General features: G+C 46.4%; 3 protein-coding genes across 3 annotated transcripts; 2 read left to right on the top strand and 1 right to left on the bottom strand.

Annotated features, from left to right (window-relative positions):
* The first annotated feature begins 4,107 nt into the window (after positions 1 to 4,107).
* LOC101872967 (pseudouridine-metabolizing bifunctional protein C1861.05-like) lies at positions 4,108 to 25,783 on the top strand. Its single transcript, XM_005151743.3, has 18 exons — positions 4,108 to 4,192; positions 4,703 to 4,817; positions 6,089 to 6,263; positions 6,855 to 6,966; positions 7,931 to 8,037; positions 8,828 to 8,954; positions 9,508 to 9,628; positions 9,896 to 9,981; positions 10,581 to 10,705; positions 11,923 to 11,982; positions 16,333 to 16,399; positions 17,055 to 17,149; positions 18,704 to 18,832; positions 20,123 to 20,237; positions 21,038 to 21,175; positions 21,880 to 22,046; positions 22,471 to 22,559; positions 25,474 to 25,783. Exons 1-18 carry the CDS (start codon positions 4,108 to 4,110, stop codon positions 25,667 to 25,669), a joined length of 2,109 nt encoding a protein of 702 aa, XP_005151800.2. The 3' UTR covers positions 25,670 to 25,783.
* Positions 25,784 to 37,648: 11,865 nt separating this feature from the next.
* On the bottom strand, positions 37,649 to 98,473 carry DENND2A (DENN domain containing 2A). Its single transcript, XM_034062906.1, has 20 exons — positions 98,350 to 98,473; positions 74,524 to 74,622; positions 71,718 to 72,923; positions 70,541 to 70,668; positions 67,344 to 67,465; positions 64,783 to 64,980; positions 62,903 to 62,996; positions 61,492 to 61,542; positions 58,382 to 58,569; positions 57,564 to 57,673; positions 57,318 to 57,387; positions 56,664 to 56,741; positions 56,016 to 56,156; positions 53,748 to 53,896; positions 43,979 to 44,156; positions 43,181 to 43,222; positions 41,425 to 41,542; positions 40,352 to 40,591; positions 38,758 to 38,844; positions 37,649 to 38,356 (listed from the first exon to the last, which is right to left on the bottom strand). The coding sequence occupies exons 2-20, from the start codon at positions 74,592 to 74,594 to the stop codon at positions 38,325 to 38,327; spliced, it is 3,303 nt and encodes a 1,100-aa protein (XP_033918797.1). The 5' UTR covers positions 74,595 to 74,622; positions 98,350 to 98,473; the 3' UTR covers positions 37,649 to 38,324.
* A 1,418-nt stretch (positions 98,474 to 99,891) lies between these two features.
* Positions 99,892 to 110,340, top strand: ADCK2 (aarF domain containing kinase 2). The gene is made up of 8 exons (XM_005151827.3): positions 99,892 to 100,847; positions 101,539 to 101,685; positions 103,183 to 103,311; positions 103,947 to 104,042; positions 106,046 to 106,297; positions 107,666 to 107,794; positions 108,268 to 108,321; positions 109,526 to 110,340. Exons 1-8 carry the CDS (start codon positions 99,930 to 99,932, stop codon positions 109,667 to 109,669), a joined length of 1,869 nt encoding a protein of 622 aa, XP_005151884.2. The 5' UTR covers positions 99,892 to 99,929; the 3' UTR covers positions 109,670 to 110,340.
* The last annotated feature ends 325 nt before the right edge of the window (positions 110,341 to 110,665 follow it).

The following is a 110,665-nucleotide window of genomic DNA, read 5'->3' on the forward strand; positions in this document are numbered from 1 at the left end:
AAGGAAAACACTGTCTCAAGGGAGACATGACAAAAATTAATGTGGAGCTTCCCATTTCCCTAACGCCTTCGGTAGTGATGCCCCTGAGAGAGAAGAATGGGTTTCAGGGGAGATGGTAGCCTGGGCAGGAATCAGTCACAGATGAAAATGCAAGGGTAGCCCCAGGGCACAGCTCCCAGCAGGCTGTAGGAATTTGCCATGGTTACTTCATTGTTCCCAGTCGCTCCCATTTTAGCCGGCAACCTGTTTAATATTAACTTCTACATCTGAGGCCTGGAGGGGGAAGTACCAGCAGCAAGGTCTTAGGGTCACTGCAGGCAGACAAGACTGGAAAGTCAGCCAACACTGCAGCAAGCAGAGGAGGCAGTTATCTGCAGTTCCCCCCAGGTTTGCTACACAAACTGTCTCCAGCTGTTCTCTAGGGCTTTCTCTTCTGCCAGCCACTTACTCGCTGTAGTCCTGACGGCCACACCAGCCCTTATACCATCATCAGCCATATATCACATTTCAGAAACAGGCTGGGAACAGCACAACCAGCCTGTCTCTCAGGGGCTGACAGGTATCAAACTGGCCCACTCTCTTCCTGGCTCAGCAAGCCTCAGTGGCTTTTATAGTGCAGCAAAAGTTGGGGTTAGCCCTTAAAAAATGCTCATGTAAGATCTTACTTTCATTGTAACAATCCCAAAACAAAATCAAAACCTGGGATGTGTACAAGACTACAGGAGTGCCCTCAGAGAGCTGCTTGAGTGGCCCCATTTTGTCTTGAAGACCTATAGGTCATATTGGAAAGCTGAGCTGGAAATCCAACAGGCTGATTTTCCACTTGGTTTGAGGAGAAAAATGGCAGATTGAGCAACACACTCTTACCCCTGACTTATCTGGGAGACTGAACTGGGTCCCCCCTGCATAAGATCATCTTGAGATAGTCTTGATGTTGAGAGTTGGAAGCTGAGTGACCAGCTTGATTACTAAATCATCTTGCCTGGTATAATACCAAAAATGTGCTAGCCCAGATGATTCCTACACTACTGCAATCTTTCAAAATAGATTTAATTGAAAATAAAATTACATAATTTTAATTAATGTTTATTTTTAAGAAATGCTACTTTACCTACACATTTTCTTTTCCATACATCCGGCTACCCATCCCCCCAGGAAGAAGATACCATTCACAGGATCTTCAGGTTCCATTTATGGTATCTGAGGATGCAATTTATCATTTCTGCAATTAAATTCCCTCCAGATGCATAGCAAAAGCCAGAGGCAGATTGTCTTTGTAACTCAGCAAGCTGTGTTTGAAGTTCCTTGAATGTGTTTAGTTGAAGAGATGGGAAGAATGTAGAAAATAAGGTGACATTCATTACTGCTGAGTTAAACAAAAGTTGCAGGAAACTTCTTTTGAAAGGGATAAGTGTAAAGTGCAAATACTTCTTTAACAACCTATGTCTTACAATTTCCTGATTAATAGATTGCAGTCAAATCAGTTCCATGACACTGATTACTTTACCAATACATTAGCAATTACTTCATCTGGTTTTATGTTATGTGTGGAAGCTGCATACAATTATGTTCGTCTTTTATCCCGTAAATCAATGCCTTAATGGGTAGCAATTTAACTCTGAACTCTCATACTTTATGCAGAATATAATATGAAAACATTTGTAATAATCAGTGCACTAGATCTCAGAGTATTATTGCTTTTTATGAGGGGACAAAGATTTATTCATTTCAAAGTCCTCTTTCAAAGCCACCCTGGAACTGCTAGATGAGATTGTCTTTACAGTAGCAGACTACAATAGTTGCCCCTGTGAACCCAGCTTGTGTTGGTGTAGCCAGGTGTCTGCATCATAGAGTATCATCACAATTATCTTTAGACCTACAGCTTTCCTCACTTGGGAGACCAGAGCTGGGTAGAGCTCTTACCCAGAGAAGAAAGAGCTTAACAGCTGTATTTGGCAAAGTTGTGGGGGAGGCATAAATGCAATTCCTCTGTTTTTCAGGAACAAGTACAAAGGGGCTCAGTCTGCAGAGGCATTGTTTCAGTGAGCAATGAATTCACACATTAAAAAATATATCAAACAGCAAAGGAATCCGAAAAATGAGAGAAGCCTTTTAAAGAGTGAGGGGGAAATCTGGCACCATGGGAACAAAAATAATCGCAGCAGCTTTCCTCGCCCCGTTGTGAAATGGCCCCCTGCACCCCAGGCAGTGAGCAGTTGCAGAGGTCAGCTGCCTGAGGTTAATAATAAATGGGCTCTCTTCGCCAGGAGCGCCTGGCTGCACACCCTTATCCTCCCGCCTTCCCCAGGGCTGCCCAGGCACCACTCCAGCACCCACCCAGCCTCCCTGCATGAGACGAACACCCAGAGGTAAGAGACATGCCAGGCCATTGCTCCACGAGGTTGGATAAACTGGATCGATCAAGGGGAGAGGCGAGCAAGGGAGGTTTGGAGGAGGGAGGGAGGCCTGTCTGTGCTAGAGGAGTCTGCAAGGTTTTGTTACAAGGCAAGAGGTCGGGTGGGTCTTGCTGTAGGACTTGCCAAGCTTCAAAACTCCTTCAGGCAGCTCAGGCCAAGTGTTGGCTGAGTTTCCAGTGAGCATCAGCTAAGCTGTATTGAGTTTCAGGTGCTGACCAGCTGGGTTTTATCCACCAGCCAGCACAGCTTGGGCACTCCTGGCTGTATTGCTCCAGCACTTGGGGGTTGTTAAAATTCAGAGCACAACTTGAGCAGCTCAACTGATCTCTGGCATAACCTTGTTGGCTTAATGAATTTATTCCAAAGCTGACTTTGCCCTCGAGAGCGAGGGGTGTATACACACACACAGAGCAATACCAAACATTTGCATGAACTACTCAGGCTGCTGAGCTTAATAATAAATGGGCTCTGCAGAGGCAGAGATTGTAAGCATGAAGTAAGAGCTTTTGCCATTTTGCTGTCATAATATGATTCCATAAACTTGATTAAGATTTTCATTCTTAAAGAGGATTTGGAAAGTGGAAAATCTTACTGTTTCAGACAGGTGTGTATTGTGTGTAGCTGAACCAGGCCCTCTTTTCTTGAATTACACAACCCAGCTGTCCTGTACAGCTGAAGTTTTCTGATCTGGGCAAAAGTACTCTTCCTGGGTAAAAGGTGTTTCTATATAGCTCTAGTGCCACACGCTGGGCTCAGAGCTGTGTTCTGCTGAATGTAACATGAGCACAGAACTTACTTTAATTGATTTGCCGTCTAAATTAACAATAGGTGCAGAGAACTGAAGAGTGGAATCTTTTTCTTCTGGTGAAAGCGTGAAGAATAGAAATGCTGGAGGGATACAGCAAAACGCCCAGGGAAAATAAGTGAAGCAGCCAGGCACTGAGTGAAACTGCCCCGAGGACCAGACCAGACCAGTCTCTTAACCTTTACAGCTCGCTCTCCCTCTTTTTCTGTTTGGAAATGAATGTAATTAAAGTGAATAGGAGTTGCTAAGAGACCAGAGGAGTTCTGGAGTTTGTTGCCGGGGCTGAACTGCCGCTCAGCTTCCACGGCTTTGCGTTAAGAAGGATGATGTAACGTTAGCCTACAGAAAGCTCTCCGGGCTCTAGGGAAAGCTGCTCTTTCCTCCTTGTACTTACAGCCTGGTTTACCAGTTCCCAGCACCTTTCTTTGTTTTATTGAACTGCTGTTTCCTCCTAGACACCAGCAAAAACTGGGTTCATTATCTTTATAGCATTCCTCTGCCTGCGTCTGCCTTGTGCATTGCTCCTTGTGATCTTTCAGGCTGGAGGTGGCAGTGGCTGAGCCTGCAATCTGTCATGAGCAAGTAGCTTTGGAAATTAAAGTTGTCTACTTCCAACCTCTCTCTAGTTTGTTACTCCTCATTCGTTACTCTGCTTCCCCACGATTTCAGCCCAGTGTTAACAACCGGCCAGATAAACTCTCCAACTCCATTTCTGCAGCTTAACATTTTGCTTTGACAGCCTAGCTCATGCTTGGAGCACCAGGAGTCTCCAGGCAGTCTCCTGGCAATAGATGGTGTGTTTAGCTTCACATGGTCACATTACTGCTAAATTACCTCTTGTTTTTACCTGTCTTTCCTTATCTCAGCACCAACTGAGTGCAAAAGATGATTGGGAAGATAGCCTGGAGCCTGGGAAAACATGTGTCTACTGTGGCATGTGGGACCACCCATGTGAGAAGATTTCTGCATAGTAAGTAGTGTATTCTGAGTTCCTGGGTGAAAAGCATTTTCCTCATTTGAATGCAGCAGGGATCTTGCTGATAGTGTTCTGGGAGCAAAACAAAGAGCAACAATAGTCTTGATGCACAATAGTCTTACAATATATTGAGTTACTATGGTATCCTTGGTCTCCCAACTCTTCTACAACATATTCGTTGGGCATGGTTTCAGGGCTCAGTTTGTTCACAGTAATGTTCATTTAAAGTAATGTTACTGGAGCCAGTGACAACACAGCTGCAAAACTGATGGCAGAGGAACACTCAGTGATGATGATGAGGATTATTCTTCATACCAACAACAGAGATATTTTGCAAATATTTCGCTTACATAAGTGAAGCTTTAGTCTTTGAGAAGTTATTTCTGAATTCACCCCAAAGAACAGCTGAAGAGGGGGATAAATTTATTGTGATGATGTCAAAACAGCTCAGTAGTAACTTCAGATATCCACACAAATAATTCACTTTTCTGCGTTTACCTCCAGGTGCTTATGTCAGGATTCAGCCTTCCGTGCAGGAAGCCCTGATGGAGGGGAGACCAGTCGTAGCCTTGGAAAGCACCATCATCACACATGGCATGGCCTATCCTCAGAATTTGAGGTGGTTGATTTTGATGTTCCTTGTTCAACAAAGTTGTAAGAACAGGCATATAACTGGTGTATCAGGACTGGTTTTCTTTGTCAAGCCAAAACCCCTGTAAGAGCGAATGGAAATTGTCAGGCATGCAGAATATGAGCTCTGGTGTAGAGCAGTTGTATTTGGCCTTACAAGGGCACATACAGGGTACTTATTTATCTTCTTATCCAACACCATGCATTTCTGGCTTCCTTTAAAACATGGCAGCAGACAATGTCATCACTTGCTCTGAGAGAGCTACTAGCCTTTTTCAGCTGCATAGTTTGTACAGACATTGAAAACACTCTGTGGTTTCTTTTGGTATATCTTTCATAATACAAAAAGGACTGGAATACAACAGTGAAATCTGTTCCTTGCTGCCATTCAGAGCAGCTACTGTGAGAGCTACTGGTCCCTCTTGCTGCCTTCTGTACCCTGCACAGAACCACTCCAACCTCTACCCTTTATTTACTGATGCTCAGTAGCAGACATGTGTTTCATTGGGTTACAGTGCCAGAAATCATTGCACTCTCCATCCTTGCTTCCAGAAAGCACAGGATTTTTTTTGGTATTGATTTTCCATCTTGATTTTTACCTGGCTGTTATTCTTCCTGATGTTCTTAGAATGAAACTCTAAAAACCTAATTTTGGGAAGGAGGTAGTTTCAGTAGTTACAGATTGCCTAACGTATGTGCAGATGGCTCAGAAAGGAAGAAGCTGCTCTTGAAAAGGATAATGTATGATTGATGAAATATAAAACCTGTGAAGCTTAGGAAGACCTAGACTGCAGCCCTGGAGTATCCTCAGGCACTGTTGTTACTCTATATGTGACTGCCTGTATTGTGAAAAATATATCCTGGTCTTCTGAGCAGGGCTTCAATTACCTGAGATTTCTGTGAAGGTTTCTGATCTCAGAGAAATAATGGGGAATAGACATAGAAAGATCCTATTTTGAGGCAATCCCTGTTTTTCAGTAGTCTATTGTACAACCAGATTTTCCTGTATACCAAGTAATGTTTTCTCAAAAATGAAGCATAAAGCTTGGACGTTGTTGTCCTAAAAATGGGACCTCTGCACTTCTGCAAATTCAAGTGCAGACTTTTGCCACTAGGAAGATACAGAAGAGGAACTGGACTTTGCTGAAATCACAAGGACTGTATAAACCTGGAAGCTGGGAACTAATGGCCACCAAACATGGCAGTTTGATTGTTTGCCTCATGAATTTTGTGACTGTTATCTTGTTTACCTTATTCTAGCATGGCCAGAGATGTGGAAGAAATTGTAACAAAAAATGGAGCAGTGCCAGCCACTGTAGGTATCTTAAGAGGTCAAATCCATGTAGGACTCACAGATGAGGAACTTGAATTCTTGGCAAGCAGTAGAAATGTAATTAAAGTGTCTCGGAGAGATCTTCCTTTCGTCCTCAGCCAGGTATGGTTTGCAGACTTTTTGTTGTAGTGTTTTCTCTACAGCTATAGTGTAATGCTCCTCAGCTTCAAGCCAGGTGGCTCTTAAACTTGTTGAAAAGACCATGTAAAGTGGTATTTTATTGGCAAGCTCAAATGTGGTCCTATCTAGAATCAAAATACAACAAAGTATGGGAATAGCAGCCATAGGGTTAGTGAAAAGTCATTCTGGATTGGCTGGCAAGCCATGAGCACTGGGCTAAGAATATTATTGGCATGATAAGGCATCATCACGTTACATACAAACTATGTGACATGCAGGCCATCACAAGCTTAGTGACATCTTAAGGTGACATTAGCTGCCTATGAAGCCTTCTTTTGGAAAGTCCTGGAAATCCCTGGTGAAAAAAGGCCTTTGCAAGAGCAGCTTATGTAGCAGGGACCATGATTCTGCTGTGGTTTTGCCTAATAGAATATTTGTATCTGTATTTCACTTGTCAGCTGCTGACAGCAGGCTGTTGTGACATTACTGTATGTCAGACCACAACCATAGCTGCCCAAATGTGGCATTCTCCATGTCATCCTGGGTGCTGACTGTGACTTTGTCCCCTGACAGGGCTTGTCCGGAGGCACTACAGTGTCTGGAACAATGATTGCCGCACACAAAGCAGGAATCCCCGTGTTTGTGACGGGTGGCATAGGAGGTGTCCATCGAGGAGGAGAGAAGAGTAAGAAAATCAATACAGTCTACTTTTCTCTGCTTTATTTCATTCAATCTTTTTCCATTTTCCCAGTTTGTCCTGCAGAAGAGTAAAGTTATCATTCTTCTTGACCATACTATGGTTGTTTTTTCCCTGGTGTCTTCTTTCCAGAAGCTTCAAAATACTCCTCTTGAGCACTGGGCAGTTGTTAAGAGGCTGGGAGTTTATCTTTTGCTTACATGGGGTTATATGGATACTGTTTGCTGGTGCAACAGGAAATGACTGTACCTTTCCCACTTCATAATGGCTGGATAACCTGACAGGGGCTTGGAGAACAGTGTTGTTACTGACTCCCTCTCAGCTGAGGAGGAAGAGTGTAACCACAAAAGAGGCTTAGGCCTTGGTCTGTGTTAGAAGCGCATGTTCCCCTCTGGAAAATGGCCCAGCCTTGGCAGTGTAGTTTGTGACCTTTAAGTATGTTCAGTCTTCTTAGCTGTATTGTGTTATATCCTAGCACAGCATAACTCCATTGCTCTGCTGGATGCCATCCCTTTCAGATGTAAATTCCAGACCAGGGAATTTCCTGAGGTCAGCAAAGCTCCTGTGGCTTTTTTTTCCCCAGTGATGTCAATACTAAAATCAAAATCTACTTGAATTATATTCCATCTCCTGAACTTTGCCCTTGCTGTATAACACCTTCTTTCTTTTCTACCAAATTTTTACATGCTGTTTGTCGATGTGATCAAAGAGCTGAGAGATACAGTACATGGCTGCACCTCTGCCCTAAGCTATGTGATTCTTTTTGTCAATATATCTTTCTATCTCAACACTTAAAGGCATGATCTAACCCTGTAGTATTTGTTTCTGGATCTAAGTGGTTACAAAAGGAGGCAGTGGCATCCCAGGCAGAGACAGCTTTTTAAGAGGGCAGATCACATCTGCTTGGAATACAGCATAGTCACTGACACAATTTCTGCTTGTCCCTTGACAGGTCTTGATGTGAGTGCTGACTTGACAGAGCTAGGACGAACTCCGGTTGCTGTTGTATCTGCAGGAGTCAAATCTATACTTGATATTGGCAGGACACTGGAATATCTGGTAGGTAGCATGGGCTGCTGAGCCTGAAAGCAGGGAATGTGCTTTGTGTCCAGAATGCCCAGTGGTGTTGGGGTAAGTATTTATCCTAAGATTTTTAGAAATGGCTATTGAGAGGATGTGAAGCCATATTTACTGTTCTCTAGTTCTGGGGCTATACAAGCTCTGGGCTGCTCCCTAACATAAATTTATCCATGCCCAAGGGGCTGTTCCAGCACCTGTTCTAATTGATGCCAAAACCAGTGCCCTCTTTCTCTGACTTTGGACTTGATTTTCTGGGACAGTACTCCAGAATTGGTGGATCAGGCAAGCTATATCCATCAAATGCTAAAATATAATCAGAATTAAAATGGGAATCAAATGATTTTCAGTAGAGTCACATTTAAGGTTTGGGAACCACCAGGGCCAGCACTTCAGGTGACCGCCAGCGTCAATACTTCTTAATCACAAACAGAACTCATTTATGTTCCTGTCAGCTCACAACATACCTTCAGATCACAAGTTGTTACCTTAGACTCAGTGTTGCCCTAATGACAGCTGCATGGCTTTTGATCAGCTCCGAGCACAAGCACAGGGCATGCATGTGTCCTGTGAAGCCAAATTATGTCTAACCAGTTATCATGGCTGGCTCTTTACTTCAAAAAATGTTGGTGATACAACTGAATAGAGTGGGATGCATAAAATAACTGAATCCTGTGCTAAAGAAGGACAGTTTCTAGGAAAAAGCCCCCTTCTTTTGGTGGGCCCCCTTTCCCTCTCCTGATTACCTCTGGTCTCGCCTTCACTGCTGCAGGAGACACAGGGAGTCTGTGTGGCTGCCTTTGGAGAGTCAAGGGAGTTCCCAGCCTTCTTCTCACGCCAGAGCGGCTTCCAGGCACCTTATCATGTCCGGAATGAAGAGGAGGCAGCTCAACTCGTTGGTGTGTTTCAGAAAGAAAAGGCCCATGTAGGGCCCTGGAAGAGCAGGACACAAAAATCACATTTGGATGAGGCACTTTTTTAAGAGTAGAGCTTTTTTTGGAGAATGGTTTGTCCCAAAAAACAAGCTATCCCAACTCCCCCATTCCTGCTTTAGTGCTTTGTAAAGCAGCAGTGAAATTCAGTTTTTACAGCAAGTTTCTTACCTAGCTGCAGCCACCTTGGCATGCTGAGACAGGTTTTTATCACACTGGTGAGGTGAAGGGAACATGTATGTTAACATATATGTTAATTAAGTTTCTGAGCCTTCAGAAGTGGAGTCAGTTTTCTTTAGAAAAACAAATTATTTGCCCCTTGATTGTACAGACTCTAAAGAGCTAGGCAGATGTAAACTGTTAGTAGCTGGAAAAGACCAGACCCTGTCCTTGGGTCAGCTAAGAACAGGAGCTCCAGCTCTGCGGGTTCCTTCATTCTGCACCCACTCTTCTCTGTCATTTTCCCTCAGCATTTGATTTCCCAAGGAGAACCACTAACGTTGTGCCTGTCCTTTCCCAGCCAGTGCCTTGGGGCTGGGCATGAGCAGTGGGGTGCTGATAGCAGTGCCCTGTCCCAAGGAGCAAGCTGCCTCAGGCCAGGTCATTGAAGAAGCCATCCAGCAAGCTCTCAGCGAAGCCAGGTGAGAACCAACCTAAGCCCTAGCCTTTGCTCACCCAGGTCCTGGGGAAGTAGATGAATACAGGGGCTGTAGCACAGTTTAACCTTGGACAGGGGTGATCCCACAGCATGCTTTCAACTGTAATTTTATCTAACCTGAAGCACTTTTGCAGGACTTTTTGTGGTATGTGGTTATGGAGATAAATTATCTGCTAGAAGCAGTGCTTCTCCTTGGATGCTGTTTCAGCTCAGTCCTTTTCATCTGTAGGTGTTTCCTTTACCTCTGCAGATCCAAAGGGATCACAGGCAAAGAACTGACCCCTTTTATGTTACAGAGGCTCAGTGAACTAACTGATGGGAAATCACTGGACTCCAGTATCCTTTTAGTGAATGGGAAGGGGGAAGTACTCCAGTGTATTGTCTCTTCTGACAGTGCTTGGTGAAAATGCTGTCACTTTATTGGCAGTCTAGCAAGAGGAAAACACTTTAGTATCTGCAAATAGATGAGAGCTTAGTGATTGCATCTTCCTTTTTCAGGAGGACCATTACTGTCTTCATCCACTTTTGCATTAAAAATTGGAGGGCAGCACAGACAGCATGTGGTCCAGAGCCCAAAGAGATCCCTCGCATCTGATTCCCGAGCTTGCCTGTCCTGTGTTGGAGTCTCAGGACACTGCTGTCCATGGTGGGGTTGCACGCTGGAAGGTACCTAGGCTTCCCAGAGCACTGCATTGTACATCCCGCTGCCTTATCCAGCTTAACATGCAGGCACACAGTAAGAGAAACCTGTAAGGGAAACACCTATGGGTGTTAAAATTCAGGGTGTTCATGCAGTATGGTAACCCAGTATTTGCATCCCCAAAGGGTCTCATGGCAAATATTTTCTGCATTCTCCTCTAAGCAGTTCCTACACAGGCTTCTAACAGGTCAGTCTTGCTGGTGTTTTTGCTTTTCCTCAAAGAAATGCCAAACAGACCTTGCCCTGATCCAGAACAATGCCAGAGTGGGCAGTGGCATTGCAGTGGCCCTGAGCAAACTGCAGAAAGCCAGGAGGAAGTGGAACCTGCCTCGGCGAGAGGACACAACCCTACCCCAGCCAGTGAGTTGTCTGCCTTCCATATAAGGCCTCTGCTGACAGCACAGGACACATTTATATCTGTTTACAAAAGCCAGTCTTAAGAGACCTATCGTAATCTGGCAGGCATTCTCTCTTTAGTATTTCTTATTTGTCTTAGATAAATATGCTTTCCTCTCCCCCACCCCCCCCATCCATATTTACAGCGAATGAATACCAACAGTGGCCTAATCCCATTAAGTCTTAGACCATCAAATACATTAAAACTTTAATCACCTTTTACTGTGCCCTTATGTACAACTTCAACTATATTGCTCTCAGTGCCAGGGAACTCAAGACTACAGGAGTAGACCTGGAAGAGGACAGAGGGAGATAATTTGAGCTGTTGAGCCATAAGTGTTTTATAAATATCTCCTTTTTGTTGGCCTCCTGCTCATAATTGCAAAAATTACAAAAGGTACAGCATATCCTGAACAAGATCCATTATAATCCCAATACAATATTCACTCTCCTGGATTTTTTTGTGTGGCACATAATTTATGGGAAATCTATTTTAGGTAGTCTTCAGAGAGATGGAAAATTTTCTAAACCCCATTTGCAGTAAAATTTGTCGACATAAAAGAGGGCAGTGACTCCAGAGACAATAACCCAGCATCTGATGGAATGAGAAAAAAAAGCTGTATGTCCCAAAAGAACCTGGAAACTTCCTGTTTGTGGAGCTGTTTCTGGCTTTGTAGGACACTAAGAGAGTGCTCCATAAAGTGTCACTGCCTGTGGAAATTTCTCCTGGGAACTTGCAAGAAATGACTGCATTTTTCTGTCCACTTTTTCCCCAATTTCTTGTCTTTCTTACACAACAGTGCTTGAATGTTTCTGAGGTTTTGTATGTCAGAAATTGTCCCAAGAGAAATGGCTTCAAGGGCACTGATGTGACTAGACCTTACATTACATTATCACCACACAGAGAAACTGCCAGCACCCATACATGTACACAGTAACATCCCAACCTGCCATGCTGGGGCTTGCTACGAGCAGGAATAATTCAGAAAGCAGCATATAGAAGAGATTTCCATTCTTCCTAATTTATACAGACCTGTGTCTAGCCATCCAAAATAAGCACACTGAAAATTAGCCAGCTCTCAAGAGGGTGGGAAAAGTGACTAGGAAAAGCAAAGAAGACTTGGAAACTTTTTCTCCAAGTCCTTCTAACCACTTTTTACCTCTTTTTTTCTCTCCTGAAGGTGGTGATTGGAGGCATCAACGTCGACTTTATAGCTAAGGCACAGAACCCTGTCATCCGGGTACTGTATCTGTAGCAGTTTCCTTAGCACCACTGCCATTTCCACCTATTTTTATGGGAGTGCCAAGCCAAAGCTGAGGTGGGGAGGAAGGCAGCATCCACCCATGATGTCTTTATCATACCCACATGTCTTTATCCATACACATGCACAAAACTGGGAGGTATAGTGCTGCATATTTGATGTGTTGTCTAGGTGAGCAACAGAACGATACATACTGACCTATTCTGTTCCCGTGCTAAAAGTCACTATCTCTACCACTCAAGACAAGGACAGAGCAATGGGTCACCATGATAATCTCCATATATGACTCTGGGCTCTACAGACTATATTAAGGTGCCCTGGAAATATTCCCTGATTCCAAAAGCCCAAAGAGCTCCTTTAGCAGAAGAGCTGCAGAGGACATTCTGGAAGCACATATGCAAAGAGCTAGAAGCAGCAGGTGAAGGCCTTCACTGTGCACAATAGAGGGGAAATCTCCAAGTAAGAGCCATCTCTGGCTGGCTGGGACTGTCTTTGCTGTGGAAAGGCAGCATGAATAGGAAGCAAGAATCTCCGTGCAGAATGCCCACAGTGGTAAAAAACCTCTCAGAAAAGTAGTACTGACATGGTTACAGAAAACCAGAGAACCAACTTGCTCAGTCATAAATTTAGGGTTTAAGTCACACACAGAGAAAAAAAACTTTTTTTTAAAAAAAAGAACATTTTAAATGTTCCCAGACCCTCTCCCTCTCAATTTGGTTTGATGACAAAACAACCAGGAATCTAAAGTGGAACAGATCCGGGACTTCCCCATGCAAATGACAGCTATTTGCATGGCCTATACAAGTTTTGTTGAGCTATATGAAGTACTATAGATGGAGATGGTGAAGCTTGCTCAACAGTTGTTTCATGTCTCAAATTACTCCATGCTGTCCTTCCTGTCCAAGGACAGGAAACTCCTGCTGTCAGATGGGGCAGCCTGCGAAGATCTCTCAGTCAGATAGGGAAAGATGTGCTGGAGAAACTGTCCTTACAGAAGATGGCTATTCAGTGATGCAGAGGCAGAGACCAAACAATAATATAATGGTCAAGGGTGACAATTGCTGTGGTATCAGCTATGAAGGCTTGCAAAACCAAAAGTGACTGCTTCAGTGGTGATCTAACCGATAACATCCATATCCCACACTCAGCTCAGGACAAGGAGATGAGCTGTGTCCCAGGGAGGGCAGCCAACCCCCTGGTGTGTCCCAGGGAGTGCAGATGCCTGGACCACCCCTGGCACAGTGAGGAGCCAAGAGCAGCTATAGGCACTGCTCGGAACAGCTGATGGAGGGAAAGAAAAAAGGAGATATTAATGGTGCATGAAAAAATGAGGCATTAGCTGCCCTTCTGTATAACAGCAAGCCTTAAAGTTGGGCCATTGTGGCAACTACCCAAATGCCAAACTACAGGAGGATTTGGGAATTGATAGCTGTAAGTAACACTGCTGCTGACAGCTGCTGTGGTTTGGCACAGAGGAAAAGCCACTCTCAACAGCATTACTTTTGGCTTCAAAAGACAGATCTTTTCCAAAGGACTTAGCACCCAGCAGCTCCCACCCTTATGTGTTCTGGATTTGTTGCAGATCACTGGAGTACCACTCACACCTCGTGGTGTCTCTGCAGGAAAGCTGCTGTATTATGTCCTTGTTGTAATTCCCACATGGCTTTCAAGGATATCCAAATGCAAAGTGCTTTATAAGTAACTATCTGACCTGCAGAGAATGTTTGGTTTTGCTGAGAAGAGGTGCTAGAAGCAGCATAATGGTTATAACTCCCTTGGGATACGCAGAAGTTGAGCAGAGTCTCAATTTTGCGTTAGGAATTCAAACCTCTTAGAACATGGAAGAAGATCCCAGAGACAAAGGCTGAAACATTGCCAAAAAGTATCAGCCCAGTCTTACTTCAAATCACGACAGCAAGGCCATTTGCATCTTTCACCTCAGCCAGCCCCACCTGAAAACTACATAGAAGAGATACCTGAGCTCAGACTTGAAGTTACTGGCTGAGCTGGTGAGGTGCAATGAGAGACAGTCATTTTTTCTTCATAAGCAGGCTGCTAGTTTCTCTCTCATTGCACCCATCTGCTGCTTTAAAGAGAGATTTAACATCTTCATGTTTTTCAGGCCCTGTGGGGTTGTACAGCAGCAGAGGTCACCCACTGCTGTTAAGGCAAGGCTTGGTGTAAAAACCTGAAACTCTGCCTTTGGGCTTTGCAGGGGACTGAGAAGCTCAGCAGCCAGACAACAAAATGAGCTCATGAGTGTTTTCAACATTCCTGCAGGAATCAGTTTTGAAAAACAGATAGTGGAACCACATAAAATAGAGTTTGTGCTCATTAATGATAGTGGTTAGTACCCTCTTTTAATATTGAAATAGGGGCCAGTGATCAAAGCCATGTTGTTTGACTTGCCTAAACAAGCATCCTTGCTTTTTACTTTGGAGTGGGTTTCTTTTATTTTGCTCTTGGCTGTTTCAGAGTTAACATAGCCAAGCTCCATGCTTTCAAAATCTGCAACACTCAACAGAAGTCAGTTGCAGATGAAAATAGCCTCATTCCTGCCAGTACCAGTGGCAATTCCCAGGGAGCGTGAGCAAATGTAACAGAGGGGCATTTGGCTTAACAAGGAGAGACAAGTAGTGGAAAGATGGACAGAAGCCATAGGTTGCTTATATACAGCCAGTTATGCTCAGGTGGTCTGAGCAGGTCAGGGCTTGGAGAACTGCCAGACAGAGAAACAAAGGCATCAAGAATTAGCACCAAGTCTTGCAAGCTATAGAACTGGGGAGAGTCAAGGCAAGCAGAGGCAGCCTGGAGGTCAGAAGAGAATGATAAATGAGCATATTTAGATTGGAGAGCAGCCTCTTACAGTTGTAGGGCTGGATGCAGAAAAAAGCATTCTGTGCAAAGGACAAATGTACTGCTTCACACTGGGGAAGAAGGGTCTCTGGGGAGCTTCAGTCTGAGTTTTGAGAAGACCCAAAAATAGCGACAGGTTGGAGGCAGAGTACCTCTTACTGTGAGATGGCAATACATTTACTTGTTTTGTGTTTGCAAGCAAGTGGTGTTTACAAGCAAGAACGATGTGTATGTGCAGGGGTATTCTGGTGCACTTAGGCTAACAAGTGTCGGTGAGGGTCTGGGCCAGGAGCTGCTGTGTGTGGGCATGCACATACTTCAGTGCTTGCCACCCAGATGCTCAACATACACTTGAGAGCTCCGAGTTAAGCAGAACTGTGAACATCATTATGACCACCAGTGGCAAGCTGTCTTCAGAAATGGAAAGTATGTTTCAGGATTTTATGAAACAAAAGCTTTTAAGCCATTTGATAGTCCAAATAAAGCCCAAGTTGATCTGAGCACTTACTGATGTAATTCTAATGGCAGAACATTTAGAAGAAGGGGGAGATGGGAGAGGGATTCTAACAACTTGGATGTGACAGTCTGACAGATGGGCAGGGGAGTGGAAGGCAGAGGAAAGTGAAAAGTTGATAACCACACAGGTGGAGAAAAGCACTTTTCATAAGGGAGATATCTGGGAGGAGAAGGGTGATTTAAAAAGTATTCAGGTACCGAAAGAGGTCTTTCCATGAGTAAAGTACAGAAACAGTACACGTGAAGGTAAAAATCTAATTTTCATAGTACTGTTTGGAAGCAACCTTAAAGCTCATCCAGTTCCACCCCCCTGCCATGAGCAGGGACACCTCCTACTAGACCAGGTTGCGCCAAGCCCAGTCCAACCTGGCCTTGAACATTGCAGGGATGGGGCAGCCACAGCTTCTCTGGGCAACCAGTGCCAGTGCCTCAGCACACTCATGGTGAAGAATTTCTTCCTTATGTCCAACCTAAATCTACCCTCCATCATTTTCCAAAGAGGAAAATAAATAAGTAAGAAATCAACTCCCAAATTGCTTAAGGGGTTAGCTAAATAGCCTGAAGGCAGTGGTAGTGTCATTCAGGTCTGGATCAGCAGCTCTGGAGTCCCATCACTGTGGTGAGCTGGTAAATTCAGAGGGCTGCTCATATCAACTGAAACATTTATTGGCTGTATTCTCTTTAAGAGGTCTTAGCAAGTAAGGCTGAAATAGCAATGCATGGGGAGAGCTGCTTGATCTCCCCTCCTGGGAAGCAGGCCTTTGTCATCAAGGTTGAAGTCTGTAGATAGCTGTAGATGTTTATATTGCCCTCAGTCTGGTATCTAGCTGCCTTCTTCTCTCTTTAATTGCTGACCTGTGTTTCAGTAACATCAACTTGACTTCACATGTTGAAGGAGACACAGCATCCATGCCAAGCAGCCCTCCAGTTTTGATGATTAACAATTTGCTCTTCCAGGGCGGTGGGCAAACAAATGCTGGAAGAGTGAGACGAACCTTTGGCGGCGTTGGAAGAAACTTGGCAGGTGCCTCATGCTTGGGTTTGCTTGTGGGTGCATGCCAGCTGTGATTTGTCCTTTGGTATTCCTTCAGCAGCAGGAGCTCTTGAATGCTGTTAAGATCTGGGACATGTTAGGCAATATACCAGCAGGCAGACTGCCTGGAAATGGCAGGGGCCATTCCAAGAAGTAAGAGGAAAGGGAGTTAGGATCAGGAAAAGAAAGGTCCACAAATATGAAGTTAAGTAGCATGCAGCACAGTAACCCCAAATTAAAGTTAAGTAAGCTTCAATGATCTCCAGTGAACAGTCTGGCCCTCAGTGTTGAATTAATGCCAGATTATAGTTGCAACAAGAGCAGGTTTTGAGCAAGAATTTCAGAGGAATAAGCTTATTCAGGGATGATCATCCATGCACCCTTCTTCTTGTTTCCTCCTAGATGTTCCAAAATATCCAGAGGATTCAGAGTGCTGGTGCAACAGGCAGACACAGATCACCCCACTCAACCCCATCCAACCCTTTGCAGCAGCTGTGGCTGAGTTTCATCTTGAATGTCCTTCAGACAGGGATTGGTGGGCATAAAGTTTTCCAGGAGAGGGCTTTCTTAACCTGCACAGGCTGTCACTGTGTCCATAATACTCTGGTGGATTTACTACTGTCTCTTGTTTGCACTTGTCTTTTAGACTGCTTAAGCCGCCTTGGACAGACTCCTCTCTTTTTATCAGCCATGGGGAAGGATGAACATTCAGAATCCGTCCTGCACTACTGTCACCATATGGTATGTTGCACAGTAGCAGCACATCAGGAGCATGGAGGTGATGAAGTTACATAGAGGGAAAAGTTATCTCAGCCCTGGCAAACATAAAAGCCATTTCCCACCAGGCTAAGAGTAGAAATAATTCAATGCTCCTTTAGTTACAGAAAGCTAGAAGGTGTGGACCCAACCCCCAAAACACAGGCTAAATGTATATTCAATTTGGAGTCTGAACCATGAGGACTGATTTCAGTTCCAAGGAGTGATGCTTGAAGGAGAAAGTGAGGTAAATCAGGAGAAGCCATGAAAAAACTCTAGTAAGCCATAAGCACAACTAGAAACATGCAAGCCCTGACCCTGAAAATAGACAAAACAATGCCAATATTTGCCTTGGTTGAATAAAGCATACAACAGAATAACTGGAACTGGGAACTCAGCTGGATACCTTAAAGCTTTAGAAGAGTAGAGTCCCCTACACAGCTGCCTACACCCCTCACTTTGCACCAGAAGAATACCTGACTTAAGCAGCAGCTTGTCCACTGAGGTTAGGGATCCAGGAGCAGCAGGAGCTCATGGAGGGAGCATCAAGGCAGAGCATTCCACCCCAATGGGGAGCTGGGAAAGCCAGAACTACCCTCACTCAGATCATCCTACACCTCCACAATGTAGAGGCTGGGCTGGAGACAAGTCAGGGAGCCCTCAGGTGAAGCTGATCAGTGCCATTAAGGCCTGTTAATGCCCTCAGGGCTCTTATATCCAAACAGCACAGGGGGCCTTAGTTCTGGCTATCTGAACAGTTGGATTAATGAAGTAGTAAGAACATAAACTCTGTTTGTAAAGGCTTCATAGCAGCAGGTCTATAATCCTCCATCTACCCAGCATAGTTTGTGCTGTCAAAGTGAGTGGTCTGCCAAGGGAAGATGGACTTGCTGGGCAGCAGCCAAGCAGTCCTTGTCTGTAACAAAGCATATTACTACCAACACTTCTTAAAACCTCCAAATTCCCCGTGTGAGCTGCTGGGGCGGAAGCACTGTATATATTCCAAGAAATGTCCTGAGTTCTCTAAGCAGATTATTTACAAGACCCCCACACCTCATAGCTATGTCTGTAATATTGCTGTAGAAATAGCTCCAAGGCTGCTCTCAACACTGGCCTGTGCAGTCTGTGAGGTGGCTGACATAACTGCTAGCTGGAGTGTGCCACCAAGACATGCCAGCGTGTTGTCAGGCCATTTAAGTGTCACACAAGCTATGAGGATGGGTGGCTGGAGCAAACAGGGCTGCAGACCACAACAGAGACACAACCTATAGAACTGCACAACAGAGACCTGTCACTGTCATTTACTAAATGATTTCTTGAAGCAGGGGCATTTGTTGTATTGTAAATATTAAAAAATAGCCATCTGCCAGCATTATCTAGAGCAGGATTCCTTTGAAATGTTACTTATTTCAAGGGAGAAGGGAGGTTGAATGGAAAACAGCAAGCTGGGCTACTGATAGGCAGGCACAGAGAAAGGATGAGCCAAGAGTGGTAGCTGAGAGGAACATGCTCCTTGTGTAACTGTCCTCCCTGTTTTAGGACATGAGTGCCGTCCTTCAGCTGGAGGGGAAGAACACAGCCACTTATTGTGCTGTGATCACCAGTGCTGGGGAGCTCAGTGTCGGCTTGGGAGACATGGACATCCACCACCAGATAACAGAACAATACGTATGCATACCATCAGATTTGTAAGCTATTTATTGGGAAAAGGAGTGTGGACCTGTGACAAAAAGCAACTGGGGAAGCTGTGCCAGGAGGGAGGGGTGTGCAGGGGGGTCGTGGGAAATCCTGATGTTAACCCCAGGCTTTGGCCACTGAAGTAGCAGCATGGCAAGCTACCAGAGCCCTCTGTTGTTGCTGAGCCAGATGGAGCTTCTGGTTTTGCTCCATACAGTATCACCACTGCTATCATCCATGACATGTAGGTCAGAATTTTCTTCATTAGCTAGTCCCAGCTAACTTATAATTTTTGGGACCTTAAAGCCAGCAATAAATCCAGCCCACCTGCAGAAATGGTACTTCTCCCTTTAGGGAAAACCAAAACAAAATGGACAGAACACTGGTTAGAGGAAGTTTTTCTGTTCCACCCCCTCACTGCTATCCCTGTTGTTTCTACATGCTGAGTTGTATCAACAAGCACTGCTCTTGGCACATCCAAACCTTCAAAACGTCAGGACTAATGAAAGCAGTGATTAAGCACTGATTCAGCAAACCCCATCACTGCACCCTCCTTCCTTGCTCATTCTTTTACTAACAGAACAAAAGCCTGCACTTCATGACTGACAGTGACATGGAAGTTAAGTGCAATTTACTTACCACTGTCATCCCCATGAGACTTCCTAGAGAAGAATATGGTCATTGCTCCCACTTCCATCCGCACCCTGCCTCTCCCAAGCCTTGGCACAGAAAACCATTTCATGACAGATTATCTCTCCTGAGCTTTAAGAAACAGTTGTGGCCAGTGGAAACTCTGAGCCAATCGTCTGCTGCAAAGTGCATTCTGGCAGCCCTTCTCTCTGCCAGGATTAGCAGAGGCATGGGAGGGATGCTGCACAAGTGCCTGTAGCACCGGTTGTGTTCAGGCAGCAAGCAAAGGTGTAGTCAAGCCAGGTATAGCACAGGGTATTAAAGAGCAGCATTCCCTTTCCCTGTAGGTCTCTGACTAACCCACGGATACCCAAGTGGTCCAGTGAGGACCAGCAACTACCTTTCCCTGCTAGAAGGGCTGGGCCAGTTGAGTTCTGCTCTTGATGGCAGGGAGCAGGGGAAGGAGAAGAAAGGAGGGAGATGAGGCAAACTGAAAACTCCATTTTCCTTAAGGAGTCACTCTTTTAGGTTCATATCTGCACCTAAGGGCTGCAAAACGAGTGAAAATCCTACATCCTGAGTCTGACTAGCTATCTTTTGTCCCTCTGCAATGACTCAAGCTGTCTCTGGTCTGTCCTGGATTTTTGCTAGGTGTCCCAGTTCAAGGAGAACCTGTGCCAGGCCCCACTAGTGTGTATCGATGGAAATGTGCCTCTTTCCACTATTCAGTATGTCTGCCAACTAGCTAGAGAACATCAGATAGCAGGTAAGGAGAACTTGCCCAGCCCTGGCCCTGTAGCTCCTAACCTTGTGCCAAGACACTGCACACCCTGAGTGCTCTCCGCTGCTGCTTGCTGGAGATACCCGGTTACTGTCTGACATGCTGTGTCATTCAGCACTCCTTTGTGTACTCTGCTAGTCTTTTTCAAATGGATGGAACATTTCTGTGTTCATTGACCTTTCCCTCATTCTGCAGCTAAATCGCGTTCCCTGTGGTGTAGGTGCTACAGCCTGTGGGCACTGCCAGAAAGCCAGGGAAAGCTGCTTTCTTTGCCTTTAACCTCAAAGCAAGTGTGTGTGCTTCTGCCAGTTCGAGCAGCAATATAGTTTGCTTCTCATAAGTGCTAAAGCATCTTTTGACAAGATTTCTCTCCCACTTCCCATGAAATGCACACCATCACCACCCTCAGTATGCTGGGGACTTTTCACAAGGCTTCCTAAACCTTTTTAAAAGCATTTAAAAAAAAGCATTTTTAAAAGCAAATCCCAAAGGAGACAGTGTTCTTAAAACCTGTCAGAGGCTCCAAAACCAGCTAAAAGGAGAAACAAAACTGAAGTCTGACTGTATCACTCCAGATCCAGAAGCAACTGTCTCATTGCTGAGCACTGGAAAGGAAGCCTTGGGAGACCTTATCCCAAACATGGGAGATTTAAGTTTCTAATAGATTACACGCATACTTCACATTGTGTAGGTCATGCTAAGCCTTGTACACTGCATCCTGCTCTGACATAGAAAGGAATGACTAATTAATTCATGAACTAACACATTGCAATGTTGTTTTGAAGTGTGCTATGAGCCAACAGGTGAGAACAAGGCCTCTAAGCCATTCCTCTCAGACAGCTGGAAAGCGCTCACATACATTTCTCCCAACCTGCAAGAGCTAAGAGCAATAAATCGGACCCTTGGGAACCCTCTGCCAGCAGGTATTTAAGGCTCAGAAGAGCCAGTCACACACTTCTAGATAACCTACATCCTGGAGAAGAACATTTGCTGCTCCAATCCAAGCAAGTTGGGTTATAACACAGTGGGGATTCTTAAACACTCTTGCCATCTTCCACTTTAAAGTCATCTCTGCACGGGTTGTACGGCCCAGGTCAGACTGATGATCTGTCAGAGAGCACAGTAGGCCTGGGATGGCTTCAGACTGATGATCTGTCAGAGAGCACAGTAGGCCTGGGATGGCTTCAGACTGATGATCTGTCAGAGAGCACAGTAGGCCTGGGATGGCTTCTTGTCCAAAACCAGAGATCCTATTTGCCTCACTTCATTAGCCGGACTGGAGCAATCTCTCAGTATCACCCTTTGCAGAAATGAAATGCCCCACCACATGCAGGTGTAAATCCAACAGCATTAAGGCAATGAAGTCATACTTCAGGACACTTTTTGATCTCTACAGACACATATTTAGTCCCATGAGGGGTGGTTTCCTCAGCATGGGATAGAGGTATGAAAGTCTAATGTTGGAGAATTCCATGTTTCCCATGATTTAAAGAAAAAAAAATTAACCACATATCAGAAGTGATCATAAATAGTAGCAGTGGTCCTCAGAAATAGGCTGCCAGCCCATAAAAGGACAGTTGAGGACCTTTACAGTTATAGCACAGTCTTTTCTCCCCACGCTATCAAGAGCTGCCATCCAGGTTGGAGGATGTTGTCCAGACCGCAGTGGCCTTGGCCTGCCCTTTGCTGTCGCATCTGCATTGTGTGGTGGTAACCCTCGGCGCTCTCGGCATCCTCCTGTGTGGCAAGAGCCTGGGAGGGAGCATATCATTTCATCCAGGACCTCATGAACAGGTAAAGGCACAGGAAACTAACTCTGAGCTCTCAGCTGCTTCTTTCTCAGACCATAAAGCGTCACTGCTATTTCTGGTGGCATGGCAGCAGTCCTGGGAAACGTATGTGTTTGGTAGGTGGAATACACAGCTCTGAAAGCAAATCAAGTTGTCTGTCCATAAACTGCTGGCTCCTAGCAGCAGTGTTTCTAGTCAGCTAGCTTTAAATGTGCTTGCATGAATATTCATGAGTGAAGGCTTCACTTTCAGGAAGCTCTATTTAAATTGCTGATAGCTTTCAAAGTGTGAAAAAACATTATTGCCTTTTTCTTCTTTCTTTTTCTTTTTGGCATCTGAGCAGGTCTGGATGGCATAAGCCACATGAGGCCATACCAACTTGGGCAATTTCCACTAACTTCCCTTCTCTCCCTTCTCTCCTGGCACAGGCTGCTGCTGCCAGCCTCTGTGCTACCCACTACCCAGCCGTCCACATCAGCAGGGAGGAGATAGTCAACGTCTCAGGGGCTGGTGACAGGTATATTGCTCACTACTCTGTCTTCTCCAGCTACATGTAAAAGGGTCATAATTAGATTTAGTTGAAATTCTACTGCAAAGGTGAATGGTATTCTGCTGCTTGAGGAGCAGACACTAAGGACACAAGAACAGGGCTGATTACCATGATTACTTGCAAAGCTTACTAAAAATGTCTCCCTGAGCATCTTGGAAGCCATTCTTAGTTTTGTTTTTCTTTAAGATCCAAGCTTTTCATGGCAATCTAGTAGTCCTGCGTTAGCTGGGGCTGAGCTGCTGAAAGCAAAGTAAACCACCTTACATCAAAGCTGTCTTTCTAACTAACTACTTCCACACTTCGCCAATGGAAGTGGTACTGCCACTGAGCAGCTAAATCACCCTATAAGAGCATTTCATCAGATTCTGCACTTGCCTCTGGCAATAGCTCATGCTTCAAAAGAGTGTGCTGCGTAATACGCCTAGCTGTTCACACAATACTGTACATAAGAGTAGGAAATGACAGGCATTATTCTTAGCCCCACTGATCAGTTCTCAATCTGTCAGAATAATAATTAATTATGCTCCTTGTTAACTTGTCAAACTATATGTAGTAGTCAGGTTTTTCTTCTTGCCTGGTACACTACAATAATTTATTCTATCCTTCCATTGCCTTGGGCTAGACCAAAAGGCTGTATGTGACAGATATTTCCTTTTATTTTTCTACTTTTACCTACCGCTATCTCAGCATAGCAACAGTTCTTTTTATCATTTGTGAGTGGGCAGCATGAAAAGTCTTTTTTCTTTTAAACTTACAGCATCCTCAATATTTGAGTTAGGCTCAATCAGTAACTTCTTGCCAAGCTAGGTAACACCAGGACACACTCCTTGTGTCCCAGATCACCTCTGAGTTGACTGCAACTGCAAACTGATCTTCTCCAAAGAAGACCTAAGTGTTGTTTGGAGCAGCAAGTGTAATGGCAGAGGAATGGGGGCTGGGAGGAACCTCGCAGGTCCCTGAGCGTGTCCTAAGGATGGCTCAGCTTTCCTCACTGCTTCTAGGAGGTGTGCCCAGCCTCTGCCAGCCCCTCCAGGGACACAGCCTCCTCTTTGCATCATCTGCTTGGTCCACAACTACCCCTGACCACAGTCAATCTTTTCTGGAGGCTAATGTAAACTAAACATCTTTAGGGTTTCCTTTCCTTTTGAAAGCTTAACTTAAGGAAAGGCCAAAGATGAGATAAGGTGCATCACTGCCAGAAACCTCCACTGAGTTACACTGGAGTGTCATAGAATCATAGACTAGTTTGGGTTGGAAAGGGCCTTCAAAGATCATCTGGCCAACCTCCCTGCAATAAGCAGGGACATCTTCAACTAGATCAGATTGCTCAGAATCACATCTTGAATGTCCTTAACTTTGGTTTTCCTTCCAAATCTATCTGGAAGCTAGGGATCCATTATTGCTCCCATCCCTGAAGTAATATTGGTCTGGAAATCACATTCCCCAGAGTCCCCAGGTCTATTTAGAAATGTCTGTAGTCCTCTCTTTGTCCAGGGTTTCCCTTCCTGGTAATCCTGGCTGGAAATGACCGGACACCACGTTGACATATGTAAGTGGTGAAGTCGCCCTAGTGCAGCCTGTTAGCACTTCAAAGGGCATAACCCAGGGCTGTAACACATTCACAGCTCAGCCCCCACGGACCCTCGAACTTCTGAAGTCAGGGGACACTGCACATCCAGAAGCAGTGATCCAGAACACCCCATGCCTCGCTTCTAACTTGAGGCTCTCTAACAGCTCCAGAGATGCTGCCCAAGGATCCATGTGTGTGTACAGGCACCAGTGGCTGTTTGCTCCTTGCTCCTGGCTGCCATGACAACATAACACCGCATGCTTGCACATGGCATTGCTAGGGGATGCTCCCCCAAATATTTACTCTCAGCCTCTGGAGCTGTTGAGAGATTGAATGACTTATGGAAGTCATAATCTTCTGCACCTTTGTTATGGATAAGAAGATGTTGAGATAATTAGTCAGAGCACAAAAAAGAGGGATTTTTTTCCTTTCCCCATAGATTTTCTTGTCCATGCTGTCATATTTTCCTGTCCTTGTTTTTTCTTCTCAAATGTCATTATCTTCTCCCTTCTCTTTTATGTCTCCTTTGTCTTTTCCTAGTTTCCAAGCATCATTACTGTGTTTAGCTATGAATAAAGAGTAGTTGCTCCCAGTCGATCACAAACACCACCCTGCCTGTATCCATGCCTCAACAGAGCCTTTCCCTTCAGCCAGGCTGATGGCAAAGTCATCCCCTTCTCTCAATGGCCTCCACTGTATCTTGTGAGGACCTGTGGGTGACTGCTTTTGTTCCAAACACTCACATAATGTTTAATGGGAATAGAAAACCACAGTGAAAGCTTACAAACATGTGAATCTACAGCCCCATTTCAGCTTTGGATTTCTTTTTCCAGCTGTGTCCCTTGTTCATCTCACAATCATATGGAAACTTTACTGCCCTTCCAATCCACCCTGTTGGAGACAGGAGAGAATGTAATATGGCACCAACAAGGAGCAGAGAAGTGACAAAGTAATTAGAGAGCAAAGGAAGATTAGATTTTCCCTTTCTTTGACTCTTCTGCGTCATGTGGAAAACTGGGGAAAATAATAGCAAATGAGGTAGAATGGGAAAGTACATCAACTTCTCAGATGAGAAACAAATAAAACGGGAATAAATAGCACTATTTGTTACTCCAAATTGAAAAATAACTATAAAAAAGAAAAACCTTTACATTATAAACTCACCCCTCCTGTGTGACATATTCTGCTGTGTTACATATTCTGTAAGTGTTGGTTTGAGTCCACATGAATGCTCTTACAAACAAATGCCTATGTTCCCAAGATTAAAGCTGCTCCCCCTGTGTTCAAAACCACCCTTCTTTCTCTCCATAGCTTAATGGCAGGGATCCTTGCAGGGATCCTTGCTAAACATGACACAGACACCTGTGTCCGGATGGGTCTACTTGCTGCAAGCTTGTCCCTCCGTTCCTATGAGCCTGTTTCCCCAGAAATCAGCACTTCCAGTGTCAGCCAGGAGCAAGTCAAGAGCAGGAGCTGGCCAAAGGCAAAGGTATGGAAGATGGACTAGAGCTCCATTGCTCTATAACCTGTCAACTCCTTTCACTCCCAACACTGCCATTTCCAGGAACCGGGCCATGTTTTGAGCTTTGAGCTCAAAAGCTAGCTGCTGACCAGAGGACTTAGACTTTCAGTACATGCTACTATGGGAGGTGAAGCATCAGCAGAATGTATTTGGTGACAACCTGTATTGCACTGTTCACATTTATGTTTGTCTGCTCTTTGTTGTTTTTTCCTGGTTTTTTTTTTCTCTCTCTGTTTTGTTTTTATTTGGTGGGTTGCAGCAACCATAGCTTGGTTCTTCTACTGCCTGTCAATACTGAATCTCAACACCCATCTAATGGGAACACTCATCTGGTTTGGCCTTGAAGAAGAAGGCCCTAACCCAAGGAACTTTGTAAACAAAAGCCGGTGTCTGGTCTTTCAGACCTTCTGCTTCCTTGAACGTCCAGTGCTAGAGTTTCTACAGAGGAAATTTTCCCTTCCTCCACCCGTGTCACTGTTGTCCATCATCACAGCAGCTCCTCTCTCACCAGTTCCCAGATCTTCAGGATCATGTCTCTTCAGATGGGCTGAGCAGCAGCATCCTTTCTTCCTGCTTACTCTTGGTTTCTATCCCAGAAGTCCCATGGACCACAACCTGCAGCAAGCGGCAGCTTGCAGGCATGTAACACTGTGGGACAGCCTCATCAGTCGTCCCAAGACAGCCAGCGAATGCCACACTTTCTTGCTCTGAATTCCAATGCCCCTGGAGGAAGCAGGCAAGATAAATCAAAGAGGGGTAACCAGGGGCCAGCTGGTGGCTTTTGAAGTATGACTGCCCTTGTTCCACATATCTTCCTGTGAACTTGGGGCTTCCTGCCTTGTAAGCCCAGAGAGTGAAGTTTAAAGTAAGAGGGCAAGCCCCTCTCACCACACCTCCATTCCTGATCACTTGGCAAACCACTGGCGACTTCAGAGGAGACTCCCCATGTGTGGCTCTGCATGCTGGAACCAAAACATTGTTACACCTTCCCTTCTGTCCAGAACAAGAAGTCTCCTGGTATCATCACAGAAGCTCAGGCTCAGGATATTGTTTCCAGGGAGGAGGGAAGCACTGCCTAGAAACTGTAACTGTATCTTACCCAAATTCTGTCTAAAGCTGATGCTGTCAGCCCCTCCTCAGCTGGCACACAGAACAATTTTGATCAAAAAGCATCTCTCCCTCAGCAAATGTCCTTTGGTGGATAAGGAGATGGGACTCTGTGGAAAAAGACTCTGGGGTGATCCTTCCTGCTAGTGAGCAGGGCTGAGGAGGAAAGTCATAGTCCCAGTGCTCAGGACTGTGACTACAGCCTTTTGGCCAAGAGGATGTTGACAGGGAGGTTGTGGCATGGTGGAGGGGGCCATCCAAGAGAGATGCCAAATACTTATAAGTACTGGGGAACAAGGGCATCTCCTGTGGAAACTGTGAGGAAAAGTCTCTTCCTCCCTTCCAGCATGTAATGTACACAGGAGAAAACTGCAGGTGCCAACAGTTCAGTGAACACAGAAACTCATTACAACTAACTTCAGTGAAGCTGAGTCTCAGTGCTGTGGCTGTTTATTGAACCTGATCCATAGTAAGCCTGGAGTAGACTCACTGTGCATTCCATACAGAGGCAGCCTATTGGTGAGGACTCTTGCCTGAGGAGCAGATCACTGATATCTGACAGGGCACAAAAGTCAGGGCAGCTCTAACACAATTCTCCTGTGGGTGGGCTCTGCTGTTGAATATGCAGTGAGCTCCTACTGCAATGGATGGATGTGTTCTATGGGTGTCTCTAGCTAGACCATTTCTACCAGGCTCATAGCAACTCCTTACCTCTAAGCCTACAATCAGATTTGGCCAAAACTGGGTGAAGAGCTGAGAAGGCACGAGGGATGGGCTGGAGAACTGGTCAAGATGCATCACATCAGCACTACCTCCTTAGGCAACCACAGTGAAAATGTAACATCTGCCTTAGAGATTGAAGGGACTCATTTTGCTCTTGCACATCCCCCTTTCTCCCTGACAAGCACAAACACTTAACCAGCAGCAATCCCCCTTTACTAAGACCGGACTCGTGAGTGTGGTGTAGCTGAAAGATCCTGTGCTCACAAGTGGGAGATGCCACACGCCCATCACCAAGCAGGGACAGGGTGGGAGGGTACTGAGGTGTTTGGGAGTGCAAAGGAGGGGGACGGGGCCCAAACAGCCGGGTTTGATTGCAAGCGGGAGGTGGGACACAGCAGGGGCGGAGGAAAAGGGCTGTGCCCCCGGGCTATGTCCCTGTGTATAAAAATGGCTTTGGCTAGGTCCAGAAGCAGTGAAGAGAGGTTTCCTTTCACCTCTGTGTCCACCTCTGCTCCTGCCTCCAGCAGCCTTGCCTGGGCAGGAAGACCCCAAGCACATCCACACCCTGACAATGAATATCAAGGTGTTGATGGTCACTGCACTCCTCTGGCTGCTGCTCTGCTCAGCCCCAGCTGCATCTGAAGCACTGGAGAGCTGGGCTGGCACCCTGAGGAAGCATTCAGGAGTAGGGGTCCCTGGAGAAGACCCTTGGTCACCTGGAGATGGAAGGGTCGACCTGCCTGGGCAGGGCTTGGGCAGGAGCCACCCTGTGGCTAGTGCATGGGAGGTGATGGGAGGCGGGACCCCCAGCAAGGCCATGGCCAGGCCCCCACTGGGCAATGGTGAGCAGGATCCCCACAGCAAGCCTTGGAGGCACCCACCACAGCCCTCCCACAGCAGGAGGCTGGGCCATCATCTGAAGGGCCACGGGAAGTTCAACGAGGACACGGTAAGCACAACCCATCCTTGGCCAGCACGGATGAATGTTTGTTAAGGGGGGTTGTAGAGGGACCGGGAGTGAGGGGAGGCAAGAGTCCCCCACTCCTGATCCTGGGGTCGGGCAGCTCGCTGAGCACCTTTGGCTGACCTGTCTGCGAGGCAGAAATGGGGTTGTACATATGGCGTTAGGAGCATCACATGAAGAGAATGTGGCCATAGAAACAGCCTTTCCTTCTGTTTTACAGCTCGACAGGTTCCTGCAGGAACCTCTGGGTGGGATGTCTCTGGCCCTTGTTATAATAGGGAGCCAGCAGCTCTGGCAGGTCTGAGCAGAGAGGCTGAAACCAGGTGGGACAGCTCCAAAATACAGGGAGAAGAGAGCATCCCTCAGGCACACCCTGTGCCCTGGGCTCCTCAGTTGTACCACCCGAATGCTCGCAATTGCTTAGCCACACACAAGGCTGGGATTTTGGCAGAGCAGAGCTGGGGTGGCACCTCCCAGGTAGAGCGTTGCCGCACCCACACTATGACCCATGTATTGCCACCATGCACCCTCATGCTGGTGTCTGCCTAAGCAGCTCAGCCAGCCCTGCAGCTTCCAAACCAGGTCCTCTGTGCACCCCTGAGCCCCAGCACTCTTCCCAGAGCCTTACTGCCCCACAGGCCCTGCTGCACCATGGGGCAGGAAAGTCAGGCAGACCTGAGGGCAGCAAGAGCAGGTGCCCAGCAAGCCACAACCCTGAAAATACCAGATAAAAAAGCTGCTCTTGGGCTGCTCATCACAAGCCAAGTGTGAAAGCACTGGCCAGAACGTGGCCTCAGCACTTGTGGCTTGCGGTGCAGACAAGGGAGATGGGCAGTGACAACTCTAAAACACCACTGGCACCTGGGAAGGCTTAGGGCAGAGCTGGTGGCTGCAGCCAGTAGCAGGTCAGGAGGTGTCAGTGTGGCTGCACTTGTCTTAACCAAGATGTGCTGGGTGGTGCTGTGCTGGGTGATGCTCTGCCAGGGTGGATGGCACGGCAGCAAGAGGGCAGAGGCAGTGGGTGTGGCGAACAGCTGCTTAGCATTCTGTCTGCTCAAAGCGGTAATGAACTGCCTCAGAATTGCCTCCTTGGGCCCTAACTTCTGCTCCTTGCATGAAGCTGCTGCTCTTACAGCCTGGTGAGCATTTTGTCCCACTACTGTGTTTCCCTGAATAATTTTACTGTTTTAAATGGAAACCAAACATCCAGCAACAAAAGCTTATCCCATAACACCTATCTTCTGCAACTTTGCTTTGCTTTCCAATTGATAGTTTCTCCACCCTGCCAGTCTTTTGAGCTCATCTGAGTCTTTTGAGGTTCTTTTGTGCTCATGTTACCACCAAGCATTGCACTGGTGTCAGCTTGAGCATGTGTATCATGATGCTGTTCTGTGGCTGAGCAGTTCATGTTGCCCCCAGATGACTGACTAATCAACTGTGGGGCATGCACACCCCAAAAGGAAACCTTCTGCCTGCAAGATGCTGCTCCCTGTGCCTGGGGCTCTCAAAAGTGTGCTCAGAGTGCTGTGAGTGGTGGGGGTGGACTTGGGCCAGAAGCTGGGAAAAAGCTCTCCCTCCTTCTGCAGTACTCCTGCCACAGCATCCAGTCCCGGCCCTGCCAGAAGCCCTCTGAATGTGGTGGCTGCCTGGGGCTCTACACGTGCAAGCTGCCCTCTGGCACCTGTGACCTGAAAGGCGTCTCCAGGCAGAGAGGTAGGTTGTGAGACCCTCAGCCACTGGCACTGGGGACCCCCACACGCAGCCAACTGCAAATACCACCTACACCCCTCCAAACCTAAATCAGACCTACCCTGTACAGGGCAGGGGCTTGTCTGTTGACTGCACAAGGTTTGTTCTCTGTCCTGCCTGCATTGGTCAACACCAGTGATGAAGGAATAACTTTACAGCAAATCTTAGAATGGTTTGAGCTTGAAAGGACCTTAAAGACCATCTGGTTCCAGCTCCCTGCCATAGGCAGAGACACCTGAACAAGCTCAACTCTTTTAGCCTGTCTCCATAGGAGAGGTGTTGCACCATCTTCATGGCCTCACTCAAGCATGTCCACATCCTTCTTAATGTTGGAGTTCCCAAAGCTGGATGTAAGATTCTGTAAGAGCTAGGATTTGACCAGTGCCCTGGACTCTCGCAGGACACAGACTGTGGGAGCCAAGGGGGGGTATGGGGCTCAGGGTTTAGCCAGGCACTTGGGAGGCAGCTAGTGTAGCTCTCCTGGGCATCAAAGGCCCTACAGGGCTACTCACATCAGCCTGTGCAAGTTGCTTAACTGAGGGAGCAGAGATTGCAGCTTTTAATGTTCAACCTCTCAGACAAGTGTCCTGGTTCTCCAGTACTATTCAACAAATCCATGCTGCCCCTGGACTGGCCTCTTGCCTTAGCACATTTAGAATCATAGAATCAACTAGGTTAGAAAAGACCTGTAGGATCATTGATGCCAACCGCCAGCCCAGGACTGTCAAACTCACTGCTAAACCATGTCACTAAGGGCAAACTGATCTTCTGGTGAAGCCCTCTGACTACTATCCACTGCTGGTTGGCAGTGGTGAAATTATTACAAGGAGGGCAAGGGCAATGAAGAGAGACTTCAGGGCCCTGGGACAGCTAGTTAAAGGGTCTGGAGCGCAAGTGGTGTTTGCCTCTGTACCTGTTACAAGCAAGGGTGAAGAGATAAATAGGAAGATTCTGCAGATTAATGTATGGCTACGTGACTGGTGCCATAGGCAGGGTTTTGGATTTTTCAATCATGGACTGCTGTATGAGACACCTGGTTTGCTGGTGGCAGGTGGGATACACCAGTCCCAGAGGGGGGAAAGGGTTTTGGGGCAGGGGTTAGCAAGGCTTATTGACAGGGCTTTAAACTAGATATGAAGGGGGGAGGGGATTTAACTGGGCCTGTTAGGGACAAGCCCAAGAGAAACATGCTAGGGCTTGAAGGATGGTGGACTAGGGAGGCCTATCAATCTATTGTTTCATTTGTGGGAAAGGATAGTTTAGACCCTGTCCCACAGGTGAAAAAGGGTACTAGGACAAGAGTTAGCAGAGCTCACTCACAGAGCTTCAGGTTAGATTCAAAGTGCGAGGGGGTCGTAGCTGAACTAGTGGGGCATTGTTCTACTATTAATGAAGACCAAAAGGCCTCCCACCTCCCAAGGGTGCCATCAGCATGCTCTGCTCGCTCCCTGAAATGCCTGTACACCAATGCACGCAGCACGGGGAATAAACAGGAGGAGTTAGAAGTCTGTGTGCGGTCTAAAGGTTGTGATCTAGTGGCAATTACAGAGACATGGTGGGACAGCTCACATGACTGGAATGTTGTCATGGATGGCTATGTCCTTTTTAGGAAAGATAGGCCAGCAAAGCGAGGTGGTGGAGTTGCTCTGTATGTGAGAGAGCGACTAGAATGTATTGAGTTCTGTCCAGGGGCAGATGAGGAGAAAGTGGAATGTCTGTGGATAGGAATTAAGGGACAGACTGGTACGGGTGATAGAGTTGTGGGAGTCTATTATAGACCTCCTGATCAGGATGAAGGAGTTGATGAGGCTTTCTACAGGCAACTGGAAGTAGCCTCGCGACTACATGCCTTGGTCCTCATGGGGGATTTTAACTACCCTGATATTTGCTGGAAGACTCACACAGACAATCATTTACAGTCTAGGAGGTTCCTCCAGTGCATTGACGATAACTTCTTAATGCAAATGGTGGACAAACCAACTAGGAGAGGAGTGCTGCTAGATTTAGTACTCACCAACGAGGAGGGTTTGGTTGAAGTGGTGATGGTCAATGGCAGCCTTGGCTGCAGTGACCATGAGATGGTGGAGTTTAGGATCCTGTGTGGGAGGAATAGAATACCTAGCAAGGCCACAGTTCTGGATTTCTGAAGGGCCAACTTTGGCCTGTTCAATCAACTGCTAAGGGAAGCCCCATGGGAAAGGGTACTAGGCGGTAAAGGGGCTCATGATAGTTGGTCAGCATTCAAGGACCACTTCTTCCAAGCTAAGGATCAGAGCGTCCCAATGGGTAGGAAATCAAGTAAGGGATATAGGAGACCAGCGTGGTTAAACAAGGAGCTGCTGGGCAAACTCAAGTGGAAAAGGAGAATCTATGGATTATGGAAAGATGGGCTGGCCACTTGGGAGGAATATAGGACAGTTGTTAGAGGATGTAGGGAGGCAATTAGGACAGCTAAGGCCTCCTTGGAACTTAATCTTGCAAGTCGGATTAAGGACAATAGAAAGGGCTTCTTCAAATACATAGCAAATAAAACTAACACAAGAGGCAATATAGGCCCACTGTTGAACGAGGTGGGTGCCCTGGAGACAGAGGATACAAAGAAGGCAGAAGTTCTGAATGCTTTCTTTGCCTCTGTCTTTACTCCTGCAGACTCTCCCCAGGGGCCCCAGAATCCTATAGCCCCAGAAGGAGTCAGGACAAAGGAGGAGTTTGCTTTGGTAGATGAGGATTGGGTTAGGGATCAGCTATGCAATTTGGACATCTATAAGTCAATGGATCCAGATGGAATGCACCCATGGGTGCTGAGGGAGCTGGCGGAGGTCATTGTTAGGCCACTCTCCATCATCTTTGGTAAATTGTGGGAAACGGGAGGGGTGCCTGAGGATTGGAGGATGGCAAATGTCACACCAGTCTATAAGAAAGGCAAGAAGGAGGACCCGGGTAATTATAGACCTGTCAGCCTTACCTCCGTCCCTGGAAAGGTGATGGAACAACTTATTCTTGACTCCATCTCTAGGCATATCAAGGATGAGGGGGTTATTAAGAACAGCCAACATGGTTTTATGAAGGGGAAGTCATGTTTGACCAACCTTATAGCCTTCTATGAGGAAGTGACTAGGTGGAGGGATGATGGTAGAGCGGTAGATGTGGTTTTTCTTGATTTCAGTAAGGCATTTGATACTGTCTCCCACAGCATTCTCATAGATAAGCTAAGGAAGTGTGGGCTTGACAATCAGGTAGTGAGGTGGATCAAGAACTGGTTGAAAGGAAGAAGGCAGAGAGTTGTGGTCAATGGGGCAGAATCTAGCTGGAGGTCTGTGGCTAGTGGAGTCCCTCAGGGGTCGGTGCTGGGACCAGGGCTGTTTAATATTTTCATCAACTACCTGGATGAGGGAACTGAGTGTACCCTCAGCAAGTTCACTGATGACACTAAACTGGGAGGAGTGGCTGACACACCAGAAGGCTGTGTTGCCATTCAGTGAGACCTGGACATGCTGGAGAGTTGGGCAGGGAGAAACTTGATGAAATTCAACAAGGGCAAGTGTAGAGTCTTGCACCTGGGGAAGAACAACCCCATGTACCAGTACAGGCTGGGGTTTGACCTGCTGGAAAGGAGTGAAGGGGAAAGGGACCTGGGGGTCCTGGTGGATAGGAGGATGACCATGAGCCAGCAATGTGCCCTTGTGGCCAAGAAGGCAAATGGCATCCTAGGATGCATTAGAAAGGGTGTGGTTAGTAGGGCAAGAGAGGTTCTCCTCCCCTTCTACTCTGCCTTGGTGAGGCCACATCTGGAATATTGCATCCAGTTCTGGGCCCCTCAGTTCAAGGAGGACAGGGAATTGCTTGAAAGAGTCCAGCGCAGAGCCACAAAGATGATGAAGGGAGTGGAACACCTCCCTTATGAGGAGAGGCTGAGGGAGCTGGGTCTCTTTAGCTTGGAGAAGAGGAGACTGAGGGGTGACCTCATCAGTGTTTACAGATATGTAAAGGGTGTGTGTCAGGATGATGGAGCTAGGCTTTTTTCAGTGATATCCAGTGATAGGACAAGGGGCAATGGGTGTAAACTGGAGCATAAGAGGTTCCACGTGAACATCAGGAAGAACTTCTTTACTGTGAGAGTGACAGAGCACTGGAACAGGTTGCCCAGGGAGGTTGTGGAGTCTCCTATGTTGGAGATATTCAAGGCCTGACTGGACAAGTTCCTGTGTGATGTACTCTAGGTTACCCTGCTCTTGCAGGGAGGTTGGACTAGATGATCTTTTGAGGTCCCTTCCAACCCTTGGGATTCTGGGATTCCCTCAGGATCTTCAGCCACAGCCACCCCTTATCTGGCCACTTTTAGTAGCCCACACTATATAGCTGCTGCCCCTACCCCCCACAGCCACCTCTTATCTCCCTTCAAAATATCTCTTCACAGCCACCCTTCACAGCCCGTGGCCGCCCCTCATGCCCCCTGCCTTTCCCTGCTCTCACAACACGATCTCCCTTCAAAACTGCCCCACCTCCCCCCTCATGATTTCACTTCATGGCTGCCTCTCCATTTCCCTCAAGATCTCCCCTCATGGCTGCCCCTGTTCTCCCTTCATTGTCTCCCCTAATGGCTGCCCCTGCTCTCCCCTCACGATTATCTTGCTCAATGCAAGGAAAGTTAAGTGTAGCTCAGAAAGAGAATACATCAGTTAACACTGACACTGTGGGGGGACCACTGTGTGCTAAGCAAAACGCAGCCTGGCCGCTGAAGGACAGCCAGACCAGCACGTCTTCACATCACTGAAGTGTTCTATGTCCAAATAACACTGAGAGTTAAAGATCCTGGAGCATTGCAGACCCACCCCCAAAACCCAGCACTACCCTCGTGTACCGTGTGAAGGGTGCCAGAGCTTCTATGCAAGCAGAAGACAACAGGGCTCTGCATAAACTACACTTACCAGTTCCCCACCAGGTACATTTATAGATGACAGCAAAGGAACCAATCTAGCCTGGAGTATGTTTCTACTTTCCATTGCTTCTGCTGAAGCTCTGTAATCCCCCCGTGTGCACACTGTTATGGTAGAGATATTCACCCAAGGCCACTAAACACACACACCAGCCCAGGTGCAGGAAACCAACCCCTCATTGTGGGATGTAGAGTAGGCAAGCTTTGGGTATGTATTGTGTATATATGGTGTATCTGTCTATAGAGTATATAGGGCACACCCAGCACACGTGCTGTTTGGTGCTTTCTCTGGCCATCTGCTGGCAGATGGCATGGAGGCTGCGGCAGCCTCCACGGGAGGGCACACGGACCCCCGGTGAGACCCAGCACAGCCGGACTTACAGCTTGTCTTCACAGGTGGGTTCCTCCAAAGCATCCAGAGCCCTGAGGGACGCAGGGTCCTGCTCATCCCAGCACAACAGAGCTCAACATAAAGCTGGAGAGGCTGTCCTGCAGCTGGAGACCAATGCTTTCTGCTAGAGTTTCATTTTAAATCCTTAATAACACAGCCCTAAATGTTACTTTCATTGCACTTCTCGTGCTGCTGCTCTTTAAGATGCTTCTTTGGATTTTGTACACTATGTAAGCATAATTCCTACTTTCCTGAGAGCTGTCAATGAAAGCACCAAGCAGCCACAGGGCTTGGTGCTTGCAGAGCCCCACATGAGACAAATGGGGCTATTTCACAACCCTTTTTAATTTGAGCTGTTAAGGTATTGCAGCAAAAGCATCTCAGTATGTATCTCAGCATGCTTGCACAGAGGTCCAAGCTGAGCCTAAGAGCCTGTGAGCATCAGGCATCCCATCTCTCTACCATGGCTCCTGCCGAGGAAGGTGAAGTGCCACGCTGTTGAAAACGTCATTGAGAAGAGGAATGTGGATCCCCCAGGAAAAGGCTCAGCAGCAGGGTACCACATATGAGACCTGCTTCTGGAGGCCTCAGGTGAGCGCCAGGATCAGCTCCATTTAGCACCCACAAAGCTTTGCAGATATCCTAGCCACCTTTGCATGTGTGGGTGCATCCCAGCTTTACAAAACCTCATTTTGCTATAATTAAAACCACCTTTTTAAAAGACAACCAAACCACAGCATTTGATTCACCCTGGACTTCACTGCAGCCTCCTCTGGTGGGCCACCACAGCCTCCTGTGACAAACTAGACTTTAAGGAGTGCCAGTTTTCCCCAGCAGAACTGAGGGGAGGCCTCCTGCACCCTCCACCTGGTTACCACACTGGGAGGAAGGGGGGATAAATGCTGCTGCCTTCTCTGATTCCCTCAATTGTTGCTTCAGCTCCCTGCACATGGGCTGGGGAGCACAGAGCTACAGGCGATGCCCACCTATGGCACTGCTGCTGAGCAGCATTTATGGTGCTCCCCACAGAACTACAGAGAGGTTGGGGTGGGAAGAGACCTCTGGGTTTCATCTGGGCCAATCCCCTGCTTAAGCAGGGCCACCCAGAGCCACTTGCCTAACTTATGTGGTCCCGAGATAGTGGCACATATCACAGACATAACAAGCCCCATTACACTGCAAGCCAACCAAGTGCTGTCTCTCCAAGTGCTCACCCCTTCCACGCACCCAGCTGCCTGCTCTTGCCACCACCCATCACTACCTGTTTCCTCCATCCTTAAAACACAGCACAAAGAGGCTGGTGCTGTAGGAAACTGGAAATGCAGGCTTCAAAGGATGCACAGAGCAGACCTGGAGACACAGCTTCACTCCATTACTGAGTGGAGATAAGCTCTTCTGAACCCCACAGCTGGTCAACACACCCCTCTTGCCTGGAAAAGCCTGCTGCCCCCCATGGCACATGGACCATTTCCAAAACCTCTGGTGGCCCCCTGTAGCCCAGTGTAACACAGGTGCCCACAGCCAAGGTACCTGCACACGTAACTGGGGAAGAGATTTCCCTTCAGGCCATAGTAGACTTAGCCTCTGCCTTCCTCTCCAAAGGGCAGAGGAGACCAAAGGATGCTCCAGCTGCTCTTGACTGTCCTCACAAGCAATGCAAGAGAAATAGCTTTTGTACCAGTTAGAAAAGAGCCCTCACCCCACCTTGACCTCCACATGCTTCCCCTAACACTTGACTGAAAAAGATGGAGGAGAGATGAGCAGGAGGTCCGACCTCCTGCCCAACCAGAAGCACAGAACGCAGCAGCAGGCACTCTCCCATTGCATGTTTCCTACCATGCTCCCTGACAGCAACACCCCAGTTGGGAAAGGAGAGCCCATCTGACCTTCAGGAACTCACCTGTGGGTGAGTTCACTTTGGGCTCCCCCTGCAAGCGGCCAGGCAAGGGAATGAGGCCCGTGGTGAAGCAGAGGGCTTAGCCAAACTGAAGGCTCAGCTGCTAGATCTCCAGCTCATGCTCAGCACTGGGTGGGTGGGCTGGTGGACAGACACAGCTCAATCCCTCCCGAAAGCACCCAAGGGTCTGCACACCATTTACACCACTCGCTTTTAATTACACTGCATAAGGAAAGGCCTCTCCTCGTGCCAGATCCCCCTGGCACAGGTCTCCACTGAGCTGGCTGGCCCATCATGTCCTCAGTAGGTTTAGTGGTTCTCTCCCACCCTTCTCCCTTGCTTGGAGCTCCTGTTGGTCAGTTCGTATCATCCCTGCAGCCGTCGCTTTGCAGAGACCTATTTCCATACATCTGTTTCTCCCCTCCTCAGTGCTTGAGCTTTGCCTGCTCAGTCCCATGGGAGTGCCACTTTGGCCTCCTGCAGCACCAAGCAGAGAGGAGGCAGGAGAAGAGTCACTGGTTAATAGTTGTTCTAACCCCAATATAAATAGAAAAATACAATAAAACAAAGAATTGACTAGCTAAGAAATCCAATCCGTTGGGATGCCTGCAACGTGCTAGTGCAGAGTTCAGAGAAAGTACTTGGTCCAGTGCATGGTACTGTATATATCCAGAAACCTGTCCCAGAAGCCCAGCAGCCATCAAACCTTCCTGTGGCACCACATGTCTGTGTGAGCACAACCCAGCTGCGGCCAGCTTGCCCAAGGCTGTTGGTTCCTGGGAGCAGGCTGAATGGGAATGGTTGATAATAGTCTGATGTACTGCTGTTAAATGGTATAAAGCCATTCTCTTCTGTGGAACGAGGATGTGTGTCTTACTTTTTGTGGAGGAATTTCATTTTGCTACCTGGAGAGATCAAGAAAGGAAAATGGATTCCCATCAGAGACAGGCAAAACAAGTGTCATTCCCAAACATCACCATCTGACCTGCATCTGCCACCCCCAAGTCACTGGTTGATCTATTGCCTCCCCAGATCCACCTGTTTCCTTTGAAAGACTCAGATGTAGCTCCTGGTCCAGTCTTTGGTTCTCCACCAGCTTCCAGACAAGCAGCAGCTCAGGAGGCAGAGGCAATAGCCTCCCATGGCTGGGCTCTGATCACTCCAGGCTCAGAGCACTGCTCTGCAGGAAGCCACACGCTGTCACGAGCAGAGCCCTGACACCTTTTGGCAGCTTCTCTGCTGCTAAATCTGATACATCAAGAAGCCCAAGCCTCCTGAGAAGCCAAGGGTTTTTCTGGTTCCTTACCTAGGCCTTTCAGGAACTTATTGACTCCACTCTGCTCCCCACTGGGAAGTGTTTCCAGGTACTCCTGAGCCCGTACCTCAAACAGACCTGCAGAAAAAAGAAGTCAACATCTATTTTGCTTCCCTATAAATAAAAGTAAGAATGCTCAGCTGAAAGAACACTGTCCCAGCTTACCAATAAACTACTGAAAATAGAATCACAGAATGGTTTGGTTTGGAAGGGATCATGTAGTTCCAACCACCCTGCCATGGGCAAGGACACCTTCCACTAGACCAGGTTGCTCAAAGCCTCATCCAGCCTGGCCTTGAACACTGCCAGGGATGGAGCAGCCACAGCTTCTCTGGACAACTTGTGGCGGTGTTTCATCACCCTCATAGTGAAGAATTTCTTCCTTATATCTAATCTAAATCTACCCTCTTTTAGTTTAAAGCCATTTCCCCTTCTCCTACCACTACATGACCTTGTAAGAAGCCCCTATTCAGATTTTTTTGTGGCCGCTTTAGGCACTGGAAGCTGCTCTAAGATCTTCCTTGAGCCTCTTCTTCTCCAGGCTGAACAAGCCCAGCTCTCAGCCTGTCTCCATAGGAGAGTGCTCCAGCCCTCTGAGCATTTTTGTGTGTGGCCTTCTCTCTCCAACAAATATGAAAGGGAATGACTCACTCCACCTCCTTCACCAGCTGAGCCCAAATCTGGGACAGGAGCTTTGGTCCACCTACTCCTTTTGTACCTTGCACTAAAACTCTGTTCATTCTGGTACAAACACAGATAAGTCCAGAGAGTGAGGTAGGTCATTTGAGGAACTGTCACACAGGATTTACCATGCTGCAAAACCCCTTTTACTCAGCCACCTATTCAAGTGTCCGCTGCTTATTAGTGCTTGGATGGAAACTGCTAGGCCAGCACCAAGCAGCAGCAGGGATGAGACACTTGGATGAGCTGCCAATAGAGACCTTGGGAGTGTGGTATACCAGGAGTTAAGCAACAGAAGCAGCTCTTTAACACACAGAAGCATCCACATTTTCTACTAGCCAAGACATCATAACCAATCCAACCCATTCTTCCTCTAGACATAGGAAGGGGACATAAGGGACTGCAAGAATAAATGTCATTCCAGCAGTGTAACCCTTCTGTGATGGTCCTGGTGGAAATTCAGTGTTGAACAGAAGAGGCACACATATGGAGGATACTGCTTATGTCCCTGACTTCAGTGGTGAAGTGTGCCTGTAACCCCAAGGAGAAACTATCAGATCACACACAAAAAAGTCCCATTCTCCAACAGCTGGTTCACATGCACTGTGCAAACACTATATCTCACTGTGTTCCTACGGGGTGATGCTCCCTTTTGGGAAGATAAGGAAACAGAGACAAAACCAATCCCCAAGTGACTTCTCAAAGGCTACGCTGGGGTGTCAGAATGAACCATCAGCCTGCACAAGCATTTCCCCACCACCTCCCTCCCGGTGTCCCTGCACAGACACTGCAGCCTACAGCCACGCTGCTGGGGATGGAGCTGGCAGCTGGTGAGCATCTGCCAGCTCTCACAGGAGCAACAGCAGAGTTTCCATAATAGCAGAGCCTGAGCAGAGCCCCTCACCTCTGACCCCCTGTTTCCGCAGCTCCCGCTCCTGAATGAAGCCCCCAAACATCTGCGTCTCCATGAAGACCTCCAGGAAGCGTCGGAGGCTCTTGGAGGAGACGGACTTGCGGAAAGCCTCACGCTGCAGGGTCCGCTCCTCTCGTTCGGAGGGGGTCAGGAAGAGGGAGTAGTGGCCTACAATCTCCACAAAGAAACGGACAAAGGCCTCGGACACCACCTCATTCAACGGGCTGGTTTCTAAGGAGAAAACAAAGAGGCAATGGTGAGGAAACTGCTGCAAGGACATGCTAGAATAGCTCTGGGTACAAACTCCCTCGCTTTTTTCAGATCCAGCCTGGGCAGAAAAAGCTGCTCAAGAGAGACAGCATCCTACAAAGAGGACCGGCTGCTGCTGCTCTGAAAACCACCAAGTTTTCTCTTGGTTCTCACTCTCTCCAGTGGGATGGGGAGAGAATGAGAAAAGTGAGAAAATTTGTGGGTTGAGATAGAGACAGTTTAACAGGTAAACCAAAAGCTGCACAGACAAGCAGAGCAAGGCAAGGAATTCATTCACCACTTCCCATGGGCAGGAAGGTATTTAGCCACCCCCAAGAAAGCAGATCTCTGTCATGCATAACAGTTACTTGGGAAGACAAGCCCCACCACTCTGAACATCCGTCCTTCCTTCTTCTTCCCCCAGCTTTAAATGCTGAGCATAATGCTACATGGCATAGAATGTCCCTTTGGTCAGTAACCTGCAGCTCTGTGGGTGGACTGTCCACCCAGGGAGCCTGCATCACTCACAGGGTGAGCAGAAGAGAGAGAGAGGCCTGTGGGACCACCACCCTCCCTGCCTCACACACAGGAGTACAGGGACAGAACTGGGAAGGGGCAAGTACTGCTTCTCCTCACACAAAGAGAATTGTCCTAGGTGCAATGGAATATTTAATACAGCTTCAACCAAACTCCTGACCTACCTCCAATTTCTTTGGTGTGAAAATCAGTACAAGCCTAGTTCTCCCCTAAGAAGCGACAGGAGAAAAAGGAGCAGGAAAAGGCGTGGTTTAAAGCTGAAAGGCACTGTGCTTTACCCTGCTTGCCATTGACAGGGCCCTCCTCCTTGTCGCTTGCCAGCTCGTTCCTCTGCTCCAAAATGTGTTCTAGGGCAGCCTGCAGCTTGCGGGGCAGGATGGAGTCCTCATCTTCCATCTGTAAGACAGAGCCAACTGCTTAGGGCCTGAGGCAGGGACACAGCTGGCCCCTGACCTTCTCCTCCCCAGCTCCTATCCTGTCCCCAGCACGGCAGGGGGAGCACTAAAAACGAACTGTGAGGAAAGGAAGAAGGAGAGGGAGAAGGTGTAGTATAGTATGCTTGGCACAGTCCCAGCACATCCCAGTGCAGGACCATCAAGAAGCACAAAAGGAAGGAGAAAAGGGGTGTCTTTTCCCAAATACTCCTCTATCCTGAAGGAATTTCAGATGTCCAACCCAAGAGGCTATCAGGCAGGGCTCTCCCATGGCCTCACTGTCCACTTGTGAGCACTCACAACACCACAAAGAGGACCTATCTGAACAATGCTGGCATGCAGCCAGGTGAGCACAACCCCCTCCTCAGTTCTGCTCTGCATCGATCCTGGTACTGAGGCGAGCTCCCATAGAGCAACGGAGCCAAGGAACTGCCCATGACTGTGTGCGAGCTCCTGACAGCCCTGGCTGAGACAGCCTGGTTTACCTTAAACCTCCAAAAGCGAGGTGCGAGGTAAAGCATATCCCTGCAGCTAAGGCAGCTGGCAGGCAAGAACTGCACCAAAGGAGTGGCTTGCACTATATCTTACTCCCTGCAGCAGGAGGTGCACTCATCCCATCCTACTCACAGGATGTAAGGCACAGTAGAGACCAAGAGGACAAGAAGAAACAACCTCCAGCTGTGCCAGAGGAGATTTAGACTGGATATTAGGGAAAAAGTCTCCACCAAAAGGTTGGTCAGGCATTGGAACAGGCTGCCCAGGGCACTGGTGGAATCACCGTCCCTGGAAGTGTTCAAAAACCATGTAGATGAGCCCCCCAGTGATATGGTTTAGTGGTGGTCTCTGCAATCCTGGGGTAATGGTTGGACTTGATGATCTTAAAGGTCTTTTCCAACCCAGTTGATTCTATGATTCTGTGATTCATTGCAGACAGTACTGCTCAGCAATCTGCCAAAGAGCTCTGAGGCAAAAATAGCTTCCCAGGCCAGGATTATGCTCACTCATCTGTTCTCTTCCCTTCAATATCCTACTCCTCTCCGCAATAAAGGGAAGTAAAAATCAGCAGTCAGTCTCATCTGCAGAGCATAATACAGGCTCTCATGTACCAGCTTCCTTCTTATGACCCACCTAGTGCAAGGACTGGAGTGAGAAATCACAAACTCCTTGGGCAGGAAGGATTTGAAGAAATCATCATGGCTCTATTCCCCCCCTCAGGGCTGGGGATGTGATAGGAGATGGACTGACAGACACAGCCTGGAAGAGCCTGTGCTTCTCCCTAGCAGACAGTGCTGAGCTGAGGCTTTCCAGCTCTGCCCTCAGCCTTCCAATATGCCGCTTAAGGACCCACAGTGCTCAAGTGCCACTGTTTCCCCTCTTAAAACAAAGAGAGAATGCACAATGATTTGGCCCTCAACAGCTAAGGTTTGGGATGCTGACATCACACAGCAACCCCTATAATGCTGCCAACCACAAATGCTGCATCAGTTTGTGACGAGAGTAAGCAATCCATCCATCCAGGCAGGTCAGCCAACACAAATGGAGGTGAGGTGTGGTGGGAAAAGGGGAGAGAAAATGAAGTATATGATATAACTGTGCTCACCTGTCTCAGAAACCGGTTATTTACAAGGTCAACAACAAGGACCTAGGAATGAAAGAGCAAGAATTAAAAAAAGTCATTATTTCCATCATCAGAGTTTATCTTACTCTGTAAGTGCCCTGGAGGAAATGCTTCAGCCCAGTTCTGCTCCTCCTCCCCACCACCACAGCTGGAGCAGCAGTCAGCTTGAGACAAGAAAGCAGCCCTTGATGTAGCTTTCCAGCAATGTTGCACAGCTTGGACAGCAGGAGGCTATCCTCCAAGACAGGACATCACTCCTCACCCCACCCTGGGGTCTGAGCCCCATCTTTTGTCCCCATGTGCTTCACTGTTGTCCCCTGGTTGGGCTGGGAGGGAAATGCCTCCTTGACTACATTCAGCCTTGCTGAGTGCACCATGAATCTGGTTCTTAATTACTTCCTGGTTCATTAGGCACCTCTGTTAATGAGAGGGGCAGCTACCCTGGCCAATTTGTAGAAATCACACTTCAAGCCTGCCAGACTTTGTGCTCATCCCCTAGACAGCACTTTGCAGAAACAACAGAAACTGTAATCAAATCATCTCCTCCCCACAGCAGCCCCTTCGTGGGAGATTCCAGTCCCCTGCTTCCCAAACTGTGGACAAGGAGGGTGCAGACCCCCACCTCCCCGCGGGACATCCACCTCCTCCTTCACCCCATGCTCACAGGAGAAGGAGAATGAGAGCTCAGCTTCTTCATGCTGCGAGGCAGACTCTCAAAAGCAGCCTTTCTGGGAGAGAAAACAACTCAGCCCACTGGAAGCAACCAAAAGCAAGGCTCACCTCCTCCACTGGGAGCTCCTTCAGGCGGGGCAGAGAGCTGGAGAGCAGGCCGATGAGAAAGGGGGTGGGCGAGCACACAATGTCGATCATGGAAGGTGGCAGCACAGGGATGTACGTGTGCTGCCAGGTGAAGGGGTACAGTAGTGCCACTGTGGCATGACAACACTTGGAAAGAGTGCTGGAAGATGAAACACAATCAAATGCAATGGCTGATCAGTCAGGAGATAAGTGACATCCTAGAAATCAGGGCTCTTTCACTTGCTCCCTGATTGATCTCTGCAATTACTAAGGGCTTTCCCAGATTTCTGACACCAGCTTCAGATGCAATGACTTGAGATAGGAGCCCAGGTTAGGAAAGATCATAGAATGGTTTGGGTTAGAAGGGATCTTAAAGAGCATCCAGTTCCACCCCTCTGCTGTGGACAGGGATACCTTCCACTAGACCAGATTGATCAAAACCCTGTCCAACTTGTCCTTGAACACTGCCAGGAATGGGGCAGCCACAGCTTCTCTGAACAACCTGTGCTAATACCTCACTACCTTCACAGGGAAGAATTTCTTCTTAATATCTAATCTAAATCTCCCCTCTGTCAGTTTAAAGCCATTCCTCCTTGTTCTGTCCCTACAGGCCCTTGTAAAAAGCTCCTCTACAGATTTCTTGTAGGCCCCTTTAGGTACTAGAAGCTGCTCTAAGGTCTCCTCAAAGCCTCTTATTCCCCAGGCTGAACAAGCCCAACTCTCTCAGCCTGTCTCCACAGGAAAGGTGCTCCAGCCCTCAGATCATCTTCACATCCCTCTTGTGTTGGGACCCCAGAGCTGAGCACAGTACTCATGAGAGCAGAGCAGAGGGGCAGGATCACCTCCTTCGACCTGCTGGTCATGCTTCTTTTGATGCAGCCCAGGACACGATTGGCTTTCTGGGCTGCGAGCACACACTGAAGCTGGCTCATGTTCATTTTCTCATCGACCAACACCCCCCCAAGTCCTTCTCTGCAGGGCTGCTCTGAATCTCTTCGCTGCCCAACCTGTAGCTGTGCCTGGGATTGCTCCGACCCAGGTGTGGAACCTTGCACTTGGCTTGGTTGAACTTCCTAAGGCTGGCATTGGCCACCTCTCAAGTGTGTCCAGATCCCTCTGGATCCCATCCCTTCCCTCCAGCATGTCAACTGAACCACACAACTTTTGTCATCAGCAAACTTGCTGAGGGTGCATCAATCCCACTGTTCATGTGGCCAACAAAGATGTTGAACAGCGCTGGTCCCAGTACCTACCCCTGAGGAACACCACTCATCACCGGTTTCCATTTGGATAAAGAACCGTGCAACCATCTTGCCAATTTCTTATCTATTGAGTGGTGAATCTGTCAAATCCATGCCTCCCCAGTTTAGAGACAAGGATGCCATGCAGGACAGTGTCAAATGCCTTGCCATGGATGCATCTTGTCAGGTCCCACGGACTTATGCATTTTCAAGTTTCTTAGATGCTCTTGAACCTGATCTCCTACAGCAGGCGATTCTGCATTCTCCCAGTCCCTGCCTTTGCCTTCTGTGGCTTGAATAATGTGGCTGGAGCTGTTGCTGGTGAAGACCAAGGCAAAAAATTCATTGAGTACCTCATCCTTCTCCATGTCCCAGGTGACCAGGCCTCCCATTTCCTTCCAGAAGGGTCCCACATTTTCCCTTGCCTTCCTTTCATCCCCTATTTACCTATAGAAGTTTTTCCCATTGGCCTTAATATCCTTGTTTGGGTTCAATTCTGTCAGGGCTTTAGCTTTCCTAACCTAGCCCACATGCATGTGCCAAGAGATTGATACAATGTATTGTACATGTGTTGATGGTAGTCATAGGTATTGTAGGTATTAGTATCTTGCACATGGGTCAAGATGACCATTAGTAACACTAAGGAATTTGTGAGTAAAACCAAGACTTGATTCTGTTTAAAAGATCCAAGGAGAACATCCAGGATTGATTATATCATGGATAGGTTATGTGACAGCTTGGCAAAGTGACCATTCAATTAACCAGCTTGGCAATGAAAGAAACTTAAGGTGTCGTGAAGTCAGCTGCCTTCAATGTAACACTAAATATCACACCCACAGGTCAGAGAGGGTCCAGCCAAGGTGAGGACCCCTCCTCTGAGCATGCATAGTGATTAGAAGGAATGAGCAAATATCATATGTAGATTAGACGTAGGTTGCTCTAATTATATGTAACTGGGAGTGCATTACCTTGTATCTTTTGTGTATAAACACAAGAAAGGAACTGGCATTGTTGTGCTTGATTTGTGGAACAGTCCACCAAACAGCCAGGCCTGAACACACACACAGTATCTCTCTTGAGCATGTGGAGTGGTTTACTGCACACCAGGCATGAACCTGCTTTCTGGACAACAAAATAGGTCCCACTGAATCCAGCATCGGCTGTTCCAGTACCCTGTTGGGAAAGACTAGACGGATGTGGGGTCATCCACAGCACTGGCTTCTATTAAAGAAATTATTTTATTCTCCCACAGCATTTCATGTAGCATGGGAAAGCCACGGGTCTGAATGTCCAGGGGCTATACTGTCCAGCACAGACATCACACAGCCATGGGCATGCAGAAGACAGCCCCATCACTACAACAGCTAGCTACTGGGCTGCACTGTGGCCCACATACCTGCCTGCCATACTCTTGTCAGCACAGCTTGACAGCTTGCTTGGATGCTCTGGCAAAGCCCTTGGCACAATCTACACCTGCAAGGTCCCTTGGAGGTGCTCCTGCAGGTTGTTGCAGTCATGGTCCAGCCCTGCCCCTTGGCTTTCTACCTGTGCAGCATACAGGCTTTGCTTCTGGGCAGCCCTTAGCTGGAGTAATTGCATGCCAATGGCATGCATTTCTATTAGTCTGAATCATATGATAGCTTCCTAGCAGTCAAGCCAGAGCATGGTGGAAGGAGGAAGGAGCAGTCTCCAGCTGAGGCAAGCCAGGCAGCCCACACCTTTAGGAGACTGCCAAGACTCCTCAGAACCACAGGAGAGTGAAAGTGCAGGAGGGGAGCACATGGCTAGCTCCTGGAGGAAGCTGCCCCATACTTCATGGGAACTTCCTTCTTCCTCTTTCAAATGCCACCAGCAGCTCAGCCAAAAGTGCCTCTGCTGACAAATTCCAAGGGGGTCTGTCCAGAAACCCTATCAGCTCTCTAGCAGGAGGCAGGCAGGGTCTGCAGTCAGAGATGGCAGAGCCTGCTGCAGGGTACCAGTTACTAATCTGTTCTGGGTCTGGAAGCATTTGTATGTGTCAAGGGAGGGGGAAGGCTCGCCACTGTAAACCCTGTATATAACATCATTTTGTTTTACTAGCATCCAGGTCTCTGAAGGCTGGAGGAGGGGAAGGAGGCTGATGCAGCCAGATGCCCAGCTGGCTCCTGTTAAACTCCATGGGGGAATTTACACTCAGCAACCCGGATCTGGCAGTTTATTGCTGACTGGAGAGGGAAGGGGTTTGATGGGTGTGGGCTCGAGCTCACTCGAAAATGGAGCCTGCTTTCGCTCCCCCCTCACCCCAGCTAAGTCTGGTAGATTTGAATCCCTGGGCTGCAATGCTAACACACACTGAGCAGAGTGGTCTGGCTGGGCTACAGCTGGCTGGCTTTCATCAGGTAAGTTCAGTTAGCAGAATACAACTATGGTTGCTGGGACATCAGTGTGACCATATGAAGTAATCGGGAAGTAAACATCATTAAACACATGATGTTTTTTAGAGATGAGTAAATATTATCTAGGACTGCAACAGGCAGGGAATAGGCCCGTGGGAGGAACACCTGGGACTTGTGTGCTGAGAAAGTCTCTCAAGATGGGAACAGTTTCCCCTCCCTGCACTCCCAGAGGCTTGTCTCTTAAGGAGATATTATATAAAAAGAGAGGAGAACCCTGCAAAGGCTGTGTCAACAGACTGGTAGCTTTAAGCCTTTAAATATGGAAAACCCCCTCACTTCCACATACTTGTTTAGACAGGTCATAGAGCACCCCATTCCTTCTCCACATTCCTTCCTGCCCCTCCATCACTGCTCTCAAGCAGAGCCTGCCCTCCTCAGCAAGCCCATGTGTGTCTACCACACATGCATGGTAGATTCAGAGAGAAACAAAATTAAAATAATGAGAAGACATAGAGCTAGCAACAAACAGGAACATTAAAAAAACCCTCAAACACAAGAAAACCCACACAGAAAAGGCATGGGAACAATAGTAGAGTAGATTGCTTGTCCTGTACCTTTCATACAAGCTGATCTTGAAAGGAACTGCAACAAAGTGAATGTGCCATCTTTCAAGTGCACTCCAAGTTAATGAGATACTTTAAAAAATGCCTCCTTTGAGCCTCAGCTACTTGCACACCCGCACATTTCAGGCAACATTAGCAGATTCAAAAGCAGGGGTTTTTCTTTCCCCCCATTACTGCAGAGTGTGCTTTCCCCTCCACAATTTCTGACTGATAGCAGCATAATAACAGCAGCAGCATCATGCTGAAAGCTGAAAGAACTCCTTTCATCACTTCTTTGCAGCACTGTGGCATTACTCTTCTAGACCACCACCCCTGGACTTCCTCTTCTTTGAGAAGGTTGAATGTGGAAGTGTTGGAAGTATCACCTCTGTCACAAATCCTTGGCTTTCCTGCCTAAAGATGGAACTTTATAGACAGGACCTGAAAACCAGTGAGAAAGATCTCTGTGATCCCAGATAGCTCCACAGAGAAACAGTGAGCAGCTGAAGTGCAAGGTTATTTATGGCATGGTAAGATATGACGGCATGCTGTCTCCTGCTATATTTATGGTGCCTTGCTCTTCCCTCAACCCTACTCTCAAGTCCCAGTGAGTACACATGGTACGTGAGAGATTGAGTGGGAGGAAAGATGGCTGAGGTCCAGTTAGTGGAAGTCACAGACAAAGCTGTGTAAGCCTGAAATTGGATGCATCATGCAGAGGGAAGTAAAGATAGCTTCCCCTTCCACCCTTCCATCTGTGAATGCCTCATCGCCTCCAGGATGAATCCTAGTGATTGCTGCTCTGAAACATTTCTCACTGAGGAAGACATTTTCACAGAACAATACTGATAGGGTTGAGGTCTGCGAGACTCCTTTGAAGGCACAGCAGTTGAGAGATGGACACAGAGGAGGTAACACTGAGGTGTTTCTTCCACACCTGATTCAGTCAGACTTGTTCTGCAGATAGTCTCAGGGAGCTGCAGCTTGCCAGAAGCCCAGCAGAGCTCCAGTCCTTTGGAATGACTCAAGCCTAAGCTCCTTCCTCTTGCGTACAGCACTGCAACAAGCACTAAGGGACTGCTGATTCACACCATGGCTACAGAGCCTTGCAAAACATCCAACAGGATAAATTCCCTTTTATGCCATCTGTGTAACCATATGCTCTTCAGCCTGCAGTGATGGGGCAGACCCCCCAAACTATATCACAGTCATAACACAGCATATACCTGTCTGTGGAGAAGGTGAATATGGCCACTGAAGTTCTGTATGCCTCTTTCTATGAGATGTACACAGAATCAACCACAGTTGATATGCACAACACCACCAGAACAGTTTAATGCATTCTCAAAACAGTAAGTATATACCAAACAGGCAGCCAGGGCCTTTAGATAGCTACAGCCCATGTTCCCACCGAAACCCTGACATCCTAGGACACATGCACCATAACCACGATGATGACTGTTGCCATTGGAATAATACTGACACAGGATGCTGTGTTTTGCTTGGTGCACTCCAGATGCCACCACTACCTAGTGCAGACCATGTCTGATGTAACTTGCACAGGAGCTTGCAGGAGAGACTGAGATACTGCTAATATAGAAGCTAAAAAGTACCGAAGTACACAAAGAACTGTGTCAGATCCCTCCCTAAAGGGCTGATTTGGAGACAGACTGACACACAGATCCCTCTGGCTGCACACACCCTTGGTCAGAACAACAATACTGCAGCAATTTGTAACATTTGCTTGCTCAAATAACAGGTCTTCCTGCCACACAGCATCCTATGCAAAACCCTACCACATAGCACCCTATGAAGCTGCTGCTTCTGGTAGCCACCTCAAACAGGGGTGGCCAATACAGAATCTGAACACAAGAGCTGCAACTATATAAACTCTTCTTCTTTTCCTGGGAAAGCTATCTTGACATGCTCAAAAAGACACCTTGTCAATTTCCAGCAGCTTCTAAAGAAGGATACTGGCTGCTCAGTTTGGTTGTTTTCCTTCTAAACTCTAAACTGATTACAGACTTAACAGCTTTCTGCTCCCAAGGCCAGCAACTATGCTAAAAAGCTCACCAAGCTGAATCCCTCTTTGAGGATACTTCATGATTTCTGAAAAACATTACTGAATCCATCCCTCCTTTTGGGGTTCAATGCCCTTCACTCTCTGCACTAACTAAACTGTTGAAAATATGCCAGCATTGGCAACTTAAGACGGTTTGATTAGGTGGGGTTTTTCTTGTCTTTTTTTATAAGCTCTGCTACAGGAGGATTCATTTTACAAACACCTTTGGATTTCTGACACTGTGTCACATCTGGATTTACTTATGATGGATCACAGATCTGCTTTACAACATTTACCAGGCGCAAGAGCTTCCAAACATTGTCCCCTGACTTTGCACAGCCCTGCTGCAAATCCTGACAGCAGGATGCCAAACTCCACCGGCAGTGGGGACCATCACTGCCTCCCACCGACATGGCAGGTTACTGCAGGTGAGGAAGCGATTAAAGATGGTCTGAAGAAACAACACTATTATCTGAGACCCGAAATGCATGCTTGGACTTCTTCTCCCTAACCACAGTACAAAAAGGAAGAACCTAGGAGGCTGGGATTCACAGTCCCAGATTTGTTTTCGTAGCACATGGAAAAGGCTTCTTTTTGATGATTAATTACCTTTTACTGGGGATGACCACATTTAAAGTGTCTAATTCTTTCAGATCTGCCTTTGATAACAATGACCACTTTGTGTTGTTGACACAGCTGCGGTTTCTGGCAGGGACAGAGGCAATTGCTTGAGTTGGTCAGATCCACAAAAGGCTTTTGAGGAGATCTGGAAAAACTATGCCTTGATTTTAAGCCTGTGTAAGTTCTCCTGATACAAAAAGCCTTCTGAATCTGACCCGTCTCTCCCTTGGACCAGTAAAAACTGCCCAGCCCTAGGTGCCTTGTGAAATGAGGCCACTTTTATTGGAAGATTCCTTCTAAAACGTTGGTCTACAGTGTCTCAAACTGCATGCCAGGCAGCATCACTTGGAAACAAAAGCAACTCTCCTGTTGCAGGGCCTAACCTTTGCCATGGCCTCCACTGCCCCTGCACTAAAGTTTATGGTGCAGGAGCAAATAAAAGCTAGGGAAGACTACACAGACAAACATAGTTTTAACAAAGTTAATTCCCTGGGTGGCAAGGCTATGTATACTCCAGTTTCCACAGCAACAGAGGGAAAAAGAACCCACCCAAAAACTAATAAACCAAATTCTTTCCTTTTCCGCTGCCAAGCTCTGGATTGACAGGTCTTTAAAAAACACTCAATGTTCATTCTAAAGATGGAAAAGACAAAGTATTTCACTTGCTGTACACTTGTTAGATACATTTTTTGGCTCAGCTTGAAAACATTTCACAGTTCACACAGTATTTGGCAAGAGACCTTTTGGCTTTCTTTTCCCACAGGCTGATTTTATAGCAATTAAAAGATGGAAATAAATTGCACACAGCATTAACTCTGTCACTCACACCCAGACACACCTTTACACACACATACAGGTAGTTATGGACAGGGCCCACATGAAGAACTGCAAAGATGAATGATAAAAGCAATTTGTTATGCATCTTTCACCATGTCACCTGCACTCTCCCCATTAATCCATCCCAGCTGGATTATTTCGGGCATTCCTAACCTCTGAGCAGTTTCCAACAGCTGCTTTTATCAGGTTTTTTTCTTCTTTCTTCCCATAAGCTATTGCCAAAAAATGTTTCTTTTCTTTCCTCTGAAATTGGAATTTTCACTGCTAAAATAAATACCATTCAATATTCCTTGAGTTCAGTGTGTTTCTGTCCCAGGAAAAGTATCATTTGGACAGATCGCGTAGGTACAATACTGTCAGCTTTCAAAACATGGAATTTACAGTGAGGAGAAGCGACTATTGACCTTATGAAAGGTTCACCAATGCACTGCACTCAGGTCACTGGACTGGACTAAAATACTTATTTTTGTTGGTTATTTCCTTTATTTTCTGTTTTTCAGGCCTCTGCAGTCCTTTGGGGTCATTTTCAAGTGTTTTCTCCACAAAAATGAGTCAGAGAAAGTTCATATTTTGTAACAGGAAAAGAAGAAGACTCTCCTGAAATTGCTCAGAGCAAGGTCTTCTCAGAAATATCTAATATTAAAAGTCTTGTAGAGAGCTGGCAAATCTACAGTAAATATTTGAATCTGAGCCCTGTGGCCAAACAGACTCTGGCTCTTTAAAACGTGACAATTCTTCTTTTCACAGAAGAGGGCTGTTTATGGTATATTTAAAGAATCTAGGAACTACAATTCTATAGCTGTTTCCCACTCTACAGGTCTGGGCAGCGGGACTCATTCCTAAGGACCCTCTCTATAGTGGCAAAGCCTGTCATCCTAAATTATCATATAAATCATATATACTAAGTAGAAAGACAGCATTTGGAAGAATTCTCTAATTTTCAGTGCAAGTTTGAATGCTCTGCATGAAATGTGTGGCTTAAGTATCCACAATACTAAGTATCTATGCATATAATGTATCAGTGACTATAGAAGAGGCAAATCTTCCCCTCTGTGATCCAAGGCAGTTGCCAAAAACTGCAAGCGGTGCTGCCTGGATGCTACAGGTCCCCTCTTTTCAGCCTTCCTACTCCTGTAATGAGAGTGCCTGAGCTCTGCTTGCAGAGAGCCCCGGATCCCTGCAGCATGAACTTTTCCCTTCACTTTCCTGTAGAAGGGGCCTCCCCATTCTTTGCCCCAGCTCTGAGTCCCAGAGCTGCAGCCTGCTGCCTGAAAGTTGTGAAAACAGACAGCTTAGGGGCATTGTACACTCCTGAAACTTGAGCATGCTCCGAAGTGTCATTACTCATCCAGGCAGCTTTTCGTTCCCCAGCCTTGGCGAACTCTCCTCACTGAATCCTCAAGTGCTTCAAGGGTTGGAGAGCTGCCAGCCACCAGCTGCACAAGATCTTAAAGAAACCTGAGCCTATTTTCATAACTTAGGAGAGCAAAAGAAAAAAAAAAAAGAAAACTTACGGAAAAGAAGCAAATTGAAAGATACAAAATAGAAGGGGGAAGTCCTCTGTTTCATTCCCCCTCACTGCATCCTTCACTTTCATCCCACACAAGAAAAAAGTATTCAGAAAGCAACATCAAAATAGAAGCTGAAGATTTAAGAGATTTTGTGACACCAGAGAAGAACCTAGAAGTGACAGCGTTCTCTGCCCAAGGCTTGATCCCTGCAAACTCCAGCAAAGCTCAGTGGGGAACGCTGCTGCATTATGGAGCAAAAGAAGGGGTTTTGCTTTCTTAGCACTAGTGATCTGCTCTGAAACGGCCTGGAGGAAAGGGAATTTGGTTCTCCCTGGGGACAAGAAGCAGCACACTTTTTGCAAGCTGCTCAACAAAATGATGGTGCATGACCTAAGTTCCCCACTTCTGGGACATACAACACTACTTAGATCAAAGTTAGCAAAGAGCAGAGGAGGAAAAAAGAACAAAGCAGCATTTAGTTTAAGGAAATGCAAGAGGGTACCTGAGCTTGTCTGCAATAAAGATCACCCTCCTCTCCAGAAGCAGGGAAGCAAAGACTCTGCTCAGATGTCGCACACTGAGGGATGTGAACAAGGACTCGAAATCCACATGCTCAAGCCTGGAGTCAAGAGGCCGCCGCAGCTCAATGACCTGTTGGAGAGAAAAAGACCACAGGTCTGCTCTTGCTGCCCACCTATACTGTGGCAAACAAACACCCAACTAGTATTTTCACCATTAACAAGCCTTACTGACTGTGCTGGCAAGCACCACATAGCATTAAGGCCTCAGAGTCTTTCCAAAGACCTCCCACAAATCCTTCTTCCAGACAAAGACAATCCAGAGTCCACTCCTATGAGCACAGCATGAGACCAACCACAAGTTCTTCCCAATGGACTGAGAACAGGGAGCTCTTTGCAAGGAGGAAAACTAGTTTGTGCCTAGCTAAAAGTGGTCTCCAGCCTTTCTGGCATTCCAGCAGCAGAATGGCATGAAGCCTTCCAAATCTGAACTCTTGTTTTTACAGTTACAATTTAGTTTTTCATTTTACTGCAAGAATCTGTGTGTCTAACCTACTGACTACACATTTTTATATGTCACAGTGAAAAGCAGTCTGTGAGCTTTTTTCTTATCTATACCAATTCCTGTCACAGCATCTTCTCACTTCATACTCATCTTAGACAGCTGCTCATCTAAATTGTTCTTGAAAGCCTCCAACACCACACATTTCATAAATTCCACAAGAACATTCCTCCAGTTCTGAACTATCCTTACCAACACCAAGCCTGCAGCTGAAACTTGTCAGTGGCAAATTAATTCAACTACTTGTTGTCTTACTCTCAGTATACACTCAGAACAACTGGTCACCTTCCTCTCTGTAGGAAGCTTCTTGCATGTTCAAAGGTTATCATGTGTCCTCTTTTGTCCTTTGTTTTCTGGATTATGCAAGCAATTTTCTTTAGCTTTGACTGCATTTTGTAAACCACTTAGTAAGTGGAACTACTTTTCTGGGGTGTTCTCCTACTGTTTCCATTTTTTGGAAAACGATATTCTAAATATATTTCCACTAGTGCTGGAATGCAGAAAACCTCTTATTTATTATTCATCCCTTCACCTTCTTTAACAATGCAGGAGTTTGTCTAAACAATACCATACTGTTACCTCTGCTCACTTTATAGCCCACTATACCAACTTCTTTTCTGAAGTACTGCTGCTCACTCAGTTACTTCCATGTTGAATTAGACTGTTCATTTCTTCTTCCCAGCTTTTGTCCATATTGAGTTTCAGTCCAAACCTTCAATTTAGCAAGGTCACTTTGAAGTTTAATTCCTTACTCTTCATAGTACCTGCAACCCAATGCTGTCATCTGCCCATTGTATAAATGTGGGGTTTATGCATTCAACGAAGATAATTAATGAACATTAATGGTCCTAGAAACAAAACAGCTGAAACATTCTCACAGCCTGATGGTACAGCACTGGGATTCTACAGATTTTTAACCAACAATGCATAAGCTCTAGAGTAATTTAATTTAGTCTGGACTGTTTTCAGTTCAGTTGAGAATGCCATCATGCAGTCCTATGCTGAAAGCACTCATAACCTCTATCAATTCACTCACTTCCTTCTCTCTCACATTCAAGGCATGCTCAACAGGAAATATGGCCAAGACTATGTTCAATTTAGCTTCCTTCTCCCTCCCACAGTCCTTCAATGCTACACCCAAAAGCTCTGCACTCTTACAACCCTCACTGTGTGAGATACAACACGTAACCTCACCTCCCTGTTGTGAAAATGCCATTTTGAGAGGCTGCAACATTGCCCTTGTGTGGTTTCAGTCACTTTTTGACCAGAAACCTGTGCCCTGTCTCACAAAAACAGTGGCTCTGCATTAAGGATGCTGAAATATATCCTAGGAACCCTGTCTTCAGGAAGTTAAGTATGGGGGGCCTTGAGCAGGTCCAAAGTCATGTGCTGGGCAGCATGGGGCCTGCCAGTCCGTGCCACTTGGCTTCAGGGCCAATGCCCTCTTTCATTTTACTAGCATTGCTGTGTCCTTACATTCATTTTTAACATACGATTTCCTTTTGATTCTGAGGTCACTGAAGTGTCCATGCCACCCTTTCTAGTTCCCTATTTTTCTCCCTAGCTTCTCCATACAGTTGCCAGACAATCTGTCCTTGAAGATCCCAGTGCTATGTCACAGTCACAACTTCTAGTCACCAGTCCTGCACCACTTACTGGCCTAAGTCTCCTTCTAGAGTGGTGTCTTTACCTCTGTTCCTGAGCCTGGCAAGAAGTTCTTGATCGTAATTGTCCGCCCCAAAGCTGGAAAAGGTGCCTCCATAACACTCCTCATGAGAGGCTGCACCAAAGCTGGGGAAATGCCCCGTCTCTTCTCAACCTCATCCAAGATCTGAAATAAAGGCATGAAGACAAAAACATGTAAACTGAGAGGAGGAAGGTAACACCACGAATGAAGTGCACCAGCATCTATGGTCTCTCCTTAACCCAGCATTGACACGGAGCCTTGAGTCATCAGGAAGAAGGTAAAAGATGCAACTGAAGACCCTTAATTCAGCAAGAGAAACCCAGCTTCAGTGAGGTCACTGGAAAGCTTACAATTCGCAAACTCCCCACCACACTCAGAGTCAGGACTCAACCTTTTAACTTCTCAGTGCTGGTGTCCTGGTGGTTCTGCTGAAGGAAGAAGGCAGCAGCTGACATTCTAGTTTTTCTTTTAACTGTTTTGGACTAGAACTGTGCAGAACTATGTTCTGGAATTAGCACGTGGTTGCCTTGCCTACACCGCTTTAGGCCCTTTCTTCAGCATCAGCTCCCCTGATCCCCACTCTTTTGGGTTTGACTTAACTTTCAGATTCCCCTCAGCCTACACCACAATCCCCTCTCGCACCCCCCTCACCTTAGAGAAGAGATTGAAGCATCCAAGGCGACTCACAATGCAGTAAACTTCCGGTAAACGCTTCCCTTTCCCACTGGGCTTTCAAGACAAACACAAACACACACACAAAATACCAAGAAAATGTCAGTTACTGCAAAGATAAAGGGACTGGTCTCAGTTCTGCAGCTCGGTGGCTGGCTCAGAAACTGGCAGACATTTGACAGCACGCTGCTGCTGACAATACCTTAAGTCTTGCTCAAACCCTGGTATGCTAGAAACAGTGGGGAAAAATGGGCACATCTACAGTATAATACAACCTTTCTATGTCAAATGACTAAGGCAGGGCAGACTGCTCTATAGACACTGAGCCTACAGGACCAGCACGGGTTTAGACAACTAAGTAGCTAAGAGAGGCAGGTAAGCACTGAAACAGTCCATGCTCAAAACATTAAGCACTGGTGTAAGTAAAAGGTAAAAAGAGCTATGCGTGGGGTGGAGGACTCTACTTGGAGAGGGACTCTGGCACTGAGCAAAGCAGAAGAGAGCTCTGCTGCCACTCTTTCTTTCTACACTGAAAGAGCAGCAGCTTTCCACTTTCCAGAATGGGTGACAGTAACACCAACCCCACAGAAGGCTGCATATCTAGGAAAAGAAAAAAGAACCAGGGATAATTACCAGCAGCCTCCTACAGTATCCAAATCGCCTGCTTCCATCTTCTCCCGTCAGGACAAATGAGAACGTCTCACTGCAAAAAGAGAATCAGTCTCTGACATAGAATCCAAACAAACCCACAACATTTTTGCATTTCCAATACACCCGTCAGGGCTCTGCCCAATTTTCTGCCATAACAGCTCTCACATTTAATTAGCTTGATATATAAATCCATTTGTTACAAATAAGGATACAAAGAACAGTACTTACCTGGCAAACTGATGGATGGGGGCCCAGTCCTTTGCATCAGGGAAGCAAAACTGGGGAATAGCTTTCAACTGATCTTCTGCCTCGCGCATGAATTTGAATGAGCGCTCAAGCTAACAGAACAGAGAGAAGGAATGTTTCCAATTAGTCATGTGGAGATGGAATGACTTCAAATATTTTTCCTGTGACAAATGAAGAGGTGATGACAGAGGCTAAGCTTCTGCCTGGAAGATATTAAAATTTCTCTGATTCTGGCTCACCTAATCTTTAGATATCTTAAAGTAACTCTGTGCCTCCAAATCCACCAAGTCCTGTATCTGCAGCACCTGCCCCTGCTGTATTGTGCCTGTAATCTGGGACACATCTTCCAGCAAGCTGTGAGAGAACTAAAGTCTGAGGGGAGCTCTGCTTACAACCCATTTACAAATGCTCTGTCACACTGGCTCTGTGTTTCTCCCATTCCTCGTTCCCTGTTTTGAACTAGACTATTGGTGAAAGCTGTGCCTTCCCTTTAAGAACACGTGTCTTTTCCCAAGTGTCAGTCTTTACAGAGAAAGAGGAAAAAGGGAACAGCTACATAAAGTTACAGCCAAGGGCAGCTAAAGATCTAAATCAGTTGCTCCTTCAACACTGAGGAATGCCATGACAATTCTCAGGGGTTGACTGCAGACCCTCTATCTTCAGTCCCACTGAACACTGCGACAGCAGAGGGATTACTGATAGCACATGCAGTCAACAGAGAACCTGTGGCTTCTCCAGCTGTGTGAGTGCACCACACAATCTGAGACATATCAGCCAGACCTTCCTGACAGGCACCGCACCTTCAGTGGGAACTGCTGGGTAACCTCAGGGACATAGGCAGCCCCAGCCTGCTTCTTGTGCAGTGACACCACCACGAAGTATTCAAACAGCTGCCTCTCTTGATACTCAATCAAGTCCCGTTCCAAGGTTTGGTACCGCGGGGTTTGCTTCAGGCGAGATTTCACATGCACCAGGCGCTGGCTGTGAGCTATCAAGAAAAATATTAGAGATTGTGACACGGTCCAGCTCTTTGCACAGAGCACCACAATGCTTTGCAGAGACTTACAGATAACCTTGACACCACACCACTGTATTTACGTTATCAGTGGCTGAGTAAGAGGTGGGAACCATTTAGAAGCTGCACTATAAATATCGACAGAGATGGGACATTATCTGGTGAGTGCCATAGTCTTGAAGAGTTTTGGCAGCAGACAGATTTCATTGATAGCTTTTAGAGCTGAAGACAACCCAAACTGAGATCCATATGGGACATGATGTAACAGATAATGTCTGGGCATTCACCCTAGCATTCATACCTGTATCTTTCAAAGCCAGCACAGTTAGATGATTGATCACCTTTGTTCAGAGGAGGCTGCGTGTAGCAATCCCCACAGTTTTACAAGACCAGCATTTGGGTCTGGCTAGAGTTCCACTGGCTAAGCAATGCTGGGGACACCCAGCTCCACTAACACAGGCTGGGCTGTAGGCCAACAACAAAGAAACATGAAAAGAGGTGCAAATCAGAAAAGCTGGCTCGTGCCAGTCCTTCCTGTGCCTAAACTTTATCTCTTGGGACCATGTTTCTACAAGTTCACCCAAGACAATAGGAAAACAAGAAAATTTGCCAAGCAAGCTGTAACTGCAACACATATGAGCTGTGGGACAATAAACATTCCAGCATGGAAAGTAATGAAAAGCTGCCTGCTGAGAAGAGACCAGATGAGATTCCATAAGACCACCCCCCTGCTTTATTTTACAGTTGCATCCCAAATTAAATCTCCATGATGCCTCCCTTACCCCTACTACAAAAGAATTAACTACAAGCAGAGACTACAGCACATTCTCACATCTGTGCTTCCCATGAATGCGGGTGGCAGTGCAACTTTTTGACAGAAACAACAACCATCAGGATACTGCAGGAACTCCAAATGCTTAAGATGTCTGCTTGGGAGCCTTGGCTTCCTGAAAGACTGTATATACTTTAAGACGGACACTTGACCTTTTGTCTAGTAAAGTTGTGCCACTTGTGGACTATTCCAGACAATGTAATTTACAGCAATCTTGAGATGCCTCTTAAATCAGAGAGTGTAATAATCCCTGGATAGTTAAAGCCCTGGAAAAATGGCTTAGACTCCTTTCTCTCATCACCTATTTGCTCCAAGGCTGTAATTCAAAAGTTTTCAGAAATGATTTCTGTTTTACCAGAGACTTCAAAAGGAGCAATGTCATAGCAATGCTGAGTGCTTCTGAAAAGCTCGTTCGAGCTCTGCATTGTTTATATTCTGTGCAACACACTAAAGATACTGGGATTTTACTGCTGTTATCATGGCAGAGTTTGTCTTTGAACATTTTTCCTTCCTAAGGGTCAGCACTTATGGCTCTGACATGCAGCCTGATGATTGCTGTTTGATGATTTACTGTGTCTCAGATGATGTCCAGTGACTTGCTAAGCAGAGGTAACTGGCTGGTGTGTTTAGTCTGTTAAGTAAAACATACAAACCCAAAAGTCCCAGATAAAAGAGACTTGTTCAATCATCTCACTTTCTTATTTAAAAATAAGGAAGTCAACAGTTCAACAAAGCATAAAGCAAAATGCAGGTGCAGCTAGAGCAACCAGCAAGTGCCAGAGCTCCTGCTCACACTTATGTAGACTCGTACAGTCACTCAGATAGATCTGGATATCGTTCAGAGTCATACGCTGTTGGATTTGAGGTGAGTTCACATGGTCATCATCGGTTCCCCTCTATAGGCGGTTCCTAGCTGCAGTTATACAGATGTTACAGAGAAATACAGGAAGGGTGATACACATGACTCGCTATGGCAACTAACAGACAAGAGCTTGAATCTTCCTGGACACATTTACACTGTCTTTCTCAGCTAGACTTGAACATAGACTGTATTTCACATAGAGTTTCAAGACAGTTGCGAATGTAATCTCTGCTCAACCTGGGTGCAGACTCTCTCTCCCTGTATCCAGGCTAGCTGGAAAACCTGTCAAAACATACGCAGTGGCAGCAATTTTCAGCTTGATCTTGCTGACACAGCAGTAAAGATAAAATATTTCCCAATGCAGAGGAGAGCAAAGGCATACAGTAGTTCTTGTGTGGAAACCGATGCTCACAAGAGGGTACTCAGTCTGAGGTTTCTGTTCTAAAAGCTTGAAAGAGGGCAAAGATGAGCACTTTTAAGCCCAATGCACTGTAATTGACACAGAGTCCAACTGCTACTTATGCCTGTCTTTTCAGCTTGAGCACTGACCTACTCCCAGCTCAGGTGTGCACGTGAGTCAGGAAGGTTTGGAATCTGAGCGACTTTCCATCTTGCATTCTAATTCTTCCAAGACTTTGAGTTTGCCACATAACTTCTGTAAAGATTACAATGCCACCAGCTACAGGGCTAATTACCAGCACAAGAAGGTTTTAGAAGCGTATTATTATGGAGACAAGTATACCATATAGCACTACTGAAGTGAAGTAAGCAATGCAGCACTTTATCCCACCTCATCCAGTGTAGAGGAGTTGTAACTAGCAATAAAGGCTACAGTGTGATTCTGTTTTCCCAGCTAGCTAGTCTGGCTGGTGGGTTATCTCCCTTAGAAAAAGTATAGTTGGGTTTCTGAGCACCCTGTCCCATGCAATACTGCTTCTGTCAGCCTGGTCACGCATTTTTGACTGTGTACTTAGAAAATCTTCACTGTATTTCCACAGTGGCCAAGCCATCTCCTAGGCAAGTCAGTGCAAAGAGCTTTGATGGGAATTGAAACCGATGTTTGGTTTGGAGCACTGTAGTCTGCCCATGGATTTTCTTCCGCAGTATTGAGATCTTTGTTTTCTCACTGTGTTCTGAGTGGAAACTCCTTCTCCAAAGGAAGAACACAGAAGCCATTTGCTCTCTTCACACACGTGCTTACCTTTCAGCTTCTCTTCAGTATCACTGTCCGATTCACTGTTTTCATCTGTAACTAGGAAAAGAAAAAGGGGAAGACGAATTAGGTAAAGTCCGTTTACACCTGTGCATTTCTTATCACTGGCATGAGAAAACCAGGCCTGGCAACTTCAGAGGGAAAACAGCATAGATGCCAAGAGCATTGCTCTTTTCACGGGTGCAGATAACCACAGGCACTTGGCTTATCAACCTCGGTATCTTCCCATTCATTCAAGGAATAAGAATAACATCAACAATAATAATAAAAAGAAATAATAAATAATAGCACTAATACTAATAATAACAAAACAACAACAACCCCAACCAAAGCAATTTTGAAAACAACAACCACCACCACCCTACCCAAATCGATTTTAGACAGCCAGAAGAGTTGCATAAAGAATAAAATGCCAGAGCAGTATTTTATCCAAGTCTAAATAAGCACACCACCAAGGCAAAATACTGATTACTAGGCAGTAGTTTGCAGGACAAGGTATAAGAACAAGCAAACAAACAAAAAAACAATTGCCAGACCAAGTCAGGCTCAAAGTCTATATGGTCCAGTAGCCTGTTTCTGCCAATGATACCATAGATGCTTCAGAGAAGGGTAAAAAAATTAGGTGGAGACATGTCTGAGAACCCTGAAGGTTCATACAAACACACACATCCACCCTGTGGGTGTATATCTTATATAAAATAGGATAAACAGTAACAAGCAATTGTGGGAAATAACGAGTGGACAGCTTTCACTGGAAATCAGAGTGTTTTGGAAAAAGCACCATGTTGGAAAGATGTAATTTAAAGAGATGAGATGCTTAAAAGTAATCGTTCTGAAGTACCTAAAAACTTCTAGGAAGCTGCTAACTGACAGCAGGAGACCGAAAGTCTTAGTCTTGCTATGATGGAGATGGTCCTAGAGTCAAATCTGGAAACCCTATTTCCAGTGGAGGCTCTTTGTTTATTGGAATGCTGAGGGAGCCAAGACTGTTTCAAAATTTACCATCTTCCATTGGACCATTTACTAAAGTGACACATTCCCACAAAATATTTTGATCTCAACAAATCAGACTTTTTGGACAGAAAACGCTTCAAAGCTTCCAGCCTGTTCCAGAAATAGACATCAAAAACGGGGGGACATTTCTGACGTGACCTGCAAGGTTATCATGTAAACCCACGGAATGGAATGAAAATTAAGCAAGAAAACAAAAAACGTTCCACTTCTATGAAAGCCTTTTGGGCAGAGGAACAGTCTTTACGTTCCCGAAAGAAAGGGTGGAAGCCCCAATTCAATCTCACTCTGGATTCCTAAAAAACATCACATAAACACTAAACCAGCCTAAACTCTAAGACGAGTCCTCAAAAAGTCTTGGATGTATGATAATTCAAAGTTCTTTTACCTTTCCCTGAATTGCTCTCTGTAGATTGTGATAGTCTCTTGACACGTTTCTTTCCCCTTCGTGCCTCATAAATGGCGTTGATTTTCAACACAAGCTGCTCAGCAGACACACAAACAAACAAGGTCATTTTTCTCCCCAGGCAAGAAAGAAAGTTAGAACTTCACACAAAATGCTCTGTTTCCCAACCTTGGCCTTATCGAGAGTCTTCACTTGAGAACCTGCCCTGGTCCAAAGCAGAAATGGCTGGAGGGTGATGCAAACTTTAATGTCTATGCCTTTAACATCTGCTGTGGGCTATGCTGGAAAAGCCTTCATACCAAGCATGGGGGAAACACATCATACAAAGAATGATGAAGAAACTGAAATGGGTGGGAGCCAATAAAGCTGAAGTACTTTACAGTAGTGTTTTTCTTCGTAAATCCTTTAATCCCTGGCCTCCCAGCTGACCAGGAAAGAGGATATCTCAGTGTTGAGCATAGCTAGGCTTCATGGCTCATTCAATGCCTCTGGTCTCCTTATCCATCCCTAAAAGGGAGTGGAATTGCAGGAGGATCATGCCAGGCTTCCCCAAGCCTCTTTGAGGCTCCTTGTCAAGGTCCCAAGCAGGAGCAGCAGGACATGGCCACAGCATTCAGATCTACTCCAGAAAGTCTGGGATCCCTGCACACATGTCCTGACAGCTCAAGGTAAGACAGGCCCATCACATACTTGGTCAGGGAACTCTGAATCCAAATATTTAAGTAAGGCAGGATGCTCTGCTGTGAAAGTACAGCCTCCACCCAGTCACTCAGGTCAAGTCTCAAGCTAATCTTGCCACTGACACAGTAAATCTTAGTTCTGAACTTGCTCTGCAATACTGCTCAGTGACAATGCTTGGTAAATGTATATACTTGTAATCTTCTCTTCAGCTGACATAAAAGCATGTGTGAACACACTGACAGAGCTCAAGCACATGCACAGATGTGTAGGCATACTGGGAAAGAAAACCCTAGATGTTTGTAGTCTTTGGCTCATTCCTGAAGGGAGGAACAGAGAGAGGGCATTCAATAATCAGATATGCAAACATGAGCACAGATCTGGCAACCAGGAAACAAAGACAATACACAAACACATCCCTTTGCCCCCAGTTGAAAACTGTGGGTTGAGAAAAAAATTGCCACAGACAGTCCCTGGAAGCCTCTGCTTGTCCTACAAAGATTGGGATAAGCAACTGTGTTTTTATAACTGTGTTTTTGAAACATTCAATAGACAGACTAGTGCCAAACCTCATTTGGACTGAATAGACTTCCTGCTAGATCTGAAAGAAAATAAAATTGAAACGGAGTCATGCTGTATCCAAATCTGAAGTCAGAAACGTTGCTCCAAAGAGCCCTCCTAATCACAGATAACTCTTTTTGTCACTCAAATATCAGTATTTTCATTGTTCCCTTCCAATATCACACCCTACATTGATTTAGGAATAGTCAATGCATGAATCAGACCTAGCAAAGAAGAGATTGCCAGGAGAGAACAACAATTTCTGACTCTCCTACCCATCAAGCAAAGAAAGAAATATGATGGGGTACATCTTTTGCAAAAATATTACTTGGTCGTCCTCCCCCCAGCAAACTTCAACTTTTATCCAAAAATTAAAATGCTTTTTTCTTGTTATTTTCTCTCTCCTGACAATCAAGGTATCTCAGACTGAAAAAATAACTTCTTCAGAACTTGCAGAAATGCTAGTGAGCCTTCTCCTTCAGGCAGGAAGGGGGTTAAACACAAGTCAAGTCAGTTGACAGGACAACAGCTACGTTGCAGGGATGCCACACTGGAAACTAAGGAAAACATCTCATACTTGAATTCCTGCCTGGAAGAAGCAAGAGAGAAAGACCTAGATTTACCTTGGGAATCTTCCTTCTCCTCTTGCCATTCTGAGGGTCTCCCAAGGAGAAGACAGTGTCATCTGGACTGCTGGGGGTCGAGGGAGGGCTGATTCTGGATGGTGACCCAGTCCCATCACGGCTCAGTTTCCGTATGTCTGGCAGCTTGAAACTCCTCCGTTCTGAGTTTTGTCGGAAAAAAATGGGCTTGGAAAGCAACTGGAAATGGAGGAGAAAGAAGGAATGAATGAAGTACCCCACATGCCTTTGCTTCATTGCTAACTCTGTCACAGTGGGGCAGCTGCAGCACCCAGCTGGCAAACCAGCCCTGAAAAACCTTGTGGATTTCTGCACACACAAGGAACTCACTCTATCATGCTAGACCAGGATTAGCCTGACCAGCAACTTAACCATCCCAAATTCATTTCAGACCAGAACACAATCTCGGTGGTTGGCCAAGAAGCCTTGCTCCGGTGTGAAAAAAAGTCTCCCAGGACTTGTGTAATCCAGATGCTGGAACTGTAAACAGGACAAGACTAACCAACCAGCCAACCACAAGCATTCAGGATAAGGAGCAGCTAGCCTGGAGAAACAGAGAAGGAGTGAGACCAGACAGAATGCACTGTCAGTACGGCTGTCTTTGACAGAAGCCAGAATTAACTGTTTCAGATAAGGGTACAAGAAATGCCATGACAGGAGATTATGGAGTCTGATTTCATCCTTAGCTCATCAGTAAGTTCAGCGAGAGAACAACAGTAGATCTTTAAGTTCCAAAATAAAGTTCTTAAAGTCCCTAACCAAAATCAACATTGGAGAAACAGAAAGCTCAGCTTTAGATAAAGAAGGGCAAACTACTTCTCACCAGAAATATGCTCATTAAGAGCTCTTTTTGTCTTCTACAGAATTGCCCAGCAGTTATGATAAGATGAAGTCTCACCTTCTGTGAGCCCTGTACCTGCGCTCCCAGAGGATGTATCTCCTTGGCATTAAGCAGTGTGCAGGAGAGGTATGTACTGAATAAGTCACAGCAACACCGTAGCTGAGGCGGCATAATGGTCTGCCTCCATCAACAGACACTCAGCTGAGTTACTAGCCAGACCAATTCACTCAATCAGGTTAGCTCAGGTGTCTCTGGATGGTTTGGCAGAAGATGCTCAACTCACAGAAATGCCTACCACCCACAGAGAAGTCACGCATTATAATGAGCTTTTGCAATGAAGAATCTCACTTCATTGAGTGAAGTGCACTAGTTCTACAAGCTACTACTGAAAGTCTGTCTAGACTCATTGAACATCAGTCTCCAGCCTCGCCAGGCTCTGATTCACACTGCAGCTGCAAACCCAAGAGAGCTGCAGCACTTCTTTTCTGACTGATGCAGGTCACAGCTTTTAGATGTTGAAGCACTGTAGTGTAGTATAATTACTCCCAAACAGCTCTTCACCTAGTGTCTCCTGCTGGGAACTGTATCTATGCTGAAAGTTATTCCTGTGTAACACTCCAGCCCCTTTTTGATAGCAGAGGTGGGAAATCAGGGTGCACAGGTGATTGCAAAGTTCTCTGAGGGAAATCAGCTTCATTTCAACACTCTAGAACTAACTAGCAACAAGGAGAATGGATTGAGAACCACAGAACAACTTAACTTCTAACTCTTGAATTGCCCTAAGAATCCTCAGCTGCTGATTAAGCTGGTTGCAAAACAGCAACACATTAAGAAATGCTGCACGTCAAACTTCTGAAAATGTTGGGTAACAGCTCTAATAATAGCTGTAACTTGGAGAGCATGGGAAAACCCTCTGGTCAGAAAGCTGTTTAGATCCCTGCTATTCACTCTGAACCCAGTTGTTACCAAGATGACTTCTGCTGTCACACTGTCTCTGCTGTTTCAGGCTTGAACCATCTAAAGAGACAGCAGGAACCAACCAAACAGCTCCGGAGGATGAGAGCAGAGCTGGCCTTGGTAAGTCCTGAGCTCTGAGCAAGAAGTGCAGGCCAGTGTTTCACCTCTTCTTTTGGTTTCACTACCAAGGAGCAAAACTGCACCAGGTTGTGAGCTGTGTTGTTGGTGAAGACATCTTTTTAGGCCTGGCTGCCTAACCAGGGGTCTGGCATTGCATTACTTACCAGCAACTGGTCTCATCAAGGAGAGACCAAAAGAAGCATCCTTAAGGGAGAGGCTGCAGATTCACCATGGCATCGGGCAGACTGTGTACAGCGCACTGACCCTGCACCAAGACCACTGCGGGGCTTGATTACCCAAGCACTTAAATATTCTCTTTGAGGGGAGGAAGACCTTTCTTGCACTATGCTAGCAGAAGGTCTTCTCCCTACCAGGGAAAGGTAACCCTGGTAGGAAAAAAAGTGAAAGCCAACAAACAATTTGTATAAGGGAATGCTGTTTTTTCTACCTTGCTAAAGGGCAGTAAATTCCCTCCTATCACACTGTACTCTGTGGTAAAAGACAAAAAGGGAAAGACCCTGACACAATGAAAGTCATTGGCAAATCCCTACTTTTTCCATACAGGACCTGGACTTCACCCAAAAACCTTCCAAAGTAGAAGAAATGCTCATTTGAATAGAAGTACCTTAGTGGGAGTCCCAGGTACAGAAGAGGTGGGGGATGCTGGGAAGGTCAAGACACATTTCTTCCCCAGACAGCGGCTGTTGGTCTCAATGTCTTCATAAGGGTTTTCTTTTGATGGTGGATCTGCAGCAAAAAGCCACAAGCAAGAGACTGTAAGTGCAGAAAATCCTTGAGGTTTGCCATAAAAATCTGTTTGGGGATCTGCTGGCCTTCTCCCACCTCCCACATCAGACTATAAAGACCTGTTCTCAAGCATTCCTGCAACTGCTTCATTCCCTCCACAGCCCTAGAAGTCCAGCTGCTCACTGGACACTCTCCAAACCCTGACACTGACACATGCAGCCATAGAAACGTATCACAGATACTACAGATGGAACTGACCCAGCAAGTCCTTGAGTTCATTTCCCTGCCTTCAGAGGAGCTGTGAGATTCTCAGGCACATCAGTCCATAATTGTATTTCCTTCCTTCCAGTCTTCTGCTTAGAATTGTCCAAATGAAACTGAGAGCTGAAGGGCAAGCATAAAGGTCCTCTCTCTTCTGTTTTAAGCCCATGTTTAGAGGCACCTTCAGCCATCATTTAATATGGGCTGAAGCGATGCACTGCTCTTGGGCTGACAGCAGAAGGATTTAATCCACTCTGACCATTGATGTCTATCACACAGCACAGACTCTCATACTGATCTACCAATCACATATGCCTCAACCTCACAGGCTTCACTTTAGAAAGAGGGAGGAATTCGCTTCACTTAACCTAGGCCATCCAATGTCAGGATGCCCTCCCTGGAAGAGGCTTGGGGAGGGACACATCTGAACTAACATTCAGCTCATTCTTACCTAGGATCCCCTGAAAAACACAAGACTTGAATGACCACACAGAGGTGTCCATTTCTTTCCACTGATTCTGGAGATGAAGCACACAACTAATTCCAGTTCTTAACACCCAAAATAGCATATAATGAACTTCTTACATCTCACTGTTCAGGAGTGCTGGAAATGCAAACATTAGTATTCCCTCTCCACTGCCATCATTTAATGCCATTGCAAGCTGGGAGTTGAAGCAACTGCCTTTCTCTCACTGTCACCTAATGCTTGGCTAAGAACAAAGACTGGAGATCAGTGATGCTGCAGGCCTCTGGAGCAGGGACCAGTAATGGCTATAGGATATAACTGCCTTGCTCCTACCTGCCTGCCCTGCGGGGCAGAAGTGCAGCTGAAGTCTTCATACAAAGAGAGAAACCCAAGGTTTTTTCCAACACTGTCCTCTACACTGGCTTGGCGATACGCAGCACTACAGTGGTGAATTTCAGTTCACCAGGGAGGAGTAGGTAAACGTGTGACGCCAGCAAAGCAAGACTGCATGAGCATTTTTGTCAGCAAACATGCTCCTGTCCCTTAAAGTGGCTCCACTTTCTAATTTCAGTGGCAAATTTCAGTACTAAAAATATAGTTATTTACACCTGTTACATACTGAGTAGACTGGAGCAAAAAGAGCAAGCTTGGGTTCTGTTGCCTCACCCCATCCTCAAACCGCTCGGCAGCACATCCAATTAGCCTCGGTTGAAAAGAAAGGACACCGTTTCCCTCCTTTTGACAAATAAACCTTGTAATGATCTACCCAGTACAATTTTGAATATTCCAGGCAAGCACTGATGAACAGGTAAAAATAAGGTGCATGAAGGGAATCTCTATAATTTGCAGGGAAAGGGAATGGTTCTTCCAGAAACAGCTGAGCCCCCACAAGTCACACATATGGACACGGGAGGGATGTTTGTGTTTGCATGCCCTGATGGACACACATGACTATCTGCCAGTCAGCAGTAGTGTCCTGTGACTGAAGTCTTGGTTTCCCCTCTAGTGACAGGGTTTTCACATGTCTGTTTCATGACTATATGTGCCTGTGGTCTCCTGTAAAACAACACTGTAGCTTTTTTTCAATTATCCCTGTGCATCCCTTTTCCCAACCTCCCATGGTAACACCACCAGGACTGCAGGAATCAATTAAACATCACTGACTTCAGGCAAAGCCTAAACATGCAGCAAGAAAACAAGAAAACAAACATGCCCCATTAGCTGACAATTACCCATAACTTTGTTTTCTTCTAATATCTGAAGCTAAAAGCCAAAGGGCAAAAGAATTTCAGCCTGGGATTTGAGTTCCCTGCAAGCGTGGGACACAGGGGTGCTCTTGTGTTTAAATGGATGGATTTGCCCATTCAGCCACTCTGTAATGCTATCCATGTTATTCCAGCTGACGAGGTGACCCTTATTCAGTGGTTTCTGAGACCTCCCACCACACAAAACAACCAGCAGCTGCTCAGGCTCTCCCTGTCCCTTTACTCCCCCCAAGTAAAAAGAAGAGAAAAAGCAAACACGAGGTCAACAGCTTCAGAAATGTCAAAAAGGACAGACTGGCATCACCTTGTCTGCCATCAGTCCTAAAGGAACACAATTCATTTGAGAGATCTTTCTCACGCTCCTGAGAAAGCACAGCTCTTCCCATGCCAAGGAACACAGACCACCTTTGTAGGATTACAGCTGCTTGGTGAGAGCTATGCAGCAATTACCTTACTATTCTGCTAAACTCAGGCAAGAGCTTTACACAGCACCAGCCTACAGCTGCTAAAACTTAAAGCTTTTTCAATGCTTCTATGTTCCATAAAAGACCATCTAACTCACAGTTTTAAAAAACATTACCGAAATTGAGAGTGTTACAATAATCTTTGAAATGTCATTGATCTGCCATCAAAGTTAGAGAATGAAATAAAACTCAATTTCAACGATCGTAGGACCTAGTCTCTTCATTTCAATGGTACCTAGATCCATATACAGTCCTCTTTCTGAACTGTGTAACTGATCTTAAGGCTATTTCCAGACTATCTCAGCAGTGACAAACTCACCACAATGGACAGACCAGAGCTGTGAGAACTAGTCCACAGGAGAAAGGAAAGACAGGAGAGATGCCAGTAAAAAATGAAAGCTTGTTCCCACATGCCTCAGGTTCATCTTTGAAGCTGATGAGTTTTGAAATATTCTGTTTATTTTTCTTATTACTTGCCAATAATCTGTGTAAAATATGTCTTGGTTTGCATTTGGATAATAAACATTGGTTAATCAGCACCTCTGGTGCATGCCTGTTAACCATCTTCTCAGTTACTGAGCATCAGCGGTCAAATCCCTTCCCTATCCAAAACTCCTACCCAGGATGTCTTCATAGACGTTCTCCTCGGATAAAGTGCGTGTGAGGGCCAGCTTGGTCTGTGCATACCAATCCACCCGCCCGGTCTCAGATGATGACTGCAGCAAGTCTTCAAACTCATATGACTTCCTGCACCATTGATGGGAGGGAAGAAGGAGCAAAGACAAGAACAATACAGTTAGCCAGCATTTATAACCAAATAACAGCTAATTCACTGCTCCAACATGCCACACAGTTGGCAAAATGAATTATGGAGAACATTTCACTGCCTCACCCCATATAAAGCATGAAAAAGTAACACTGTGATCAGTTATTTTTATCAGTCACACAAATAAAGGCATTTTGGGGACACCAGAGATAATCTGGGTTGTCGTGCCAACAGGACACTGTGAAAATACAAGTGTTAAGTGGCGCATTCTGCAACCCTGCAAAGAACTTGAGGCCATGAGAGGTCCCATATCCAACACAGATCCCACCCTTGGCAGGAATAGGGGGTCCAAAACAAGCTCTTTGTTTTTACCCATTCTACCATCCTGCATGTGAGTATTGATTGCTTGTATTGCTCAATCAAATGTGCTCCCCTAACAAACCTGTAAAGTTTCAATTTCCTTCCTGCAACTAAGCCAGGAAGTTTTAGGTGACAGTTTATGCAGAGGGTATTAGAAACAGCTGTGCATTTTACACTCCCCACCCCAAAAATGTGTGACAATCATGTGGGAGGGGAGGCAAGAAAGCACTCCAGAAGAATATATATGCATCAGATTCAGCTAGAGGCATAGGTTTGCTAGGAACAGTGAAAATGCTGTGGTAGAAACTAAACATTATCATTCCAGACACCATTCCAGACCAGCTGTAGTAATTTTGTAATTAAATAGATTTTGTGCTAAAAAACCAAAACAAAACCCCAAACCCTTCAATCTTGGGCTTGAAGGTTAAGCCACATAATACAGTGACTTTAAAGCCCAAATCTGCCATGACTTATCCCTTCACAATTATCCTGTGAAGCTGTTTGTGCTGGCCACTCGTACATTCTCAGAGATGACTGAGTGTTGGTTATGGCCAGCAAAGCTCTCTGGGGATTATGAGTGACCAGGGAAGATCCATCACTTCCAGAGAGATACGGGAAGGTGGGACTCCACCGTCAAGACCAACACCTTTGTGAAACAAAGCTCAAATACCTGTGGTCAGCATTGTTCTTGTGCTTCCCACTCCAGAGCCTCCTGCTGACAGCTGATGGGGGAGGAGAAGAGGGCAGAGGTGGGGGAGGAATGGATGGCAGAGGAGGTAAGTTTCTTTTATTCCTAGCTGCTGGCACCCAGTCCTCTTCCCCTTCATGTTTGAAAGTCCGCCGGGGCTTTGGCAGCGGGTTGATGAAGGGTTTCTTCTCTGGCACCCCTGGCTCCGTGTACACATTCTCCATCACGCAGCCCTTGGATTTCGTGTTGGAAGTTCTTACTTCTTCTAGAGTCCCAAAAATCGGCTCACTGATTTCAGAGTCCAACCCAAGAAGCCTTTTGTTGAGCTCAGCCCCACATATGCTCTCGTGACTTTCGGGAGCAGTGTGTCCTTGCGCTGCCTTCTCCTGCAAGCACTGTGGAGAATAATAAGTACCAGGCAACTGTGGCTGCAGCTCTGCTGAGCCATCTTTCAAAGCCTTCTCTAGCTTCTTGACCTGACTAAGTACTGAAAGATTTTCCTTCTGGATCTCCCACTTCCCACCTTTTACTTCCTTGCATTTTCCAGGGCTCGATTCTACTTCCTTATCCTTTTGTGCTTTCCCCTTTCGCTCTGCTGCATGCCCTATGCCTTTCTGAGTTCCTGCTTTCTGCTCATTCTCTTTGCCCACCCCTTTGCTCTCCAGTTCCCAGTTATGTCTCTTGGTCTCCACCTTTTGAGTCACCAGTGCTTCTCCACTCATCTTCTCAGTTACAGAGGGCACCCTGTGCTCCTCTCTAACTCCCTGTTCCTCCTCTCTACGAGGAGCAGACTGTGTTTCCTTTTTCCCTTCCCATTCTGAAATCTTGTCCTTGATACTGAAGGACTTATTCCTCAAGCCAATTTTTCCAGGTGACTGTATATTCTGGGTGCCTCCTATCTGTCTCCTGATTTTACTGTTTTCTTTAACATTCAGATCCACAGATGGGTCACTGATGATCATTTTGGGACTCAGCATGTTCTGCTGAAAGTAGTCTAGCTTTGGATCCAGCATCAAGTTCTCCAAGGCTCTCAGTGGGTTCTTCACCACAGAAGAAACTGGTTCAGCTTCAGGTGTTAAACCCAGGGTGACGGAGGCACCTTCAGAATACCTCTCACTCAAAAATCCACAGGAAGGTCTTTCTAATTCCTTCACAGCTGCTGTATCAGTTTTATCTGCAAGCTTGATCCTACACACCAAAGACAAAAAGAGAAGAAACATTCACCACCACTGCTCACCTTTGGGTTAGTCCATTAATTCCAGAAGCTCTACTCGTAAAGCTGGTAACAGTAGAGGATGCTCAAAACCAAGCACTTGAGAGACAGGCTTATGGGAGAGGATGCTCAGGGAAAGGTGCTGTGTGCTCGAGCCAGAACACAGTGCTGTCCTCTCATTATAACTAAGACACAGTCTGACATGAAGTCTTTCTTTGTGCCAGAGGCAGGTGGCAGGAGAGAGAGGTCATTTTTGTACATCAGACATGCTGATAGCAGTGAGAGAGGTTCACCAGCACTTTTCTGTGTGCATATTCAGATGTGTTTGAACACCATCAGGGCATCAAGGAGGTCCAATGCAAATAAATGCGAAATGGACCAACAGTAGCAAAATTGCTGCTGTTAAACAGAGGAGAAAACATACCATACAGCTGCCATTCCTCTAGTGCCTGCTCAGAGGACCTCTCTTTGTCCATACAAACGTTCCCCAAATGCCTATTAATGCACAAAGAATGTACTTTTGTCATTACATTTCTATGGCCCTATCATCCCAGGCCGTATATGGGCTTGGGCTTCCATGCACCCAGACAAAGGATTAAACATCTTTGCTGCTTGAGTCCAAACTGAAAAAACCCCAATATATTTACTCTAGAGATTTCTAAGTGTGTGATATCACAATATTGTGACATTTTATCACAGCGTCCCAGCTGAACAGACCGTTATTCCAGACACAAAATATTTCTGAACCAAAGCACTTAGCCATGTCTCTGGGCTTGGGAAAGAGTATCAGGACTACACAATGTAGTTACTGAGATGCAAACCTGTGTCATTAGTCCCACTTAACCATGATCCAAACACTGAGATTTAACTTGGAAAACTGCTCCATTAATTTAAATGTATCAAGTGTGCCTCTTCCAGAACTTAGTGCTCTTGTAAGAGGATCCATGTGGATACCCTGTGTGCTGGCAGGCCTTGAGCTTTGTCCTGGAGTTAAGCAATGCTGGCAGCCACTGCAGCCTCAGTTGTAGTGCAACTTGAGTATGGGATGGGTTTCTAAGCAGAAATGGGAACCAGGCCAGATACTGTTCTTCTGCAGCTTCACAGATATTTTAACTCCTGGCTGTCTCAGTGACAACATCATGCTTTGGGTAAGAGGTAGCACTGAGAACACTGCCCTTTCCCAAGGAGTAGGGCATTGCAGTGCTACTGCCCACTTGAAACCAAGGCTGGACACTAGGAAACACTTGCAATGGGTGGGGACAGCTGGGCTCCTCTGAGAGGTCTGCGGAGCCTCCAGCATTAAAGACTTCAACTGCAGGTGGGACAAACACTGACAGGGATCATTAGGCAGACCTCCTCTAGCATTGTGAGCCCAGGACACTGTCAGTCTGACTGGATGCTAAAATGCACAGTGCCACAGTCCTGAGATGGCAATGAAACCACGAGACCTACAGGGGTGTGTTTTAATGTGTGAGGAGAGAGGGGCAGTGTGGAGCAGAAATAATGTTTCCTTCCTTTGGTTTTCTTCCTGTTGGGGGTAATAAACACTGTCACTGAAACATGGACAGCTCTCACCTCTGAAAAGACTTGCAAACACTGCTTTCAGTCTTGCTGCTCACATCGGCCACCTTGCTAGCTGTCATCATGTCAGCACGCAGCAGGGCAGCAGGTCACCTGCAGACACAAGGAAGAGGCATTACTCTGTGCTCAGCATCCTCCTCTCCTCCTTCTACACACACTCATTTCTCCTTGAAATTCAGAAGAGCAGAAGCAAGGCATGACAGCTTTCTGGGCACAGCCTCGTTTTCCTCTCTGTGAAACACAAAGAGAGGTGACAGCATTACCCTTCAGAAGCCCAGGGAGGAGTCAACAGGTTTTGAGGGTAAAACTTATCTTTGACTTGTCATCAGCAGCTGTACCATGACTTGACTGTGGAGCACGTTTCATGAAGGTTTTATTGTTGCCAAAATCTCAGTGGACTTAGGGTTTTTTCTCTTACAGAAGACTAAACCAAAAGCAATTTTAAAACAACCTGTGTTAAGGCCACATGACCAAAGTGGCTCCTCTGCAATAGTGTGACAGTGTCACCAGCTTGGGACACAAAACGTTTTAAGCTCTAAAGATACTGCAACGCAGCCACTGGGTTCCTTCTCTCTGCTGGGCCATGTTTGCCTGCTACTGCTCTGATTTCAGAGGACAACTCCACATGGGAGTAAGATAAATCAACCACAAAAATGAGTCATTCTGTTTGTCTTATGATTTCTAGCATTTATAGAGTGATTGTCCCTCTCTTTTGAGTCCTGCTGGTCAGTGTAGTTCAGAGAGACTGTCCTCTTTTTACTGCACTACAATACTCTTACTCATTAAATAAAAGAACAATTCTGCTACCTTGCAGCATCATTTCTTCTCACCTCTCACAGTGGTCTGCCTGGTCTAGTGGAAGGTGTCCCTGCCTATGGCAGGGGGTTGGAATCAGATGATCTTTGAGGTCCCTTCCAACCCAAACCATTCTTTGATTCTATGATCTTGTAGGTAATATTTGCAAGATATGCACACTCTCAGATCTGTGCACTTGGCTCATCTGCAGATGCTGCCCCACCATGTCTAGCAATTGGCAACAAGACTGAGAACCTCAGGAAATTTAGTAGGTCTTGTCATTAAAAGAATAAACCCCACCACAACAGAAACAGTAAAGAACAAAAGGATCTCTCGTTTCCAATGTTCATGTATTTTGAGCAAAGAGAGGAAAAAAGAAAGGCGAAAGAAGAAAAAAGATCAGTCTTGTTTGTTCACAGCTTTCTCTCCCTCCCTCTAACCCACACTGGCAATGTTCCTGAGGCAAGAAGTGAACTCTGGGTCAACTCAATGTGTACACACAGTACAGGCAGTTCATTGCTAACCATTTAGCAGACTCTCTCCCCAGACAATAAACCCCCTTGGCTTCTCTTCCTCATTAGTGACTGGAACAAACACCCACTTTGCTCCTAAATAGAGAACAGCCTCACAACACTGTCAACAAAATTTACCAGCCCGAGGAACAAAACCTATTCATCCACCGTTAACTGCTACAGATAGAGAATAATGCAAACTGAACACTCGCTCGGGTCCATGGCCAAAGAGTGACTCACATGGGCATCAAAGCAGGTTCCTGCAAAGCTGCAACACAGCCTGCTCAGCATTTGGCTTACAGCATCCCTACCGCAGGGATGGTCTCCTCACTCATCACTTAAGTAGTGCCTTGCACAGCAGGGTGAATGGCCAGAGCTCCTCAGCACTGCCTTTAGCAGTAAGAAACGTAACAACAATGGGAGTCGGCATACACACAGCCCCTGTGGATGCGCTGCCACACCAATGTTTGTTTGTGATGAGCAATTCTGTCTTGAGAAGATCACACAATTTCCCCATCAGGAAACTCAATCTCTCAGCCTTTTCCAACAGCCCCCTAATAAACACTGCCCTGAAAATAAACATCTGGCTATGAGCAAATACGTGCTGGTGCTCAGCACAGTCACGTACCTGATATGCTTCCCACAGGAGAGGCCAAAAAGAAGGTAATACAAAGTAAGAGGGGCGCTTGTGGATGGGACTGCCCCATCACTGCTGGTGAGCAAAAGTGAGGCACAAAGCAGTTGCTGGGTGCTGCAAAAGAGCCTCCTGTGAAAGGAGCACTGCTGCAATCAGCAGAACAGCACGACTTGGAGCCAAGGCCAGAGGGACATTTGTCCCCCACAGCCACCACACACGGCAGGAGTAACCAAAGCAATGCACTGACACCAGGCAGGTTAACAAGTGGACAAGGAGCTTCCAATGCAGCAACACAGCAGATGCTTCAACAGGATAACAACCAGGTACCTACCGACACACCCACTGACAACACATGCCACTCAGGGCAGCAAAGTCATCCCTGGGAGATACACGGATTGCTGTGCCTTCAGCCTCAAGCAGCGGAGCATACACCGCTGCACACAGGCTGGCATCAGCATCACCTAGGGGACTATCGTAGCACGTTAGCTGGTCCTGCCTGAAAGAGTAAATATTTATGCAAACACTGGAAGATATGGGGGAAGCCCAGCCCCACAGCAATCCAAGCCCAGGGCCACCACTCCTAGCACGTACATCCTGGAGCAAGATATAAAAGCCATAGAAAGGGAAAGAAGATGCTGAACTTCATTTGGAGAGCCTCACTGCTGCAATTTATTCAGTAATCCCTGCTATTGTTTGGAGGAACAAAGCAGTCATCTGATACAGTTTCAAAATTAAACTGGGAAAGGAAGGACAGGGGAGGAGGTGGGAGGAAAGAGGGAGGGGAGGGAGCTCTCAAACCTGTTGGCCAGACCCTGGGAAGGATGTGAAGTCTCCCAGCAGAAGCCTCTCCATGTATCTCCCACACGCACCCGGCCTCACAATTCCCAGGGCCATGTGATAGGGGCTTCCTGCTACCAAGTGAAGCGAGACCTATCCCGACCTCTCTCTTCCAAACAGAGTTCCTGCCTGCTTTGTGTTCGCAAAGAGGCGTTTGTTTACTGATCTATCATTGGCATGCAGGAAACAGCCTTGAAATGAGCTGTAATCATCTGTCTCCAGCAATAGCTGTTTGGCTTTCTTCTAATTTAAGTTTTCCTCCTGTCCCCCCTTCCCTGTTGCCCTCTTCCCCACTTCCGATCCAAATGCTTTTGGAGTACGCACATCTGGTTCAGGGCACCAGATACTGCACGATGTTTCCAAAGCAACCAGCAAATAAAAGAGAGGCGCTGACAGTAGGCATGCTCCCACCCCCAAAAGATACAGAAGCTTTCCAAAGGAACACAAGCTAACCTCCTTCAGGGGGAGGAAGAAATCAGCTTTGTCCACTGCATTTGGTACAGCCACCAAACAATGTTAGAAACCTGTGGAGTACCAAATGACCTGCAGTCTACATTGTCAGAAACATACGTGGCCAGCATTCACGGTCACACATGCAGAGTCTTGCCTGTGATAAGGTCAGGCGGTGATGGCAGCAAGCCTCCCAGACCTCCCTGCTTCACTAGTTTGTTTGTGGGGAGTAAACCAAGCATACCTCAAAGGGTCTTGTGGTTTGGGGATGGGTATTACCATTGCCGCGTGCTGGAGGCCACAACTCAAGATTTTCTTTGCTCTGTTTATTCTGTATCTCGCACAAAAATCAGATCCAAGTCCATCACTGGACACTAGCCACACTGCTTGCAAATATAAGCAGCAAGGCTTCACAGCACCAAACTCTCCTCCAAGAGGAAAAAAGACATGTTACATTTCTTCTTGGTGCTCACGCACACTGTTTCTCCAGTTACTTTCATGAGGAACTTTGAGCAGCTACACAAAGCCTGCAAGTCACCTCTCCAGAGCTTTACAGAACAAAGGGTGCAACACACAGACAGCAATGAGATAATAATATATAACATACATATATCTGGAACAGGAAGGATGCCAAGAAGACAAAACACTAACAGGAAAATCACGAGTAAGGGGAAGTCAACAGTTAAAGCCTTTAAGGTTCCCTCCCCCACCCCTTGCTCTGTTTGGAGCTGTTTCCCTTTGGGGGAAGAAGCAGGCATGAGGATGCACGCTCAGGCACATACACACAGGCTACCGTGTGGGTGCCTGCACACAGTCCCAGCACCAAGCAACATCCCTGAGCTGGGGTATACACATGTTGCCTTTTCCAGGTCCCCAGCAGCTGACCTCAGGGGGTGAGCCCTTGCAGGGCAGAGAGGACACCAGCCATGTGGAGTCAAGGCAACAGGCCCCCAAAGCAGGCTTCCCTGGCAGAACAGTGTGCTTGCAGAGGGGGAGTCACTGACTCAAGGTGCACAATACCAACATAATGGCAAGGCAAAGGCTTTCTAAAACTTGTGCTCAGGGTATTCGACCCAAAGCTCCACTACACGTGCCTTGAGTCTTCCCTAGCAGACAGCAGCAACAGTTTCTCCTCAGAAGACGTTGTGAAGTCCACTTCTTTCGTGTGCCAGCCAGCCCTGCAGGTGAGTGTACCCCAAGGTCTGGGAGGTCAGGCCATCTCTGCAATAGCAGAACTTAGCAGCAGCATCCACTGAAGAGGACAATTCAGCTTACACATGAGAAAAAACTTCTAATGATAGGGTGACTGAGCACCAGAGAGGTTGTGAAGGCCTTATCTTTGGAGATGCTCAAAACCTGACTGGACAACGTCCTGAGCGACTTCCTCTACATGACCCCACTCTGAGGAGTGGCCTGGACCTGGCCACCACCAGAGACACCTTCACTCTGCAATCCTGTGCTGGGCAGGGTTAGTTTAGGGCAAAGGGAGCTGTCACCTCTTTGCAGGCACTGACTGTCCTGGCCATGGAGTCTGAAGACATCAGCGGCAGGATTGTTCAGTTCACCACACTCATAATGGGATCCTGACTGTAAATAGTCAGGCCCGTGTCATTTATCAAAGAAAATAAAGCAGGATAAACTTACGTAAACATGTCCATGAAGGACCAATGACTGGGAAACAATACACTCCTACAGTATCTTTTAGAGCCAGATCCCACACACCCTCCTATCCCCCTTGCCCCATTCTTTCCTAACTTTTCCCTTTGATCTATCATATCTTCCACCACAGGGCTTACAAAGGGGTCAAGAGAATCCCATGTGTCAAAACAAACTGTATTTTCAAAAACCCCAAGTGGAATAGATGTACCACAACCTCTCTCTTTGTGCATGCACCCCATGGCAAAAGAACAGCGCTGCAATGCAAGGAATGTTGAAACTCAGAGTGTTGGTGTTCAGCCTGTGTGCAGAAAAACTGTGTTGCATGTTACGATATGTCTTTATTTTTATGATATAATCCATCCTGCTGACCTTCTCCATTCCTAAGCCCACAGAACAAACTGCCTGCTTCTGTGTCACTAACCTGATTTAAAGGATTACTATGGTTAAAGGGACTGCCCTGCTTTTCCCTCTCTCTCAACCCCTGCCCCTCTCTTAGGTGCAAGCAATATGTTCTCCTGGTTAAGAACACACCTGATCAGATCTAATAGTTGTTCTTGACTAAGTGTATGCCTACTTTTTCCTCCCTTCTTGCTCCTGCTTCCTTTGCATCAGTTCCAGTGCTTGTAAATCCCTTTCTGAGCTAGCAAGGGCTATCAAACTACCTCATCCAACTCACTAAACCAAGAAAAAAAAGGGGTGGGGGAAAGCAGAAAGTTCTCTGCTCAGCTAGTGACATCAGTCCGCTGTCATGGAAAACCTGGTAATTGCTGAGGCACATGGAAGGCAAGGGATGACATTATATTGCAGGACAGATTCACTGAATATTTTGCTTTCTCCTCACTGCTTCCCCTCAAGGCAATTTGTTGCTCACCATATAAATGGCAAACTGGGTTGCACAGACTATGGACAAAACTACAATTCACTCTTAATACAGGGACAAGCAAGACTTGATTTTTCAAACCATTACAAGTGCAAGCCCTGCTGCCTTCGCAAGTGGCTGGGAAGCCAGGCCCACAGCCCCATATCTGACACCCAGGCCAGGAGCACACAGCTGGAAAAAAACTCTGCTTTCAGGGTTTGTCCAACACAATGGTGAGCTCTTGGAAGGGCAGGTGAGCAGCCATTCAGTACCCACCAAATTAAGCAAGGAACCCCTACAGACACCCAATTCACTTGCTATGTTACCCAGATTCACTTCCAGAGCAAGACCCCACTGTTGCATTGATGGAGATCACAGACATACCAAACTGTGTCTGCACTGCCTGCCCAGTCAAGCCTCACAAGTTTTTTAAGTTTGACCCCATCTTGCAAAAAACTTCCCTTATCTGTCCCCCCCTCTTGCATGCTAGATCCTTGTTACATGCATTCTTCTTCAAGTCCTCAATGCCAGTCCATGCTTCCAAGGTCTCCCCTTGCTCAAACAGCCTGGGTTTAACCCTCTGAGTTCATTATTCAAGTCCTAGTTTCCTCAACCACTGCTAATCTCACACTATCAGCTATCCCAGCCAGGCCCTCTCTGTCCCTCCCCATCACCACTTCCCTGCATCCCTCTCTTTCCAGATTTGTCCTGTCAAATCAGTGCTTAGCCAGCATAGCTTGTCCAAATATCTTCCTTCCACCCTAAGGACTTTCTAGGATGGCTCGTAGCTACAGACTTCTTCCCCCTTTACTTCCCCCTCCCTGCCCAAACTAACATCATCCCTTATGGGCCCTCAGCCCTCCCTCAGTTTTCCTCACACACCCCTGTCCTACCTCCCTGCTCCACCAGAAACAGCCTTCCCTCCACACCTACAGCCTCAGTAAGCCTCCTCCACTCAATCTACTACGTTAGAAGCTGCTTCCCTACAGCTTCCATGTTTTTTTCTTTTTACCTGCCCCCAGGCATAGTGTCACCAGAACAAAGCTACCTGGCACCAGACTGGTGCAGAACTTGAGGGAGAAATTGAGGAGCAGAACTTAAGGAGCTTACACATTTCCCCAGGTTTTAGATCCACTACAGCTCTCTCCTGGCTACCAAACATCCCAAACTCCTGGATATAGCTTCTGCACATCCACAATGCTTACCTGAGACATTTGCCTTGTACAGTCTGCACCTACCTGTTGAAGACACTGGACTCCATACACACATTTCCACTGCCAATATCCTGAGCGGATCCCACTCCTCTCCCTGATTGCACACTCACATGTACACGGTGTAGCAATCATTTCTTCAGAAGTAGAATGAATGCATCTTTATGTCCAAATCACTGACCTTGACTAGGACGGAGGATCTTTTCCTTCCTTCCTACTCCAGGCTTTGCCTCTTCTGGGTATTAGTAAATAAAGCCATTTCCACCTCTTTTCTGCTATGATCCCAGAGGGATAATCAATGGCACAGGAGAAACAAAATCCTGGCAGTCTAGTCCACTGCTCCTGGTTAGAAATTTACAAGGAGGTCCTACTGAATTCCATAAATGTATTCTGTACCACCTATTAGGTGGCCAGCCTTTGGCTCTGAACTGCAGAAAATGTATATCCATCCACATATGACTCTCAGGCTGGGGCTTTACTACAGAAGCAGTGTTAGGATTGGGTTTGCGACAAAGCTTTGCTTGGAAAGAAGCTAACCTTCAGCAATGAGAAGAGGGAAGCCAGCAAGATGTGCTGTGTGCAATACTGGTGGTCACCCTGTGCCTCAACTGCTTCCTGAGGCCATCCCTGTTCTGTAGTGAAGCAGCCGGACCCTTGAGAAACTATTCTCACCTCCTGTCCATTACTGCTCTCCACCACCCATTTGCTGAAGGTTGCAGGTCAAGCTCTGCAGTGATAGCAACATCACCTGTCTGGCATGGGGAGCTAGAAAGACAGCACATTCAGGAATAAGGTAACTACTGAAGACTGCAGCTACCAAAAATAATTAAAAACTCTGCTGACCATGTGCCAGCTGAAATCTTCTTCCCACACAGCCTTGGAAAAGTTAAGGTAGAGATGACACAGGAGTGGCAAAGGACAAATTCCTGCTCCAAATAACATACAACATTTCTGTTTCAAAGCATAAGATTAGTCCTAGCAAAAGAAAAGCCTGATGTATTTTTTAACACAGGTGAAGTGACACATTTTTCTCCCCTAGCCTCACTCTTTGAAATAGCTGAAACATTTTGGCTGAAGGCTTTCAGAAGTAATTCAGACAGAGGCAATGCTCAGCATGGAAAACTGCAGGCTGAAACAAAAAATAAGTTGACCTGAAGACAGAATTCAAACCCAAGGTCTCACAATGTGAATTGTCTTCTGTTGAAGGTGGGGCTCATTGCACCCACTATTATTAAGCTTGTCCCACATTTCCCATTGTCTGATTTTCTCTTTGTTCCTCTCTCTAAACACATAACAAACAGAAAAAAAGCTCAACAACTCAAAGGGTATTCGACATCCCTCCAGTTTCCTTCAGGCAACCACACGCTCAGCTAGAAAACACAGCATTTCCAGGGTTAGTGGTGGGATGTTACATGACCATCTCAAACAAACCAGCAATGCTCTTCTTTCTAATTCACTGCTCACAGACTAAGTCCTGCACATACAGAAGGTAAAGACTGTTATTCTTTGTAGTGGTGGGCTTGGTTTACATTAATGCTTAGAAACATGATGAATCTTCACTCCTGCAGGTAAGTTAACAAATACTAAGAAAAAGTTCACATGGGAAGGAAGAGAAAGCTTTGTTTTTCCCCAGTCTGACTGATCGAATGAAGTGTAATTGCAATGTTTAGTGGAACGACATATTTCAGGCTAGCCTCTCTACAGATAAGTCATGACCAAAAGATTTAAAGAAAATCTATTTCCAGATGGAGAAACCAAGAGCCTGGGAAGTGAAAGCAGGAACAGAAAACAGTTCTTGTGTGATGGTTCTTGGCAACACTTGATCATCTTCCTACTGTTTAGATCTGGCCTTAGCGTTGTGTGCACACAGTGGGGTTGCTCAGCCCCTTTCAAAGAGGGATAACATTTATGCTTTGCAGCCTAATAAATGAAAATTCAGTTACTTCAAGTCAAGGCTGAAGAATACATCAGCAATGAATCCTGTGTTACCAAAGCAATCACGAGCTTGCTGATGACATCAGTGGAGCTGGTGTTTCATACCTTTTTTTTTGGCTTTGAAGCTACCCACATACAAGATGACTGTAGTCAATATGGAGTAAAACAAAAGAAATATGGACCAGATTTACACGAGCACGCATCTGCCAGCAGAAGAGTCTATCAGCCACATGGAGAGGCAGGATTCCTAACAGATGCAGTGGAACTGGCTTCAATTCCCAAAAAGATGAAACTACACTATCAAATATGTATTTCTACCAGTATAGATACTGATAGAAATACTGGTGTAGATACTATCTCTTCTTTGATAGAAATGCTGTGTTACAAATATACCAGTCCTACTACAGCAGTAAATCACCTCTAGGGTAAAAAGCACTGGAAAGAAATCAGGGTCATTATTATGCTTATAAGAAATGCAAATATTTGACAGCATAGGAAGCAACGTGCCACTAAAATACAGTGTTTAGCTCATGAAACACAGTGGAATTCATTTCGATGTGGTGAGATAACCTCTGCTATTCTAGCATAAATGGGATGCAAAAAGGTTCCTTCGAGGAGCAAGTTTGCAAAGAGTTTCCTGGCAGGAAGACAAATCGTCTCACATTCAGAAAGGAAATCAGAGCATTAAAATGAAGAACTTCAACTGCTTCCAAAACAAGTTATCATCGGGGAAGACAAATGGAGCCTCAGCAGATCTTTCCTTCAGTGGCCTTCACCCTGCAGGATGCTGACTATTGCCCCTCCTGATGATGATTTGGCACACAGCTTCCTGAAGTGTGCATTGCCACAACCTTGGGGCATCACCTACACAGCTGCATGCTCCAGGAGACCTTCCTGTATCAGCTCTGAGTCCCACTGCGACAGTCTGTCTCAACTAAGCATCACCTTCTGAGCTCAAGCAAAAGTCACCTGTAGATTGTTTTTTGGGTTCCAGAGATCCTGCTTCCTCCTGCCTTGCTCAACCTCCTCTTTCCTCCCACCTTCACTCTCCCACATATCTTGGCTATCACAGATGCAGGACCTGCTCATTGCAGATCTTACGCCTTATTGAAAGCTTTCAACCAGAGTGCAGCACACCATTCCCTCGTTCAGCCTTTCCCAGCAGAGAGCAGGGCCAGGCAGCACGTGAACCACCAAAGATTTACCCATCATGAGGAGGAAACCTGCATGTCTCCAGAGAAGAAAAACCTCTGCAGAGAGGCCTTGCATTTATTTATTTGTTCAGGAGGAAAGCTGCTCTCTGTGGGTGTGTGCATGCATGTGTTTGTCAGGACAATAGGAAAAAGGACATTGGAGGGGTGCTGCCAGGAAACAGTCGGCCATCTGCCTGTGTGCAGCGCAGTTTTTCCTCTTCTTTTGTGCTAAGAGGAATGTATCTAAGAGCCCCCATCCGCCTGCGCTGGAGGAAATCTGAGAGCCCGTGCTCTGCGCTCTGCCTGGGAGAGGAAGCGTGGGGGAGGGAGCCAGCCCAGGCCCTGTGGTTACAGCGGCCACTGCGCTCACAGCCAATAAAAGTGGGATAAAACCCCTAACCAAAACCTCCAAAGCGTAGGGAAAATCGGTTTTCCTCCTCCGCCCTTTCACTCTCACAAGTAGGTTCGATACTCTCTCCCTCCCAGGGTGATTCCAAGCACAGGAACTGCTGAAGGGGCTCAGCAGAGGAGGGTGGCAAGAGGGCCTAGGGAAACACATGGGTTTCCCCCGATGCTGACACTGGCGCCTCTGGACAAGAAAGAAACATGAAAATCAACTCACATCACCATGTTGCTCATCCACCCCACCCTCCCAGCAGCCAGCATTTAGCAAGCCAAGCACAATACAGCTTGAGGAAGGACCCTTTGCTCTCTGGGTTCCCAAACCACCAAACAAGGGTAAAGCGTAAGAAGCAAGTCTATTGCATACAACCATCTATATATTCTCCCCATGGGCTTTGGTACAGCTTCTGACTAGAAATTTACGTGACAGGAAGGAAAAAAAGGATCTGATCTTCTCTGGGTACTGTGTCAAGCAAAAATGCTGTCAAGACACCATGATGGCTTGGTGGCACACTTCTCTGCCACCTTTGTGGCAGAAAAGCACCAGGGTTTTCAACAGTGACTCCATGACTTTGAAGTTTAAGACCCATTTTCAAAACCAACTGAGGATCAGATTTTTTAAACAAACACTGTAAAGGCAGCTAACATTTTCAAAGAATTGTAAGAACACATTCGCTTTTCACCGATTCCAACAGGAGATGTCTAGGTGTTGCTGGGAGGACTGAGAGAACATCTGTCTGCAGCTTCATGTGTATACATACCTGGCAAACTCTGGCACTTACCAAGTGCTAAGTCCAGCTCCACAGAGCCAGCAGAAACTTCTAACATAGCAGATGTTCAAGGTAACAGGTCCCAGTCCTGAAAAAGGCACTTACAGAAAAACTGATTCATCCACACATGGTCTAAAGAGCTTCCTCACATCCCAGCAGCTTGGAAGATAGACAGACTGACACAGTGATGCTCCACACCTATGCATGTCCAAGTCAAATGTGGACTGCCGCCCATGTGTTACAGTCCCTTTCAGAAACAAGACTCAGATTTCCACATCTCTGTTGTGGCTTTTTAAACATTTTATTTCTCATAAAAACAAGCCCATCGGTGTAGCACTGTATGTGACCTGAAGCAAATTCTTTGGCTGCTTCTCTCTTGGCTGGATGAGAAACAACAGGAACAAGTGGAAACAACACAGACTCTGTATAAGCGAAATTTTTTTTCACCCTGAGGATAACAGCTGTGGAACAGACATCTCCATTGGAGCTAACCTCTCCATTGCTGGAGGTTTTCAAGACCCAACCATGCAGTGCCCTGAGCGACCTGACCTGAGCTCAGACCTTAACCTCTGAGCAGGACGCTTGAATAGAGACCCTTCCAACCTGGATTATCCAATGATAACCTGTCATTAATTGCTGTAAAAGAGAGCATTCACTCTCATTTTTGCTGTGGAAAACACCACAAAAATCTGAACACCCCACCCCCCCCCCAAAAAACCCCAAACAAAGCAAACCAACCAAATCCCTTTCCAAACACTATTACTAGATGCCTTTTCCTTCCCAACAGATATTTTTTGCCTTTCTCCAACTGAACAGCAAGGAGGAAGTGAAAAATGGCTGCTAAACCAAGACATACAATTATGCAACCCCTAACGCATTTCCAGGTTCTTTGTCCCTAGTAACTCTGTAGTGCCTAAGAAACTTCAGGGAGACCATGAACCCACCAGTAAGGCAGCCTTGGCAAATACTGGTGAGTGCTGTAAATTCTCACTATTAGAAAAAGAAAATACTTTCTTCCCAAATTCATTCCACTTTCAAAGAGATACTCTTTCAGAGGGTACATTTTTTTAAAAAGCTTAAAGTTATTTCATAGCAAAAAAAAAGAGTAATAGTACAAACACTTATTTGGGAGATTTTCTTTTTCCTTGCTAAAGGATTTCTTTGGGTTTTTCATGGCAGAAAACATAGGAATTGGAGAGTTATCAAACAAGCACATGGGGTTCACTACTGTCTTCCAAGGGATGTGCTAATGGCAATGCATACTCCACGGGTCTTTAATTCCCATTGTCTACTTTCTCTCACATACATCCCACTGTTTGATAACAGCACAGATGCAGAGTACCCATATACAATTTCTTTTATCGAGCCTTTAGCTCACAAGCAAAGCAGAGCTATTCTTACAGAAGCTTCCAACCTGGAGAACATACATTCAAGTTTTGTATTCCAGGGTAACCACAAGGGCATACTCCACCCAAGATGTTTGAATGCTGTTCTGGACTGGGCCCCAATACTGTTTATTGTGCACAGGAAAAACTCATTACTACAAAGGAGCTAGCACTGAATGCATTTCACAAGGGCACATTTTATAGGGCCTAGAACAAGCTGTCAAAGTAGGAGTCTTCTGGAGTCAAACCCTCTGCAGAAGCCCATGTCCCTGAACTATTCAATAAACATCATCCTCTTTCATCTAAGATACATATAAACATCTCTCTTCCAGTCCAATGTGAGGCAAAATCGTAGCTGTGCTGAAGCTACTGACTTGACTCCAGTGATTATAGTGTGGCTTTCATGTCACTCATCAAACTGTCCACATTTACTACATTTCTGATCCTCACCAACACAGGTCTACCTACAGAAACCCAAGCAGAGCCCACTCAGCTCAAGCCCATGAAACCTCTCTGGAGCAGATAAGTCTTGCAGGTCTTGTAAGACTTGATGACAAAAGAATGCAAAGGTTTCCTACAGGGTGAGGGATGAGGACTCCCACAGCAGATGGCCAGTACTAAGAGACAGGTAACCTACCTGGTACGACATAGCTGGAAATATGCAGGCTCCTCTGTGAAGTTCCCATCCCCTTCTGCCCCCAAAATACCAGCATTACACACTCAGTTCTAAAGGTCTGGCCCAGGAAAGAGGCTGTCCATAAATGTTTTTCTCCCTGCAGAAGACAGTGGTTTTACCAAATGCAGATGTTCTCTACACTGGATAGCCTTCAAACTGGCCAGTTAAATATTCTTCACCAGAATCACTTTCATGCAAAGGCAGAAGCTGCACTATGTTGCTTCAATTGTCTATGGCCGAACACAATGGGTCTTTTGATAGCAACTATATTTTCTTAATTGAAACTCAATGTCTAGAGACATTACTGGCAAACTAAACATGAATGCAAGATTTTAGGGGAAATTCCCCCAACATTTTCTTCACTTAGAAGAGGCACAGCAAAAGCTTCTATAATGCTCTACTTGATGTACTTCTTGACTTAAGAAAAATGCTTGGCATTCAAGGCTGGATGGCATTTGCTTAATAAAAATCTGTCATCCACATTTCTAAGTGGGTTCACTACATTCATATTGAAAGGTAAGACAGAAAATTTTGGCACTAGAAGTAGGTTAGCAAGAATATATCTTTGCTTATATGCCTACCCAAGCAGAAAGAATATGAGAGATGCATGGCTTGTAAATACAATTATCATACAAAACTAAGAAGTCACTTTTCTTTAGACTATCTTCACAAAAATCTGACTTTTGATGACAGGCAGAAATGATGCTGAATCAGCCCTACCTTGCGTCATTTGTTTGGCAAGACTGACTTTTCTGTACACTGAGATAAGAGGAAGCAGTTTATATGGCAAATATACTCCCAGACACTGCACATTAACATGAATTTCTACACAGGAAATGAACTGGAACAATGGGCCAGTCTATCTCAGCTAACTCTTGATGTCCACATGTGAGCTACTCTTTTAGCCTCTCTAATACTTTCAAGAGGTAATTTTTGCTCTGAAGTACTCCCTCTTCCTGAGGTAGGCATCTCATGAACTCTGAACCCTATTGTAAAAGTGCCTGCTTTTCTTACCTGATTAGAAAGGGTCCAGAAGCTAACTTACCTGGGCACCATGCACTCACATACCTTAAACACACCTGCACAGCCTCAGCAATTCAATTTGCATAGATCACAGACAGGTTTGAGTGTTGCTGGATGAGTTAATTACATGTGGTTTCTGATCAACAGGAACAATTTTTGTCAAGTCTGACCTAAATTCAGTATGCCAAAACAAAAAGACAACCCCCAAAACCCAACCCCCCAAAAACAACAGAGAAGGAAACTTTCAAGAAAATGTCTGAGATACTCTGAAGAAAGCTTACAGAAGTCACGTTCCTTCTTGTGAAATGACATTACCTACCACAATTTAGCTAGATGAGGGGGGGTGTGAGTGTCTGCTAAACCGTCACTTCACAAGGAACTGAAATACTTTGTTGAGCTTCCTTCCCTTCCCACCATATTTTTTTTGGAAGGGAAAAAAGGAGGGAAGGCAAGAGATGGGGCTGCCCTGTTAGCTTTCTCCAAATAGTTATTTACATGGGGTGTCTGGGTTTTTTGTTTATTTAGCCACAAAACTGAAAAAGAAATACCACAAAATTTCCTCCAAAGCCCCCAAAAGTCCCAAACCTCACTTCCAGGTCACTGCTCAGCTAAAGTAAGACGAGCAGTGACAGCTGACACCACTTTGTTTCTCTGGTGATCTCATCCACACACATCCCACTGTGCTCCATCAGTGTATCACCAAGTTATGCTGACTCTGTGAAAAAAAAAAAAGCTGAAGGAAAGTTGCATTATACAGCCTTCTGCTTAATTCTGCATTCAAGGGTTTCATGGCAAGTCACATCAAATTCTCCTCTACTGCAAAATACTGTTCACAAGTTTAAAAAGAAAAGAAAAAAGTTACACGTGCGACAGACACACTGAGATGCCTGAACTTCTTATGTCCTGCAGGAAAAAAGAATGGGCTGGCAATCGCCTGCTTCCAGGCTTTTTACTTTAAAAAAGAAAGAGAAATCCATGTAATCTGTGGTTAGGCTTGATTTTGTCAAAAAGTGGAAGTTTACAGGAACCAGAAATAAAAATGGGTCCAGAGGAGAGCAACAAAGCTGGTGAAAGGGCTGGAGGGTATGTCCTGTCAGGAGCAGATGAGGACTTTGGGCTTGTCTAGTTTGGAGAAAAGGAGGCTGGGGGGCAACCCCATTGCTTTCTACAACTTCCTGTGGAGGGGAAGCAGAGAGCGAGGTGCTGAACTCTTCTCCCTGATACCCAGTGACAGAACACATGGGAATAGTTCAAAGCTGCATCAGGGGAGCTTCACACTGGACATCAGGAAGCGTTGCTTTACCAAGAGTGTGGTCAAACCCTGCAACAAGCTTCCTAAGAGGAGGCCGATGCTCCAAGCCTGTCACTATTTAAGAGGCATCTGGACAATACTCTAAACATGCTTTAACTTCTGATTAGCCCTGAAGAGGTCAGGCAGTTGGAGCAGCCCATCAGTTGAGGTCCCTTCCCACAGCGGAAGAGTGGGGAAGGGAACAGAAACAGTCTATTCTATTCTACTAACATTAATAATAAAAATCGAATGGAAGGCTGCCTGGAGCATGAGCAGAGGCATTGGGACTGGTGTATGTTAATAGTTTGGTTTGAAGAATAGGAAATAGGTTTTTTATTCCTGCAGTGATTGCTGGTCAGAATGAAGTCTTTCACTTCTCTGAGAGGGCAAGTCTCTGTTTCTGATATGCTTCCAGATTCCTTTGGATCAGAAAACTTATGTTACCCCATGCAAGCAAACATTAAGCCAGTGGGACATGAAGCAATATATTAGATGTCAGAATAAGTTAGTTCAAAATAAAACCCAACCCAGCCTCATCAAAATGTGACAACATTTAATGAAATTTGTGCCTTTTAGAGACGAGCCTATTTTTCCTTGAAACACACCCAAGAGTGTCTTTCTCTGACTAGTGGAGGAATTTAGGAATTTAACAGGGGAAAACTTAAGTTTGCCACTGAATTTGTGCATGCTAAATCATCCTACAAGGAAAGTTTCCTACTGTGCATACAAGAGGATACCAACGGGACAAGCTTTTGCACAGACTAAGCGGGAAAAGCTGTCGGTATCCTTCACCAACACAAGTACAGGCCTGTTGTACACAAGAGGTGACACCATGGCAAAACTTCAGCTTGAAGTCATTCATAGTAATCTCGGGAGACAGAAATCTGATGCAAAAACCAGTCATCATGTTAAGTTTCCCAGCAGAAAACCTCTCAGGCCTCTCTCAGAGTTTGACAAAGCAGAAAAATGGCAGGCAGCGAGATCAGAGCTTCTTACATCATCTGGAAAAAGCTCAAGAGCACATACATCTGCAAGAAATCCTCCTGCAGAATTTGACTACAGATTGCCGCACATACAGCCTAGCATGTCAAGACAGGGAAAAACAGATTCACAACTAACAGCCTGATCACAAACTCCTTGAAGTCATGGAAAAGCTCCCATGGACTTCACTGAACCGTAGAGGATGCCTCAGGGTCTTTTTTTGGCCAGATGTTGATTTCTGAAGCGCTACGTGCACTGGAGCAGACACCCTTCTCAATTTTACTACGAGGCACTTATTTCCCTTTGCTTCTTTGCCACCCTGAGCTCTGTGTAAACCAAGACTCAACTCTTACCTAAAAGAAAACGTGAAGCCTATATTCACAGCATGCTTTGCAGCTGAAACACATTGTATTTTTGTGTGTGGAAAATACATACATCTTCTGGGGCAGCTTAACATTTTTAAAGAAAAAATCAATAGTCTGAAAAGTCTCTGGGAGCTCTTTCCTTTCGAATTGAGCAAGGTGGTGTTTGGCTGACACTGGCAAGCTAACTCATATTTATGAAGTGCCCTCACGGTGCCCTGTGAAATTTGCCATTTCCCTCCATGACAGTCAGTGCTATCTATCACAAGAACATAATCCCTTAAGACAGAAGACCCGAGGCCCTTTACTGCTCTCCTCTGCAAACAGATGTGTGCACGTTCCCCAGCTCTTGAAGTCACGGCCGGCTTTTGGCGAAGAACTACAGCAGCTGCACATCTGGAGAAGGGAAAAGCTTTCAGCAGAAAATACAGAGGGGGATCTCATCCTCCCCCTGCCTGCAAAGCAAGCTCAGCATTTGTTCCTTTCCAGATGACACCCTGATGGGTTGGTTGATTTAATCATTCACATATGCATGCCTATTCACAATACTAGCAAAATACCAGGGCTGTGACAGCATCTCACCTGAACTGCTCACAGTAACACAGCTTGTCAGCAAGCACTTGGCAAGAAGTCTCACAGGATATTAAGAGGAAAGTAATGTTCAAGGACACTGCTAATATAAAATGATTCTACAGAATACAGCAGGGTATGTGAATGATCTCTTGTGATGAGGAGAACACCTCAGCAAGTGTTTAATTTTAGGCCTATGCTCAAAATCTGCTATCTTCAATAAGATTGCATGAAGTCCAGTCCAAACTTCCCTGAGAAGGAATGAGGCACTGCACTGGGAAACAAAGTGCTCTGCTGGGTGGATTTAAGCACGTCTGCTTAAACGATTTGCCAAACTGGGGGCATAAGTATATTCTGTAGAACACATTTAAATGTAGCAGGATTACAGAAACACTTCACCACTTTTATTCCCAAAAGGAAATTTAATTAAAACACAGAGCACCTAGCTATTTAAAATTATTCTGGTTACCAAGAGCAGCAAGTCCTCACTCCATGAACCTGTCTCTCTGGTGGATTGCCAGAGTCCCCAATAAGTTTCTGGAAACACAGCCTACAAGCCTGAACTTGGTCAGGAGCCATCTGCTCTCAGGGATCTGCAGGATCAGGAGTCTCAGTGCCTGGCAGGGTCCCACTCAGAACTCTTTTCTCCACTTTCAAGTGGCACCTTTCCCTGCTCAAGCTGCCCTTTAACATCATCAGTGCTCAACATTGTAAGTGTCTATGCCAGATTTTCAAATGAGCTCAGAGCCAGTCTTTCTGACTGCTTCTCTGAGACCAAGTTTTCTGTGAGGCACAGCCTCCTGCACAGATACCCAATCAAGGAAAGGCTCTTCCAAGTAAGGCTGGCACCCCATATACTGAACTGTCCAGCAAATGTGATTATGTACCGTGATGCCTAATGAGGAGCTGGGCATAGGAAAATAGAGCTGTCAGTATCTACTTACAGAACCTATCTTTACACTAGTCTCAATCCAGATCGAGAGCTCTCTGCTGAACATGTGCTAGAAGGAGCTAGCACCAGTGAAAAAAAAACTCTATCAGCATTAGGGATACTATTTTACAGAAGAGGTGATACTTGCTGCAGCTATAGGATGCCACACCAGAAAACAGAGTAGTGACCCTCCAACAGCTCACACAGCAACATCAGCCTTATTAGAGGCATAGCAACAGCAGCAATTCAAACACCCAATTAGGCATCCCAGATAGAGCCAAACAGCAGGTAACTTACCCGCCTAGCTTCCTTCCTTTTGCCTTTTATCTTCCACCAAACATCTCAAAATGATCCATGCCCCACACCCACACTCCTAGATGTTCACACTACACATGAAGCCAACTGTCTGAAGAACTCAGGGTATGGCCAGGCCCATCTCTTTGAGGCTTTCTCTGCATGGGCTGGTGTTTTTATTCTAACAATCTGTGCTTCTAGGCCCCTCTCTGTCTCTTGCCTCTCCCATCTTCCGCTCTCTGCTCATGAGGACAGAGTTTCCATCCTGGCTCTGGGCCAGCACATGTATGGGCAAAGGCGGTCCTGAGGAAAAACCATCTTCTGCTCCCTCTCATCACATAAACACTGCTGGTTCCCAGCCCAGGAGCACAAGGCTGAGGAAGAGTTTTGGCTCCAGTGCAGGGGGACTGAGTACCAGTGACTCCCACCCAGGCTGAACAGTCCTCTCCCGGCCTTCCGGCTTTTCAGCTCTATGGCAGTGGCCCATGAGTTACTTACTAGATGGCCAACACAGACATATCTCATGTTCAGCAAAGGGCACATGTAACACACCTGAAGAGGTAACAGGTAACATTCAAGGCCAATTCTTGCTTGCATGACTGATTAAAAAAATGAAAACCAAAAGTCTGCAAGCATAGCTATCTGGCAGCATCCCAACGGTGGGATGATAACCTCACCCAAAATGTACAAGAAGGCCTCAGAAATGTATTAAATCCTAACAAATTTAATTAGTAAAACCTGACCTTTAATCACCACTCTGTTGACTCTGACCTGCTAAATCCTGGAACTGATAGTATGCCAGCTGCAGCTGGTTTCTCTAACCTGGAGAGGGGCAAAGCATTGAAATAAACTATGAAGATTATACCAGCACTCACAGTGTTTGTTCCAGCAGGACATTGCACTTTTGAGCTTCCATCTTTCCAACTATGCTTGACTTCCCCCCAGTTTTACCATGGGACAGTACTAATTGCAGGAAAGACAGAAATCAGGGTCTCAATAAATGTTATTTGCACTAAAAAGAAACAAATCCTTGTGTTTCAAAATTCTTGCAACCAAAATTCATCATGAGCCCCCTTTTGGGGTCTGTCACACACATAGCACCTCACATTTAACCAGCAAATGTTTAGGCAACATATTTACCTCAGAGCAGCATACACCCATGGGGTTTTGGCATGGATCACCCTGACCATCACACCAGGATTATCCCAAAAGCACAACCTCTGTTTGCAACTGCACATGATAGGCTGGAACCCCAAGATATGGTTCAGAGCTGCTCTTGGCATAGAAAAGACAGGTCCATCATGGTGGCAGGCTCTATGCCATGAGTTCCCACTGAGCTCCTGGCTCACTAAAGGACATGAACTGGTGAAGACCCACACGAGCAGCAGGCAAGTATCCACTGCTCCTATCAGGAATCAGACTGGGATAATGACTTTCACCTCATCAGTCCTGTGTCTACAGACACAGAGTACCTTGAGTGTGAGCCCCATAAAGGCTGAAACACAACTTGAATAGGACTGGCCTACAGGACCTTGAGTATTTACTTATGTAAGATAGTGATGACACTTTTTAGTGCTATATAACAACAGAGACCTTGAACTGGTCCTTTGCCTGCTCTGCGCCAGGGTTTCACCCAAGAGCACAACCCTCAGCTGAAAACCCAGGTTGCAGAGAGGCAGTGGCTCCAGGGACTTTAGCTTCTTTACTTTAGGCACCTAAGTTCAAGAACACCTAAGGCTCCCATGGAAGCACTCATTTCAAAAGCATAGCAGTCTGAAGTTCATTCAGTCATATGGTAAACACAAGTCTGACCACGGACACTGAGAATGTAAGTGGTCTTCACTAAAATCTGGGCTGAAACCACCACTAAATAGTATATGCATTTCATGCATTTCAGCCTTTGCTTTCATTTCCAGTAGTTGGTAAATCCACTTCAGAGTTGAAAAGCAGAGAAAAGATACCGTAATAAACCCATAAGCAAGATAAATGTGCTATTGTCCTTTCCCTTACACTTCGGAGCTACAATCCCAAAAACATCTCTTCTTCAGCCTTGTCTGGGTAGAACATGCTTACAGATCAGTACCCTTCAGATGTGATGTTATTTGAGCTTATCCAGGCAAACATAAGCTCATTTATTTATTGTCAGAAACAACAAAGGAATTTCTTTCTAGCTACAACCCACTCCCTTCTTCCCTGTGGAGAGTCTTCTCAATCCTTAAGGAACTGCTATGCAAGTTCATTAAAAGTCCCATTTCAGCATTTCCTTCATAGCAGAGGCCTCTTCCAGCCAGCTCTTGGGATCCTTCCAACAGACATATCGGCCACTAGTACTTAAATCCTTCCGCTAAAAAATGCTTCCCTAAAGAGCTTATACCCCAGTTCTGGATGCCTGAGACAGCTGATCACCACAATCAACCAGCCTCAACAAGAGCTTAAAAGAAGCTTCTCCTCCACGCTCATGGTCTTAATGGTGCTCTACAGACCCATTTCTCCCCTTGGTCTGGCCTCCACTTAGGAAGGAGCAGCTTTAGCACAGTTCCAGTCAGGAAATAAATGTCAGGTGCTGCAAAAAGAAGAGAGAACCAGCTGCCTTGCACGATGCATTCAGGGGGATCCAGAAGAATGTAACACTTACCGGGACACTTCTGAAACGCCCACCATCTCTCCATGTTCAAAAGTCTGGCTTTTGTCATGTGAAGATCCCCTTGGCAAACTTCTTAAACCTGGAGCAAGGACTGCATTTGCCTCTGTGCCCCCAGAGAGTCCAGCAAAGCAGGTTTTAATTCCTGTCCATATGAATTAGTTATTATGGCTGATATTCAGAACAACTTGGTGGAAAAGCTCCTTTTGATCACCTCTGAAAACCACAGACTTTCAAGATTACATGGTCTTTATTTATGATGTCCTTGTTAAAATGAACATTTCTGACACGTAAATATGCCAGGCATGGGAGAAAGACAAGCATATTGTAAGCACTTGACAAAGGATCTAAATGCCCTTCTTGTTTTTGGAGAACAGAAAGTATCACGTGGTTGTCTCTGCAGACAAAATGTCCTAAAAAGATTTCCCAGGGCAGCAAGCTGAGGACACTACTGAAAGCAGCACCCTGGAACACTCCACACGCACTTGTGGTCTACAAGGAATATTGTGCCTGGGGATCCGACCTGATGAACAAGAAGTAACTTCTGCATGGACTGTCAGAACAGGGATGTGCCAAAGGCCAACACGAGCTTCAGCACACAACCTTCTCACCCGCAGGCAGAGAGGGGTCCCAGCTGGGCCATAAATCTTCAGCCTGTTTTCTACATCCTGGGTTGCTCCAGAGCCCTTTGTTTTCAATGCTTTCTCTTCCGTTTCTCAAAGAGGCGCTCTATTACCCTGGGAAATCCTGTGGCTTTCCTCTCATTTCCATACTTTGCATTTTCAGATGTTTCCAAGCCTGTCCCAGTGTGGTAGATACCCATTCTCACATGCTGAAACACTGGAATACTTGGAAAAAAACCCTGACAACCAAACAAGCCCAAAACACCAGCCACCAAACCCCACAAACACTATCCCAATGACGATTCAGAACACAACACAAGGGTCAAGGAAACACATTCCTCTCCTCTGGCAGGATACAGTAACCACCCTTTCTGGTGGTTCAGAAACAGAGCCAGTACACTTTATTGGACTTCACTACCACACACCAAGAATGAGTGGTTAGTAAGGTGGCAGCCAACACAAAAAACAGCTTTTTTAACCACCAGCAACACCAGCAGCTCCCCTCCCAGGAGCAAATGAAAGCACCATGGAAATCCCTCTGCCCCTCTCTTTATCATCCCAGCTGAGCTCCAGGCCAGAGACACTCCTTTCCAAAGCCAACAAGCCTGCATAAACTGCAAGAGCAGAAGTGGCCAGGAACACCTCAGGATCAGGAACAGCTCCCATACAACTTGGTGATCTGTCCAGGAAACAAACTGTGCTCCTTGGAAGAAGAGAAGGATTAAGTGTCCCCTGCTTAGCACTTACTGCCTGCTCCTGCACGGCTCTAGTGCAGCCCCAAGCAGGCAGAAAGCCCCAGTCCCCTCTTGACCATTCGTTTTCCAGTGCTGAGCGTTAAGAGCCAGGCTCCTTGGAGACTCATAAAATCAAAACCTCTGAAAGCGTCCCAAGTACACCTGCATGCTTTACCCTCAGTTTGTATTTGACACCCTGAGATCACGGCAGCAGACAGCTGTAAATTCTTCCCTGTTCCCTTCCCAACCACCGTTCCTCTTCACCAACTCCGTGCCTAACCCGTTTGCACCCTTTCTCTCCCCAGGTCATCCCCAGGTGAATATTCTCATAGATCCCCAGTAGGAGTCAGAAATGCTCCTGTCAAAAGCAAACTAAGAGAAAAAGAGGCTATCTAGAGCAGAGAGAAATGCAGAGGTACAATCATGGAGAGGTTCAGGGCTTTGCTGAAACGGAGGAGAACTCTGCTGCTTCCCCCAAAGAATCTACTTAGCGTCTCCTCAGCCTTTTCTGCTGCTGGAGACCAAGTCAGGGCTGACTTCACCCAGGGGCGCCGTGCTGCGTGGCTGGGCTGCCTCTGCTCCCCCATCACTCCGAACAACTTGGGTCGGCCTTCAGCAGCTCCCCGCGTTCCCTCCGCCCTTCTCCCACCCGCCTGCGACCGAGAGCCGCTCCAGCAGCCGACCCAGCGCACCCGCACCAGGCGGGGACAGCGGGAGCAGCAGCAGACCCGGCGGGAAAGCGGCGAGGACGAGCGGCGGTACCCTCAGCGGCCGGGACGGTGGGGGACTGGCTCACGGCCCCCGGTTTCCCGCTATTGCAACCGAACACACAACAGGAGAAGGGGGGAAAAACACTTTGGTGGCTGAAGGGAGAAAGGAATTAACAGATCTGTCGGAGCGGCACCGATCCCCTGCGCCCCGACCGCCAGTACGGGAGAAGAGCTGTCTGCCGCCGGCGGCGGGCTGCCTCCGGTACCCTCTGCCCGCTCTCCGCCGGTAACGCCCGCCGCTGCCCCGATCCCACCACGGGCCCCTCCGCGCCCCCCTACCTTTCTCAGCGGCGGCGGGCGTGAGGGGCCGTAGCCCTGCATGGCGACGGCGCCCGGCGCCGGGCTGGCGGCCTGCGGACGCGCGGCTGGGGGCTCCCCGCCCGCTGCGCCATGCAGCGCCGCTACGCTGCTGCCGCCCCCCGCCGCCACGGGCCCCGGCCCCAGCCCCGGCCCGGGCCGCCCTCCGGCGGGAGCACCGCCCCACCCGCCGCCATGGCAACGGCGCCCGGCCCCTCGTCTCGGGCAGTCCCGCATCCCGGGGCGGCGGGCAGAAGCGATGAGGCGCAAGAAGGTGCATTTGTGGTTGCGGACAGAAACATCCGAGGGATCCTGAGGTCCCTTCCAGCCCTAGCCACTGTATGATTCTGTGACAGTCCCTACATGGCACCAAAGCAACACCGGTTACTCCAAAGGCTTTCCCCTGCTAAATCAGTCACAGCATCTTTCAGCTCACGAGAAGCCTCAAGCCTGTGAAACGATTTCCACCCTTTGATCCGGTTTGCCTGAGCAGGGTTGTAATCCAGCTGCCTGTTGGCACAGAGATTGGCTTGGTCAGATAGGAACTACCCGATGTTAAAGTGAGGGAACGATCTGGATTGGAAAGTGGATTAATTCTTCCTACAGGTTGTTGGTTCCCAGGATACATTAAAATAACAGAAAGGGGATATATTTTTATTTTTCCTCAGTAGAAGTAAGCAGTTAGGGACATACGCCCAAAGCTGGAAACAAACCGAACTGCCAATGGGAAAGGACACAGCTCCCAGCTCAAAGCCTTGCTGCACAAGACAGGAACTTTCCTGAACAGCCATGAGTGGCAGCATCACCTTTGCTAAAACACACTTTCTGATGGGTTGTGGTCACACGCAAAAGCTTCCAAAAGGGAGAGACAGATGATCACCAGCTGCATCCTCAGCAGCAGGTGCTTTAGTTGCGATTTGTACCAGATATGTGTGATTACGAGGAAGGTAACTACACTGCCAGATGACTTGGGAATGAGTAGGAGATCCTGCAACCCTTCTGTGGGGCAGGAAGCCCAAGGCTCAGAGCAAGCCAGGGAGATAAAATAACTCATTGCCTCAACTGAGCAACCATCATCCCCTCAGCAGGCTTTTGCTTTAATTTATTAGTAGCGATGTGCCGTCATGGCCCCTCAGATACTCCCATTACCGACAACACTGACTCTCATTAATAGGTGTCAGCCGCCTGCATAGCTTGATTCACCACACGGCAAGAGCCCAACTGTCAAAACGGATGGAGAGATGAGGGCTCTGCCTCACGTATGTCACCGGGTGACAAAAGGGAAGGGGCATCTCATCTTTCCCTATTAAAGACTGAGGGGATGCTCCTACTCAGGTCACAGCTCAGACAAACTCTTCCCTTCACAGGACTCCACCGCCATACCTGAGCCAGGAAGAATCACCTCCACTTCCCTCAATGCTCTCCCTCCTGTCCCTTTAAGGGGCGGGTCTCCACCGCCTGCCAGCTCTGATTGGCTGGCCACTCCTTCCGTCTTCACAGTCGTGTGTCCCCGTCCTCCCCCTCCCCCGTGGCCGTTACCGGCCGTTAACGGCGGTGGCAGGATGGTGGCGGGTAGTGCTGTGCGGCTGTTGCCGCTTCCGCGCCCCCTCCTCGGGCGGGCCGCTGGGGCCAGGGGAGGGCTGCCCGGCTGGGCGGCCGCAGGGCGCGGAGGGTTGCGTACCCGGCGCTGGGTTGCGGTGGCCTTGGCGGTGCCCGCGGGGACCGGCTGGAAGGAGAGGCCGGGGCAGCGGGGACCGGTGTGGGTGGCGGAGCGCTGCCCTGAGCGGCTCCCCCTGGTGCTGCTGCGACGGTTGGGTCTGGTGCTCCGGATGGGTCTGCGGGCCTGCGCGTTGCTGCTCCGCTTTGGCCCCCTGCTGCTGCTCTACCCGCTGAGCCGCCTGTGGCCCGGCCTGGGCGCCCTGTGGCTGCGGCTGCTGCGGAGGGCGGCCGAGGCCGCCGGCCCTACCTGTGTGAAGCTGGGCCAGTGGGCCAGCACGCGGAGGGACCTCTTTTCCGAGGCCTTCTGCGATGAGTTTTCAAAGCTACACATCGAGGTGAGCCCACACCCGTGGGGCCACACGGATGAACTCCTAAGGAAGGCCTTTGGTGAGGACTGGATGGGCATCCTCAAGTTCCAGAGCCAGGAGCCGGTGGGCTCCGGCTGTGTTGCCCAGGTGTATAAAGCCTATGCTGACCTCACTGCCATCGGTGGCTCGCAGGCCAAGAAGCTAGGACCACACTTGGAGTTCAGGACTGCTTTTGAAGCATGGGAAGCGTCAGGCTTTAGAGGCCTCCTCAGATGGCTGAGGACGAGGAAGAGTGAGCAGATATGGGATGAGAGGAGCAGGGAGGAGTTCAGCACAGCAGACTGCTTACAGAGAAGTCCTGAGAGTGGGATGTCCTTTATGAAGCAAATGGCCAAACCACCCGTGAATGCACGTCCTTCATCAGCCAAGCATCTCATGCCTGTAGCCATTAAAGTAAGTCATACACATCACTGGTAGTGTGTGAAAATGGAGGGTGCCGGATGAGGCTGATCAGGCTTTAATTTCCATGGAGATGAGCAGCTGGCTGAGACTAGGTGAAGTGAGAAGTGATGCCCATCTCCCTCAGTGGCTTTTCTCAGTGTTTTCATTCCAGCCAGCTGCAGTCCAGATTTGCAGTGGCTCCAGCCTGGAGAACATTAGGACACATGACTGCCTATGGCACCATTTGATGTGGCATGTGGATGCCACAAATGCTTACAAGGGTGAAGTTTACACTAAAAGAATGAATATTAAATTTGGTTTCAGTTTCCAGACAAGGAAACCCCTCCTCTGCTTACATGAAGAAATCTGGAACAGATAAGTTCTTTCCAGCAAAGTTTATTTAAAGAAATCTTAAGTTTGAGCTGCTCCAAATACTAGTCAGTACTGCATGGCAGGGAATGAGTGGGAGTGTGAAAGCAGTGGAAAATGGCATAGGGTGAGACTATAGCACAGATATATTCAATTTCACAGTTATAAAATGTTTCTTTACAACTTAATCCAAGGCAAAATCTGAGTTCTGAGGACTAGCTGGGGAAACTCCCAGTCCAACAGGCTGGGTACTAGCTATTTGGAGTGCATTGCTTAGGTTGATTGACGTGGAGTGTCTAGGGAGTTGATCTTGTCACTGTTGGTTCTTACGCAGGTCCTGCACCCTGGGCTGGTCCACCAAGTCCAGATGGATCTTTTTCTCATGAAGCTGGGTAGCCACATCATTGGACTTCTCCCTGGATTCAAGTGGCTCAGTTTGACAGAGATTGTGGAGGAGTTTGAGAAGCTTATGATTCAGCAGGTGGGTGCAATGCCATGGTCCCCATGTACTGAAACAAAACTGCCTTTGATCTTCTTACTGGCTGGCTCTGACTCTGTTTATACTGTGCTGTTTTCAAAGATTAGGTGAAGACTTGCTTGTTCTTTAGTTATGTTCTTTATTCTAATCAGGCACATAATGTTACTGTAGGAAAGCTCATGTGCCCACAGAGTAAAAAAGCAAAGCAGTGAAAAATTTAAGTCTTCATCAGATTAAAAAATCTTCTTTTAGACTTCTAAGTATGTTTTCTAGTGAACAGTCTGAACAGGCAGCTAGCCATAGTCACAGGCCTTTTTGCAGCTTTCTGAAACATGAACACTAGTAAAGACCTCTCCTTAGGAAACTAATTTCTCAGATGGGGTTTTTCTCTTTAATCCCACACAGATGTTTGCAGTATATACTCACCAGTCATGTTTGTTACCACTGAGATACGTATTGGCATAACTAATATGCTTTCTCATAGGTTAATAACACATTCGATATTGTATTTTCATCAGACTCATAATATTGATAAAGTTAAGCTTTGCAAATAGATTTGAAAGGGATTCACTAATGTCTTCTAAAGACAGTCTTGACACATCCTTACTACCAAACTTACAAAGATTTCACTACAGGCTCATTTAGGGTGGTGTTTCTGTTAAAATGAACAATTATCTGCTAATTCCATTTTTATGTCTAGTTTGCAGTCTGAAATCTGTACAAGCTTTTGAAAGCCTTAATTCTTTTCCCCTATTGCAAAAAGATCTACACAGTAAATCCATGCTGTATAAACTGTGGACTGTGTTCAGATGTGACTCAAGCCACTAGTACCAGTTTACTCCAGCACAGCTTCTGGTGGGTGTACTGAAGACTGAGGCTTAGGAGAGCATCTGATACACTAGTAACTTCTTTTTCCTTCTCTTTAAAAGGCCGAGAAGTGTTCCTCACATATTTCCCTTTGCCAGATGAGGGAGGTGAGGCAAGATTATCCTACCTCCTTGAGCAGCAGTAGTGGGCAGGAGAGATGCCTTGTGTCAAGATCACTGAAGAGCTAGGGCCAGGACTTTGCACAGTGGATTATTTTGTACATGTTACATTAAATTCTTCCTGCTGTGGCTGCCTATCTGTAAAGCGAAGTAAGGGCTGCTGTTCTTCTGCCTTGTCTGTTTGCCTTGCTAGCTTTGATTCAGGATCTGTCTTACTGTTGAAAATAATGCAGTCCTTCACTTTTCTGAGACATCAGGCCTGTATAAGTCACCCATATTTTAAAGGTGCTGGGTTGTGGTCTGTCCATTACCCAGCCTTTTACTCCAACTCTTCCATCAGGAAAGCTGGAAGTACATAAGAAGCACCACTCTATTTTGTTTTCATTCTGGCTTTCTGACTACTTTTGTTGCTATTGAATATTGCACCATAGAGTCATATCATTATACAGAGTCTTGAAGATCTAATTCTAATTGAATGTAATTTCCAGCCTGCCTTTTCTTTTTCTCCCTTGAGATTGACTTACGCTATGAAGCCAGAAATCTGGAGCGCTTCCGACAAAATTTCCTAGATGTCGATTTTGTGAAGTTTCCAACTCCCCTTTGGCCTTTGGTCACAGCAGATGTTCTAGTGGAAACATTTGAGGTAAGAGTGCCAGGGTCTGGGAGTGGTGGTAGCAGGGATAAGGCCCTTAAGGGAGAATGTGCCAGGGAGATGTTTTCTGAGAAGCAGCGATCAGAGGCAGAAGGATGCTTTCCTCTTACTTGCTTAAAGAGATTGGTGTCCTTCCTCAGTGTCCTCTCCACGCTGTTTGTGAGCAGTGTATCCTGGAAGACAGGTGGCAGAGAACTCCATATAGAAGTGAACACTTGGCCTGAAACCAAGCAGACCGGCTGTGTGTCCAGCCACCATGTGCTTGCTTGTGCTTTGCAAACCAACACCATGCTTCAGCTCTCCTCTGTGATGGGTCAAAGCAAGGAGCTTAGCAATCTGAAGTTTTTTGATGCTTGCCTCATTTTCCTTGTGCATATTTGACTCACAGACCAAAGCTACTCTCAGCCTTATTTTTCCTGCATGTGATCCTGGCAAGAGTATTTCTGCCACAGGGTGTATCATACCCTCTTTCCAAAGAGAAAACCTGTGTTCTCTATCACATTCAGTACAGCCTCTGTTGAGCAGGTCCTTTCTAGGCCCTCCCCTAAGTGTGGGCACCTAGGTAAAGGTATGCTTCAAGATGGGATGCAGCGTGTGTTTGACTCCAGCTCTTGTCTTTATTTCAGGAGAGTGAGCCTATTTCACACTACCTCCATGTGGAGATTGCCACAGAGCTGAGACAGAGACTTGCAAAGATGGGCATGGACATGCTGCTAAAGATGGTAGGCACTTGGCTGAGGCTAGAAGTGAAGGTTGTTTTCCTGCAGAAGCTATTCAGCTGGGGTAATGAGACAATAGGGCTAAAAAGAGAACCTGTTCTAACATCCCTTACCCATCTCCCCATGGGCTCAGACCAGAGCTGTGCCTTTTAGAGGCAGCCTGTTGATGGCAGGTATCTCGAAGTAACTCAGGACTTGGGCCACTTGCAGCTCCTGAACTGGCAAAGGGAGGGTCTATACTTCATGTGGAATGTAAGGGCTGAGTGGAGCCTGGGCTAGGTACACCACTGCTGTAGTCTTCACGAGCTTCTTCCACTGAAAAAGGGTAATCTGCTTGCACACAGTAGGGTCATCCTATGCAACTTGATCAGTGTATTGCTTAGGAAACCCACAAATTCATTATTAAATGGATGTTCATATATTGCCTAAGTACTATAAAGTGCAATGTAATTGGCAAATATGCTCTCTGCAGAGACTTATGGATGCAACTCACAGGGAAAATTGCTAGGTAGCTTCTTCATTTATTGACTCCTCCTCCAAAACTGCCTTTTTTAAGGAAGAACTAAATATGGAGTTAAGAAGACAAACCTGGCAAGATTCAGCTTCTGATTCAGCTTCTGGCTGTCTGGTTCTTCTGTGGTTAAAATAATTCCAAATGATCTGGAAGGGAGTGTTGAGAAGGTGACACAAGTGTCTTGTGAAGAGCCGTGAGATCTAGCAGGGAAGAATTCCAAAAGAACCTCACACTGCTGAGTGTGTGGGCATTAAGTGTCAGATGAAATTCAGTTGCTAACTGCAACAACATGCTAGGGCAATCACAAGGCCTGCAGTTCTGACTCCATGTAGTGCAATAGACTCTGAAATTGCTTTTATGAGTAGTAAAAGCTGTGGTGGAACTAGTATAGTTTTAGGTTAAGGTTATACTCAATAGTTAGGAGCAAAACAACACCTCCCCCAATTTTAGGAGTAGAAAAGAATTAAAGAGCAAAGAAACAACATTATAGTTGTAAGTAAAACAAATACCTGTTTCTTGAATACTTGGTTCTAGTCTGTCCAAGACCCTCCATTTCAAGGGCTGTAATGGGACTAGAAGAAGAGCAGAAGAAGGCTGGTGTGGAATGGCTTCCATACTGAACTAGTGAAATTATTTGCACTCTAAACTCTGAAAAGCAGAGAAATGAGTAGCTTCTGACAAAGGTGTATGCAGTCATGAGTGCACAATAGTGAATATGGATCTATTGATTATGCCTTCTCAGAACAATAAGGAGGACAAAAAATTATTGTTAGAGGTAACTTTTTCAGATGACGCCTAAAAAAAAAAAACAACCCTCTTCCATTTTCTCCCCCTGCCCTAGTTCTAATTATGTATGTGGCAATTGGACAAATTCACAGGAGAAATCCATGAAATACAAAGGTAACTTACTTGAGGCAGGAAGTCCTGCAGTCCCAGGTGGCCAGGGGGTTAGTGGAGAAGTAGTCTTGTGCTTGCCCTCTTGCTAGTCCTTTTGGGTGCTAACTGCTAGCAGAGCGGAGAAGTGCTACATACATTTGGTTTCTCTTACCTTGTTTTCCTTACTTTTCAATACAGTTGTAAAGTGGGTTATTGTTGTGGACTAGACAAACTTAACCCTTCACTATAATCCATGATACTGAATGGTATATGGCCTATTCTTACTCCATTGCTTTTTGCCAAGGGCCACCAGTTTGCCTGAAGTTCAGGATTAGTTACCAAAGAACACTACTGTTCCCTGTTGGGAATCCTGCGTGTCCTACGTGACCTCTAACAAACACACAGGATGGCTTCACACAACTCTGCTGACTCCATCAGTGTAGCACCCATGCCATTTCAGCATAGCTGGTCTCCAGTGCCGAGTGGTTGTCTAGGATGAAGTACATTAGTAATGATGGTGAACAGACCAGAAGCAAACCTTTGCTGTTGGCCTGCAGGTTTTGCTGCAGGTAAGTTTGGTCGGAATGAGCAGCTCTAAGACTTTCCCATCCTCTAGGTCTTTGTTGACAACTTTGTTCATGCTGACTTGCACCCTGGGAACATCCTGGTTCAAGGCATGGCCCACATCAACACCAACGGCAAAGAGCAGGCAGCCATCGTGGACTTGTGTGACACGCTTGTGGTGGAAGTGCAGCCACCCCTCAGGCAGCTCTGCCTGGTGCTGCTGGATGCAGGGATCGTGGCCGAGCTGCAGAGTGCTGACATGCGGAACTTCAGGGCAGTTTTCACAGCTGTGGTCCAAGGCCAGGTGAGGCCTCTGTCATGGGGCTGGGTAGCTGAGGCTGGGGAAGGGAGACAGCAGTAGAGTCTGATGGCCAAAGTGATGGCTTTCTTTCTTATTTCCACAATCCTTAAGAGAGGGGAGAGGAGAATTGGTAGCTTGGAAGCTATACTGCACACAGGGATAAGATAAGCCTCCTCAGCAAGGAGGCTGCCAGAGTGGAGTGATTTAGTGGCCCAGGAAACAGGAAGCACTGGTTGCTACTTCTCAGGTCAGGAGTGCTTTTGATGCAAGTTAGGATTGCCTGGAAGCCACTTGCATTTGAGATAGCTGCAGGAATCTGCCAAGTTAGAGGAGGGAACAGGTCAACATCTTGGTCTTCCATGAACATTTTGTTGTTGTGTCAGCATCTGTGGAGAAAAGGAAGAAAAACTGGGGGTGGAGGTTCTGGCCTTTGGCAGGCCCCTTTGTATAAGGGGAACTACTTTATCCTCCTTCCTACTTACTTAAAATGCACTCTCAGATTGACTAGGGAATCAGTGCTGATGTCTCCGGTTCATTCTGAGAACAAGCGTTGGTGTTCATACTTGCACATTGTTGGTTCTCAGCTGTGGCTTGGATGGCTCACCAACATATCTCAAGAGGGACACATTAACTTGATCAGTTTAACCTGCTGAAGTATACTGAGGAGTAAGTGCTAAACTGTGTATTGGGGCCCTCCTGTGCTGCCAGACTTACTTCTCAGGCACTGAGCAAAGACTGCAAATGTTTGATTGTTTGCAAGTCCTTCATGGCTCAGGCAATGATCTAATTCATGATCTACAGGTAGAAAAACTGCTACACCATCTCATTGCTGAACCTGGGGCTGTGGCTCTGTACATCACTGTCAGACATGTCTTCCAAGAGCCACAAAGCCTCTCACAAGTGAAGCTTAGGTATGGCTCCCTTTCTCACCAAACATCTCTTGGTGTAGAATCAGTTCACTCCTCCACAGTTTGCAAGTTAAAGGTTGGACCTAGCCCATAGGAGAGGTTAATATATGCCCTTCTTTATACCATTATCTCCTCTGCTAAGAAGAAAAGGTTAGTCATGTGGGTTTTATTTCCCTCTCCTAAAACTTCTGACTGCCTGAGAGATACCTTTGTTGTATTCTACCCTGAAAGAAAGATAAACAGGATTTTGCTAGATAACGAGCTAAGACTTTCGGACCAGTTCTACTGCTTTTGCACCTGTTCTGTTGATGCATAGGGTCTCTGTTGCTGGAATGGGAAAGACTGGGCTTGGGAGTTCTCCCTGCAGTATGCTTCCTCCAGGGACTTTTGCAGCAGGGGTCTTCCAGCTCCCTGTGGGCACCGATGATCCTGTTCTGATCCTCCTTTTCAACTTGTTTCACAGGGGGAGAGAGTGGCAGAACTGATCCTTCATCATGCCCGTGCTAACCAGTGCCAGGATATCGAGCGATTCAAAGCTGAGATGGCGGAACTAGTGACCAAGGTCAGGGGGAACACCATTGCCCTGGGAAAGGTGAGTGTGCTACGTTCCACCCTTGTTTATCAGTAATGCAATGCAACTTGGTTTTCAGAATGAGCCATGTGGAAAGACCAGCTCTTATCTCATCAGCACTTACCAACATCTCCCTGTGAGGAGCTGCTGAGCCAAATGTTACAGCTTGCATCCTGTTAGCTAAGGCCAGCCCGGGTGCTTCAGAGAATGTAGTGTGGTGGCATTGAAAAAAACTAATGCTTGTTGTGAACTGCTGTGAGGTCAGATGTTCTCAGCCTTCATGGGCTAGCAAGTAAGCAGAACCACAGATCATAGCTGAACTCCTTATCCTGGCTAGGGTGGGGGGAGTCTTATCTTGATGGTGGCTGTTGGCAGCCCAATAATTTTGTCCTACCACCAGAACTAAATGCTAACACTTAGAAGAATCCAGCCTGTCACTCAGTCTTCTTGACCACAGTTTTTTTTTTCAGTTGTTAACTTCTTTTGTATTCCAGGTTCAGGTGGCAAATCTACTCTCAAATGTCTTCAAACTATTGATGACCCATAAGGTGAGGTCCTGTTGCTGTCTGCCTTCAATAGCTGGCAATTCATTTTCGGAGGGAGAAACACTCAAATGGACATGAAGGGCTAACAAGGCGGGGACAGCTGTGGATTCTGAAAGCTGCAGGAATGCACTGAAGTGTTCCAGGCATATTTGTTTCTCAGGTCTTGATACACACCCTGCCACGACCAGTTTCTTGGGTCTGCCTTAATACCACATTTAACTAATAGGAATGTTTCTGTGATATATTTTTCCTATGTTTTTATAGTCGTTTAAAAGAAGAAAATGAAATCGAATGTATGTTCCCTTTGTTGTATCACTGCACACTTTCTTCCCTAGACCTCTTCCTTGATGTGGGGTTATGGAACTGCACTAGGCCATTTTAAGGGTTTGTTAGAAACCTTCAGAGTGAGAAGCTGTTCACAGAACAGAGGTTCCATCTTATAGATGGTAGTATTTGGAAAACATGTTTCCACAGTTGCAAAGAACTTGGGAAATCAACAAAGCTATGGTGGCCTGAACTAGAGGAGATGAGATGGCTGTCAGCTACATAGCTGCCCAGCCTGTAAAGGGGTCCCTCTAAACATTCCTTAGTTACAGGTTTCTTTCATTAAGCCTCATTAAGCTGGTTTCTAATAAAATAAAATGTAATTTAGGCCCTTACAAAGCAAATCCTCTCAACTCAATGAATTCTTAATGCCTTGAAACAATCCCAGTACCTGGCTGAGAACTGGGGAATAGTTTGGTCACATGCAGAGCAGAGGTTTTCTCTGTGATCTAGGGGGCTCCTTTGTAGCCATTCAGGAGGTGAGGTCCCCTTTATGCATGTGCCTGTGTTCAAGTACATTGGATACTGCAGCTTGTTAACTACACTAGCAATGGTGAGGACTCCTAAGCCCCTTCTATATCAGTATGGAAGAAAAAAAAAATCCCAGTCCCCTTCTGGAGCTGAAAAACTTTTGTGTTCCCTTAGGGCATTTAACCTGAAACTGTCACCTTATTTTTGGGCCTGCTGCTGGATTTCAGTGAGTTCTGAAACTCCCAAGTGGTGGAGTTGCATTATAGTTTCAGGTGTGCCTAAGCTCTTCCCAATCTCTTCCTTTCCCTCTCACCTTAGCCAGAGAATTCTGTCGAATTCTTAGCCCATTCTGTAGAATTGGCTCAGGAGAAAGTAAGGTCTGCCAACTCCATTTAGTCTCTTGTCATTCTAGGTGAAGCTTGAGAGCAATTTTGCTTCCATCATCTTTGCCATCATGGTTCTGGAAGGACTCGGTCGTTCCCTGGATCCTGAACTGGACATTCTAGAGGCAGCTAAACCACTGCTCATCAAAACTGCAGCTTCTGTCCTCAGATAGACTTCTGTGGCTGCTGTCCCCCTCTGTGCAGGGTTATGCCTGTGCCGTCAGTGAGCTGACTGAGAAAGAAGCTGATGGTGAGAAGTCATGTTTATCCTGGGGACATGCCATGCAGAGGTTACTTTCCATTAATGTTGCTTTCAGTTGTTTCAGCCAAGCACCAGGCTGAGATGATCAGAATTCCAGAAACCAGGAAGACTTTGCACAATTGGAGACTTCTGACTCATCGCATCATGTAGTTTAGGTGCACATGACCACTGCAGCCTGATGAGAAAAGCAGTCTGACTTGTCTAGAAGTCTTTAAAAATATGTTCATTGATCCAGTCTGTTTTGAAATCTATCAGGTTAAATAGGTAAAGTTGTTATAGTGACTTACCTGTCACTGTGGTATGAGACACGGTGTTCCAACACCACCTAACCAACTCATTCAGGCTGAAAAAAAAGCCAATAGCCTTTTTGTCTTTTGCACTTTTTGCTTCTACTTTTATTGTAGAAGTGTCCTGAGATTCTGCAGGGAGTGGTGTGTTCTTAGGCATTTGGGATGATAAAAACAGACCAGGCAAATGGACACCCCCTCCCCACCACTCTAGCACAATACAGAGAAACAGCAAAAGAAAATACTTGCCTAGGCAGGAAACCTAAATCCATAATAAAAAAACAACTTTTGGGAATATTTGTACTGCTCTTAGTGTTTTGTATTTGGGTTTTTCTTTAAGCTTGAAAAAAGCCTTTTTTATTTCTCTGTGTGCTTCCTTGCTATCACTCTCCCCACTGCTCCCCTAGTCTCACCCTGATCAACTCAAAGCTTTAACTAATATGCAAATTCTTGCCTTTTGTTTCTAGTAGTTTTCAAAACAAGGAGTCCAAGCATGGGTGGAAAACACATTGTGAATGTTTAAATTAATTACAGCCAGCAAAACGTGGCTTTTACAGTCATTTTAATTGCATTAAAATTATTTTATGGCTGCATTTTAATAGTGAGAAATATAGGCTATG

Source organism: Melopsittacus undulatus, chromosome 5 (assembly GCF_012275295.1).
Source record: "Melopsittacus undulatus isolate bMelUnd1 chromosome 5, bMelUnd1.mat.Z, whole genome shotgun sequence".
NCBI classification, from domain to species: Eukaryota; Metazoa; Chordata; class Aves; order Psittaciformes; family Psittaculidae; genus Melopsittacus; species Melopsittacus undulatus.

Bases quoted from the DNA above. Each gene is read 5' to 3' on its own strand.
- ADCK2 (XM_005151827.3), top strand. From the start codon at position 99,930: ATGGTGGCGGGTAGTGCTGTGCGGCTGTTGCCGCTTCCGCGCCCCCTC. The intron at 100,848-101,538 runs GTAAGTCATACA...GTTCTTACGCAG, and splicing joins TCATGCCTGTAGCCATTAAA to GTCCTGCACCCTGGGCTGGT. The intron at 101,686-103,182 runs GTGGGTGCAATG...TTCTCCCTTGAG, and splicing joins AGAAGCTTATGATTCAGCAG to ATTGACTTACGCTATGAAGC.
- DENND2A (XM_034062906.1), bottom strand. From the start codon at position 74,594: ATGATGACAGCTAGCAAGGTGGCCGATGTGAGCAGCAAGACTGAAAGC. The intron at 61,543-62,902 runs GTAAAAGAACTT...TTCTTTTCCTAG, and splicing joins AGAGAGCAATTCAGGGAAAG to TTACAGATGAAAACAGTGAA. The intron at 53,897-56,015 runs GTAAAGACACCA...TCTCTCCAACAG, and splicing joins TGCCAGGCTCAGGAACAGAG to GTCATTGAGCTGCGGCGGCC.
- LOC101872967 (XM_005151743.3), top strand. From the start codon at position 4,108: ATGATTGGGAAGATAGCCTGGAGCCTGGGAAAACATGTGTCTACTGTG. The intron at 11,983-16,332 runs GTACTGTATCTG...TTGCTCTTCCAG, and splicing joins CACAGAACCCTGTCATCCGG to GGCGGTGGGCAAACAAATGC. The intron at 17,150-18,703 runs GTATGTTGCACA...TCCCTGTTTTAG, and splicing joins TGCACTACTGTCACCATATG to GACATGAGTGCCGTCCTTCA.